We start from the raw sequence: 136,820 nt of genomic DNA, 5'->3' as shown, positions 1-136,820 counted from the left end.
TTATTGCTGATATGCAGACAGTTTTAATGTTCTGGATGGAAGATCAAACAAGCCACATTTCCTGAAGTCAAAGCCTAATCCAGAACAAAACCCTAACTCTCTTCAATTCTATGAAGGCTGAGAGAAGTGAGGAAGCTGCAGAAGAAAAGTCTGAACTAGCAAAGGTTGGTTCATGAGGTTTCAGGAAAGAAGCCATCTCCATAAGATAAAAGTACAAGGTAAAACAGCAATGCTGATGTAGAAGCTGCAAGTTATCCAGAAGATCTAGCTAACATAACTGAGGCAGGTGTCTGCACTAAACAACAGATTTTCAGTGCAGATGAAAAAGCCTCCTACTGGAAGAAGATGTCATCTGGGACTTTCCTAGTCAGAGAGGAGTCAATGGCTGGCTTCAAAACATCAAAGGACAGGCTGACTCTCTTGTTAGGACCTAACGCAACCAGTGACTAACTTGAAGCCAATATTCATTGATCATTCGAAAAATCCTAGGACCTTTAAGAATTACAGTAAATCTACTCTGCACGTGATCTACAAATGGAGCAACAAGCCTAGATGACAGCACATCTGTTTTAGCATGATTGACTGGATATTTTAAGTCCATTCTTGAGACCTACTGCTCAGGAAAAAAGATTCTTTTCAAACTATTATTGCTCACTGACAATGCACCTGGTTACACAAGTGCTCGGGTGGAGACGGATGAAGTGATTAATGTTGGTTTCATGCCTGCTAACACAGCATCTGTTCTGCAGCCCATGAAGCAAGGAGTCATTTCAACTTTCAGGTCTTATTATGTAAGAGATATGTTTCTTAAGGTTCTAGTTGCCATAGTGATTCCTCTGATGAGCCTGGGAAAATGAAATTTAAATCTGGAACGGATTAACTATTTCAGATACCATTAAAATCATTCTGATTCATGAGAGGATGTCAAAATATCATCATTAATAGGACTTTGGAAGAAGTTTATTTCAACCCTCATGGGAGACTTAGATGGGCTCAAGACTTCAGTGGAGGAAGTAACTGCAGATGTGGTGGAAATGGCAAGATAACTAGAAGTGGAGCCTGAAGATGTGACTGAACTGCTGTAATATCATGATAAAACTTAAAGGATAAGGAGTTGCTTCTTAAATGAGCAAAGAAGAGTGGTTTCTTGAAATGGGATCTACTACTGGTGAAGATACTATAAACATTGTTGAAATTATAACAAAGGATTTAGAATATGACATAAATGTAGTTGCTAAAGCAGTGGCAGGGTTTGAGAGGACTGACTCCAATTTTGAAAGTTCTACTGTGGGTAAAATGCTATCAAACAGCATCACATGCTACAGAGGAATCTTTCGTGAAAGAATGAATCAATCAATACCGCAAATTTCACTGTTATCTTATTTTAAGAAATTGCCACAGCTATCCCAATCTGCAGGGGCCATTGAAAATAATATGCTGAGAATAGATAGGGCTCAAGGACAGTATCTCTAGCTAGTTGCACTTTCAATGAACTCCAGTAGTCAAGGATACTATCTCTAGTTGAACTTTTAATGAACTCTAGTAGGCGCCAAGAAGGCAGACAAAATAAGAAAGAACTTAGAAACAAAGAACTAAGCAGTAGGTTATATCTGGGTGCAAAAAGTTTGTTTTGTATTATGTCATTTTTGCTGACGTGGGATTTATGGGGTATAAATAAAGTGAGGCGGAGGCTTTAGGCACGGGCCTCAACACCAATCCTCAGCAACACCTCTGTCAGCAGCCATCAACATCAAGGCAAGACCCTCCATTTGAACAACTTGCTGAAGGTTCAGATGATCATTGGCAGTTTGTTTGTTTGTTTATTTGTTTTGAGATGGAGTTTCATTCTGCCGCCCAGGCTGGAGTGCAGTTGTGCAATTTCGGCTCACTGCAGCCTCCGCCTCTGGGGTTCAAGCGATTCTCCTGCCTCAGCCTCCTGAATAGCTGGGACTACAGGCACCCACCACCACACTCGGCTAATTTTTTTTGTATTTTTAATAGAGAAAGGGTTTCACCATGTTGACCAGGCTGGTCTTGAACTCCTGACCTCAGGCAATCCGCCTGCCTCAGCCTCCCAAAGTGCTGGGATTAGCAACTTATTTTTAAATTACAGTATGTACATTGTTTTTTAGACATAATGCTATTTCACACTTAACAGACTATAGTACAGTGTGAACATAACTTTTATGTGCACTGGAAAACCAAAAAGTTTGTATGACTTGATTTATTACGGTATTCACTTTATTGTCCCGGTCTGGTCCTAACCCTGCATATCTCTGAAGTATGCCTGTATGATCAAAATTTGTAAAGTCATCAATCTCTGTACAAAAACAAATATTCAAACAAGCAAGTATTCAAACTATGCAATGTGCAATTTGAGAATTTTCTTCATACAGACGTCTCCCCCACATTTGTTACCCACATTCAATGACATTATCATCTCTAAGAAATCTGTTTCATTTAATAGCTGAAGTCACTCAGTTCACCAAAACTGAATTACATTCTCCAAAAGTAGGGACAAGAAAACCCAATTATAGGAATGTAATGAAGGGCAAGTTCTTCTCCCTCCAAAATTCTGAGTGCATGAAATCAAATGTCCATGAAAGTCCTTTCTATTGTTTCTCTAGTAACACAATATGCTTTACTAGATCTGGTACAAACATAATTGCCATTCCAGATGACCCCATATACTTTGAAAATACTGAAGAGATTTGGTTTAGTCATGCCTTACGTTTCAACAAATAAATATTTTGTATCTCTAATTTTAAATGTAAAATAAAAAGAGTGTGACAGTTTAAAATGCCAATGCTTTTTAGAGGCATTGTTTTGAAATTTGAGAATTAAAGGAAATATACATGTAAACTGCTTCAAAACAGGGTTATAAAAATGTATGTTGTCTCTAAGTACAAGAAATCCATTTATTGTGAAAATAAATTCAATAAAAATCTTATGTTGCACAAACTGCTATCATCTAGTATATAATTTTTAGCACACATTTCATAACACTGATTATATTGCAACACAATACTGTGTAGATATTAACAACAGGCTTTTATTTTCTGCTTAATAATTTTTTTTTTGAGACGGAGTCTCGCTCTGTCACCCAGGCTGGAGTGCAGTGGCGCAATCGCCGTCGGCTCACTGCAAACTCCACCTCCCGGGTTCACGCCATTCTCCTGCCTCAGCCTCCCGAGTAGCTGGGACTACAGGCGCCTGCCACCACACCCGGTTAATTTTTTTTGTATTTTTAGTAGAGATGGGGTTTCACCATGTAATTTTTAATCATTCACTCAAGAATCAATAACTAAGGAATCTCAAAAATAGCTTAATTTTCCAATCTCTATTTTCAAACTATTAACTTATAATATTGAAAATACAGCATGATCTAATTGATTTATCTTCATAACTTCAAAATAATAGAACAACTGACTAGTGAGTTATAAATTGTGGTCAGTATTAGTATCAAACAGATCATGTTTAAGATTTATTCTAAGAGTTTTTACTAGAGTTGCTATTTGCTGTATCAATCCTAACTTGTTACTATAAAGTTTAGGTTTAAAACAAATTACCCACCTCTGACTGCTGCTTTTCTATATTGATTATACTATTTCTTCATATTGCTTAATATTCACTATAATAATGCTTTAAACATTATGTTTATCAGTGCTTCCTTAAAAGATTGCTAGCACCATGAAGGTTATGCTACCTCTCTTCAGAGAATGTTATAGGTGTTAAGAATCCTGCTATCCGCATAGTAAACATAAAAATGCTCGGTTTAAGAGACATGGCTTGATTATCTCTTGTTTGATGCTCTTAGGGCAGTCCCATTATTTAGGAAGACCCTTAGTTTGGAGTAGGCTTTGTGCATCTCAGGGCACTGTATCTTGATAATAAGTAAGCCTGGTTGCTTTCTTGGAGTTTTGGTCTATTTTTGTACCATACACGGGTTGAGTATTTCTTATCCAAAATGCTGGGACCAGAAGTGTTTTGGATTTCAGAGTTTTTCAAATTTTGCAATATTTGCATTTTCCCTACTGACTGAGCATCTCTAATCCAAAAAAACAAAATCTGAAATGCTCCAATGAGAATTTCCTTTGAGAGTCATGTTGGCATTCAAAAAGTTTTGGACTTTTGGAGTATTTCAGACTTCAGATTTTCAGATTACAGATGCACAGCCTATACTGATAAGCTGCTCAATTAACCAGTTATATATTTCAATCTGAACTTATAATACAATTTTGGCTCATACAGGGTTTAATGTGTCAGTGATATGTAAATGCTATTTTAAACTTTACTATCTTTATAAAAAATTTCAGCTGGTTGTATAACAAAAAACATTAATCTTTTTGTCTCTGAAAATCTAAGATATCAGTATATCCTATCCTAAATTTACAAAAAACCTCTGTGAAAGCAGTCAACTTTGTTGAAAAAGCAGTGAGTACACCTCCACGTTTCCACCCACTGTTGCAATGACTCGAACTTGACCACTGCTTATTCATCTAAAATAGAAAATATATCTGGCAAGATGTTATCAGTATCAACTCTACCACCTTTATCATGTGGTTATAAACTACACTGCTCAAGGTTATCAACATAAACAAAATTCTGACTACAAAATGAAAGCATTAGCCAAGGCATAAAGGCAATATAAATAGAAACAGAAACAAATGATTCAAATTGCACTATCAAAATGATAATACAACATGGAGAAATAAAAACAATTCAGGTTGCTTCTGAATTGTTTAACTTTTATACTCTGACTAGACCTCATTAGTAGAATATACTCTTAGGAGAAAAATAAGTAGAGACATACTGAACCATACTTGGTAGGTTTGTTATTGGTAATGACATTAGTGTAGTAACTCTGAAACCATTTTGTGTTGTTTGTTTCTGGAACCTTTTTGTGTTTGAAAGGAAGTGTTCAGACACCAATGAGATATATCAAAAGGGCAGAAAATAGTGCCAAAATCATAAAATATCTAGAGATTAATAAAATACATACAAAACATAAAACATTGCTGAGAGAAATTAAAGGAGATGAATATAAATCTATGTTTATGGATTGGAAGATTTAGTATATTCAGGAATGTCCATTCTAAATTAATCTAGAGATCCAATACACAACCAGCAGGTTGTGTATGTGTTGAAAGAGAGGGGAGTAGTGACAAGCTGATTCTAAAATTTGTATAGAAACACAAAGGACCTGGAACAGCTATGGCAATATTGACGAAAAACAAGGTTAGAGATCTTTACTATCAGATATTGAACTTATAAGCTACAATATTTAAGGCAGTGTGATACTGGCTTGAAGATAAATGGACAAAGAGAACATAATGGAGAGCGTTGAAATAAATCCAAAAATATATAGTCACTTTATTTATGACAGAAGGCCCACTACAATTCAGCGGGGAAAGAATTTTCTTTTTAACAAATGGTACTAGGTTAATTGGACATCCTATTTGGGGTGGGGTAGGGGAGGAAGGAATCTGGAACCTATTTCATACTCTATACAAGATTCTAGACAGATTATAAACCAAAATGTGACAGCTACACCAAGATTTTCCCTTATATTTTCTTTAAGCTTCTAAAAGAAAATACAAGAAAATCTTTATGACCTAGGCAAAGAGTTTTTAATCAGACACAAAAAGGACTGAACATAAGAGACTGATAAATGGAACTTCATGAAAATTAAGAACTTCATCAAAAAAACCCAAAAAGATCTGTGTACACAAAGATAAAAATCACAAAATCTGAAAAGATGAAAAGGCAGGTCATAAGTGGTGAGAGGGTACTTGCAGAACATATATTCTACAAAGAACTCCACGGAATTGACAATGAGTTCCCATATATGAATAAAATAACGCAAGTATTTTTTAATGGGGGAAGACTTAGATAAGTATTAAAGAAAAGAGAAGATCTAAATCAGATAAGCCATATTAAAAGGTGCTCAATATCTTACTCATCAGGAAAATGCAAACTAAACCTATAATAAGGTACCAGTTCACTCATCAGAATGACTATAATTAAGAGGACTGCCAATGCCAAGCACTGACAAGGATGTGTTGATAGAAGAAACTGGAATTGTCGTACATTGCCAATGGGGGTAAAACCTGGCACAAGCACTTTAGAAAATAATGTGGAAATATATCACAGACATACACTGAGAGAAAGACATCAGACATAAGAAAGTATGATTCCACTATATGAAACCCCCAAATAGGCAAAACTAATCAATAGTGATAGAGATAGAAGAGTGGCTACCTGTTCTGAAGGATGGGGAAAGGTACAGATGGGACAGGAACAGAGGTGAGCCTGCTTGGGGGCTGGAAATAAGTCTATACATTGATCTAGTTCCTGGATACAAGACTGTATACATATGTAGAGATCCACTGAATAGTCAAAATATGCAAATCTTAACGTATGAAAATTACATATAATTAAAATGTGGGGAGACTACTACCAGCCAAATGTGTGACAATGAGAACATCAAAAAGATTTGCGATGGATTATGAAACACTGAATAAATTTTTTAAAAACTATACATATATAGTAAAAGAAAACAGCAGGATAGGGGATTTGTCTTTACAGAACACCATTAAATATAGATGAAATTAGAATTAGAAAATTACCATTTGCAATGGCTAATGTAGTAACTAATTCAGGCAAAGATCATCAATGGATGCATAATCAGTTGGTAAATGTTATAGAGGAAGAGGGTATTGGTGTCTCAAAGTATCATCCCACATTTCACTTATTAAAAGGGCATTTTTATAATAGAGAAATATGACAGACACCACCTTAACCGTGTGATTTAACTTAGTAAATTTGATTATGGGACAAATTGGTTTTACGTGCCTCCAGATGTAATGCAAAGAAAAGAACACAACATCGTATGTGCCACATTCTTCATTAAAATGTCTAATCTGGCTGGGCGTGGTGGCTCACGTCTGTAATCCCAACACTTTGGGAGGCCGAGGCAGGCAGATTATTTCAGGCCAGGAGTTCAAGACCAGCCTGGCCAACATGGCGAAACCCTGCCTCTAAAGAAAGTATAAAAATTAGCTGGGCATGGTGGCACATGCCTGTAATCCCAGCTACTCGGGAGGCTGAGGCACGAGAATCACTTGAACCAGGGAGGGAGAGGCTACAGTGAGCCAAAATTGTGACACTGCACTCCAGCCTGGGCAACAGAGTGAAACCCTATCTCAAAATAAAATAAAATAAAATGGTCTAATCTGAAGCTTTTAATGAGGAAACAATCAGGCAAGTCCAAATTATCAGACCTCTACAAAATAATTAGTTCAGACTCCTCAAAAATGTTAAGGCCATTAAATAAAAAGAGAAACTGTTTGAGATAAACTTTTCTAAACAAAATGACAACTAAATGCAATGTACAATTCTTAATCAGATTCTGGATCCAAAATAAAAGCATCAAATAATGTTGGGGAATAAACTATGTAAATGAGAATATGGGTTATAGTAAGATATTATTGTATAATTATTAGTGTTAAATTTCTCAAGTATGATAACAGTATTGTGATTATGTAGGAGAATGTATTTCTTTTAGACAATATATTCTGAAGTATTTAGGGGTGAGATATCATATCTGCAACTCATTTTCAAATGGATTAGAAAAATGTCTGCCGGTGTTTGTATAAGAGAGACAGCGTATGTGTTAAAATATTAAAACTGGTAAATGAAAGTGAATCTAGAGCATTTCTATAAGTTTCAATTTGTTTAAAATAAAAAGCTGGAGAAAAAACAGTAGAGAAAAATGCAATTTTCTTGTACTGCCTTTTTAGTACAAGATTTACAATGGAACTAGACATAGCCCTAGTGAAGATATAAAACACTTGTTGGCTCTACCGTCGCACCTGGGAACAATTGCATAATTTAGGTAAGGATCTGCCATAGGCAGAGAGTCTTTGCTCGAACCAAACAACTTCTAACCATATAAACAAGAATCTGAAAAAGGTACAAACACAAAAATGAGTACTTGTTGTGACAGCCACCCCTCCCTCAACCTGGGACACACATAAACATACACACACATGAATCTGGCAGACGAAGGAGTTGGGGAGAGTCAGAACCCAGTGAGCTCACAATCTCACACACAGCGCTTAGGTTCCAGGGCCTTGCCACGGCTGAATCTGGAGATGGATTAAAATTAACTAAAAAGCTGAAAACTAACCCCTTCCCAGTTTAAAGAGTGGTAAGATCAAAGGAATCATCCCCTGAGTTGAGTACCTGGAAAGTTGGAGACTGAGACAAAGAAAAAAGAGATCGCTGTAGTTCATTTGAAACTGGAAGTAAACTAAAACAAATTAAAACTATACTACTGTCCTGCTTGGCAGGGCTTCATGTGGGATCCCAAATTCTCAGTCTGTCTTCCTAGGTGCTTGACATAAAAGATGTTCCCTTTCTAGGGAAATTGAGGCAAAAATGATTATCTAGTTCAACCTTTACCATTATTTTACAGAAATTGTCTTCCATAAAGTAAAAAGCTATGAGACATGCAAAGTAGCAAGAAAACACGATCCACAATCAAGAGGAAAAAAACAGTCAATGGAGTTAAATTCCCAGATAATGTAGGTGTTGGCATTAGAAGACAGACTTTAAAATAACTACAATAATTAGATTTTAAAACGTATAGAAAAATATTAGTGAGATGAATGAAGAGAGGAAATTTCAACAGAAAAATGGAGACTCTAGGGAAAAAAAATGGAAATTCTAAGAAGGAACAAAGGAAGAAAGAAGGCAAGAAGGGAGGAAGGCAGAGAGGGAGGGAGGGAATTTACCAGACAGTGATAATAGCAGACTGCATGCATCAGAATAAAGCATCCATCAACTCCTAGACATGGCAAGAGAAAACACCCAAAGGGAGGAATAGAGAGGAAAAAAAATGGGGAAAAAAAACAGAATGTCAAAAATCTGTGATATAGTATTTTTAAAAAGTTGAACATACATGTAATTAGAATCCCCAAAGGAGAAGAGAGAAAGAATGGAGAAAATAAAGTATTTAAAAAGAAGATTTTGGCTAGAAATTTTCCAAAACTAATTAAAAATAAAAACCAACCCACAAAACAAAAGCGTTCCATGAACAAAGCATGTCTAGGTTCACCACCATCAACCAATAAAAAACAAATATATAACGAAAATCTTCCAACAACAGAGAAAAGACACATTACATTCAGAGGAACAACAATAAAAATTATAGCTGACTTCTTAAGTGGAAGCCAGAAGATAATGGAATGGCATCTTTAAAGTGCTGAAAGGTAAAGCTATCAACCTATAATTCTTATTCAGCAAACATATACTTCAAAAATGAAGGCAAGATAACATTTTTAGACAGACAAAAACTAAGGGACTTATTGGCAGATCTTTATTACAATGCTAAATAAAATTATTAAAAGTAAAGAGAAATTATGTCAGATGGAAATCCAGATTTGCAGGAAGAAATTAAGAACACCATTGAGATGCAAACTGAAATGCCCAGTTGTGAAAGATGACTAGGAGTTAATTAGGCACAGGTCAAGATGAGGGGCACAGAGGCATACACAAAGCATAGGAAACAGCATGTGCAAAGGCCCTGAGGAAGGAAAAGGAATAGTCCTTTCCGGGAACTGGAGAAAGAAGGGCCAATAGGGCTGAAGCAAAATAAACAAAAATAGCCTGAAGAGTGATGTGAGACAAAACCAGAAATCCAGCTGGGGCAAGGTCATAAAAGATGTGGTAGGCCACTTTTCTATTGTAGACTACTTTTCAAATTTACATCAGGAGATATGCTGCCAAGATTAACACACGCTGTTTTTATTGAACTTTTGAAGTTATTATAAGTTTAATACAATAAGTTCACAAATTCATAGACATACCAGTGAACAGACTTCATAAAATTATACATCTTGTACTTACACTGTTTCCCAAATTCATGTAAAACATAATTTAAATCATGTCATTCTACTAGTCATCATCCTCTAGTGGCATTCCATCTACTCCAAATAGACCTTACAATGACCTAACAGAAATCTGCTCTCACTCTATCCTACCTCCAATAATTAACTGCCTGACCTTATCTGCTATCACTCTCTGCTCCCCCTTGCTACTGCCCAAATAAGCCAGTTATTCTCCTGCTTTAAGGTAGAAGATTATCCCACGTTTACATGATTGTCCACAAGGATGGGAGTCTTTGTTTTACTTACATAACTCAATCATCAAAAAGTACCTGGTGTACAGCAGGCCAAAAACTTACCAACACTGGAAAGAAAGGAAGAAACAATGAAAGAAAAGCGAAGTAAGAGGTCCACAAATTGGCAAGAAAAAGTCTCTGCACCTTTCATTTGTAAAAGATAAGTTATAGTGATGTCTTCTTTGAAATGCTACTCCCCTACCGAAGAGTTTCGTGTTTGGAGAGATTAATGGGGAATCAAGAAACTTGTAATCCTCTCGCTGCAAAAAGATGCACAATATTGATCTGGGCAATGATTTCTTGGACAAGACTGCAAAAGCACCAGCAAGAAAAGCAAAAATAGTCAAATAGGATTGCATCAAACTAAAATGCTTCTGCACAACAAAGGAAATAATGAACAGAGTGTAGAGTCAGCCCGAGGACTGGCAGAAAATATCTGCAAACCATGCCTCTGATAAGGGGCCAATATTCAAAATATGTAAGGTACTCAAATAACTCAACAGCAAGAAAACAACTCAATTTTTAAAATGGGCAAAGAATCTGAAGTCATTTCTCAAAAGGAAAGATATAAATGGCCAACAGATACATGAAAAAAAAAGTGTTCAGCTTCTCAAATCATAGGGGAAATTCAAATTAAAACCAAAATGAGATATCAACCTACACCTGTTAGAATGGCTATTATCAAAAAACACAAATGATAAGTGTTGGAGAGGATGTGGAGAAAAGGGAACTCCTGCACACTGTTGGTGGGAATGTAAATTCATACAGTCATTCTAGAAAGCCATGTAAGTTTCCTCAAAAACACTAAAAGTAGAACTGGCAATCCCACTTCAGAGTATATATCCAAAGGAACTGAAATCAGTACGTCAGAGATATCGCCACTCCGTGTTCATTTCAGCATTATTCACAATAGCCAAGATATGGAAGCAACCCTAAGTGTCCATAAAGAGATTAATAAGGAAAATGTGCTATACATACACAACGGAATATGACACAGCCTTAAAAAAAGAAGGAAATTATGTCATTTGAGACACTATGAATGGAACTGAAAGATACTATGCTAAGTGAAATAAACCAAGCACAGGAAGGCAAATATTGTATGATATTAATTATATGTGGAATCTAAGAGTCATTCTCATAGAAACAGAGAACAGAAAGGCAGTTACCAGAGGCTCAGGGGAGAGATGGGTAATGGGGAGATGATCCAAGGCTATAAAGTTTCAGTTGGGCAGGAGGAATAAGTTTTAATGATCTATTGCTCCACCTGGCGACTACAGTTAACAACAATGTATTGCATATTTCAAAATTGTTAAAAGAATAGATTTTTAGCATTCTCACCACAAAAAAAGCTAAGTTGGTGAGGGAATAGATACGTTAATTTGCTTGATTGACTCTTTCTACAATGTATACATAAATCAAAACATCACACTGTAGCCCATTAAAATCTACAACTATTATTTGTAAGTTAAAATAAGTAATTTTTTAAAAATACAAATAAAATCATCTCCCTGCTGGGTAACCTTGAGCCAATCACTTAATGTTTTATTGCTTCCATTTTTATGATATTGGGATATTTACTAGGTATCTACCATATAAGAATATTATAAGGATTAATGAGATTTTCTTCAAAGTGTTCTAAGAATTCTTTTCCAAATCTTATATAAATGGCATAACTATGTCAGTAAGTAATTAGGAACATGTACGTTTATAGTTTACTCTCAGTTCAGTGCAAAAATATTTAAGAAATACTCAGAAATATGTTGAGTCCTAAAAATGGGTTAATTAGCTATGAACCCCAAGGCAATCCCTTTCATTCACTTTGAATTACTTTTTTAAAAAGTATTTATTTTTAAAAAATACAAAGTAAGGAATTTCCTCTTCATATGTGCATATCTTTATATATGCAATTATGTTTTACATAAAACAGAATCAATCATGCTTGGTAATAGTTTTTTTTTTAATCTTACCATGAAAAAGCTAAACAATCCTATTTCACAAAAAAAGAATTTCTAACAATCAAAAAATACAAGGCCTTTGATGCCTATATCATCTGGTTCTTTGTTTGCTCTCCGACCTCTCTGTGGTATACCTATACTTATAGACAGAGAAAATGAAGGAAGGATATTTCCTAATCGACTGCCACTGGAAAAGAACAAAACAAAAATTCAAGTCAATCCTAAGAAAAACCTTAAAATACATAAGATCATAACCTCTGGTATTATAAAAGATTTTAGTCACACTAGAACTCTCCTATGCTTATTTACAAAATAGTTTATTTCCTCCAAAGTTTCATTAGTCAAAATAATCTTTTTTCATTTTTAAGAAATCATTTGCTATCTTCAATATGTATAGACTCAGAAAAGCATGCAAACTGAAAGGGAATAAAAAATTCTTGCTAGTCACATTACTGTACATCATACAACCTGATTTTTCTTTTCTCTTTATAACCTCATATTTATTTATGTCCTTCAACATTTCTCAAACTGCTTTCCTTGGGACAGATGACACACGTTAGGAAAAAGGGTGAGAAAGATGTGCAAGGAAAGGGATCCATGATCATGAGGATGGAAAACCCCACACTGTCTACCTGCTCCTAGAAATTCACAAGGCACTTCCACACATTAAAGATTTAATTTCATATTTCCCAAATCCCATCCCCAAGCTACTTTTCTGCAGAATACACTTGAGGAATACCAGTTTATAGATGAAGTTTTATGTTTCATTTGTTTTCAAAAACTGGAATAGAACATAAATATTAAAGTATGACAATCAGGCTTATAACTCTATGTAAGAAATTATGATGGTATAATCCGGTAGTTCTAACAATTAACCTTCATTTGCTCAGATAAGAGTGAAATATGTTCCCTACTGTACCCGAAGTCTGGGTAGGGGACATAAGGCTTTGTTTAGGTTTATTTCATCATGTTCTGCATCTTTACTCTTGAGGTCTTCTTACTCGTTTTAGCTCATGCTGCTTTCTCATTATTCTACCCAAATCTTCTTCCTTCTTTTTCTCTAAGTATAGGTATACCACAGAGAGGTCAGAGAGGAAACAAAGAACCAGATGGTCTAGGCATCAAAGGCCCTGTATTTACTCTTGTGATGTATGAATGAGGAAAAGAGGAAGAGAGGCAATGGCCAGCAGGGATAATCCACGAAGGGAGTATCCAGAAGGAGACAGGTAGGGCTGCGACCCAGCACAGGAGGCCTGTTTGCCTTGGCAAAAGAGGAGGAAGACTGCATATTTAGTGGCAAGTACTTTGTGGAGTTTCCATGTTCCCCACAGAGCAGAAGACAAAGCCACTTGCTGCTAGCGAGAAACAACGGCAGCATTAAAGGTTTGAGCCTACCTTTGTAGTTAATAACCCCTGTTATAGACTAATGTTCCCCATGTTGTTTTACTTTGCTTACATCAGACTATAGAAAAGCCATCATTATTATACCCTTTGCTAAAAAAAAAAAAAGTTAAATGTACCCTTCCCCAAAAGAAATACCACCTATAACCAATCAAACTGCTGTGACTATGCGCCAATTCGTATGAACAATGTTGTATTCCTGCTAAAAATTTCTGTCTCTGCCTATATAAATGAAACCTAAACTTCCCTACCTTCAAAGGCTGACTTCATTTCTTTGGAGTTGGTGTCCCTGAGTGGTCCACTCTCACACTTTGTGCTTGAATAAACGCTCTTTAGATTCTGATCCTTTTGATTATGTTAACACATATGTATGACAGAGTATTTTGATATAATTTGTGGTGTACTCTGTCAGAAAGAATTTTTAAACTTTTATGTATTTAAATATGTTGATATTTTCCTTTATTTCTTCTGCACTTCCTGTCTTGTCTCTGAAGGCCTTCCATACCTCAGAACTATAGTCTCCTAAAATGTCTTCTAATATTAATTGCGTTTTCCACTTAGCTCTTTCACCCTAATTTTGTTCTCCTTGAACTAGCCAATTAAATCATTTTATCAAGTAAACATCCCTTTTACCAGTGAAACGAAATTCAGCCTTTATCTTATACTAATTTCTTTTTTTTTTTTTTTTGAGGCAGAGTCTTGCTCTGTCGCCCGGGCTGGAGTGCAGTGGCCGGATCTCAGCTCACTGCAAGCTCCGCCTCCCGGGTTTACGCCATTCTCCTGCCTCAGCCTCCCGAGTAGCTGGGACTACAGGCGCCCGCCAACTCACCCAGCTAGTTTTTTGTATTTTTTAGTAGAGACGGGGTTTCACCGTGTTAGCCAGGATGGTCTCGATCTCCTGATCTCGTGATCCACCCGTCTCGGCCTCCCAAAGTGCTGGGATTACAGGCTTGAGCCACCGCGCCCGGCATCTTATACTAATTTCTTTTTTTTTTTTTTTTTTTTGAGGCAGAGTCTTGCTCTGTCGCCCGGGCTGGAGTGCAGTGGCCGGATCTCAGCTCACTGCAAGCTCCGCCTCCCGGGTTTACGCCATTCTCCTGCCTCAGCCTCCCGAGTAGCTGGGACTACAGGCGCCCGCCAACTCACCCAGCTAGTTTTTTGTATTTTTTAGTAGAGACGGGGTTTCACCGTGTTAGCCAGGATGGTCTCGATCTCCTGATCTCGTGATCCACCCGTCTCGGCCTCCCAAAGTGCTGGGATTACAGGCTTGAGCCACCGCGCCCGGCATCTTATACTAATTTCTTACAATGCTAGACTCTGTTCTATTTCATTCAACTGACTTAATTCTGTGTGTGGGATTTTTTTTTTTTTTTTTTTTTTTGTATCACACTATTTTTATTACTGTAGCATTATGGTAATTTTAACACATGATTTTAAAAAGCTCCCCACCCCCAACTACTCTTATTTTTAAGATTTTTTAGGTAATTCCTACCAACTTATTCTTACATATAACATCTGAACCAGTCTCCCAACCCTGCTCCCCTACCCAAGAAAAAATTGTCAGGCTTCTGATCGGAATGACATTAAATTTATATATAATTTGGGTTGGGAAGGACTGTCATTTTATATGATGGCCATTCAGTTGCACAGTATATCTCCTTCCATTTACTCAATTCTAATTGTATTCCTTCAAATAAAAATTTTTGGGGCCAGGCACGGTGGCTCATGCCTGTAATCTCAGAACTTTGGGAGGCCAAGGCAGGTGGATCACTTGAGGCCAAGAGTTCGAGACCAGCCTGCGTAACATGATGAAACACTGTCTCTACGGGAAAAAAAAAAAAAAAAAATTAGCCATGTGGTGGCGCATGACTGTAGTCCCAGCTACTCAGGAGGCTGAGAGTCAAGAACCCTTTGAACCAGGAAGGCGGAGGCTACAATAAGCTTAGAACGTGCCACAGTACTCCAGCCTGGGTGAAACTGTCTCAAAAATAATAAAGTTTATTTTGGACAACCAATGTAAGAGTCAAATACCAAGTTAAAACTTCTAGAAATACAAACAGAACATGACAAAATCTGATCACAGTGGAAAATTTTAATTCTTTCATAATCTGACAGGTCAGGTAAGCTAAAGGAAACATACTAGGGATTTGAAGGAGATAATCAACAAGCTCAATGTTGTGACAGAGATTACACATCATTGTCTTATGTCACTGGAACATCAGGTTGTAAAGGCACCTCATTCTCTGATTAGAGTCTAAAACAATCTAAAACACAAGAAAGATGAGTTTTTTTAAAAAATGACACTTGAGGAATTTAATGTAAAATTTCCTTTTAAAAATTCCCTGGAACAACGAGGAATCAAAATGAAAATGTAATAACTTTAATTTTCTAAATGGCAGAGTAAAGGTAGGGAAAGAACAAACAACTCACAAATCCAATTCCCTGATGAAATCTCAGGATGAGGTTTGCCTAAGAAGTCGCATACCCTCACTCAGTTGCCATACAACCTGGGAGGCTCTGAGGTTGGACAATTTCCTGAGGGCAGAGCCACTGTGACAACATTCCTTTTTCACCAAATTACTAAAATACAGGTTACGGTCCAACACCTTACATGAATATGGGCTCAGCTTTGCTTAACTAACAAAAGAGGCAGATTTGTTTCTAGTACATTTTTGAGAACTGCAAAACTAGAGGAAGAGAATAAAATTTGTTTATCTACAAGGAATGTTCCGAGTTAGAATCATTGTGAAATGATGTGACTTGAAACAAATCTAAAATAGTGTTCTCGATGTCCACCCTCTCACCCCAATCCATAGAGGCTACTAAGTCCTTTTAATTTGCTAAACAGAAAAGATGCAGCAATCAGAATATCTAAAATTAAAAAAAAAAAATTTTCCATTATAGTTGATCAGTTGATATTTTAGCATTCCCTAGTGGTTAAAAAAAAAAAAGTCTCTTCTGCAATATTACTGTCAGAAAATATGAAAGCTCCTATTGTGCAAATTTTAAAACATTCTAAGCTTGCTAAACATTTACCACATTTACTTATACATCTCATTCACCTAAACCTTGATTTTTCTTAGACATAAAATGAGGGGATAATGAAAAATAAAGCTAAAAAGGATCTAAAAATACTTTCCACTTCTAAAATTTAAGAATTTTATAATTCTCTTCTTTCCTACCTACTATAGTTGTATAGATTTAAATCAATTATTAAGTTTTGATAGGTTTCATTAATCACTGAGATTTTTATCTCTATTTACAAAAATGATGAACCATCCAAAGTTAAACTTTTGAAGAGAAAAAAGCAATCAGAGTTAATTCAAAACTATATTAAATAACTCTTACGAGTAAGCTTTCTTATAGTTGTATAAATGCTTAAGAAAGAAAAAATGGAGAAAAATTTGGAAATAACCAAATTAAGATAATTTCCAATCTTAAGTTGGAGATTGAAGGCTTGGGCACCTTCCTAGCCCAATGAAGAAATGCCAAGCAGGCCTGGTTCAGAGCTGAGAACCTTCCCCTATACTCACGGTGGCAGGGGGAAGGGGGATTCACTGGTTACTAAGGAAAGAGATAGGAAAGAAAGATGAGGAATGAGGATAAGAATCAGGAAGGGTAAGAAAAGTTCTCAGCTTGGTCCTTTCCAGTCTGTTTCAAGCAAGGCATCAACGCCTTTAATTAACTCTCTATCTGCCAGTTCTAACAGAAGTTTTCATTTATTAGATTGTGAACTCGAGGACCAAGCCTTGTCCATGAAAGAGGGTGAAAGGGTATCTGAAAACAGAACTATTCAATCAAAAGACTGCTGACATTCCTTTTTTGAAAGCTTGGAGCCAAACACACCACACCTCATGTCACACCAGGCAGGGCCATGTGTTCGAACAGGTGAGCCTCTGCTCTGACCCAACCACCACACTCCTCAACTCCTATGCAGACCTCTTCACTGTGTGCTCCAGGCCCTTCATTCCATGGTGAACAATTACCTATCCAACACCTGCAGCCTCTTCCCAGATGCTTCCTCCTTCTCCTGCCCGGAAATATCACTCTCCTCTGAACAGATGCTTCCCCTGGAGCCTCCCCAACAATTCTGCCTCCTAGTATCCCAGAGTCTGTCCATTTCCCTCCATCCCACCACCGCCATACCAGCCTAGGCTCCCATCCTCTTCCCCTGGGCTGCTACAGCCTCCGACACCCCCCACCCAAAGCCAGCTCCCTCTATGCTGCAGAGTGTGTTGTATTTAACAATGAATGGACCCAATCCCACTCCATCCACACAGCCCTTCAATGGTACCCCACTGCCTACAAGGTCAAACCCAAACACCAAAACACATCCAAAATGCCTTGCAGGATCTGGCCCCTGCATACACCTCGACTCCTTTTACTATTCTTCCTCCTACCCACACTCTGTTCTCCAGCTGCACTGTCCTCGGTCACAGTTCCTCAAATGATAAGACCACACTGACAAGAGTGTGCAGAGCAGCCTGGGAGCAAGACTGGTGGGGAGCAGAGCCACATTCGCTGATGCAGAGTCATCCCAGGGTGATGGGCTGGCAGAGAAGTGGAAGGACGCCAGAGATATTCTGAAACGGGACAGTAATAATAGGATTTTGTGTCTCCTTGGATTACAGAGGAAAGAGGAAAGTCATAGCTATCTCTTAGAGGTCAGACTGGACATTAGAGTAGACAGAAGTGTCATTTGCTGAGAGAATGAACACATAAAAAGAGGAAAGTTTTGGAGAAAAGATACCAATATTGCCAACCAATAACTTTCATCAATTTATGCATACTAAATAAAAATACTTATCTTTTAAATATTCATACACAACTGTTAGATCAAATGGGTTTGATTAAAGATGTGTTAGCAGGCCAAGTTAATAGTATATTAAAAATATATATATATAGCTGGAAAAGTTTGAGATGGTAGAATTCACAGCCTATTTAAGACATGTTTTCAGCCAAAAATCCAGCCTATATGAGCAGTAAATGCTTGATTTTTTGAAAATAAAGAATAAGAAAATATCATGTAAAACAATGGAAGCAAAACTGGCATGAAATTTAAGAAATTCAACTTTTCCTTAAAACAGGTGGAGGGCAGTGGAAGAGTGGAAAATTAATACAAAACGCTCTTCCATTCTGCTACAGAGCCTAAGAATACTGAGCACTTCATAGGTAACTTGGTTGGATCATGGGAAGAGACGGTAGGAAGATTAACTGTGTTAGTAATGACTATTCACTTCAGATGTAAAAGGGGACATCAAGCAAAATTAAAAAGGGCTTTGACATACAGACTAATCTTCCAGGCCCTCAGGGCTTCTGGAACATATCTAGAAATAAAGCAGCTTAAAAAAGTCAGGTATCAAAGAAAAACTCTGAACCTCCAATGACCAAAGAAGATAACAGAGAACAGAAAAGCGGAAGATGAAGGTATTGTCCTCTGACTAGCTGGTTCCTTATGTGGGAGAAAAGGTGTTTTCTGCTGACTATTTATGTCTACAAAAGGACGTCCAGGCTTTTCTCACAAAAGCTCAGAAACAATGGAGAACTGGGTAGAGACATGGGTAAATGTTCAAAAGAGGGGGAGGAGATCAGGAACAGATCAGAGGGGACCCAGGGACTCTGGGCAGCCCTCATTAAATGTAGAGAAGTTCATGAAAAAGATCATTTTACTCTTCAAAAAGTGACCTCCTTGCCAGAGAGGGGATGGAAGTGAGGAAAAGGGAACACTGACCCTACCTCAGTGAGTGTGTGCTCAGCCCTCATGCATAAGCGTCTGCATATGAGCGGGGGTGAGGGGGAGGAGGAGTCACTGGCACTGGGTGTCACTTCTGCACTGAGGTGAAGAATCAGACATGCCTCCCGGACTCCGGCCACAGGCAGAGGCAGCTGAGGTTGGTAAATGAAAAAGCAACAAGATGAAAGGAGCCTGGGTCTCCCGAAACAAAGCAGTTTCCACTCTGATCATGCTGTAATAAAAGCCACTAGTCAGTTAAGACCCATCCACTTTGCAACCTTCTAACCAGCTCCTCATCCTTAGATACAAAGTCAAGCTAGGAATCACCAGGCTGTGGGGATGGAAGCTTCCAATGTGAAAAACAGAAACTAACACAAATTGAAGGGAACCAAGAGGTAACAAAGACAATGCAACAGGCAGAGAAATTTTCAAACTCAAGATTCTTTAAGTTGGAAATCTAACAGAAATGACAATAAAATGTAAAAATAAAATAAAGGAGAAAAACCCTAAGAAAATTCGACTTCAAGAAGTCCAATATCCAATCAATAACTTTCAAGGAAACAGGAAAAAAAAAATGGAGATAAGAAAGTCATTACGGAAATAATACTAAAAAAAGTTGTCCTCCAAAGTGAAGAAAGTAAATGCCCAGATAGAGTGCACAAAGTATGCGATGAGAAGGATGAAATAATACCTGTCACATCATGACCTTTTAGAGGACTACAGAGAGAAAGATGAACCCAAAAGCTGCCAGAGGAAAAAAACTAGCCACACACAAAAGGAACTAATGGTAGAATAGCACCAGACTTTTGAAAAGCTACACTCCATCTTAGAAGACAGTCGAACAAAGCCTTTAAAAGTCTGAGGAAAAATTAAAATCAACAACCAGGCAAACCAGTAATTAAGTATAAAAATAAAAAGGAAATATTCAAACATGCCAAACAAATGTATTTTAAAATTATCTCTGTGACTATCTTGGAAATTACCTGAGGATATGATCCTCAAAAGGATGAAACAGACCAGAAAGAGACCAACTTGGGGTCCAAAACACAATGAATCCAAAGCAAGACAGGAAAGGGGAATTCTCAGGATGATGGTGAACAAAACTCCCAGGGAATCGCTATACGGAAGCCCAGGGAAGGACAGGTCTAGGATGGAACCAGAGACAGAAGCTCCAGGAGGGAGGCCCCAGGGGATAGGAGTGGAAGAAATGAAATAATGGATTTTATACATTTGACAAAGTATAAAATAAGTGTTTACAGTTCATTGTAGATCTGGAGAGGAATTAATCAGCATACAGAACACCAAGGAAAACAAAATATTAGCAATAATTAACCACAGGAAAAATTTTAAGTTACCAAATAATTATTTATACTACTTAATTCAGCAGTAAGCAATATTTTTACAGTCATAATAATGTAACTGTGGACCATGGTTTTACATATTAGAATTGCTGAGGTTTCAAAGATCTGAAAGTGGCTTTCCCCAGACAAAGGGATCGATGGGGTTGGGAAGACAGATGGGGCAAGGGACCACTGATGTACTTGATTAGAAAAAGTTGAATAATGCCAAAAGATATGCATATATATACAAAGCAGTGAAAATTCAGTTTAAAAACATACTAATAAGTAACATACCCATTGTAGGACACATTAATAGAAAGAAAGTTGTTCAATTAACTTATTTGGAGTCCTCTTGATATTTGCCAAAAAATACTTATAAGGAACAAATCATAAAAATGTTCCAGATAACATTAAAATAGATGTTCGTAGTCACCACCAAAAGAAATAATACAGTATATTTTAACCTTGGCTTGAAAACCATTAAAGAAAAACCTTCCAAAAGAAAGAGAAACTTTCCATACTGAAATTACCAACTACAAACTACCAGACCATGCGAAGGTATGGAGTTACAGTCATTTTACCTGGAGGATGAGGAGTTGGGGAAATGTGTAATTGCAAAAGCAGACATTTAAGAATCCACCCCCCAACACGCAGTATGTTACCTTTCCCTCCAATGTGTAGTTAGTTCAATAAATGATTCTAAGTAAAATTAACTGAGGAAACTATTAGAATAATTATAAAATTACATGTATGACAGCCACAAATGGAGCAAAATAGGATCCCGAAAAACGACAATACTAGAAAGAGTAAACTTCCACCTATCAAACCAAAACAATGCGTACAGAAATATCAGCTGAAGAACAGAAAAATCCTGGGACCTCACAATCCTTCAGAAATGAACTATTATGGAACAGTAATATTCTGGAACATGCGAACAGAAAATAGAACAGAAAGTCTAGATCCTTCTTAGTGTCATGTATCTTTAAAACATTTTAAGTAAAACTTTTTATGAAATATAAATACCACTCACTTTGGAAATGGAATAAACACTTTTTTCTTCATTATGCAGAATCTTTAAACAAAAATTGACTAAAGCTGCAGACAATTTAATTGCTGTGGAAAGAACACTTAAAATGTATTCTCAAAGACAGTAGAGGACACATTTTGGAGGCACTGTTGGTACTCAAATCCCTGCTCTGCCAATGACCTTGTCAAAGTTAATCTGTGACCTTGTCAAAGTTATTTAATATCCTTGTGTCTCAGTTTCCTCATCTATAAAGTGGTTTACCTATTTCATGGGGTAACTATATGGATTAAATGAGTTTCTGACTGCAAAGAGTTTAGATTAGAGCCTCGCACATAAGTGTTATACATGTACTGAATTTCTCCAACCAAAAACAGTCTTCAGGGAAGATTGGAATCTGCAGAGGGAAAGCTTCAGAATGAGTCCACTGGAAAAATACTTCCTAAATCGGTAAATGCTAGTAAAGCTTATGTGATAGATAATATATTTCTATTGTGCCTTTCATATATGGTAACCATAAGCTAAGTTTTTCTTTCAATATTTTATTTATGATCAATTCATGTATTCAACCAAAAAATATTTTGGAAGGCAAGCATTCCTCTGGGTCCTTTGCAAACACTACCTTATTCCATTCTCACACAGAAGACAGTCTCTTAAACTCATTCAGGTGTTCTCCCCTCTACTCAATCACTTCTTTAAAAATCTTCTATAATCTTCCATTTTAGTTAACCTAATAAAACACCACACCTCCCTTTTACAACCCTAAAAGACATCTGTTACTTTATATTTTCTTTTACATCTAAAGGCAAACCAAAGAACTGGCAGTCACTCTGAGTTCTGCTCACATCATTTATTCAAACTATATAAAAACTCAACCTTAACAGATTCCACCCACAATTTAGAGCTTCTATATAGCTTTTTTTGGTCTTCTAGCCTTAACCATGACAGCCTAAGTTTGCCAGACATCTAAGGAAAACACCTAACATGGAAAGTAAAGAAGATGTTTAAAAAAACAAGCGAAGCCAGGTGCGGTGGCTCACGCCTGAATCCCGGCACTTTGGGAGGCTGAGGCGGGCAGATCACCAGGTCAAGAGATCAAGACAATCCTGGCCAACATGGTGAAAGCCCCTCTCAACTAAAAAATACAAAAACTGGCTAGGCGTGGTGGCATATGCCTGTAGTCCCAGCTACTTGGGAGGCTGAGGCAAGAGAAAATTGCTTGAACCCAGAAGTGGAGGTTGCAGTGAGCCAAGATCATGCCATTGCACTCCTGCCTGGTAACAGAGTGAGACTCTGACTCAAAAAATAAAAAAAAAACAGAAAAAAAAACAACAACAAAAAAACAAAAACAAAAGCGCGCGCGCACACACACACACACACACACACACACACACACACACAAGCTAGAAGATGCCAAGGTTATTCTGGGAGGGTAAAAACATCATTAATACCCTCAGAGGGAAAATTTATTCAATCCATGAAACAAAAATAAAATATTATGTTTTAAAAAGGAATGTTTATAGAATAAACAAAACTTCTTGGAAATTAAAAGCATGATAATGAAAAACAGAAACTCAGCAGAAGGTAGGAAAAAATAAGGCTGATAAAATGTTCTAGAATGTAGAACAAAGCCAAATAAATTAAAAATGGGTTGGGGGGAAGAAAATTAGAGGACTGGGAACTATGAACATCCAAACAATAAAAGTTCTGAATCAGAAAACAAAGGGAATAAAATAAGTAAAGAAAGAATTCAAGAAAATTCCCAGAAACCAAAGACATGACTGAAACAACCCATCAAGTGTCCAAGAGAACACATGAAAGCAGATCTACACCGAGACATCATGCTCTGAGATTTCAGAACCACAGAAACAAAGAAGATACTCTACAATCTTCCAGAGAGAGGGAACACAGGAAAGCAGATCTACACCGAGACATCATGCTCTGAAATTTCAGAACCACAGAGACAAAGAAGATACTCTACAATCTTCCAGAGAGAGGGAACACAGGAAAGCAGATCTACACCGAGACATAATGCTCTGAAATTTCAGAACCACAGAGACAAAGAAGACACTCTACAATCTTCCAGAGAGAGGAAGGGGAAGCACAGGTCACAGACAAAGGTTTAGAAATCTGAGTAACTTAGGAACATCTGAATAGCACCATCTGAAGCAATCAACATTCTTTTTTTTTTTCTTCTTGAGATGGAGTCTTGCTCTGTCGCCCAGGCTGGAATGCAGTGGTGCGATCTCTGCTCACTGCAAGCTCCGCCTCCCGGGTTCAAGCCATTCTCCTGCCTCAGCCTCCCAAGTAGCTGGGACTATAGGCGCCCGCCACCATGCTCCACTAATTTTTTGTATTTTTTAGTAGAGACGGGGTTTCACTGTGTTAGCCAAGATGGTCTCGATTTCCTGACCTCGTGATCTGCCCACCTCAGCCTCCAAAAGTGCTGGGATTACAGGTGTGAGCCACCACATCCAGCCAGCAACCAACAATGTTTTCAAGTCTAGAGTTCAGTATTTGGCCAAACAGTGAACCAAATACGGAAGCAAATAAAGACATTTTCAAATATGCAAAGTTTCCTAAATGTTTACTTCCTAGCTATCTACTCTCAAGACCTACTTACTAGAAGATGAGGTCTACCAAAGTGAGAAAATAAACCAAGAAAGAGGAACAAACAGGATAAGGGCACAGGAGATCCAACAGGGGAGAGTGGTCAAGGAAATCTCAATGGGATGCCAAGAGGACAGATGTACACAAACCATGGAAGGTGGCCAATCCAGAACCAAGTACTGACTCATGCCCAAAATCTCCACATTTTATTTGTGTGAGCCTGGACCAGATTCTCATCTGTATTTTATCTTGGCTCCACATGCTTTACTGCTGGCATCAGTTAAAGACACTTATGTCACTCACAGAAGTTATTCTGCTTTGATATGCTCCATAGAGCCAGGGTAAACAGTGGTGAATTTAGAAAGAGGGAACAGCTCTTCCCCTCATAATATTTCTGCTGGATATTCAGTACCTGGCCACTACATTTCTGCCAGATGTCCCTACCGACTGAGTCCCACATTTAGCCCAGGACTAGCTCATGACCTTGCCTACTGATATCCTGAGGAATCACGCTCTTGGTTGAAAATGTATATGGGATTTCTCAGGCCTGGCCATATGCAAGGCTTTGCCTGGCAGGCATCACAGGGGAAAGAAGCCTTTCACACACCAGGCTTGGTGCAGAGCCAGTGTACTGTATTCTCTCAGGGGAGTTGCAGTCAACGACTCAGCCACTTCGGAGTGATAAACCTCTTCTTGTATTTGCCTTCCTAGCCCAGGCACCTTTATTTCCTGGTCCCATTCTCTGCTGAGGCCTGGTGGAGAGGGGCTCCTTAAAAAGGCTACTCCCCACTCTGACTCAGAGTGCTCTCTTTGGCTCCGAGCCCTTCTCCTTTGCCCCACCACCTCAAGAATCATAAACTGCAGGAGCCTTTTGCTCCCTTTTGATGGGGGTGAGATATCCTGGTCCTCACATCTCACTTACACCATTACAGTAAATGATTAAAGGCTTAACTCTCACTTTTGGCTTGTCCGTTTAACCAGCCACTCCAATACCTGGCAGCTCAGCTCCCTTCCCTAGCTCAGCTGAACTCCTGACAGCCTCAGAACGTTCCCTCAGGGAACCTAAAGACCATGACTCAGAAACTCTCTTCTTCTGGGAACTTTCACCTAACAATGGCAATAGTGTCCTCTCCTTCAAGCAACTAGGTTTGTGCCTGATACTCAGTTTTTCAAAACTAGATACACCGTATTTAAGGATATGCATATGAGTGGCACAATCATAAAGAAAAACAAGAAAAACATTGGTCCAAAAGTTAGGATGCCATTTCCTCTGAGGGTTGAGGGAAGGAGAGAGAATGCATTAAGAAGGAATGTTAAGAGTATGAAAGCTCTGATAATTTATTTATTTTTTAAATCTGTGTCATGGGTACATAAGTATTCATTTTACTAATCTTTAAAAATGTATATAAAGATTTTACACGATTCCATAATCATAACATTTTACACATAAAAAAGTATTTTTTTACTGGTTATTTATTTACTGGGTCATAGATAATATACTCATATGATAGCAATGCATAAAATAAAGTAAGAAATTTCACACAACTGTTTCTTGTAAGACCCTCAATATAAACTGAAGGGATAATTTAAAAGTAAAGTTTCAATAAAAGTATTCCATGGGGTACAATAAACAAAAGTCCAAGTAGCCAGCAGTGACTGGACAGCTATCAGTCAATGATGAGACACTCTGCAGGGGCATTGTTCTGTCTGCCCCAGGATGACTCATCAGCCACACTCACTGCCCACTGTTTTCTCCAGAAGACCTCCTCAGACAGTGCTTGATCTAGAAAGGAATCAAAGGCTGAAGAGTCTAAAAACCTAATGGGGTATTTTTGATGCAACCTCGCATAGGATACTGAATGGAAGAGAACTCAAAGATTCTAACATATGATCTAAAAATAAACTAAGTACTTTTATAATTCGACCATATTTCGCTTATCTTAGGCAAAGGAATTTTGTCTATCCTTCAGCTCCAGTTTTAAGGAGAGTAGTAGGAACTCTGAAGACAGAGGCAGCAGTAATCAGGGAAGAACGCTACAAAGAAAATGAAGCTCAAAAAGACAGCACCAGAGTCCTTTCTGGCCAGCCATAGCCCTGGTCTGTGAAAACCCTGGGTGGTTTCATGTATCATTTCACCATCCTAAGATTCAAAACAAATCAAGCAATCAAAGGCAGGGCTGCTAAGTAAGCAACGGCACAAGCAGAGTAGTGGTAGAGGCGAATGGGACTAGGGCCTCATTGCTGGGGAGAGGAGGAAGGGGTGGGAGACTAGATGGGGATAGCAAGGGGACCCAAGGAAAGTCCAATTAAAAAGTTTTGTTGGCTGGGCGCGGTGGCTCACGCCTGCATTTTGGGAGGCCAAGGTGGGTGGATCACCTGAGGTCAGGAGTTTGAGACCAGCCTGACCAAAATGGTAAAACCCCATCTCTACTAAAAAAAAAAAAAAATACAAAAATTAGCTGGCTGTGATGGTGCGCCCCTGTAATCCCAGATACTCAGGAGGCTCAGACAAGAGAATTGCTTGAACCCGGGAGGCGGAAAGTGCAGTGGGCCGAGATCACACCATCGCACTCCAGCCTGGGCAACACAGTAAGACTTCGTCTCAAAAAAAAAAAAAAAAAAAAAAAAAAAGAAAAAGAAAGTTTTGTCTTAATTTTGTCATGTGAGAGAGAAGGTAAGGGATAAACGCATTCTGAGGTGGATGGGAAGGAACCAAGAAAGCAAGCCTGAAGGACAGCAACGGGCAAAGAAGAACTGGCAGCCAGTAGGAATAAATCTAACACCCACAAAGGAATAAGCCTTAAACAAAGGCACTTTTTTCAATGATTCTCTGATTCCAGCAGGCCTCTGTATCGCAGTATTGTACTCCCGCTTTTATTTCAGCTAGTCAGAGTATTTCTGGCACCCTTTTCCAAAGAGAAAGAAAAAAACTCTTCCTTAGAAACCCTGTTATTGTTTGCACTCATCCTTACATAGCAGTAAAATTTATAATAAACTTTATATACATATGCATTTTTCCAGAGAACTGTTAAACATATACACATATTTAACAGCTTAATATACTATCCAATCTATTCTTCCTCAACAATGCACCAATAACCGAACTAACCCTGAACTCCAAAATATTACTAAAATCACACTAAACGGCAAAGAATAAAAGCTTTAGTATCACCTGCTTGATATGTGCCTTAGAGTCCAAAAACAAAAGTTTTTTCTATTTATAAATAAGAGAACCTTAAGCATATATAAATTTCCTCCAGAAGAAACTATGGGGAAAGTTCTAACTGCCCAACAACCAATGCTCCTTCTTACTGGCAGAACAGAGATTTCCACACACTGGGTCTTAAGAAACTGGCCTTTAGAAACTGTTAGTCTGCGGCTAAGAAATATCAGGGTATCTTATGAAATAAATAACAGTAAGTATAAATCAATACAGCTTCAAAAAATAATTAACAATGAGTATTTAAAAAAAAAAAACCTAAAATACTGAGAATTCCAGAAAAAGAATTATACCATGAGTAGGCTGTGTTTGCAAAACAGATCTCACTTCATCTCCTCAAGTTAGAGCTTGGCAGTCTGGCTCCATTCACCATTTGGCTGTTTTCTATTTTTCCTTCTTCCATTTCTGGTGAAATGGACTGGCTTACCTGGCTTCTAAAAACTTATATGTATATTATTTCAAAACAAATACACTTCTGAATTTAAAATGTCACAGTCAATCTGCCTGCAAATTTCTAATCTGCTAGACAAATCTCAACTTTTATTTCTCAGTATATAAAACAATTTATTTTTTTAACCTAAAAACAACTTTAGATATCTTCCTCTTTATTTTTAACCCATATTTTAAGAAGTCTGCAGCTTTATCCCTCTCATAAAATTACAAGGGTGACTAACCATCAAGAAAGAAAACATTAAGAACTAACTAGTAATCTGAAACCTCTAAATGTACTTCAGGTCAAAAAACATACAAAAATGCAATGAAAAACACTGATAGAAAAGAAGTGTTAAGAGTCTCTATTCAAAATAATATACATCAGGATCAACTGTGTCAAGAACCTTCAGTTTAGGATGCCTTTGAATAGAGCTAAAGAGATGGTTCCGGGTTAAGAAAAAGCCCACAAACAGCAAAAGGAAATCTGGAAAAATAACAACATGTGCTGCTAGTGCAGACTACCATGGGGTCCAAGAGTTGGGTAACACAGAAGGGGCCAGCTAAAGCATAAAGCAGTCAAGTGGGTGGAGCTGAAACAAGTTACAGCCATTGACAGAACCAGAGACAGTCATCTAGAAAGACGTAAATGCTCTAAGGTAAAAGCTGCTCCCTCAAGCCACCATAAGCAGTAGTCTGACTTCTTTACACCAAAAGTACAGTGAGAAGACTTTACACAACTCAGCACACACACGTGTGTGTGTGTGTGTGTGTGTGTGTGTATATATATATATAGCAAATGGAAGTTTCTCTAAATAGTATCTATCCTTCTTAGTGTGGTAGATGATATTATCTACTTTGTAGTATTTTTTTTTTTCATCTAAAATGAAATGGGCTCAACCCACTGAATCAACTGTAAAACTCTCTAATAAGTGATGCCCTGCAATTTGACAAACGCCGTGCTGAAGTAGTCACTGCTTGACTTTGAGGACTGGGGAGTCAAGTGTTCCATGAGATCATACTTCAGCTTGAATCCTGTTTTCATACTGGTCAATTTTTGTATTTACTTCACTTGCTTTGGAATAGGTTTCAACCCAGTCAGTTACCAAGGCCTTTCATCATCCAGCACAACCACTGTTCCCATCTGAATCCTCCACAACACTCCCTGAAGAACATGCATCCCAGCAAAACTGATCTGCTTATGACCTGCTTTCCACACACTAGATTTTGGCCTTTGCCTCTCCCTGGTATGCTTTTATCCTCATGGTTTGTTTCCACCTATCCAAATACCTCTGATTCTACAAGGTCACACTGAAGTAGCCCCTCCATGCAGAACAAATTCCTTCTGCCTCTGGAGTTCTAAGCACTCTATCCTTCCTTCCTGTCTATCTTCCATTCACACACACCCTGCCGGACTCCCATGCTCTCAGAGCCCAAACAGTCTTAAGAAACTACTTGGTATGAATTGCATGTGTTGACTGAACAACTGAATATGCATCTCCCATGTAGACAGAAAACTGCCTACCAGGCACCACAGGGGTTAAAGACTGAGAAAGGTCAGGTCAGGGCCAAAACCACCAAAAACCCCTCAACCGAAACCAGAAACTTCTATTCTCTTCAGTAGATGGTGTGCCTTCTGCCTTTGAAAAAACAGTTGTAACAAGCATTACAGAAAATATGAATGCTTTAACAATTGTTTATAAATTCTTCTTTCAATTAAAAAAGGAGCCAGGCATGGTGGCACGCACTTGTAGTTCCAGCTACTTGGGAGGCTGAGGCAGGAGGATTGCTTGAAGCCAGTGGTTTGGTGCCGTCGTGCACTATGACCACATCTGTGAAAAGTACTGGACTCCAGCCTGGGCAACAATATAGCAAGATTCCTTTTTTTTTTTTTTTTTAAGGTAGCATAAGTGTAGATTAGCAGTTTAGCAAACATGCCGTGTTTCATATTCTAACTTCTCTTATTTAAAATCTAATCTCCCAAATGTAATGAAGCTACCCATAGACAGATGGGCAGTACTTAGCAAAATGGATAGACACCACCAGGTTTCCCTCCCTCTGGCTCATTAGGATGCAAGCACACAGGCCCACTTTCCCTCGAGTCAGCCCCCTTTTCTCATTACCATAGTCTTTTGGTTTAACTTACTTCCCTGTGTCTTGTTTCAAAAACAAAATCTTTCACATCATCTTTTAATGATGCATTTTTATTTTTGTCTCCCCAATTAAACAAAATAATTTTCTTAGACCTAAGTCAGAAATATTAACATCCAAGTATCTTAAATCTACATGCAAATATATTTTACACTGATCTTCTAACAGCTTCCTCGTTTGACAAATGCTTATCAAGTAACTGCTAGATACTCAAACGGTGGGCTAGAAACTCAACAGATCTTTGAGGTACTAAACTGAAAATGCCACACTTCCAAAGGAAAGGAGATAATGGGATAATAGCAAATTCAAACTCATTATCCCGAATTGAAAATCACATACAATTCTCATAATTCTGTACTACAAAGAATCAATAAGCAGCAAGGAAGAAAATTCTAAAGATAATCTCAAGGTAAAATACTTCAAACATATACAGTATAATAAATTGGCAAAAAAATAAGAAGAAAAGTAAACATAAAAAGCCTTTAAAAAGGAGTCTTTTAGTTTTAGGAATGCTGCTCAACTACAAAATAAATCAGGTCAGATATTAAACACTGTACAGAAGATACTTCTAAATATTACATAGAAGATACTTCTATTTTAACATTAGTAAAGAGCTATTAATATCATTTGATAATGAGTGGTCTTTTCCCTTATATATTATGTAAACAATATATACCGGAAGGAGCTGAAACAATCTACAGCCACTGACACTGGAAGAAGAACCGGAGTCAGCCATCTGGAAAGAGCCAAATGCTCTAAGGTAAAAGCTGCTCCCTCATGCTACCTTAAGCAGTAGTCTACAGACTTTTTTTTATACCAAAACTATAGTAAGAAGTAAGACTTCACACATCTCAGCACACACACATATACACATACATACAGCAAATGGAATATATTGTTCCATAACAATATATTAGATATTCCATAACCATATATGGATTATATATTGTTTATGCCCAAATGCCTATGAATATTTAAAATTTAGGCACTCTGGCTCATGCCTGTAATCTCAGTACTTTGGGAGGCTGAGATGGGCAGATCACTGAAGCCCAGGAAGTTGAGACTAGTCTGGGCAACATAGTGCAACTCTGTCTCTACAAAAAATACAAAAAATTAGCGGAGTTTGGTGGCGTGGACCTACAGTCCCAGCTACTCAGGAGGCTGAAGTGGGAGGATCGCTTAAACCCAGAAGGCAGAGGTTGTAGTGAACACAGATCACGCTACTGCACTCCAGCCTGGGTAACGGAGTGAGACCCTGTCTCAAAAATAATAATAATTAAATTTATCAAGTATTCCCAACTCTATTTACACCTCTAAAACTATCTTAAGTGTGATGGGCCATGGCAGTGGTGAAAGCATGCAAATAATGATTTTATGATAATAAGATTTCTTAGGATATTTTCATAAAACTGAACTATAAATTAATCAATGATTAACTATTAACTAATCAACTATTTTATTTTAGTATATCTTACAAACACATGCTAAAATATTATCTTACCTTAAATATGTGCCATATATGAAGAATAATGCCATCATTAGTCCATTTACAATAAAAATTACAGCAACATAAAAGCAAGCAGGATCTCTCAATCTTTTAAAAATAAACAAAACATATGCTCCAACCACATTAACCTAAATTACCTCTAGCAATTTATATTAAAATTTATACCTAAATTTTGAAAATGGTGGCCAGATATATTAAATAGTTGCCTTGGTTCCCACAAGAAAACACAACACTACTGCAGAACATAGATGCGATCAGGGTAATGAGCAATGGTGGTTTTAAAACAGGGCTGCAAAAATCACAGATACGCCTCCTCTGGAGGTATGGGGTCTACAGACCCCATTTTTTGAGTTTCACTGGGCTTGTGACTCTTTCAACAGAGTACGGCAGAACAACACTATGTGACTTCTGAGGCTAGGTCATAAGATGCCATGCAATGTCCAGCTTGGAGCCTTCAGCTGCCGTAGGAAAAGCCTTACTACAACTCTGAGGTACTTTGCTATCAAAAACCCCAAGTCACCCAGAAAGGCCACAGGTAGGTGTCCCAGCTGACAGTTCCAGCTGAGCTCAGCCTCATAGCCCTCCACGCCCATCCGCGCCCAGGAGTCAAAATGTGAGCAATGCAGCCTCTCAGTTAATTCCAGTCTTCCCAGACATTTGCATCTTACTAGCAGAGGTCCCTGAAATGATGGAGATAAGCCAGCCCTGCTAAAGCCTGCCCAAATTCTGGACTTGCAGAAACCATATGCATAATAAAATGGGTAGTGTTTACACCAATAAGTTTACAGTATAAGTTTATTATGCTGGATAAGTTTATTATTTTACAACAGATAACTGGACAATATCACAGAAAGAAACTTATCTTCGCAGCTTTCAGTAGGACTGAGTCCTTCTCCTCTGGTAACTGTCCAACATATCTTGGTTTGAATACCAATCAAGTCCATTATTTTGGCATAAATCCAGTACCAGCTGGCCAAAATTACCTATTTTTAAAAAATATAGCGGCATCTTGAGAAAATATACTAAACAATTTTCATTACTAGAATACTTTTGAGATATTGTGACAATTATCATATTTTGCCTTTCTATACCATTCACGTGGCTCCCTTTAAATCTAGTAAAACGAGGCTCAGAATCTCCTAGGCAGATTCTTCACTGGTCAGTTTTCAATTGTTCATCCATGGGTAAGGACAAAATATGGGCCAAAAAAAAAGTGCTAAATTTATGTTTTTCAAAAACTATACAACTCTACTAAGAGACAAAAAAGAGGATTTGCACAAGTAAAAGATACTGGGTCTACTGGAATGGACCAAATTATTTAATATATGAATTCTCCCTCAAATTAATTCATAAACATAAAATAATTCTAATCAAAATTCTATGTGCCTAAAATGTATCTAGAAAACAAGAAAACTAAAGGGAATGTTTTAACAGATATTAAGTCTCATCACCTTTAATAATTAAAATAGTGTGATACTGGCACAAGAATGGCTAGAGAGATCAATGTAGCCACGTTATAGGTGGTGGTAAGCCACCCCAGATTCCCTCTTCTGGGCCGGGGCACTCATTCCTCCAGCTGGTTGGAAGATTGGAGCCTGAGAGCTCGAAGCTATGTCCCTCCCTGGGAACTCCGCGTGGCTGAAGAAAGTAAATTCACTCAAAGTGATACCCCCTACCCAAGGGCAATCTGCATCCAATGACTGACTAGTCAACAGGGACTAGGGGCCCTTCTGTCAAGGTAGGATAACTCTGCAAGGCCATCCCAGATCCAGAGCTGCCAGGGACTGGATGAGGCCTTCACGGTGGCTGCATCAAAGCTCTCCTCTTCTTCCTGCCTCAATCTGCTTCATTCATCCCCCTTCAGGTGTTGACCCTAAGGACACTCCCTCAACTACTTCCAGCATGCAAATCTCCATCTCAAAGTCCACTTCCCACGACCTCAACCTAAGGCAATACTGAGCACAAAATCCAGAAACACATGCAAGCATGTAGGTATAATAATTTTGCATATAAAGAAGAAAGCTTACTTCAAATCAGTGGAGAGAGGATGGACACCTCATCAGTGTTAGGTTACACACAATACCATTTTCAAAGAAAAATTCAAGGTTCGATTCCTACCTCACGCTATGCATCAAAACCAATTCCAGATAAACTAAAAATGTAAATTTAAAAAAATAATTGTAATGATTATAAAAATGAAGTTTTTTACATGTATGTATAAAAGACAAAAAGATTCACAGATATATTTCTGTATAGAAAAAAATACATACACATCATACACAAAGCTGAAGGGCAGACAACTGGGGAAAATGTTTCATTATATAGCATTATATTAATATCCAGTATATAATAAATGAGCTCTTAGAAAATTTTAATAGAAATATAGATAAAAGGCAAAAATTGACAATTTTAAAAGTAAAAATGCATTATATGTATATGTATGTGTTATATATACATAAATAGAGAACACTGAAATATATATATAAAATCAATGAATGAAATATATCATGTGACTTCAATTTATTTGTCTATCCAATTAACAAAGATGCAGGTAAATAAACAGTTTCGAAGACACTGCTGGTGGATAGTTCAATATCTATCTGGAAGGCCTTTTGACAAAATCATTAAAGTATATATTCTATTGAATGAAAGAATTCTACATCAACAAATTTATAGTTTTGCAAGGAGGATAAAGGAGAGGCCAAATGTCATCTTCACTTGCTGAACTGGGCTCACCTTCCCTCCACCCCCATTAAAGAAAGTGCGCTTAATTAAATGAGGATAAGGAAGAAAACGTTTAACAAATGACATGTAAAAGTAACAGAGCTCGGCCGGGCGCGGTGGCTCAAGCCTGTAATCCCAGCACTTTGGGAGGCCGAGACGGGCGGATCATGAGGTCAGGAGATCGAGACCATCCTGGCTAACACGGTGAAACCCTGTCTCTACTAAAAAAATACAAAAAACTAGCCAGGCGAGGTGGTGGGCGCCTGTAGTCCCAGCTACTTGGGAGGCTGAGGCAGGAGAATGGCGTAAACCCAGGAGGCGGAGCTTGCAGTGAGCTGAGATCGGCCACTGCACTCCAGCCTGGGCCACACAGCGAGACTCCGTCTCAAAAAAAAAAAAAAAAAAAAAAAAAGAAAAGTAACAGAGCTCCCCTTAGTATAATCCCTACAAGCACACCAAATCTAGTTTTCGTATTTTCTAAACAATGCTCCTCAAAATCAATAATGATCTTTTTTTTTTTGAGGCAGAGTCTCGCTCTGTCGCCCAGACTGGAGTGCAGTGGCGCAATCTCGGCTCACTGCAAGCTCCGCCTCCCGGGTTCACGCCATTCTCCTGCCTCAGCCTCCCGAGTAGCTGGGACTACAGGCGCCCGCCACCTCGCCCGGCTAGTTTTTTTTTTTGTATTTTTAGTAGAGACGGGGTTTCACCATGTTAGCCAGGATGGTCTCGATCTCCTGACCTCGTGATCCGCCCGTCTCGGCCTCCCAAAGTGCTGGGATTACAGGCTTGAGCCACCGCGCCCGGCCAATAATGATCTTTTTTATATATTCCTCCCCAAGATACATATTTTCTTTTAAAAAATTAAATACAATTTAGTATGTTGAATTATATCTTAGATTTAGAATCAGCATTTAATACAAAAAAGTTTTACAGAAGTGAAAAATCACAATTGGAAAAAGTACCTTACCTCAGGGTAAAGACTGAACCACTGAACCTTTTTAATGTATTAATAACAAGGGGGTATTCAGTCAGTTTATCATTCATAATCATCCATACTCCATTCAAAACTGAGGGTGCTTCCACAATAGTCTTGAAATAGGAATAATATAGTCCCTGAAATAAGGATATGCTCAGTTAAAATAACAAGAGGTACATAATTATGATGCCTCTTCTAAGTAAATACACTGTTTTTGAAAAACAAAGCAATTAAGCACGTAATAGCTATTAATACAATGAATTTCACAGATTTCTGATCACTGATAAATCCTAAAGTTGCAAAAAAACTATGTATTTTCATATAAACTTGTCTTAATTGAAATAACTGAATTGCAAAATAGCTTCAAAAATAGTTTCAGCATTTAAAAAATAATATGACTCAGCATACTTCAACTTAGAAAATCCTATTACCCATACCAATATAACTGTTAGAAAATGCTATCTTATGAATAGAGTGAGTGGTTTACTATGGAACTAAAATTTATCATGAACCAAGAAATCTCAAGCCAAAAATGCTCCTCTAACTGCTTATTTTAATCCCCAAAATGAAACTATCAGTCATTTTTCCTCCAGATTTACATGCAAAAATGCAAATGTGTTGAGAAGGTTACACACTGATGTATTATTACATATGAATTTCATTCAGGTGCCACCTAATTTTACAGATTACTTTCTCTCCTATCAAGTCAGCATAAGGTAAGAACCCTGTGGGACTGGGGATGAAGGTGGGAAGTGGTCCTATTTTGAAGAAAAGAGATAGTTTTTTAGCTTGGTACACTACTTTGCGAAGATAGCAAGGGTGGAATAATACATGAGACAAAAAAACAAGAAAATACTAGAAGCCTAACGGGGAGTCTAAGTGGCAGTATGAGGGAAGACAGAGAAACACAAAATAAATCTATGTCTTGTATTTGCATCTTCAGTTTTACCTGGAGCTGCCCTGGTAGCCAGTACCAGTAGCTGCCAAAGTTTAAACTGGGTTTAAGACTCATAAACACAAAAGTGATATGCCTACCCAGAAATTTATTGAAAAAGAAAAAAAACGGTCTTGATAGTCTGATGTATTAGCTCTGATATCACTATTTTTAAAATTATGTTTCCTTGTTTACTGATTTGGATAGTGTCCCCTAAAATTTCATGTCCACCAGACCCTGTGGATGTGATCTTATTTGGAAATAGGATTCTTGCAGACGTGATCAAGTTAAGATGAGGTCATATGGGATTAAGGTGGACTCTAAACCCAACACAACTGGTAAATCTAAATAAAGAGGAATATTTGGCCTCAAAGCTACAGGCACACAGCGGAAAAGGCTGTGTGAAGATGGATCAGAGATTGGGGTGAGGCATCAGCATGCCAAGGAATTCCAAGGATGGCCAGCAACCACCAGAGGCTGACAAGAGGCAAAGAAGGACTCTCCCCTCCAGCCTTCGGAGACAAGAGGCCCATCAACACCTTAACGTCCCACTGCTAGTCTCTGGAACTGTGAGAAAATACATTTCTGCTGTTTTAAGCCACCTGGCTTGTTGTACTTCTTTATGACAGCCCTAGGAAACCATATCTTCCTTCTTTTGTAGGTTTGATTTTGGAAACATATCAAAAATTTAAAAATCCCTAAATATCAAAATAAAAATGAAAGAAAGGAATGAACTATTTATCAACTTGGGAGATTTCAAGTAACAGTAAGATATTGTACTTTTACTGTATATCCCTAGTGGACTATATCCTAACGTTAAAATGGAGCCCAGGAATTCAGCAGGACTGGTTTCACAAGTTACAGGTCACAAAGATTCTGCTGATAATAAAGGATGCAGTAAAGAAGCCGGCCAAAACCTGCCAAAACCAAGGTGGTAACTAAAGTGACCTCTGGTCATCCTTATTGCTCATTATAATACATTAGCATACTAAAGGAAAAGCCCACCAGCAGCATGACAGTTTACATATGCCATAGCAACCTCTGGAAGTTACCCTCTATGGTCCAAAAGAGGGAGGAACTCTCAGTTCCAGGAATTCCCCTCCCTGTTCTCAGAAAACTCATGAATAATCCACCTCTTGTTTAGCATAGGATGAAGAAATAACATTAAAAACAATCAACCAGCAGCCCTCATAGCTGCTCTGCCTGTGGAGTAGCCACCCTTTCATCCCTTTACTTTTTTTTTTTTTTTTTGAGACAGAGTCTCTCTCTGTGGCCCAGGCTGGAGCGCAGTGGCCGGATATCAGCTCACTGCAAGCTCCGCCTCCCAGGTTCACGCCATTCTCCTGCCTCAGCCTCCCGAGTAGCTGGGACTACAGGCGCCCGCCACCTCGCCTGGCTAGTTTTTTGTATTTTTTTAGTAGAGATGGGGTTTCACCGTGTTAGCCAGGATGGTCTCGATCTCCTGACCTCATGATCCGCCCGTCTCGGCCTCCCAAAGTGCTGGGATTACAGGCTTGAGCCACCGCGCCCGGCCTCATCCCTTTACTTTCTGAAGATAAACTCATTTTCACTTTACTCTGTTGGTGCATTCTTGAATTCCTTCCTGCCCAAAGCCAAGAACTCACATGGCCTCCTGGGCTGATACCCAGTTCTGGGGGTTGCCCTGTGAAGAACCGAACTGCAATAAAATCTTAAACTCTTTCCAGTAATCATATTTTTAATTACACCTTTGGTACTTTTATTCCTAACAAATCAATAATTTGAAACCAAGATTCTCAAACTAAAAGATTAACATCAAATAAGTAAAAAAACTTAATCTTGTTTCCATTTAAAAAATTAATATAAATTCATGATCTATCTTCTCTTTAAAAAAAAAAAATTGTAGCCTAATTCTGTTCAGCAAAAAGGACAAAATACAGTGGCCAATCTAGTAGCAATGAGCATCTGCCACTGACAGGAATGGGGTGGCTCACTGGAAAACTGGCTGATGCCAGGTGAGAAGAAAATGCCTTGTAGTACCTGAAAGTAAGGAACCTATGGATACTAGTGAGGTCACATCAAGGGCAAACAGGGAGGGCTGTTGTTACCGGGGGTCCTTGCTCCCAGAGCTCTCAAGATGGTGGCAGGCTGCTTCCAAAATGGCGGTGGGCCACTTCCAACATGGTGGCAAGCCTCATGTTCTCCGACCCGGGTTCTTGGCCTCACAGATTCCAAGCAATGGACTCTTGGCCCAAGTGGTGAGTGTTATAGCTCTATTACAAGCCGTGGGTCATGGAAGAGAACCGTGGAACCCAGTGACTAGTGTTCAGCTCGATGAGACAAACCCAGGCACTTAGCCATGCAGGAACAATGGCAAGCCTTTAGCCCAATCGGGAGTGGCAATGGGCGCCTCGCTGGATCAGGAGCACAGCGGACACCCTGCTGGATCCGGAGAGATGGAAGTCGCAACAGCTGCGGTGGACAGTGAGTGAAAGCTCAGCTTGAGCCCTAACAAAACACGGACCAGAAGAGTGCAGCTGCAAGATTTAATAGAGTGAAAACAGAGCTCCCATATAAGGGGAGAGGACCCAAAGAGGGTTGCCGTTGCCGGCTCCAATGCCTGGGTTTATATCCTGATCTTTGTCCCTCCCATTGTGCTCTCAGGCAATAGATGATTGGCTATTCCTTTACCTCCTGTTTTTGCCTAATTAGCATTTTAGTGAGCTCTCTGATTGGTTGGGTGTGGGCTAAGTTGCAAGCCCCGTGTTTAAAGGTGGATGCAGTCACCTTCCCAGCTAGGCTTAGGGATTCTTAGTCAGCTAATCCTGTCTCTCACTGCAAGGGCTTTACTTGCTAAACACAAGAAAGTTTACAAAATATGTTAAAATCCATCATGTCATAATAATACTCCAAAAGAAGGTACTCCATTGATCACTACTAGAAGATGCTAGGGAAGTTACTCATTTTTCTGCAAATTGGTAAATAAAAAGAAAGAATAAAGCATTTTCCTGTCTTTCCTCTATGAAGAATACCTCAGAGAGAAATCAAAAGGTATTGTGTGAAAGTTCTTAATAGGAGAATTATAGCTAATAAGTGCAGAGAAAAAAATGATAGACTAGGTATCACAGTTTGAGAAGGATAATGAAATAACTAACCTAGGCTGATGGCTAGGCTATAGGAGGAATCAGCATCACAATACCTGAAGCCAGTGATCAATCTCAACATCACAGAAAGTGAGACAACCAGATATGATGTGCCTCTTGGCCTGATACAATAGAAGTATACAGCATCACCTAGGAAGTATTCCTGCTAGAAAATAAGTCAAATCTTCTGATCCATAAATGTTCAGGAAACTTGGGATATAGGAACATAATTGAAGAACGTGGATTATTGTGGGTATAGGACAAATCACCTGGATTTCTCAACAAACAAATGGTGGGAAAAGAAACAAAAACAGGTAAAGGAATTCACATATTAAAAGACTTAAGATACACATCAACTACATGCAATCTGCAGGCACCGTTTGGATCCTATTCAAACACATCAACTGTTTTTCTTTTTTTTTTTTTAAAGGTGCCAAACAGGACATTTAAATATTGATTTCTATTTGATGATATTAAGGATATTGTTAAACGTTTTCCAGTATGCCTTGTGCCATGGTTTTGTGTCACAGTTAAAACAATTCTTATCTTGAGAGACACTTATGAAAGTATGAAAGCATGAAATGATACAATGTCTGGGATTCCCTTTAAAAAGAGATAGTTGGCCGGGCACAGTGGCTCACGCCTGTAATCCCAGCACTTTGGGAGGCTGAGGCAGGCAGATCACGAGGTCAGGAGATCAAGACCATCCTGGCTAACATGGTGAAATCCCGTCTCTACTAAAAATACAAAAACAAAATTAGCCGGGCGTGGTAGCAGGCATCTGTAGTCTCAGCTACTCAGGAGGCTGAGGCAGGAGAATGACGTGAACCTGGGAGGTGGAGCCTGAAGTGAGCCGAGATGGCGCCACTGCATTCCAGCCTGGGCAACAGAGCAAGACTCTGTCTCCAAAAAAAAAAAAAAAAAATTAACAAATAAAAATGAAAAAAAAAAGACACAGTGAGTGGGGGTATAGATGAAGGAAAACCGGCTGTGGCTGTCAGCTATAGAAGCTGGAGTATACACTCTTTCTACTTTGGAACATCTTGAAATTTTCCATAATAAAAACCTTAAATGTTTTTAAATTCCTAAAGTACTATGATGAAACACCAAATAAAAACTAACCATTTCAGTGGGAAAAGCCATCTCCCTTTCCAGTGTTGAGAGGTGAGAAAAATGATGGTCATTTTCAAAGAGGTGTGTTATATGGCTCCTGGAAAAAGAAAACAAAGCAACAGTGTTAAAACTGACACTGTAAATATTATTTTTTAAAGTAAGCTAGGGGCGGAGCAAGATGGCCGAATAGGAACAGCTCCAGTCTCCAACTCCCAGCGCGAGTAACACAGAAGACCGGTGATTTCTGCATTTTCAACTGAGGTACTGGGGTCATCTCTCTAGGGAGTGCCGGACAATTGGTGCTGGTCAGCTGCTGCAGCCTGACCAGCGTGAGCTGAAGCAGGGCGAGGCATCGCCTCACCTGGAAGCGCAAGGGGGAAGGAAATCCGTTTTCCTAGCCAGGGGAACTGAGACACATAACACCTGGAAAATCGCGTAACTCCCACCCCAATACTGCGCTTTAAGGAAACAGGCACACCAGGAGAATATATCCCACACCTGGCCGGGAGGGTCCCACGCCCACGGAGCCTCCCTCACTGCTAACACAGCAGTCTGCGGCGATCTATCCGCAAGGTAGCAGCGAGGCTGGGGGAGGGGCGCCCGCCATTGCTGAGGCTTAAGTAGGTAAACAAAGCCGCTGGGAAGCTCGAACTGGGTGGAGCTCACAGCAGCTCAAGGAAACCTGCCTGTCTCTGTAGACTCCACCTCTGGGGACAGCCCACAGCTGAGGTCCAATAGGGAAAGCAGCGGGGGCGGTGCAGAGGCGAACGACTCTGTCTGACAGCTTTGGGGAGAGCCGTGGATCTCCCAACGCGGAGGTTGAGATCAGAGAACAGACAGACTGCCTGCTCAAGTGGGTCCCTGACCCCTGAGTAGCCTAGCTGGGAGACATCCCCCACTAGGGGCAGTCTGACACCCCACACCTCACAGGGTGGAGTCATCCCTGAGAGGAAACTTCCAAAGGAAGAATCAGACAGGTACACTCGCTGCTCAGCAATATTCTATCTTTGGCAACCTCTGCTGCTGATACCCAGGCAAACAGGGTCTGGAGTGGACCTCAAGCAATCTCCAACAAACCAACAGACAGTCCTTCTGACTGTCAGACTGAAAACTATCAAACAGGAAGGACACCTATACCAAAACCCCATCAGTACGTCACCATCATCAAAGACCAGAGACAGATAAAACCACAAAGATGGGGAAAAAGCAGGGCAGAAAAGCTGGAAATTCAAAAAAAAAGAGCGCATCTCCCCCTGCAAAGGAGCGCAGCCCATCGCCAGCAACGGATCAAAGCTGGTCAGAGAATGACTTTGACGAGATGAGAGAAGAAGGCTTCAGTCCATCAAACTTCTCAGAGCTAAAGGAGGAATTACGTACCCAGCGCAAAGAAACTAAAAATCTTGAAAAAAGAGTGGAAGAATTGACAGCTAGACTAATTAATGCAGAGAAGATCATAAACGAAATGACAGAGATGAAAACCATGACACGAGAAATACGTGACAAAAGCACAAGCTTCAGTAACCGACTCGATCAACTGGAAGAAAGAGTATTAGCGATTGAGGATCAAATGAATGAAATGAAGCGAGAAGAGAAACCAAAAGAAAAAAGAAGAAAAAGAAATGAACAAAGCCTGCAAGAAGTATGGGATTATGTAAAACGACCAAATCTACGTCTGATTGGGGTGCCTGAAAGTGAGGGGGAAAATGGAACCAAGTTGGAAAACACTCTTCAGGATATCATCCAGGAGAACTTCCCCAACCTAGTAGGGCAGGCCAACATTCAAATTCAGGAAATACAGAGAACGCCACAAAGATACTCCTCCAGAAGAGCAACTCCAAGACACATAATTGCCAGATTCACCAAAGTTGAAACGAAGGAAAAAATCTTAAGGGCAGCCAGAGAGAAAGGTCGGGTTACCCACAAAGGGAAGCCCATCAGACTAACAGCAGATCTCTCGGCAGAAACTCTACAAGCCAGAAGAGAGTGGGGGCCAATATTCAACGTTCTTAAAGAAAACAATTTTCAACCCAGAATTTCATATCCAGCCAAACTAAGTTTCATCAGTGAAGGAGAAATAAAATCCTTTACAGATAAGCAAATGCTTAGAGATTTTGTCACCACCAGGCCTGCCTTACAAGAGACCCTGAAGGAAGCCCTAAACATGGAAAGGAACAACCGGTACCAGCCATTGCAAAAACATGCCAAAATGTAAAGATCATCGAGGCTAGGAAGAAACTGCATCAACTAATGAGCAAAATAACCAGTTAATATCATAATGACAGGATCAAGTTCACACATAACAATATTAACCTTAAATGTAAATGGACTAAATGCTCCAATAAAAGACACAGACTGGCAAACTGGATCAAGAGTCAAGACCCATCAGTCTGCTGTATTCAGGAGACCCATCTCACATGCAGAGACATACATAGGCTCAAAATAAAGGGATGGAGAAAGATCTACCAAGCAAATGGAGAACAAAAAAAAGCAGGGGTTGCAATCCTAGTCTCTGATAAAATAGACTTTAAACCATCAAAGATCAAAAGAGACAAAGAAGGCCATTACATAATGGTAAAGGGATCAATTCAACAGGAAGAGCTAACTCTCCTAAATATATATGCACCCAATACAGGAGCACCCAGATTCATAAAGCAAGTCCTTAGAGACCTACAAAGAGACTTAGACTCCCATACAATAATAATGGGAGATTTCAACACTCCACTGTCAACATTAGACAGATCAACGAGACAGAAAGTTAACAAGGATATCCAGGAATTGAACTCATCTCTGCACCAAGCGGACCTAATAGACATCTATAGAACTCTCCACCCCAAATCAACAGAATATACATTCTTCTCAGCACCACATCACACTTATTCCAAAATTGACCACATAATTGGAAGTAAAGCACTCCTCAGCAAATGTACAAGAACAGAAATTATAACAAACTGTCTCTCAGACCACAGTGCAATCAAACTAGAACTCAGGACTAAGAAACTCAATCAAAACCGCTCAACTACATGGAAACTGGATAACCTGCTCCTGAATGACTACTGGGTACATAACGAAATGAAAGCAGAAATAAAGATGTTCTTTGAAACCAATGAGAACAAAGATACAACATACCAGAATCTCTGGGACACATTTAAAGCAGTGTGTAGAGGGAATTTATAGCACTAAATGCCCACAAGAGAAAGCAGGAGAGATCTAAAATTGACACTTTAACATCACAATTAAAAGAACTAGAGAGGCAAGAGCAAACACATTCAAAAGCTAGCAGAAGGCAAGAAATAACTAAGATCAGAGCAGAACTGAAGGAGATAGAGTCACAAAAAACCCTCCAAAAAATCAATGAATCCAGGAGTTGGTTTTTTGAAAAGATCAAAAAAATTGACAGACCGCTTGCAAGACTAATAAAGAAGAAAAGAGAGAGGAATCAAATAGACGCAATAAAAAATGATAAAGGGGATATCACCACAGACCCCACAGAAATACAAACAACCATCAGAGAATACTATAAATGCCTCTACGCAAATCAACTAGAAAATCTAGAAGAAATGGATAATTTCCTGGACACTTACACTCTCCCAAGACTGAACCAGGAAGAAGTTGAATCCCTGAATAGACCAATAACAGGCTCTGAAATTGAGGCAACAATTAATAGCCTACCCACGAAAAAAAGTCCAGGACCAGATGGATTCACAGCTGAATTCTACCAGAGGTACAAGGAGGAGCTGGTACCATTCCTTCTGAAACTATTCCAATCAATAGAAAAAGAGGGAATCCTCCCTAACTCATTTTATGAGGCCAACATCATCCTGATACCAAAGCCTGGCAGAGACACAACAAAAAAAGAGAATTTTAGACCAATATCCCTAATGACATCGATGCAAAAATTCTCAATAAAATACTGGCAAACCGGATTCAGCAGCACATCAAAAAGCTTATCCACCATGATCAAGTGGGCTTCATCCCTGGGATGCAAGGCTGGTTCAACATTCGCAAATCAATAAACGTAATCCAGCATATAAACAGAACCAAAGACAAGAACCACATGATTATCTCAATAGATGCAGAAAAGGCTTTGGACAAAATTCAACAGCCCTTTATGCTAAAAACGCTCAATAAATTCGGTATTGATGGAACGTACCTCAAAATAATAAGAGCTATTTACGACAAACCCACAGCTAATATCATACTGAATGGGCAAAAACTGGAAAAATTCCCTTTGAAAACTGGCACAAGACAGGGATGCCCTCTCTCACCACTCCTATTCAACATAGTGTTGGAAGTTCTGGCTAGGGCAATCAGGCAAGAGAAAGAAATCCAGGGTATCCAGTTAGGAAAAGAAGAAGTCAAATTGTCCCTGTTTGCAGATGACATGATTGTATATTTAGAAAACCCCATCGTCTCAGCCCAAAATCTCCTTAAGCTGATAAGCAACTTCAGCAAAGTCTCAGGATACAAAATTAATGTGCAAAAATCACAAGCATTCTTATACACCAGTAACAGACAAGCAGAGAGCCAAATCAGGAATGAACTTCCATTCACAATTGCTTCAAAGAGAATAAAATACCTAGGAATCCAGCTTACAAGGGATGTAAAGGACCTCTTCAAGGAGAACTACAAACCACTGCTCAGTGAAATCAAAGAGGACACAAACAAATGGAAGAACATACCATGCTCATGGATAGGAAGAATCAATATCGTGAAAATGGCCATACTGCCCAAGGTGATTTATAGATTCAATGCCATCCCCATCAAGCTACCAATGACTTTCTTCACAGAATTGGAAAAAACGGCTTTAAAGTTCATATGGAACCAAAAAAGAGCCCGCATTGCCAAGACAATCCTAGGTCAAAAGGACAAAGCTGGAGGCGTCACGCTACCTGACTTCAAACTATACTACAAGGCTACAGTAACCAAAACAGCATGGTACTGGTACCACAACAGAGAAATAGACCAGTGGAACAGAACAGAGTCCTCAGAAATAATACCACACATCTACAGCCATCTGATCTTTGACAAACCTGACAAAAACAAGAAATGGGGAAAGGATTCCCTATTTAATAAATGGTGCTGGGAAAATTGGCTAGCCATAAGTAGAAAGCTGAAACTGGATCCTTTCCTTACCCCTTATACGAAAATTAATTCAAGATGGATTAGAGACTTAAATGTTAGACCTAATACCATAAAAACCCTAGAAGAAAATCTAGGTAGTACCATTCAGGACATAGGCATGGGCAAGGACTTCATGTCTAAAACACCAAAAGCAATGGCAGCAAAAGCCAAAATTGACAAATGGGATCTCATTAAACTAAAGAGCTTTTGCACAGCAAAAGAAACTACCATCAGAGTGAACAGGCAACCTACAGAATGGGAGAAAATTTTTGCAACCTACTCATCTGACAAAGGGCTAATATCCAGAATCTACAAAGAACTCAAACAAATATACAAGAAAAAAACAAACAACCCCATCAAAAAGTGGGGAAAGGATATGAACAGACATTTCTCAAAAGAAGACATCCATACAGCCAACAGACACATGAAAAAATGCTCGTCATCACTCGCCATCAGAGAAATGCAAATCAAAACCACAATGAGATACCATCTCACACCAGTTAGAATGGCAATCATTAAGAAGTCAGGAAACAATAGATGTTGGAGAGGATGTGGAGAAATAGGAACACTTTTACACTGTTGGTGGGATTGTAAACTAGTTCAACCATTATGGAAAACAGTATGGCGATTCCTCAAGGATCTAGAACTAGAAGTACCATATGACCCAGCCATCCACTACTGGGTATATACCCAAAGGATTATAAATTACTCTACTACAAAGACACATGCACACGTATGTTTATTGCGGCACTATTCACAATAGCAAAGACTTGGAATCAACCCAAATGGCCATCTGTGACAGACTGGATTAAGAAAATGTGGCACATATACACCATGGAATACTATGCAGCCATAAAAAAGGATGAGTTTGCATCCTTTGTAGGGACATGGATGCAGCTGGAATCCATCATTCTTAGCAAACTATCACAAGAAGAGAAACCAAACGCCGCATGTTCTCACTCATAGGTGGGAACTGAACAATGAGATCACTTGGACTCGGGAAGGGGAACATCACACACTGGGGCCTATCATGGGGAGGGGGGAGGAGGGAGGGATTGCATTGGGGAGTTATACATGATATAAACGTCATGCACATGTACCCTAGAACTTAAAGTATAATAAAAAAATAAATAAATAAATAATAAAGTAAGCTAAAAGCAAAAATAAAAGTATCGACTAACTTGCAGATAATTTTGTAATAAAACTCAAATACAATAGTATCTACATTTGTTTTCTGCTCAGTATGTATTGCATTTATACTAAAATTTCCCTCTATAAAAAATCAAATTAGATTTTAAAATTAAAATGAACCAGAATATTTTAGGTGAAGTACAATAAAAGTATAAACTGTAAATGTCATTGGGTTACCATTTTAGAAACACCTAATGAAATTCATATTTCTATCCAGAAGATTAAAAAAATTAATCTTTCTGTCACCATGAACTATTAATGTTGAGTGGAGTCTCAAATATAGCCTCTTTAATAATGAATCTCTTTTTTATTAAATAATTATTCTGACCCTGATTTATCAATTAAACTAGCTCTTTAGACTACTGTGTTACATGTAATATATATTCATACTAATCATGCTGAAATTATTCCTTTAAATGTATGGGAAATAGCTTTAGTAAGTTATAAACATCTGCATAAAATACCATAGGAGAAAAAACAATCTTACCAGTGCCAACACTGTGGCAAAAGCAGCTGTAAGAAAAAGAAATTTAAATTAGAATTTTAGCATAAACATGTTCATCTTACAGAAAAGCCATTTCAAAGATAAGCATTTCAAATATTGAAATGTGTACAAAAGAATACTGGCTTTTCAACAAAAGCCCCAGGGCTACATTTAAAATTGTGATTGACTGGCTCATAAGGGAATTAAGCATACAGCCACCATTTTCATTCACTCACTCATTCAACAAAATATATGAGGGCCTAATATCCGCTAATAGACAGAAATCATTAGATGGAACCTATCGCTAACGGAACTGAGAGAGGAATGGAATCAACAGGTAAAGATAACTCAGAATAAAGAAATATGGTGGCTTAGGGGTACAGGATTGGGGGTGGGAGAAAAAAGGGAACTACCACTTCTGATATACTGCTGCAATGCCTGAAATTTTATGATAAATCTTACCTGTGTTTTTAAACAAATTTAAAATGAAATGAGTAAAGGAGAAAAAAAGAAGAAAAGGCAAGAGAGAGATAACAAGCTAATAATAAAATCAGTCTCATATGAGAATCAATACCTTGCTATCTGTCCAAGTAGAAAGAACATACTAAGATGAACCTGGAAGACACCATTCAATTTTCTTACATCACAAGATACAGCTGATGGCAGGCTTCTGCTTAAATAACTCTTAACTAAGGAATCAAACTATGAAAATACTCTTAGAAATGAAACCCAAGCCAGGTACAGTGGCACATGCCTGTCGTATCCATTACTGGGGAAACAGAGGCAGCATCATTTCTTGAGCCCCGGAATTCAAGGCTGCAGCAGTGTGCTATGACTGTGCCTGTTAACAGCCACTGCGCTCTAGCCTGGGCAACATAGTGAGACTCTGTTTCTCAAAAAAAAAAGAAAGAGAAAAAGAAGAACTAGGAGGAAGAAGACGGAGGAAGAGAAGGAAAGAAAAATGAAAACCAAATAGATCAGATCTTATTGCTTTATTCTTAAAGTTAGTTATATTTTTTCATTTAAAAATCCATTTTGCCTTGGAAACGCAGTTACTTCTAGATAACTGAAGTTATAAATATCTAACTTAGTTTGCCATTTGACTTTTTAAAATAAGATATATTCATCTTTTTAAATTTTAATTTTTTTTCTTATTAACGAATCTACCATTTGCTCCTTTTAGTTTCTGTCTTTAAAAATTTCATCTGCCAGGCTCATGACTATAATCCCAGCGACTCGGCTGGAGGAAGTAGGGGGAATAGCTGAGGACAGGAGTTTAAATCAAGGCTGGGTAACACGGCAAGAGCCGGTCTTTACAAAGCACGCAACTATCGTCCCAGCTACTCAGGAAGGCTGAGCTGGGAGGATCACTTGAGCCCAAGAGGTTGAGGCTGCACACTAGCCTGGATGACACAACAAGACCCTGTCTCCAAGGAAAAAAAAAAAATCATCCTAACATAATAAAATTTGGTCTTTATTTTCACAATGATTCAACTACCATTTTCTGAATAAATTATTTTTCTCCTATTGAATGTAAATGCAACCTTTATCATACTGAAGACTTGCCACGCTTATACTTTGGTAAACCCTCTGAGGTTATAATTGGATTTTCACTTACAAAATTAATTAATAATTAATTTTACATGTTTACAATATAGAGCCTTCAGATCCATAAATGTGGTGTGGGTATATATATGTTGGATATATAGGTATGTGTATATATATACAACATATACCTTCAATTGTTCAAATTGCTTTTCGATAGTACTTGAGAAAAATTCTACAGGTATTGTTAACATATTCATTTCTTATGAAGTTTCTCCTGTGAGTTTAACATTTTTTTCTGCTAATATTCATAAAATGTTACTATACATTACTGGATATTGTTAAGGTATTTATTCTTGAAGAGTATTTATTTTGCAATGTATTTATTTTTGGTTCATTTACTAAACTGTTAATTCATATAGTTTTTAAAACTTATCTTCAATTCTCCATTTTATTGTATTTTATTTTATTTTTGAGGAGTCTTGCTCTGTCACCCAGGCTGGAGTGCAGCGGTGTGATCTTGGCTCACTGCAACCTCCTCCTCCTGGTTTCAAGCGATTCTCCTGTCTCAGCCTCCCGAGTAGCTAGGATTACAGGTACATGCCACCACGTCTGGCTAATTTTTGTATTTTCAGTAGAGATAGGGTTTCACCATGTTGGCCAGGCTCGTCTCACAGGTGATCCGCCTGCCTCAGCCTCCCAAAGTGCTAGGATTATAGGTGTGAGCCACCACACCTGGCCCTAATTCTTCATTTTAAACAATACTATTTAAATATAATAATTTTGTTCCTGTTTTATAATTTTACTATTAGTTTCTTCTTCCTATTTGACAAAAACAATAAACTTTTAGAATATTACTAAACAATTCTGGTAAATGGGGGCACTCTTGGTGTTGGTGGTAGAGTGGTGAGCATAGCTGCCTTCCAAAGGAGGCATTCTTGACTTCTGCTGACTTTAACAGTAATGCATTTCCTATTATGCCATTAAGTTGGCCTTTGACCTTCACAATTCTGGAGTGCCAACTAGGATCTGTCAAGGTCATCATCCCTCTATGTCCTTAAAATACCTCGTTTTCTCAGAATAAGGATGGAGGTGAGAGAGGTCTCTGGTGCCTTTTAGACAATACACAAGGACAACACTTGGAGTTCCTGACATTCTTTCACAGTCTCCAGGGTCCAGTCATCATCTGCCCATTGTTTTGAATTCCTTTTTTCATTTCAACTTAGTAATAATAATGATGAAAACAACGGAGCTAACACTTGAATGCTTATTACACACCCAACACTTTATAAGTACTTTACTTGTACTAGCCAAATAAATCCTCACAACTACCTTATGTCATATGTACAAATATTTCCACAGTATACAGACTAGTTGAGGCACAGAGTAGTTGAGTAACTTGCATAAGAATGCACACCAAGTAAACCCAGAAAAGGAGGCTGGACTCAGGAACTCTGACCTGCACTGCATGGCTGTTGTAGAAAGAAGATGGAACAGATAAAACAAAAGCCTAGGTCTACTTACCCTAAAGTATTCCTACTCTCCCCTCCTTTTTTTTTTTTTTAATCTTAAATATAAAAGAAAAAAATGCTGCAATTCATCTGTTAACATAGGAAGTATATTTTATAGAGGCTATTAATTTTATATAAAATTTGGAGATATATTTTACTTAAAAATTGAAATACATTATACATATGTATGTCATTTGAACATGAAAGTCCCAGTAAAGCAAATACTGAGTTGTGAGCATATAATTTAAGAATAAAAACGGAAAATGACAAAAACTTCTGAAGGCACCCCTTAAGAGCTTTTCTTGCCTTCTTGCCTACAGAAAATAATATTTTAAATTATTTTATCTAAGTTTATTCCAGTGATTATCGACATTTTTGAGAGTGTAACAAAACTGAGAATCCACTTTTTTTCCACTTAAACACATATGCCATTTTTTGGCATTCTAAGGAACCGAGACAAATACAGCATTTTAACAAATCAGAACATAACATATATTTTTAAAAAATCCAAACCTATTCTGTAAGAAAAAGGTGCTCAAGGAAAGAAGGTTTGCTATGTAATCTAATTCAAAAAATCGCAATCCGTATGGCTGAGAATTTTGTAAGGTTCATAATTTTGCTGGAAGCACAGAAATTACCTACAATCTAAAGTTAAATTAGACTCTCCAGGATGCTACATTAACTCTTTCTGATTAAAGAAAATTTTCACCAGACTATATGACACATTATATCAATTTTCAGTCTTATGGGATTTGAGAGGACTCTACTGAAGATTATTCGTCTTCTGTTAATTACACTCTTGTTTAAACAAAACAGACTGTAACTCCCTGAGGGCAGAAACAATGTTTACCAAACTTTACTACAGTACTTATTAGCACAAAGCTGAGCACGCTCAAGTGTTTGCTGAATTAATGCATAAAGCTTGATATAATTAAGGGGAGGAATGAAATAATCCAAAATCATGTCCTAATAACCTCAACTGAATATATTTTGATAGATGCACACATACGTGTGTCATCCTTTTTCACCAATGGAGCACCCATTTATTTTGTGCAGATTAGATACCTGGTCTATAGGCAGCCAGCTCCCTCCCCTCTCACAGCGGGAGGAAAGGATGAAGACACTGAACAGACAATCCTCCAAGTCCCCAAACCTCATTCCATCTCCCACCAGCACCCGGGCCTCCGCCTGCTCTTACCTCCTCCCTCTTCCAATTATCCCAAGCTGGGGCCCTTCCTAGACACGGTCGTGAGGGTCACCGGGAAGTAGCAATGCTGGGATCTGTAATTTTAAGATTCCCCAGTTGAGTCTAAGGCAAGCTAAAGTTTGAGACTCACTGTCCTTTCTCTCTCTCCTCCCCAAGGTTTGAGGGCGCCATGAGGCCAGGGTGGGCTTCTCCGTGTGCTGCTCTGTAACTTGCAGTCTGCTCTCCCACAACCGCAGCAACCAAGGTGTGTTCCTGACCACAAATCAACGTTCCCATCCAGAAGTTAAAAAATAAATTACTTTTTCTCCTCTTACACGTGTACTTCATAAATAGTATTTGCCTTAAAATTCACAAAGCACCTTCACAAAAAAACTACTTGATTTTCACAATAACTTTGTGAGTATTTTTAGCATTTTACAAATGAAAGAGTGGGCTTCTAAGAGGCTATTCCCTGCAAAGCACATAGCTGGTAAGTGGCTAGAGATGGCTGAACCCGGGTGTCCTAATTCCCAGCCTGAGCTCCTTCCACCATGACAGAGCTGCCTCCTTCCCTATGCTGGGCATTTAATGACCTTGTCTTGTAACAATTATTTATATGAATAAATGTATTCTTTTTTTTTTTTTTGAGATGGAGTCTCGCTCTGTCTCCCAGGCTGGAGAGCAGTGGCGCGATCTCGGCTCACTGCAAGCTCCACCTCCCAGGTTCACACCATTCTCCTGCCTCAGCCTCCTGAGTAGCTGGGACTACAGGTGCTCGCCACCATGCCTGGCTAATTTTTTGTATTTTTTAGTAGAGATGGGGTTTCACTGTGTTAGACAGGATGGTCTCAATCTCCTGACCTTGTGATCCACCTGCCTCGGCCTCCCAAGGTGCTAGAATTACAGGTGTGAGCCACCGTGCCGGGCCGAAGAAATGTATTCTAAGTCTAAAATGATATGCATTATCCTGTTGAATAAGTGAAAACTTAAAAATTCAACCTATTCCTAAATTGAGGTTCATCTGTACCTAAAGCATGCTAAAGACTTTTGGCATTACTAACCCTCAAGTGAAAAATAGCATAAAAAGAAGTTAAGGACACTCCTTAAATCTATCTGGATAAAGTTTTCAAATCAAGCTTGACAAGTTCTATTTCCAATCCCTTCCTAACATTACTAGCCATTTCTCACTGTTATAAGGGTTCGTTTTGAGTTTCAAAGTTTTTTTCCAGAAGCGGAAGTCATCCGTGTTGGTTTCCCTGCCCCACAAGTACAATCCATCCTAGGGGCTGAAGTCAATTTCGAAACATACAGCTCTAAGCATCACATCCCCTTGCTTGAAAAGCCCCATGACTTCCCATTACACACAACATGTAGCCTACACTGGCCTACTCCCAGTCAATCCCACCACACACCCTTCATTCTAGATGCAATGGGCAACAATCCCCTAAAACCCCAAGTGCTTTAATGATTCTGTGCCTTTGTTCCTGCCTTACAAATCTGTAATTTGTCCTTCAGAATCAAAAGAATTCAAATGTGGCATTTTGTACTGCTTGTCCAGCTATCCTAGCTATAATACCACTATTACAGCACCTGAATAGCTAGTTACACACACACCAGTTTCCTCTGCTAGAATGCAATGGCCTCAAGGCTGAGTGTGTGTGTGATTATCTTTACACTACTTAGTATCACGCCTGGCACCTCGCTGAGTTAAACGGTTAAATTACTATTACCTACAACCATATAAGAGAAATTTAACACACAAAGATACTTTCTCAACAATCCAAATTATTTGAAGCATTCCCATTACATGAAGGTAAATATCTATTTTTATATATACAACACAATTATAGTATCTGGAATCAAAGCCCAGTTTCTGTATAGCGAACAAATGAAAAGACATTCTTTAGGATCCAGCTTGAGAAAGAGAAAGCAGTCATAAATCCCACAAGCTCAGTTTCTTCTTCTTTCTAGTGCCTAGATTTTTGTGTGGACTACTTTGTGTAGCTTCAAAGCCAACAACTATCTAAATGCCTATTAGATGCACAACACATTTTCCTAAGAACCAAGAACATTGAAGAAACATTAGCCAATATCTTTGCCCTTAAATATAAAATCTTTAAGAGATAAGATTTAGGTACATAAAATAATGAGAACACATTAAGCACTCAAGCGGAAGGCACAAAGTCTAAGAACTATAAGAAACCTGAGAAGGCAGATCAGTAATGACCTTAGGGCATGGTTTATTAAGACGGTTAAGAAGATAGGGTGGGGTGGGGTGGCAGCCTCAAGACATGGATATAACTTAGGTGTGAATTTATGGCAAACAGCCAGAAAAGACAAATACAATACAGTCAGATATTGGACTTGGATAAAAGAATTCCCGTCACTAATAATGATGATATAGAATATGAATAACGATGACAATAATGTGCTAATATTTACTAAGGGTCCACTTATTCCTTATACACAGTTCATCAGGCTTTCAGCACTCCATGAACAGCAGGAGCCAGACTTTCCCAACTAGTAGGCCTGGAAGTGCCAAGAATAAGGAAGCCAGAGAGTCCCTGGGGCCAGTAACCTCCTGGCTTCGAAGATACTATTTACCCCACTGTGCCACACAAATATTACCATTTTCTTTGCATGCTATTATGTGGAAGGTTGACAAGCACTGACCTTGGTCAACAGAGAAACCAAGCAAGTTTCAGGGACAACATCGTAATGCAGCAATAGAGAGCCACAGTGGTCCAAACCCTGGTATTGCATTAGAATCATCAGTGGCACTAAAGATAAGAGGTGTCTGAGTAAAAATCCAGGGCCCCTAAATCTGCACTCCAGGATTTTTTTGTTTTTATAGTCACAAGTGATTCTGACATACAGTCAAGGTTGATTATCATTGGTACAGAGAATGACTGGGGCACAATCTAGGTAGTTTCTCACAAAATGTAATGTGAGAATCAGCTTCTTGCTACTCCCAGCGTCCTGGAAACCAGTAGTAATTGTATCACCTGGGAGTAGCTGGAAATGCAGAGTCTCAGGTCCCATTCCAAACCTCCTGACTCCCAATCCACATTTTAACAAGGCTCCCAATCCACATTTTAATAAGATGCCTGAGGTGATTCACAGACAGTTTAAAGAGCAGTGTCAACACTGACAACACACTGGAATCACCCCTGACAACACACTGGAATCACCCGGGAGCTTTCCACATTACTATGTCTGGCATGGGGGGGTGGTGATTGTGCAGCCAAGGTAGAGAACACCCACCTAGGAGGAGCATGTTAAGCCTGCATTTCTGGGCCCCCACTCTCAGAGATCCTGATTCCACAGATCTCACTTGGGGCTTGGACATCTACATTTTTAACAAATCCTTAGGTGATGTTATACAGTCCAAATGTTGCGAAGCAGTGTCATTATGTCAGAAGGTCCAATGAGAAGAATATAGTAACAATCCAGGAGTAAAATGACCCGGAGACTAGTGATGAAATAGGCTTTATGAAGAAAAGGGAAATATATTAGTAAATTCAAAAGATACGCTGAGGGAGAAGTTGGCAAAACGTGATAGCTGAAAATACTGATTAAGAAAGGGAAAGAATTCAAATTCCTTTACTTTCCTGGTAAGAAAGTCATTCTTAAGAAGAACTACTCCTTAAGTTTTAGATGACTTTCAAGTTATTCAGCCTCTCAGAGTCTCATTTTCACCAAGTATAAAAGTAAGGGGTTAGTCGGGCACGGTGGCTCATGCCTGTAATCCCAGCATTTTGGGAGGCCAAGGCAGGTGGATACCTGAGGTCAGGAGTTCAAGACCGCCTGGCCAACAAGATGAAACCCCGTCTCTACTAAAAATACAAAAAATTTAGCTGGGCATGGTAGTGGGCACCTGTAATCCCAGCTACTCAATACTCAGGAAGCTGAGGCAGGAGAATAGCTTGAATTCAGGAGGCGGAGGGTGCAGTGAGCCGAGATTGCACCATTGCACTCCAGCCTGGGCAACAAGAGTAAAACTCTGTCTCAAAAAAAAAAAAAAAAAGAGGGGTTTCTCTTTGGTTGTCTCCATCCCTAGCACTTAACGACCTTGAGTAACTACCTACAGCTATTATCACTAACACACTGGACACTTCGTACTCTCCCAGGTGGACTGCACAGCTATTTTCTGACTATTTTCTGTTTTCATTTTTATTTTCCTGCTCCCCAAACTACAAAGTCTTGGTAGGTTAGGCAGTTTCAATTTGTTTTCTATTTTGAATAGAGAAAGAAATCTATTTTGAATAGGAAAAGAAAGAATGTACTCTATTAATATAGATATTGAGTTTCAAAGTGAGAAGAAAGATTGCTTTTAAAATTCAGTCATGGGCCGGGCGCGGTGGCTCAAGCCTGTAATCCCAGTACTTTGGGAGGCCGAGGCGGGCGGATCACTAGGTCAGGAGATCGAGACCATCCTGGCTAACACGGTGAAACCCCGTCTCTACTAAAAAAATACAAAAAAAGCTAGCCGGGCGAGGTGGAGGGCGCCTGTAGTCCCAGCTACTCCGGAGGCTGAGGCAGGAGAATGGCGTGAACCCGGGAGGCGGAGCTTGCAGTGACCTGAGATCCGGCCACTGCACTCCAGCCCGGGCGACAGAGCGAGACTCCGTCTCAAAAAAAAAAATAAATAAATAAAATAAAAAAATAAAAAAATAAAATAAAATTCAGTCATGAAGGCCAGGCTCCATGGCTCACACCTGTAATCCCAGCACTTTGGGAGGCCGAGGCAGGTGGATCACCTGATGTCAGGGGTTCGAAACCATCCTGGCCAACATGGTGAAACCCTGTCTCTACTTAAAAAACAAACAAACAAACAAACAAAATTAGTCAGGCATGGTGGCACATGTCTGTAATCCCAGCCACTTGGGAGGCTGAGGCAAGAGAATCGCTTGAACTTGGGAGACAGAGGTTGCAGTGAGCCAAAATCGCACCATTGCACTCCAGCCTGGGCAACAAGAGCAAAACTCCATCTCAAAAAACAAATAAAAATACAATTCAGTCATGATTTGAAAAAACTACTGCTCCTAGTAAGATCTAGAAATCAGTGCTCTACATGATGATCATTTTAAGGACAACTTTAGTTAATCAGAATCTCCTCCATGTATTTTGCATTAAGCAAAACTGTGCTTTCCAACAGTTAAGAAAAAATTAGAAAACTTAATTACAATGAAAATGTCTAACATCTGTTTGTCAGTTGCAGTTGAGAGAGCCCTTTCACATATTAAGCAAAAATGATCCAGGGGTGCCTTTGAGGCAGATACGGGTCACATTTTCCCATAAGGCTCAGGGGCACATGACTGGGATGCAGCAAGGCCTGGAGGAGAACTGGGTTTCTCTGACTCCAAGTTCAGGCTTGAAAACGTTAAGCACATTCAACAAAGAGGATGCACTTGCACACAGGAGGAAATGCCTTAGAAATCACAAAAGCATCAAGGACAAAACCATTTATTTTAAAGTGAATACAGTATATGAAAACAGGAGAGCATGGAAAGTATATATCACCATCCCAAAGCAGAATATAATTAGGCTTCTAAACAGAGAAATACACTAAGTAAACATTCACATAATTTAAATATTTATATATGTACAGATATTAAAGTAGGCAATACTTAATACAACAACTGCTCAACATAAGTGTTTTGAAGACAATAAATTCTAATTTCCCTTAAAAGTCTTATTCTCACATAATATGAATACAGATGTTAGCAGAAAAGGGTCGTGATCCAGACTCCAAGACAGGGTTCTTAGATCTTGCGCAAGAAAGAATTCTGGGTGAGTCCAAAGCAAGTTCATTCAGTAAAGGAATAAAGAATGACTACTCCCTAGGCTGAACAGCAGTTTGGGCTACTGGACCAAGGATACTTATAGTATCCTTATACTTATAGTTTTTGATTATATGCTAAACAAGGGGTGAATTATTCATGAGTTTTCTGGAAAAGGGGTGGACAATTCCTGGAACTGAGGGTTCCTCCCCTTTTTAGATCATATAGCCTAACTTCCTGACATTGCCATGGCATTTGTAAACAGTCATGGCACTGGTGGGAGTGTCTTTTAGCATGCTAATGTAGTATAGTTAGCATCTAATGAGTAGTGAGGACAAGAGATCACTTTCGTTGCCATCTTGGTTTCGGTGGGTTTTGGCTGGCTTCTTTACCGCATGCTGTTTTATCAGCAGGGTCTTTGTGACCTGTACCTTTTGCTGACCTCCCATCTTATCCTGTGACTTAGGATGCCTAACCTCCTGGTATTGCAGCCTGGTGGGTCTCAGCCTTATTTTACCCATCCTCCGTTCGAAATGGAGTTGCTCTGATTCAAATGACACTGACACAAACATTTCAAAATCAAACAGTAATCTACACTAGTAATTTTCATAAAGTAACTTTATCCTTGTTTAAAAAATGCATTTTATTGTTTTAAGAACAAATAGCTAAATAAGATACACAATCAACATAATATGATCTGCTTCTGAGCATGCATAGAGAAGCTGTAAAACTTTAGTAAACCTAATGGAAAAAGTGTAGAAGCTGCATCTCTCCACTAGAGTAAAAAGAGAACCACACACACGAACAACACACATCCAGGCCCATCATATTCAGCAAGAGATTTAACAAGTTCATTAACTGATAACCCATTCCAATGGTAAGACATGCATTCCCCTCAAATTGCAAGCTTCCCTTGGGTATCACAAATCTTGTTTATCTTTTAATTTAAGTGACTAAGAAAACTGTGACAGTTTTTACTATTTTACTGTGTTTGTTATGTCATTGCCAAACCAACCAAGGCAATAAAAAAATTCAGATTAAATAGTTTTCAAAAATAATCATGTAAAAAAAACCCTGGAGACTGACAGGTTGACCATAAAGATATAAAAGAGTGATTCCCCCAAATAACCAGAAGCCAAAGCAGTGCTCTTGCCAAAAGAGCTATAAGGTCTTGGGACACATGAGGTCAACCTCCCACTAATGTGCCTTTGACAGATGCCTTAGACTTTAGATTTGAAACCTACAATTTACACAGATGTAATTAACAAAGCCAAGAGAACTCAACTTCAATCCCAAACTTCACCTGCTGAACTCAGTAATGATACTGGGCCATTCACCTGACCCTACTTTAGTTTTCTCACCAGGAAAGTTCTAAGAGGTAACCTTTAAGTTCTACATTTTTATAACATTCCCATGGATACGAAAGATGAGAAAAGAGTGAGAAATAAGGTCTCATTTTCAAAAAACAACAACTTTTTAAACTTAGTGGAAAACAATTACATAAGAACTTTATGATTAACATGAAAACCCCCAGAAAAAGATTCTGCTGTTGACAACTCCAGGACTGAAAAGCTATATTATAAAAAGTAGTAATTACTGTTAGGAAATAGGAAACGTATTTGCCCGAAGGGCATAGTAGTAGCACTTTGGGCAGATTTTAGTATTAAAATTATGGATAAAGCCTCACTCTTCTCAATTACAATAATCTCCCTAAACTAATAATTTGTCTAAATAACAAGTTTTCAAAAGTAACTGGTCAAGTGACTTAGAAACTGTGTTTACAATTAGTGCTACTGTAAACTAGTAGATAAAATCACACGCGTTCATGATCAGTACAATAAACCACGCTAGAACTTCTGTAAGTGGTCTTGGTGACAGCTACGCTATTATGTTAACACTTGCTGCTGTAATAAAGTTAAAATTACAAAATGCCATTCAAACATTCTTTAAGTGATAGTGATCGTGCTGAAAAACACACCTGACAATCAGCTACAAATATAGAGAAACATGCCAGAAAAACAGAAACAGTTATTCATTTAAGAGCCCTCAGGACAAAAATAACAGTGAGAATGCTGAGAAAATAGAAAGCAGTATTAAAGCACAAAAACACGCTACAATAGTTGTAGATTTATGTATTCTGAAAATAAATTATTCCGCTTGTTAAGTGTATTTATATTCAACGATTCTTGATTGAACTACGAAAGGTCCTCCATGGAAAACTGATCTTCCCTGTGAAACAAGACTGCCCTTTATAAGTTAAACAACATCTTGGACCTAGATGTAATTTTTACTAGCTTTGATGACTAGTAGCCAATAGAACTAAATGGTTCTAATAGTAACTAAATAAAACTAGCAGCCTCTTCCCCTAGAATAGTAATGTCCCAATGGTTTGGCTAAAGTACAAACTGATGGCAAAAGAACTAGCAAAACAGGAATTTAGGATTAAACATATGAATAATAAAGCCTACAGGTACCCCATTTGGAAGTATGTACACAGGTTTATGGTCTCTATGACAATGTAGATTTAGTCAGTCCTCCATATCTGTCAGTTCCACATCCGTGGATTCAACCAACCTCAGATTGAAAATAGTAGGGGGCAAACATCCATCTGTACTGAACACATACAGATGTTATTCCCTAAACAATACAGTATAACAAATATATACGTAACATTTACATTCTATTAGGTATTCTAAGTAATGTAGAGATGATTTAAAGTATCCAGGAATATGTGTGTACATTATAGGCAAATACTATGCCATTTTATACTAGGGACTTGAGCATCTGCAGATTTTGGTATCAGAGGGAGGTCCTTGAACCAATCCCTCGGGGATACTAAGGAACAACTGTGCCTCATTAGCATGAACTTTAAGAAACATTAATATACCTAATACACTCACTAAGAGAAATTAATACAGCCTAATAGGATAAGTATTTACAAAGCAAAGCAGCCACTGTTCATATATTAGCAACATCCAAATACCCATATGTACATAAAATTGTATGTGCCCTCAGTATTGATGCCATATTGGCCAAAAATCAATCACAAATAGATAACATATGCTTATATTTATATAAACTAAACTCACCAAATTTGTTATTTGGATGCTAATGAGCATCACGTATTCAGAAACCTTCTAACTGTATATTTTAATAATAAAATGTTTACGTGATTATAAACATTCTTTAGAGTTAGCCAGAAGTCTATTTTAGAAAGAAAAAAAATGGCTAGAAACATTAAAGAAATTCTTTAAAATCCCAAATTCCCACTGGCATGACCTCTGTGAATTAACATAAACACACTCTCACAGTTGGTGCTCAGTGGGTCTACGTGTCTGTTTGACAGCAAGCACACCAAGATGGCCTGTGTCCCTGGGCCTCATACTTCCTTGGCTTTTCTTGGCCCTTATGCCATCCCTAATATGCTCTTTCTACTTCTTGTTCCTGTATCTCTAAGTATGACCCGCTTTTCCTTCTTTTACCTGGAGAAGGAAGAAACAAGAAAACTAACATTTATTGAGCACAAAATGTTAGGGTTTCTCAGAATTGGACTCTAGGGCTTCATTGCTTTTGCTGTACTGTCCCCCTGGAGGAGATGAAATATAGCATGAACTTAGGAAACACATTGCCTGGGTCAAGTCCCGGCCATTCTACATTCTAGGGGTGACCTCGGACAAGTTACTTAACATCTGTGTGCCTCAGATTCTCCCAATGTGGTAAAATAAGTACAGTAATCATACAGTCACGGTGAGGACTGAGTTAACAGTTAAATGAGTTCATCTAAAGCACTTCGAACAAAGCCTGGCAAAGAGTAAGCTCCCTATCAGTATAAGATGCTATTGTTCCCATGAGCATGGAAATAGAAGTTCAATGGGAATACGAATTTGATTCCCATGAATGTGAAAACCACCTATTTGCGATGACTCCCTATAGTATGTCTCCACTCAGACCTTTTCTCTCATATCCCACCACTGATTGGCATTTCTACTTGGACATCTCACAAATGTCCCAAAAGTAACATGTCCAAGATGAAATTCTTGACCTTTTCCTTCAAACCCATTCCCTCATCCATACCCCTAGTCTTCAGTCTTCACTATCTTGGTGAATGCCAGCATATTTACCCAATTAGAGAAGCCAAAAATGTACAAAGTATTCATAACTCTTACCTTTCCCTCAATCCAAGCCCAATTCATAAGTCCTATCATTTTCACCTCCAAAATACATCTCAAATTGACCAACTTCTCTCCATCTCCACAGCCACTGCCTTCATCCAGGCCAGCAACCCTCTTGCAAGGTCCCTAAACAGCCTCCTCATGGGTCTCTCTGCTTTTGTCCTTGTAGTGCAACCACCCATTTTCCCAAGAGCAGATTTCTCAAAGTAAAAATTTAATCATGTCACTCTCCTCCTGTTCAGCATTCCTCAATGGCTTCCTGTTGCACTGAGAATAAAACCCAAGCTCCTGTTCAAGATCTGGCCCATGCTCATCTCACTTTGATGCACCTCCACCCTCTCCTCTTTCAATATGCTAAGCTCTGTCCTACCTTTAGCACATGCTATTCACAATACTCTCTCTTCTTCTGTTCAGCTGACATCTTTTCTTTCTATCAGTCTCAGCTTTAAGGCTACCTCCCCAGAGGCCTTTCCTGACCCTACTTAAAGTGGGTATTTCTTTTTTTTTCTGTCTCAGCTTGTTTCTTTCCCGCAGTGCAGGCACTCACAATGTGCAATTATTTTCATTTATTTACCATCCCCCCTTCTAGAATGTAAGTTCCATGAAGGTAGGGGTGACAGAGTCTCATTCTACATTTTAGCCCCACCAACTAGCATCTGGCTTAGTAGACACTCAATGATATGGTATGACTGACTATGAATGAACTTACTGTGCTATTTTACATGTATTATTTCATTTATTCTTTACCACAATCAGACAAAGCATTTATTATCCCCATTTTAAAGACAAGCCAACTAAGGGTGAGAATCAAAGGGAGCGTAGAACAGCTTGAATGCAGGAACAGGATTCAAATGCAGGCCAGTGTTGAAATGGCTGTGCTGCCTCCACCACACCACATTGCTCCCCCGATCTAGTCCCCAACAGCTAGATTCAACTCTCTGCCTCCACCCAGTTTCTGACCACTTCTGCCTCTAAGAAGTCACAAGTGTTTCCTATCATATGGGCTTCAAGCCTCTCGTAAGCTGTGGAGAATAAAAGCAGTGGTCCTAAATGAGGCAATTTTGCCTCCCAGGGTACAATGGCCAGCATCTGGAGACATTTTCGTTGTCACTACTGGAGAGGTACTAGTGGCATCTTGTAGGTGGAAGCCAAGGAAGCTGCTAAAATCCTGCAGTGCACAGGACAGCCCCCACGACAAAAAAATTATCCCACCCAAAATGCCACAATGCTGAGGTTGCAAAGCCTTGTCAATAAAGAACCAGGTTAGAGCAGGGGTACCCTTGCCATTGACCACAGGAATCAGGTGGGTAATGGGAATGAGTCAAACAGGACTGATGCAAAGCGGGGTAAAGGTAGTTTTTATCATGCACTTTTTCCATACTCAGGTTCTTTTTTTATTGTTTTGTAAATCGTATCTCATGTGAGTCTTTCACCACAGATGCTTTGTTTGCATGTCTAATAGGTATATCTTTTACTACCACAAAGAAAAGCACCCTTGCCATCTTCACTTGAAACACAGAGCCTTCTCCAGCTACCCTTTTGTCTTCTCTTTTCATAAAGGACACAGGTATACAAAATACATCACTCTTCTCTTAACTCTAATTAAAATAACGGCCTAATCAGATGATAAACGCCCCAGTTTTGGGGAAACTGGAGAGATCAGGTGAAGCTGTGGCAAACTGGTCTGTCTGTGTCATGTCCTCATGGGGGCGGTGGGGAGATTCACATAGTTCTCGCAGATCGTTGCCATGTAGGAACATCAGCTCACTGATGCTAGACGCCTACTATCAAAGAGGCAGGACATTAACTTTTTAAAACTACTGATGCTTCCCTTCACCACCACCACCGCCGCCTCCACTGCCGCCACTACCCTCCCCATCCCAGATTCAGATTTAACTGCTTCGACGTTGGCTTGGATACCAAACTGTGTTAAAGTTTCCAAGTGACTCTAATACACAGCTAAGACTGAGAAGCCCTGTTCTGGTCCAGGTCTTTCCTTTCATATGTGCACAGACTGAGGCTCAGAAAACTAAACGCTTTGCTCAGGCACCTAATTTAAAACAGGTTATGGAACCTGAAAATAGTTCCTGTGTTTTCAAACTGTGGGTCACAACACAGGATCATGAAATCAATTCAATGGCTTATAAATAATATATTTTTAAAAAGAATAGAAAATCAGAATGTACTATACATTATAGGGTTAAATATCGTGACCTGCATGAAAAAATGCTCATCATCACTGGCCACCAGAGAAATGCAAATCAAAACCACAATGAGATACCATCTCACACCAGCTAGAATGGCAATCATTAAAAAGTCAGGAAAAAACAGGTGCTGGAGAGGATGTGGAGAAACAGGAACACTTTTACACTGTTGGCAGAAGGGTAAACTAGTTCAACCATTGTGGAAGACAGTGTGGCGATTCCTCAAGGATCTAGAACTAGAAATACCATTTGACCCAGCGATCCCATTACTGGGCATATACCCAAAGGATTATAAATCATGCTGCTATAAAGACACATGCACATGTATGTTTACTGCGGCACTATTCACAATAGCAAAGACTTGGAACCAACCCAAATGCTCATCAATGATAGACTGGATTAAGAAAATGTGGCACATATATACCATGGAATACTATACAGCCATAAAAAAGGATGAATTCATGTCCTTTGTAGGAACATGGATGAAGCTGGAAACCATCATTCTGAACAAACTATCACAAGGATAGAAAATCAAACACCACATGTTCTCACTCATAGATGGGAATTGAACAATAAGAACACTTGGACACAGGAAGGGGAACATCACACACTGGGGCCTGTCGTGGGGTGGGGAAGCGGGGAGGGATAGCATTAGGAGATATACCTAATGTAAATGACAAGTTAATGGGTGCAGCACACCAACATGGCACATGTATACATATGTAACAAACCTGCACGTTGTGCACATGTACCCTAGAACTTAAAGTATAATAATAAATAAATAGATACAGCTCCAGATTAAAATATATATATATATCGTGACACGAAACTTTTGTTTTAAATATATGCATATAAGTGCTGGTTAGTCTCCATTTACCTCTTCAAATCCATTCTTCTCCCTTCTCTACCCTGTTCTCAGCCCCAAGAGGCTAACCCTACAGAGTGTTTCAGCTATGCCCCTTGCCCAAGGGTTTCTACTAGCTTCAGCCAGGGAGAGACACTAGAGGGAGACCAGAGGGTGCAGGGAAAGTGCTTGAGGTCACTCTTCTGGAGTGACCTCGCTCCCACAGCACAGCTCTCACTGAGTGCAGCCTCTGATAAAGCTCCCCTTTCCCTTCAGACCCAGAGGTGGCAGCACCTTCCTGTTGGTGACAATCCTTGGGTGGTGATTCAGTATCCTTTGTGGGTTCTTTAAACCTGTCCACACTTATGAAAATACTCCATTGTTTCCTGACGGAGCACTGGCATACATAAATAGATCAACAGACATACAGACGTATGCATATATGTACTGAGTTGCATTTTGGAAGTGTGAACAGGTTTAACATAACCTGTATTGTTTATAACGTGGGCTGTGGTCAAAAAAGTTTGGGAAACATTGTTAAGGTTCTTACTATGTCACAGCCGCCTCTGCATGAGGAAGCTATCAGGTTGAAACTTCTAAAAATATACATGTCAAGAATCCCTCTTTACAAATGTTACCACTAAGTACCAAATAATGCCCCAAAATCAGAAAAACATATAGTTATTAAAACAGACTTTGCAACAATGCTTAACACTGCCCAACAGTGGAAAGACCATGTTGGTAGGCAGTGAGTTCCTCAACAGTGATTAGAACCTATGGAGGAAAGCCCCAGTCAGTTTCTAACTCTTAAAAATGTGTGTTTCTATCATGGAGCTTCAAGTTACAAAATTACTTTCTAAATAGAAATTAATCCATTTCTGTCTAGGTTAATATTTAGTTGTTGTAATTGTTCTTTTTTTGATCAGTTACAAATGAACTCTTGATGAACAAAAGAATATGCAATGCAATGTGGAAAACCAAATAGCTATTTTAAAGTCCCATACTGAAATACTGTATAATGTCAGCTCAACTCTCACTCATTCTGGGAGGCGGGAAGGAAACAGAAAATAAGGCAGCTTTCAAAAATGTCTAAACTCTGCTCCTCTCTGCAGGATCTGAGTGGTTTTTTGATGCTGTGGCAGGGCATAATCGTGGGGAAGAAATAGGTCTGACATCAGTCTATGAGGGTACAGAGCCAGAGAAAGAAGCAACCCAGGCCCAATCATTCAGCAGAATCATCTCTCAAGGGGCCCTGGGGCCTCATGCAGAGGGTTAACAAAGACAGTAAGTCTCTAGACCTAGATCTGTTCATCCAACTTCCATACATCTGATGGCCATGGTCCAGGGTACACCCAAGAATACGGTCTACCACATTCACTGTACCTCCTTTCAATGCTCAAAGGGGCAAGTCAAGCAACATGCTATACTGTTACATTAATACAAAACTGTATTTAGGTATGGGCATTACTAAATTCCAAGATAAGTCATTCAAATATAAGTCATGCATCCATCCAAACAAGATTCAAAGGAAATGCAATCAAAAAAGAAAATACGCAGTAAATAGCAAAAAATATCACTATTCTAAGATTTGTTATAGTACCATCCCTGAAGAAGCAATGCCATTCTATATTTTACTACAAAGTGGTTAATGTTTATATTAGTCATTCAATAAAAATGCAACTCCATTCTGTCATCAGATCTCAAATCAGCATCACACATTTGCTTTTATTACAACAACTACCATGTGTCAAGTGCTCTAAACACAAAGTATCTTCCCATGTATCACCCACCCATTTTAGTTATGATCCTTAGCAGATCCCTGTGGATCCCTGTGGAGTAAATTCGCCATGTGATAACCCCCCACTAGCAGAGAAGGAAAGACTCACAAAGGCAGGAACCTGAAACTTAAACTAAACTGAACCGCTGTGTACTAGATCTGAAGACTCTGCCTCATCCACTGTAACGTGCTGCCTCCCCAAGGTGAGCTTTTCTAACCTGCACACTAGCCAGCTTTTCAAGCTCACTACTGAGAAAAAAAAAAAAAAGTGTGGGGGGGGGCGGGGACTTGCTAGGAAAAAAAACCCTGAATTTTTCTAGGCTTGAATCTGCAACGGGGAAAAAAAAAACTACCCTAAAAACAACCTTCTTGAGCCCATTAAAACATACACACAGAGATGACTAGCTTTTTATGATTGAGTGGCTTTTAGTGGTGGCTGTGACCTCAGGGGAAGCCAATTTGCTGTGTCCTATTCCTTGACTTATACTGGACTCCAACTCCTGGCTAAGGGAACTTTGGGTCACCAAGGGAATTTGAAAATATACTAAGGGATAAAGCAACAGTAAATAAATAGTTCAGTAGCCAAAAGCCCACTGAGGCATATAGAAAAAGCAATGTTACAGCATTTCACTAGTTGACTTATAAAAAAATTAGGCCTGTTATCCAAACTGCTATAACTTGCCTTATCGAAATGTCAAACAGGAAATAAAGGAAACCTGAAGTCAGTCCGAAACATAACGAATGCTTCAACTTTATTTTTTTCAGCACATCATTACACATTATCCATTTGGTGCATGGCAGACGGAGGGGAGGAGAACCCTCCTTACCAAAGGTTCCCAGGCCAGCAGGGAGGATTAAGGCTCGGGCGCCCCAAACACAACACAACCTAGAAAGTGACCTGTGGAGGGGAATCACAAATAAAGTGCCACCAGCGGCGTTTGCAGCCAAGAAGAAAACAGCACGCTAAAATTTAATTATAAGTTTAAGCAACTCTCTAGGACATGGAACGTGCGTTTGCTTTGAGCTCCACGGAATCGTTTCCAAGCCAAAGCAAACCATCCTGGCGGTCAGAGGCCGAGATAACGGGGAAGGCGGCCGGTCGTGACAATCCGCAGCGCCCAAGTCTCATTAGCGCAGACCTGCCGCCCGCGGCCAGGCCGGGCAGCTGTTGATCCCCGCGCCATTCTTTTAAAGCCCAGGCAGAGCGCGGGTGGGAACCCTGCGAGGAGAGCTGAGCCGGGGAGTTGGGGAAAGAAGAAGGTAAGAACGTCCCAGAGAAAAAGTTGGAGAGGGCTGCAAACCGGCTCGTCCGGCCGGTGGGGCTCGACGCGGCTGAAGCAGGAGGGGAACCAAGGGGAGGGGAGGGGTCCCGCACCTCAAAGTTTCGCGTCCCCGCGTCGCCTGCGCTCGGGCTGCTCACCTAAGAAGAGCGCGGTCCAGGTCCGGCCGCGCCCCGCGCGCCGCAGGCCCAGAGCCCAGCGCAGCCAGGCGGCCAGGCGCCCCCCGAGGCCGCCCCCAGCGGGCGGTGCGACGGGCTCGGCGCGGGGCCCCTTACTGCCCGCTGCGCCCTTGCGCCCTGGGGACGGCGGCGCGCGCTCGGGCCCGGGCTCCTCAGCGGGGACTGCGAGACGCGGGGCTGCTGGGGCGGCTTCGGGCCGCCTCCCGGTGCTAGTTCCGCGTCTGCAGGACCATCTTGGCATAGTCGCGCCCGCTCGCTGCACGCGCCCGAACGGCGGCCGGAGAACGGCGGGCTGGCTGGGCGGCTGGGCGCCGCTCACTCTTCAGCGGGCGGGCGGAGGGCGGGTCAGTCCCTCCCCGCGGGCCGGGAGGCGGGAAGATAGCGGAGGCCGGGCGGCTACTGCCGGCCTGGAAGTACCGCCTGGAGGCGGCGCAGGACCCGCGAGCCCGCAGCCGTGGCCGCCGCTCCGGTTGTCGCGGCTACCGCCGAACGCCGGTGGGCGGGGAAGGGGACACCCTGCTAGCTGCCGCGGCCCCGGCCCCTCTGCCCCTCCGCGCCGGACGCGCGCTGCGGGTCGGCCAGCGCGCATGCGCGGACCTCCGGCGCGGGAAGAGCCCGCCTGAGGCAGCCAGGCGACCCGCACCTCTACGGGGCCCGCGCGGGGCTCTGCCGGGCAAGGACGCGGGCGCGGACAGCCTTCCGGAGGCGGCAGCCCTTCCATTGTGGGAGTGATGGGGCCGAACTAAGAGCCCTCTCAGGGATCGCTGCGCTGATCCAAGGTTCGGAGCTTACTAAGGCTGCGCCTGGAGCCCGCGCGGGCGAGACGCGGCGGGGCAGGGAGAAGGTGCCCGGAGCGGCCACTCAGGGGCGCAGTGCGTGCGCCCTGGGCGCCTGGTCAGCCCCGCCGCTGTGAAGCGGGCGGATGGCAATCAAGTCACCGTCTCCGTTTACTCCCCACTGTGTGGTCGTGCAACTTGAAGCGCAGCCCCTCACTCACCGACACGAAGAACGGGCGCGACCCGATTTAAAGTAGTAACAGAGTATTAAAATAGCAGCCAGGAATTTCGTGGGGAGCTGATAAGGGCTGAGACACAAGTGTAAACTGAAGACCAGGGTAGGAGCCAGGCTGAAGGTGATAGGATGGATTGGCTGGAGCAGGAAAGATCATCAATAAGTACATTGAGTTTGTTACACTTGCTGTAACCTTGTTGCTTAATAGAAAACAGGAAAATTTTGCGTTGATAAAATAGGAGATTTTAGTGGAAAATACGTTTTCTTTTACACAGCAGAATGCACGAGTAAATTAAACTTGGGTAAATTTAGAAACCCAGGTAGATCCCAGTTCTTCCTGCACCCCCGCATTCTTTGCACAAAGTCTTACAACCTCATGAATTACAACTGGGAATTTCCTTTCCTGGCCGTGCCCAGTGGGCTTGTTCCAAAAAGTCGCCTTTAAGTCCCAATGTTGTAAACCAAGGCCCATCTTTCTGCTTATCTCTATTGTAATTCCAGGGATTTCACTTGGCTTTCTTGCTCTTTGTGTTTCTTTGCCCAGTGATTTCTTTACTAATACCAGTATTCATTCACTGTTAGCCTTTTTAAGAGACAGTGGATTATTTTATAAAGGGAGGGTGTTTGTCATGCTAATTAATATTCCCTCATACCCTGTCTAGTTTGTGAATTTGGATTTTCCAATCTCTTTAATGGAGCAAGGAACTACTTTTATACACGGGTTTTTAAAAAAAATGGTTGAAAGTGGGATGCAGAAGGCTTGGATTCTGAAACAATGTGTCAACTGAACCCAATGTTAGCGCTGAGATTAATGTTGAATTTATTCGGTTAAAGGAAAGCTAATTCAATGTCTATTAAAGATAATACAAATAACTGGCGGGGCGCCGTGGCTCACGCCTATAATCCCAACACTTTGGAAGGCCGAGGCGGGTGGATCACGAGGCCAGGAGTTCAAGACGAGCCTGGCCAAGATGGTGAAACCCTTGTCTCTACTAAAAATACAAAAATTAGCCGGGCGTGGTGGCGGGTGCCTGTAGTCTCAGCTACTTGGGAGGCTGAGGCGGAAGAATCGCTCGAACCTGGGAGGTGGAGGTTGCAGTGAGCCGAGGTTGTGCCACTGCACTCCAGCCTGGGTGACAGCACAAGACTCCATCTCAAAAAAAACAAAAACGAAAAGAAAAGATAATACAAATAACTTGATGGCTTTTTTTAATGATTAGAAAGACACATGGAAAAAGAGGTTCAACATTTGAACTATTAGATTGCCGTGTGTCTCCTGGTGTGACAGGCCCTGAACTCAGGAACTGCCTCCTTTAAGCTGGTACCGTTGTACCAGGAAAACCCTTGTTGAATAAATGAGTGAGTGAATGAATGCAGTTCCGCAAGTGCTTGTCGGTTTCCCTTGTTGGCTTGGCAACCATGCAGAGAATCCCAGAGAGGGGCAGTGTGGGGTATTAGTTTTTTGGTTTTTTTGTTTGTTTGTTGTCTGTCTCTTTAAAGACGATCAATTTAGATCCAGGTTGCAACCACTACATTGGCCCATATCAACCTTGAACAAGGTATTATACCTCTTTGAGTCTGGATTTCTTCATTCTTAAAATGGGGGTAACATAAACATCTAGTTAACAAGTTTGTAAAAAATAAGACAATGTATGTAAAGCATCTAACAATTACATATATTCAAGTAGTTGCTCAGTGAATGTTCAAATTGTCTGGTGTTGGTAGTTGCTCAATAAGTGTTCAAAGTAGTGGATGCCGTTTAAGGAGAGTGGCAAACTTCTATCCTCCCAGATCCTAAGGTTGACATTCCAAGTTGGGGTATAGCAAGGGGAGAATGCCCCCCTAAGCAGGAGAGCAAGAACAACCACGTGATCTTTGAGCCAGGTCTGCTGGGCTTCAAGCTTCTCAGCTCTCTGGGCAGTTGATGTGCCTGAATGGTTCCCTGCTTTCCACAGATGCCGTACAGATGTTGCCCATCTCATGGGTCCTTAGGCCTGGATGAAATAGTAGGCAACTCCTCGTGCCCCCTTCCAGAAAGGAGGCACTTCACACAGAAGGGTGGAGGAATAGAAACCAGAAAAGTCATGGAAGATTATATGCCAGATTTCATTTTATCCTTAGTATGGCGAGATCCACAAGAGCAGGGAATGGGAATGCAGTTAATTTCTATCTGTATCTGTAGGCTAGTGCCTGCCACACATAGTGGTGGATGTTAAAAAACAACCTCTGGCAAACTGAAAGCTGCAAGCACTGAAAGCTGCATGTTAAAAAAACATTTTGTACATGGATGACCTATGAATGGATCTAAGATTATAATGAAATTAAGCATTAAAATTACCAGCTTTAATGTGCTTTTTATTTTTCCAGGAGGTCCAGATGCACCAGAAAGGTACTTCCTGCGTGATGCTGTAGAACTACTGGGTCAGGGCAGACAGATTTTTAAGGACAGGAACCTGAAAGAGCAACCACTTATAAGGAATTGCTGCCCTGGCCCCTGGGGTGCAAGCCGAGTCTTTTTCTCACTACAAGCTACACTTCGGGCATTGAAATAAAAGTTTAATTAAAAAGACATATCTTTTAAATTTTGGGGATGGAGACCGAGGAGATTATAAGGAGGAAATGCACATAAAATAAAAAGCAAGAACATAAAATCATAGAAGAAAACAAGATGTGGAGAAATAAAGCTTAGTGATCATAAGGTATAGGAATCAGGGAAACATTGTCAGATGGGCAATGAAAAAAGTAATTTGGTCAAAGGAAGACCATGTTGGGAACCAGTTTTCCTATGTCTCCACATTGGCACTTTAAAGGCCCCATTTAGAACTTCTAAATATTCCCCTTTTCCTCCTACTTGCTCTCCTACCCATAGAGTGACAGCTGAATTAGAAATCCATGACATTTATTTGTCATTTCCTTGAACTAGGTCACTTGATCACTGTATTAGAAAAGTGTCCTAGGGTCAAGTTCTAGAATCTGACATTTGTCTCGCTAAGCAGTTGCTCATACCAAGAGAGGACCCTGCGTAATTCCAGCACACTTCTTGGAAACCTAAAATGGGTGCAACAAAATATGTCTGTGTAACATTCCACTTTCCAAAGCTCCAGCATTAACTTGACACTATATTATAATGTATTCTTTTAGTCTGGTGAGAACAAATGTAAATTGCTACTCTATTGCTCTTCACATTTTATCTTCTGTCTTTCCTGGAGCTGACCTTGTAATTTAAACTGTTCATGCTCCAATGAGTGTTCCTGAGAAACTCAGAGTTCATTATTAGGTCTAGTTATAGTGCATCATCAAGAACCTCTCTTGCAGAGAGGCATGTCTCTTTAGAATGTAATTCCTGTTGTTGAGGGCTTACTATGTCTTTAGTAGATACTAGAGACACTTAAAATTCATATACTAAGTCCCCATCCCCAAGGGCTTACAGTTTCATTGGACAGGCAGGGTAAGCTAGAAAAAAATGTAGTTTTATAGCAAAATATGTGATTCGGATAATAAGTACTAAAAGAATTCCAAAGAGAAGAGGTGATGGGCAACATGATTTAGTTTTCAGGGAGTAGGTGAAATTTGGTCTAGACCATGCTGGAAGGCTAGATTTTGTTTTAATAGAAGGGACATGGCAAAGGAATTATCATCAGGGAGCTATGTATTTCTAAAACCCTTGCTCAGTGCCTGGCACATTGTCGGTGCTAAAATGAACACTTTAAGCCTTTTCAGATGAAGAAGGAAGGGAAGAAACAACTAATGTATGTTTTAGGAATAAGTGAATGGATTAAATAGTGAATGAATGAGTTAACTAATACGTGGAACATGAAATGCCTAGAGTACCCCAGTCTGGAGCCCGGCTTTCAGAGTTCCCCAAATCTAATTGGGCCAGAGCAGGCTTCTCCTCCAAAGGTACTTAGTTCCCCCTACAATGAAGGTGGCTTTAGGAATACTGGGAGGCAAAAGTTCTACCTCTGGCCTCCTCTTTGGGCCAGAACTTGCTTTCCTCCAGCTTGTCTCTGTTGACTCCTTGCCAGAGACCTGAACCTTCTCCTCACCTGCCCCCAGACACAGGAAGATTTGGGACCGATTCAGTTGGACACCGTATGGTCAGTCTCCTACCTCCATTATCTAGGGTGGGCACCTGGATGTATCACACAATGTATCCTCTCACTCTTAAGCTGTTCTCTCTACTCAGCCTTGCCTTGTGATTCCTGGGGTCAGTGATCTGTTCCTAATGCACTTAGCTCTTCTCTGTAGCTTCCACCCCTTCCTGGAAGACCCTTCTCCTATGACAGGTTCATTCTTCCACAGCTCCACTCCGTCCCTCCCCAAGCCTTCTTTCTCCCTCTTGGAAAGCTCCTCTGAACTCCATTTTATCTCCCCTCTTTGTCACTGGTGTCTTGTGCAGACTGCCCGTCAGCTCCCACTTAACCTCACTAGCATTGGCCCCAGTCCTTCCAGCTCCTACCAATGCTAGGAATGACTTCAACACTAAGCCTCTCAGCCCCTTGACATCCTCGTCTCCAAGGACCTGCACTCCCACTTCATGTCACTGACCAACACTTATGGTCTCACCTTGCACCATATCATCACCCCAGTCTGGCTTTGCCTCTGCATTTTAAAATTCAAACATCCAATCCTCCACTGCCTCCAAGTCTGTTTGGTATTCTGTCTTCGTGCCAGGACCTGTCACTGCAACTCCCTCTGCCAGGATCTTTCCTTGCATGGTCCTTCTGTCTCATCCACGTGGCAGAATGTTACTATCCAACTTTGGATCCATACCCATGCTATTTACTGGAGTGCTGGAGAAATCCCACAACTTAGAAGGCAGGAACCCTATGGATTCATAGTTTCCATTAGCAACTGGATCCTACATACTGCCTTCTACATTCTCCTGGTTCCATTCTCCCAAGAAGATACAGCAAATGTCTACTAGTCTCTTAAACCTGCTACCCTGTCACCAACTCCCACACCCCTAAACATGGCCTTGCGTCCTACTTGGTGGAGAAACGGGGCACCATCAGAAGGAGCTGCCACATACCCTCAGACTCACCAAAGATTCTGCTTCTTACCCCAGTGTAAGCACTGAATGGGCAGGTGGGCATATGGTTCTGAGGCTGAGGAGAGCTGGCCTGCAGACACAGGTTTGAAAATCTTCAACAAAAAGACAGTAATGAGATCGCCCAGGGGATGTGTGTGAAGTAAAAAGAGCCTAGTTTTTGAACTCTAGAGGACATCGATGTTTGTGCACAAGAGGTGTCTTTAAGGGAGACTGGGAAAGAGCAGCCAGAGAGATCACAAAACCCAGGAGCATGTGGGTCAGAGAAACCAAAGGAAGGAAGTGGTCAGCTGACATGATAATGACTGGTGTGTCTTGTGAACCAGAAACATGGAGGTCTTTAGCCATCTTGCTGAGAGCAGTTCTGTGCAATATTAGATGAAGATGCCAGACTTCTGTGAACTTGAGTGTGACTGGAAAATCCTTCTGAGGAAAGCACAGGGACTCCTAGAAGCCTCTGAGGAAGCAGAGATAGCAGGTATAAGGGACTCTGCCAAGGATGTCTATGCCTAAGGAAGGAGGGAGATCAGGTGGTTGCCTTGGGGAGATGCTGGTTTAGTGGGGAGTTCTAATGAAGATAACAGCCATGTCACTTGGGCATGGTTAAGGCTGTAGAAAGGCAGCCAGAAGAGTGGAGAGATGACCAAGCAGCTAGTTAGTAGAGGAGCACCATCCCCTGGAAGAGAGATTGGCTGTGTCCAGAAGAGGGACTCCTCTTTGTGATGAGGTATCTTTTAGTCACCTCAAACCCCAAAGCCCAAGCCTGCTTTTCCTCCAGTCTCCTTACTCCAGCAAGTGGCACTACCATTCCCCCTTTTCCTTTATCCAGGAAGTCATCCTGCTGATTCTGTCTCATTAATGGTCCTCAAATCAATTCATTGCTTTCCACCCTCAATGCCATGATCCACAGTCATTTTTCCCATGTTCTTCAGGAGCAGCTCCTAACTGGCCTCTTTGCCTCTTCTCTTGCTGCCCATCAATCTTCCAGAGAGCTGTTTCCAATATGCAAATCGAATCCTGTCACTCCTTGTTTTGAAAACCATTCAACACTTCCAAATCTGTCCACATGGCTAACTAGGCCTTCAGGATCTATGCCACACACCCTCTTCCTGCCCCTTCTTCTCCAGCCTTGCCCCTCACCATTCCCCAGTGCCCCTCACCATTCCCCAGTGCCCTTCACCATTCCCCAGTGCCCCTCACCATTCCCCAGTGCCCCCTCACCATTCCCCAGTGCCTCTCACCATTCACCAGTTCCCCTCACCATTCCCCAGTGCCCCTTACTATTCCTCAGTGCCCCTCACCATTTTCCAGTGCCCCTCACCATTTTCCAGTGCCCCTCACCATTCCCCAGTGCCCCTCACCATTCCCCAGTTCCTCTCACCATTTCCCAGTTCCCCTCACCATTCCCCAGTGCCCCTTACCATTCCCCAGTTCCCCTCACCATTCCCCAGTGCTCCTTACCATTCCCCAGTGCCCCTCACCATTCCCCAGTGCCCCTCACCATTTTCCAGTGCCTCCCACCATTCCTCAGTGCCCGATACCCTCTCTTCCCTGGACATGCACACATATTGTTATCTTGGATGGCCACCCTTCTGTTCTGCCCAGGCCCTGCCAGTTCTCCTGGATGTCTCTGGCTCAGTCTTCACATTTCACTTAGAACTCAGTTCCTGTAGGAACTCTCCTCTCCCCCTGTAACCTAGACCTTCCCCTGTCATATCTCTTAGCACACTGTTTTAGTTTTGTTTTGTTTTGAGACAAAGTGTCACTCTTGTCACCCAGGTTGGAGTGTGATGGCACAATCTTGGCTTACTGTGACCTCTGCCTCCTGGGTTCAAGCAATTCTCTTGCCTCAGCCTCCCAAGTAGCTGTGATTACAGGTGTGCGCCACTACACCCAGCTAATTTTTGTATTTTTAGTAGAGACAGGGTTTCACCATGTTGGCCAGGCTGGTCTCGAACTCCGGACCTCAGGTGATCCACCCACCTTGGCCTCCCAAAGTGCTGGGATTACAGACATGAGCCTTACCACACTGTTTTATTTGTCCACTTATTTGTCTGATTTCTTTGTTAGACTGTAAGTTTCTTGAGCCTGTAATGGGGTGAGGAAAGTGGAATTGGGCTGAGAGAAGTTGAACTTCAGTCCAATCCAACAGGGAACTCTGGAGCCAGGATGCCCCTTCAAACGCATTGCAAGTTGCAGTAAGGATCTCAAACCTTTGACATTTGCATCAACCTATTATCAGTGCTGACCGCTTCCAATGAGCGGGAGTAACCTTGGGAAGGCAGCTCCCTTCAGCCAAGAGCAGTTGCCAAAGAGGGACTCAGATGGGAGCCCTCAGCCACCAACACCCCTGTCATGCTGAGTGGGGAGGGCTTCAGACCTGAAGGAAGAATCCGGGTGACCACTACAGCATCTGCTACCAATACGTTTGGTGGCTCAGGGCCACCAGATATACAATAGGTGCCTATTAAATCTTTGTTGGTTAGTGATTGATTATGTGATTAAATGAATTAATTAAGTCACAGAAAACAAGTTTAATTAAGTTAAATGACTTGAGATTCAGGGCCTTAAAGAAGGGCAAATGTTTTATTTAGAAATAAAAAACTAGTGAAGGTTCTTGAGCAAAACACTAATGGATTTTAAACAGGATTTCAGGAACATTGTGCAAGTAGATATGTTAGGAGGGAGTAAATTTGTGACATGAGGGTGGTGGGGATGGCTGAGATGACAGCAAGAATGTGCACAGGGGGAGAACTCCTAGGGACTGGGAGGCTGCTGCTTTAACAGGAAGGATAAGGTATGGCATGCCTGTAACACAATGTTTAGAGCATGACAGGACAAATATGAGATCAACTGAAACGTTAAACTAACTCTTTGGAAAATATGTATGATTGTACTTGACCTCGTTAATAGTGTCAAGCAAAGATTCACCCATTTTGAATATATTAAGTATAGATTAGATATAAGTTCCTTGAAGGTAATACTGCATCCCCAGTGCCTAGGACAGTAGCTGCACACACTACATGCATAGTACATTTGTTGAATAAATAAGTGAATCAAATCTTGATTGACAGAACTCTAATGCACATTCGTAAAGATTAGGAAACAGATTGGTGTAAGTCTAGACCTTCAAAGTATTCACTGTACATTTCTAAACTATAGTTACTTTAGAGTAATCTTGCGGATATGTTTTGAAACTAAGAGATTTAGTTGTTTTACTTACCAATCAGGCATTCATTCAATTCACCTCCCCTAGTGCCATGAATCATGGTTTGTTCTTAGGAAATGAACCTTAAGGAAATAGCTGGAAACATTTCATTGCCATGGCAAGATGACCTGAAGCACACTCAGCTCAGCAATGCTGGAGTGGGTGAACTCCCTAGTGTTGCCTGCCAAGAAGCTCCCTGTTGCTACAGTATCCAGTTTGTAGCAGGCAACAGATTAGGGAGGAGTCGCTGGTAAGGAGTCTTTGGCTCTTAAAAGGAAACTAACTGACATGAATTCCAGCACCTGATTTTTGCACCTGCACTAGGAACATTGTGTCTGGAGGAGTCAAGGCTACTCTGGCAAGAGCTGAAATATAAAGTGCAGTGAAATTGTGCTCCAGCATTGGCGTCTTGCTTGCGGAGCAGTGTACACCATACTATGTTTCTAGCAGGTTTGGGGAATATGCCATGTGTGTTCTGTGCAGTCTCAGGAGGAATCATAATAAGTGATTCCCAGTTGCCATTGGCCCGAGTTAATGAGAAAATTGGAGGATAGAAGAAAAAAAAAGAACTTATTCCCAACCTTTCTGGCCTTACCCAAAATGACTTATTTTATGGATGCAGTGGACAAAAGAGGAAGTGGCATCAGCTAAGCACAGAGAAAGAAATGGCATCAACTAAACACACAGCCCAAAATTCCATGGTTGGTCCATGGACTTCCACCCATGTTTTGAGGGTTTCCACCTCTGGTTGGGGGTGACTGGGCTTGCGGGGGAGGGTAATGATGTTAATGATATTTTAGGGCCAGTGCTCTTCTTCACCCTGAGCCTCTCTCAGTACTCAGTTTTTCAATGTGTGGAAGTTAGAGAGGGTTAAGTTGGGCCTCTGGATTCCCCCAAAGGGATGCCACAATAATACCCCCCAGTGATTGTTTCAAATGATGTGTCTTACTTTGTGTGATCAGCGTTTAGTCACACTTTGATCTTAAACAGCCTTGAGAGTTAGTTGGAACTGCCCAATCTATGCTTATCATAGCACTGCAATTCACACGCAGACTTAGTGTTTGTTCTCCTTTCCTCCTCTCTCAGGATGAAAAAAAAAAAAAAACACAACTAGGATTGTAAGAACTGACACACAATTCCTTCAGGGTCAGCTTCAAAGTTCTAATCTGCAATATTATTTTCTTCATGAGAATTAGATTTGCATGGAGAATCTGATGTTAGTTACTTTACATAACATAGACAACCATGTAATACAAGATTCGGCCCTCCATAGCAATCCTGGACAGCTAGAGAATGCTTGGCTATCTTTGAAGCCCACTCCAGCCAAAGTGGGTATACAATGAAATGATGGGACGCTAAACTTCCACTGCTCAGTGTGTTCAATGCAAACGTTAAAAAAAATTAGTTTGCCTCACTCCAATCTTATGTATTCTGAGTTTCTTTTCTTCTGTGACTATTTTGGACAAATGCATGCATTCCAGAAACCATTGAGCAAATACAATGATTAAAGGAGAAAGAATATAGTGAGGCCGGGGGAGCAAGGACCTTAACAAAGGCAGCCCAGGGAATGAAGACATGATGGAGGGAGAGTAGGAAAGCTAAGGGGTGGGCAGCTCCTTGGAAGCTGGAGGCAGAGGTGGCACTGAAGTTTGCCGTCCCTCATGCGGCTGGGTCTCATGTCTCAGGGAAACTTCTCTGGAGCCCCAGAACAGGCCATGCCTGTTGAACCCCACGCCTGCATCATCTCTTCACCTACTTTATTTACTGGGATTCCAGGCACAATTTTATTTTAAAGATGACAATGCTGCTATAAAAAATAAGGGCAAGCAAAATATCTAGGAAACTTGCGTAAGATGTACTTTATCAGCTCCTGTCCCTAGAGAATGAGTGTCAGGTGAGGTCTTTGTCTTCATTTCTAGCCAGAGGACTGTGATGCACACGGATCTTGACCACACCTTGCAAAACGCTGGCCTGAAAGGTGGTTTAAGGGTCATTACTCCAAAGGAGTCAGTTCTGAGTGTTTGGAGGTCACATTTCCCAGTAACTTAAGGGTTGTTTTTTGTTGTTGTTTTATATGTATTCTTTTTATTTTTATTTTTATTTTATTTATTTATTTATTTATTTTTTGAGACAGAGTCCCGCTCCGTCTCCCAGGCTGGAGTGCAGTGGCTCGATCTCGGCTCACTGCAAGCTCTGCCTCCCGGGTTCGTGCCATTATCCTGCCTCAGCCTCCCGAGTATCTGGGACTACAGCCACCTGCCACCACGCCTGGCTAATTTTTGGTATTTTTTAGTGGAGACGGGGTTTCACCATGTTAGCCAGGATGGTCTCCATCTCCTGACCTCGTGATCTGCCTGCCTCAGCCTCCCAAAGTGCTGGGATTACAGGCTTGAGCCACTGCGCCCGGCCTGTATGTGTGTTTTTATAGATATGGAGTCTCACTATGTTGCCCAGGCTGGCCTCAAAATCCTGGGCTCAAGCAATCCTCCTGCCTCAGCCTCCCAGAGTACTGAGATTATAGGCATGAGCCACTGCACCTGACAAAGGTTTTTCAATTTTTTTTTAACTTTTTGCTCCTATTTTCCATTTCTTTTTTTTTTTTTTTGAGGACAAATATTTTCTTATATTCCTCTTTTAGGAATATTTAATAATCTATACACTTGTGAAGGACACATTCAGAAAAAGTAAACCAAATTTGTAGAAATCATGCGAAAAACATAAGAGTCATATTTCCACAGTTTATCCTTCATCTTTCTTTCTTTTTTTTTTTTTTGTTTTTTAAGACAGAGTCTTACTCTGTTTCCCTGGCTAGAGTGCAGTGGTGCGATCTCGGCTCACTGCAACCTCTGCCTCCCAGGTTCAAGCGATTCTCCTGCCTCAGCTTTCCTAGTAGCTGGGATTACAGGTGCCCAGCACCATGCCTGTCTAACTTTTTTTTTTGTATTTTTAGTAGAAACAGGGTTTCACTATGTTGACCAGGCTGGTCTTGAACTCCTGATCTCATGATTCGCCTACCTCGGCCTCCCAAAGGGCTGAGATTACAGGCATGAGCCACTGTGCCCAGCCCTCACCACCCCCACCCCATTTTTTAGAGTCATATTTTGGAGGAATAGCTGTTGAAGGTCCATCATAATTCTTTTTTAGTAGTTTAAGATGAATCTTGGAAACAAGTCTTAAAAATGCTGCCAAGAGAATAACATAGGTAACAATAGGACATGTGCTATTTATAAAACTTTATTAAGAGGTTACACAGATCTATTATTTTGGGATCTGTGGAGTTAGACTATTTAGAGTTGGTGTCATCTAACCCTTTTTTTGGAACCTGAAAGTGGGGGACAAAGGGAGTAATGACACTGCTCAGTGGATACCCATAGGCCGCTGCCTCTCATCCCTGCAGCTCTGGCAACATTACAATTACCTGGGAGGCTCTGAGAAATGCTGGTGCCCAGATGTCACTCCAGGAGAATGCAATCAGAAAAGGATGGCATCTGTACCTCTTAGAAGTTTCTCAGGTGATTCTGCCAAGCGAGGACCCTGAGACTCACAGCTTTAGGGAAAAGCGAAATGACCTCTTTGCTCATTCCTTATGATATGATAGATTTTTAACATATATTTATCTTTACCCAGGGTCTGTACAATGAAAGGAAAAGATAATGAGGTAACAAGTAATGCAGAATGTCTCTCTGATCACAAGTCAAAATGTGGAAGTGGGTTTCACACATCAAAGGTGGGACTTTGTTCCTGGCACTGATCTCTATTGGAGCTCCTCTTTTGTAGCATCTACAACAGTTAGATTAGCTCATGAATGCTAATTTATCCTACCGGGCCCAGCAGATATACAGTATTGGCTGGAAAATGATTTGAAACTTTAACTTGGGATGCCAGAGGTTTGCCTCCCAGACCCCCACTTGTCTCCTCTGCTCAACCCCAGCTTGGCTGCAGCCCAGGCAACCTGAGCAGGACTCACCCCATCTCCCTTCTCCCTGGAAGAGAAACGGAAAAAGCGTGAAGATGATGGATGGAGGAAGGGAGATGTGAATCAAGGTGCAAGACTGAGAGCTGGTGAAGAGTCATGAAATGTCTTGGAGAAAATCTCTTCAAATCCCCTTTTTTCCTGGAGTTACTCAAGCACAAGATGCATTTCGGGAGTCAGCCAAGAAAGAGGCCCATGGAATTTTAAGAGTCAAGAAAACAAAAGAAATCCAGGCTTATCCAGCCTATAGATTTGTGTATGGGCATGATACAAGGCAGTAATGATACATTTGCTCTTTATGCCCCCAAATAAGAGGACTGATACACCATCAAGGAAAACCTCCAGAAAAGGGAAAAACCTTAAAATAGCAAATAAAAAGAGCCCTACAAAACTAGCCTTTACCAAGTTCTAGGGACTGTCTAAGGATATCACATATACTTCCTTGTTTAATTCTCACAGGAGCCTACAAGATGCATCCTTTCATTATCCTCAATTTGTAGGAGAAAGAACTCAGAGAGGCTGAGGAAACTTGCTCAAGGTTATATCACTAGTTAGACATGGAGCTAGGGTATGAACTCAGGCCACTGTTCCTAATCCTTGACACTACAGTGTCTTGTAAGGTGGCCAAATCCCAACCCCGTTCCTAACCCTTGACACTACGCTGTCTTGTAAGGTGGCCAATTCCTAACCCTGTTCTTAACCCTTGACACTACACTGTCTTGTAAGGCCACTGTTCCTAACCCTTGACACTACACTGTCTTGTAAGGTGGCCAATTCGTAAAAGACAACAACATGAGTTTTTTTCCCTTAAAAGCTAAAAATTTGCCGGACGCATGGCTCAAGCCTGTAATCCCAGCACTTTGGGAGGCCGAGACGGGCGGATCACGAGGTCAGAAGATCGAGACCATCCTGGCTAACACGGTGAAACCCCGTCTCTACTAAACAAAATATACTAGCTGGGCGATGCGGCCGGCGCCTGTAGTCCCAGCTACTCAGGAGGCTGAGGCAGGAGAATGGCGTAAACCCAGGAGGCGGAGCTTGCAGTGAGCTGAGATCCGGCCACTGCACTCCAGCCTGGGTGGCAGAGCGAGACTCCGTCTCAAAAAAAAAAAAAAAAAAAAAAGCTAAAAATTGCTTTCTTGAAAATAAAGATGCAAAGAGCCCACCCTAAGAATCACAGCCCATCCTAAGAAAGGAAGTTCAGTGCAATTGAGTGTGGCAAGTTATGGGGATTAACTTGAATTCTCTTTATATATTACAAAGTAAGTCATTAGCAGACTTTGGAACTCTGTTGTTAGTAACAAATGGCTTACACCCCAGCCCATTGCAACACCCCAGTGTGCTGTGATACCACCATTGGCTGGGAAAATAGACCTGGGCAGAAAGATATTTATGTAACTGAGTTGAAGAAGGTAGCTGGAAGGTGCATGAAGCTAGACATTGGCAGTGTGTGTCAGGTGCTCCAGCTTAGAGCCTTCCTGGAAAATGGGTAAGAAAAATAGATGGTGACAAAGCAAACACATCAGTGTTGTGGGTGAGCCTGCAGAGATAAGTTCTGGGGCGTTCCGCTGCCTGTGAAGACGACGTAAGTCCCAGGAGCCACAGCATTTGTTGCATAAGATTAAATCACTCCAAGTTGAGAATTTCCCCCTTTAAAGGAATAAATGGCAAGGCACAGGGGAAAGAATGAGCCAACTCGTCTAGGACATGTGCACCTCCACTTAGGCATTATGGTCCCTTGACCCTCCAAGACATCAATGTGACTTTAGCCAAGTCACTGGTTGTTACTATGAGGGGATGAAATACATGTTTCCCTAAATCTCTTCCAACTCAAAAAATATGGGATACTTTGAATAAAATGAGATTGGTACAAAATTCTGATTCCCTTTGAGAATGTCTAGCTCTGATTGCTAGATTTTCACTGCATATTTTCCTCTGGCTTTCAATCATCTCTCAGTAATTTATCCCCAAATCTTTATTATTTCAAATGAATAGACTTTTCATAGAGCCCTACTGCATCTCTGGTCCACAGACACTAAGACATACATTAGCATTATTAAATTGTAAGCCAAAGACATATCTATATATCTAAATACCGTGTCTGCATACTTTCCCTGATCATTATGTACTTTTTCCCCCATTCCATTACCACCTAAAATGCATTTTGTGATATTTCATTAAAGAGGAATAATTATATTAGAGAAGTTTGTTTCCAGCCATCAACATGTGCCTTTGGGTTACATTTCAAATTATCAAGATGGACTTAAAAGAGAGAACACCGTTTAGTGTGCTAATTATCACAAGATTCTCAAAGTACACCAGAGCTCTAGGTGATTTTGCTTTTTAAGAAATGTGACTGTAAAAACTTCCACTCATAAAGCTTAGCATGCACTGACTACCTACTATGGATTGGACTTGACATTGAGGATAGAGATGAACAAAACAAGTCTAGTAGAGCAGGAAAGCGTGTGTGTAAATACATTGTAGCAGCCACCCTCTGGAGTGGCTCTCCATTTCACCAGGAATCCCTTAGGCCCTCCCCAGCAGCACTCTTTTCCCTTCTATGCCCAGGAGCCTGCAGCACAGTTATGTTATGTGACATAGCCCTGAATGGATATTGGCCCCTGTACAACCAGGCAACATTGTCTCTCCCAAGAATTTGGACCTGTAACTAAGAGTTTTAATTTAACCTGGGTAAGCCTGGTGAATGACAGACTCAAAACTGAAGATTATGGAGTAGCCACTTCTGCTTGTCATGTTGGCTGAGAAGTAGAAATATAGAAATAATCAGTGTGCAGAGTAGAGTGCAGCAGACACAGTGAGAAACGAGGATGGGGGAGGGAGAAAGAATGAATAATTAGATGACTGAATGAATCCTGGAGAGCCTTGCTTCCCACCAGCTGTTGGTTGTAGACCCTCCAGCCACATTCCAACACCCCAGTGCTTGAGGCCCCCTACATTTCCTTTTTTTGTTGTTTAAGTCTTGATTTTTTATTCTTTGCAACCGAGAGTTCCAACGAATAAATGAGTGTAATAGCTTGTTATTGATATGACAATGGAAGTGGGTACATAACAAATTTTAACCTATCTTATTTATACAAATAGAGTACAGATGTCAATTGTACTTAATGTTAAGTAGGTCAATGACAACTCATTTTTGTTCTTAAATCCTTTCCACTGAAAACATTTATGCACAGCAACATTGGCAAGACATTGGGCTTTGGCAGTGAGTGTAACAAGATGAACAGCAATGGTGGGCAACCTTATTTTGATCAAGAGCAAATTAGGAAAAAGCAAAAATTACTTACAGGCTATATTTCTCTCTCATTCAAAATGACTTTATTGTTGATCTTATGGGGAAAGTTATATTTTTGCAACTCAGGTGATTTATTTATTGAAGAGAAGAATGCCAACAAGAAAACGTTTTCAGCCTCTGAAAGATTATAATATATTCCAGTTTAAGAATTTGTAACTCCAGACAGCTCTAATTGTCCATCTCTTATGTTTGGACTGCACCTTAATTTTCACCACATGAGTTCCTCTGCATTAGCCCCAAGTATCCTTCCATCCCCCTACCAAAAACAATCTGGCCCATGAGGTATTATTATCCCCGTTTAGAGGATATGGAGAAATCAAGGCTCTGTTTCAAAGCAAGTCTGTAAATTCTTTAACATTATTCTCATCAAGAAGAGAGACCTATCCCCTGCCCTGGAACATGGTCAGCACTTTTGACTGTCTCCATGCATATAATGTGGTGGAAGTGACGTTGCTTGACTTGTGAAGCTGGATCACAATGGGTGATTGACTTCCACCAGCCTGTCTCTGGGGACAGGTGACTTCATGTAAGAAGGCCAGCTACCCTGGCAGAGAGTCCACATGGAGGGAGCACACTGTAATAGACAGATGCCTGAGGAGTCCCGGCTCTTCCAGCCACCAGCTGTTTAGGTCTTCCCAAGCCAGGCACCAGAGAGTATGAATGGAAAGGCCTTCAAGAGAAATCTAGCTCCAGCCATTGTCTGATTGTCCCTGCCTGAGGATCAAAAACTGCCCAGCTGAGCCCCATCAGCCCCTAAAGCAGTGAAAGATAGTAATGACAAATGCTTGTTGTTGTTTTATAGCCCTAAGTTCTGAGTGGTTTGTTATGCTGCAGGCTCCAAGAGAAGTCACTTTCTAAGATCACTCAGGAATTTCTTAGTGGAACTGGGGCTAGAATCAATTCACTGCATTTAATGCAGTATTAACCAGACAACTGTATTGGATCCTGGGGACCAGAGAAGAATTAAGACACAGCCCAAGCCCTCCCCTGGTCTGAGCTTCTTCTTTCCACCTTCATATTCATGGCAGCTCCTTCTTGCTGGGAGTGGGCAGGATAGAGGAGCCCTAGGGCTGCTGGCTTCTGGAAGGAACTGGCTCCAGGGCACCCTGGCTATTCCCCTGCTTCATGCTGTCTGCAGGTGGCTCTGGCACCAAAAGTGGCACCAAACCTGCTGCCGGCCTTGGCTTTCTCACCAGTCCTGCTCTGATGAGTCGACAGGCTGTGTTTGGAATTGAGCATGGCGGTATTACAAAGGCAAGTGGGTACCACACAACCTGCTGCCAAGTGCTGCTTTGTTCTGATGAATTACACCCAGTCCCTGGATTCACATTTGGCTGGATTGTCAGGAAAAATATGTGTGTTCTGGGTGCCAGCTGATCTTTTCATCTAGCTTCTGTCCTCAGGTAAACATTCCCTGTTAAAATTCTAAATTTTCATCTGCTTCCTCTGAAGAGATTGGTAAAAAAAAAAGGCATAAAACACCTGAGAATCAGTGTTACTTGTAATGAGCCCAGGGCTGCTGCAGGGGGCGCCATATACATAGAATCCTAGGTGAGTGGTGTCCCCAGGGCTGAAGTATTATGCTCTAGGCCAGAAAAAAGTTATTTTTTTTTTTATTCCTGGGATACAGATAACGTATTTTCACAAAACTTCCACATGTTTCATGAATTAAGCCAACAAATATTTACCAAGTATCCTTTAAATCCTTTAGGATTTAAATTATCATTATTTCAAAAAAAAATTTAGGGCCAACTTTTTTTTGCCCGTCATGAAATCAAAGGCCAATTAAATAATCACTGCCAAATTCATATTTCTGTTTTATAGGTTTTCTTTATTCAAGGCATTCTTGTACAGTAAAGGGTAGGAAAAGGAGAGGGAGAGGGAAAGGGAGAAGAGGAGGAAGGAGGAAGGTGTGTGTGTTGGGAGTAGGAAGAAGCTTTGCAAATGGGTTATTATTTGACTTTTGGTTAAAAAAAGTTGCATCAAATTAAGCAATAAGCAATTATGAAGCAGGCAGTGACATGCATAGAGCAGATTTTCCTAAATCATCTTCCCCAGAACACCAATTCGCTAAGATGTTAATAAGCATTTTCCAAATAAAGATTTTCATTTTTCAGATAAATTCAGGATCGGCAGCATCTCCACTCCTGGTGAGTGACAATTCGTTTTAGCATGTTAAAGGCTCTGGAAAATGCTAGGGTAAAAGCAAAATGAAAACAAAACAAAAAGCTTGTCTGACTTCCTTTAGCCTGGCACCCCCCAGGTGCTGGACCTCTGTTATTAAAGTCACTGAGGAACAGAGCCCGTAGCACATGTGGAAAATCCTCTGCTGGATGAGGTGACTGTGGGATGGTCTCTGCTGGCTCCCTGCTAGGTCAGAGTGGAGCACTGGAAACACACCGAACTCTTACCCAGGCGGGAAAAGGTCTGTTTCTCTGGCATCCTGCCTTTTGGTGGGGAGAAAAACTTCCAGTTTGTGTCTGAGGTGAAAATCACTTTCCCCTTGCATCAAAGTCATGGAAACCCTGATGTGCCATTATACCATTCAACATTCCCATCCCTGCAGTGCCTCAGGCTTTTGCAGTTTGCCCTCCTCATGCCCTTTCCTGGATCACCACCTTCTTCCAGCTGCCATTCCATTTTCACAGTCATTTCCATACCTGCTTTGGCTAACTCACCACTCCCTCAAAAGGAGATGCCCAAGTCAAGAAGCAGAGCTTTGCCCATGTCCTTCCTGGAGCTGGAGGCTCCTGCTGAGTCCAGAGGGAGCAGCGAGCAGGTCAGAGAAGGACCCCTTCAGGTCAGAAGCTAGGGACTGCTTCTGCTGTGAACATTTGGGTCCTATTACTGTGCTTTCCCACACCTCTCCCAGATGCTGCCGCAACCTTTACATGAATGATCAGCCTCAGTTTCCTCCTGTCTCAAATGTTCTTATTTCAGGATTGGGATAAAGAGTAAAAAAATATGTTTAGAGTATTAAGCAGAGTGCCTGCTCAATAAATGGCCGTTACTATCATCACTATTCTTGCCTTATCTTCCCAAAGTGTCTCCATACTGAGGAGACGAATGAGGTCAGGTTAACAGAACCAATTTAAATCCCACTGACTGCTTGGCCTCATTTGCACCTGCAGACCTTCACATCTCCTCCACCTGTAAGCTCCAGGCCAGTATTTCTGGGACTTTCCAGAGGGTGTCTCATGGGTATGTAAGAACAAGCCCGCTCTCTGTGCCACGCAAGCCTGATGCCCGCCACCATCTGTCACAGCTCCACGGGGTGCAGGAGTGAGGCCCTAGTTACACCTGGCACAGCAACTCCATGTTGGTGGTTATGGCCTGTGTGCCACCCATCTGCACTTCTGTCCTAAGAACAGACTGTGCTGTGGTCTCTGAGCAGCCAGCTTTTTGAGTTACTGGCTGTTGGACGGGGGCCAAGTAGGGCTCCTTGAGACCTCCCATGTTAGAATTTACTGACAGAGTTTTTCTTTTTGGAATTCTCACCTTTTTCCTCCTTAGGAAAGGAGCTGGGCTGGGGACGGGGTGAGTCATTTCCTTCACAGGGAGCTTGGAGTCTCTGCTGTCTTCACCACTGAAGGCTTTGTTGTCAGGTCCAGTGTCTTGCCTTGGCACTGCCCCACCTGGGAAGTGTTCTCCTCTGGTGGTCTGTTCCGTTCCTTCCAAGCAGCCGGCCCCCATAGCGGGCCCAGATTGAGTCCTCTTCCGGGAGGCTCTTCTGCCTGTGCAAAGGGGCCACCGCCAGGCCCAGTCCCCCATGCACTGGTCTCAGTCCCAGTGGCCCCACCATGGTGCTGCCCTGTGGGAGTAAGCCCTCCCGCATCTCCATCCTCCTCATAGCACTAGCCACTGTGGCGTCCACGGGTCCTACCTGGTCCTGCTGGTGACTCCCTGCCACCATTGCCGGGACACAGCTCCTTCTGGCCCAGAGTGACAATTCTGGCAAATTTAACTTGACATTGGCTATCCAAGGACAAGTATATGTTGAGCACTAAGTGCCAGGCGCTGTGTCTAGACTCTGGCTCTCATAGATTTGCTAGGATTCCCCTGTAATGGCGGAGGTGGTGACAGGAGCTTACTCTACCCTGGGCAGGAGTGAGGCCTCAAACCCAAGTCTGGCTAAATCAAAAGTCCAGGCTTCCTAGAGACTCACGGTCTCTTTGTTCCTTACCGGAATCTGCTCTTATCCTCACACCTGTGCCACGCAAAGCCCCTCAGGAGCTAGGCTGATCATGACTGGACCCCACACAGTCTGCCCAGCATGCTCCTCCCCATTACCTCTAAGCTGGCCAGGACCCTGGGGGGCTTTCCCCATGCACTACCCTGGCAGCTGTCTGGGGCACCGTAGTAACTATCCACAGCCCTCCTGGAGTGTGTCTCTTCATCCTGAGGTCTAAAGTCCTGGTACTCTCCCCCAGTGAACCTGCAGTTTCTCCAAGCAGGTGCTCTGAGGACATGGGTCCCCTGGTGACTGCCTTGCCATTACTGGACCTTCTCAGATGAGTGTGCACACCACAGCCCCTGATCCCCAAGGAGCATTAGCCTAGAGGAAGCACCTGTTCAATCCCTGCCAATTTACACTAAAAGCCACCATTAAAACAAAAAACAAAAAACCTCATCAGGATGACCTTGCCCTCAGCAGAACTCTCCATAGGTCTCGAAGGTGACAATATGAAGCACTGCTGGAAATTCCCACTCTCCTAGCATCCTATTTATTGATCACATAGCTGCCTCCGGGGGTGGAACCACTGGGAAATGTGTATGAACAGCACTCACCAACCATCATATTTTTATTTGGCATTAGCTCCATGCCCAGTGAGGTACCAGGTGCAAACTGAAATTCATTTAAAAATAGAAAGCGTGGTCCTGCAAATAATTTGCAATTAGCCAGGGAGATACACTTATGTGGGAGAATTGAAGAACAGTTACAAGTATGCACCTAAGTAGGAAAGTTCTACGACTTCCCTGGCATCCTCCCACTCTCAGCCCTGCGAGCTCACCCCAGCTGAGCAGCACACTGGCTGGACCTCAAACATGCCAAGCGACTCCTGCCTCAGGGGCTTCTCCTGGTTATTCCTGTGTCTTGGAAAAACCTTCTCCCAGACCTTCCCAATGCTCCTTCCCTCACTTCCATCCATACTCTGCTTCAATTCCCCTTCGCAGAGAGGCCTCCCTGGTCACTGTCTCTAAAACAGTTCCTCCTCTTACTCTTCTTACTTTGCTTTAGTGTTTCTTTATAGCACTTGTCACTACCAAATATCCTACTTGTTATTTACTTGTTTGATTTTGTGTATTAACTACATATATATTTCAGTTGAAAGGGCTGTTCAAAACTTTGATCCTTTTCAAAATTTCCTTGTTTTTTATTGTTGCATTTTAGAGTTTTTTAGTTTATTCTGTTTTGTTTACTGCAGTATCTCCAGAGTCTGGAATAGCACCTGCCACAAAGGAAGCTATTTCCTGAGGACATGAGGGAATAAATAAAGGGATGGATGAATGAATGAATGAATGAGACAGACTGGACCTCGTGGTAGGATTTATATAAAATGAGAATAATATAAAAATAATGCAATGTTATATTTGCATATCACACATTCCATATATGTGATTGTGAGTTGTATCCCATCTGTGTGGTGTGTGTCTGTGGGTATGTATGTGTGAGTGGTGAGTTTGTGCATGCTGTTTATGTGGATCTAGCCAATTGACTGCTATGCAGGAGGAAGAACTCAGACCTTGGAGTCAGAGGAATCTGGCTTCACATCCCTGTTCGGTCACTTGTTAACTGTATGACAGTAAGTATGTTTCTCGACTTTTCCAAACCTGGGTTTATTCATGTTAACATGGGGATAAAAGTACCTCTTTCATAGATTTGTTATGGGGATGGAATGAGACAGCATACAACGTACTTAAAACACGTTACAAATGTGAAATGCTTAGAAAAAACTATTTTTGATATGTATGCTTTTTTTGCTCTCTTAATTTTTAATTTGCATAAGGTAATATTCACTGATTTTAGTGTATTATGATTTTGGATCCCAATCAAGTTTTATGACCCCAAAGTGTTCCTTCTAACTGTCCGCCAATTCAGGGCAACTTCTGTCACTCCAAACTCTTGGCAACCACTGATTTGTTCTTCATTCCTGTAGTTTTGCCTTTTCCAGGGTAGCGTGTAAATGGATTACCATATGCAGCTTTTTGAGCCTAGCTTCTTAAATTTAGCATAATGAATTTGAGAATCTTCCATGTTGCATGTATCAATAGTTTGTTCCTTTTTATGGCTGAATTTGCTTATTCATTGTGTATCCATTCACTAGTTAAAGGACATTTAAGTTGTTTCCAGTTTTGGGTGATTATGGATAAAGCTGCTATATTATATTTGCATAATGGTTTTATATGAACATAAGTTTTCATTTTTTTTTTTTGGATAAATACCTTAAAATGAGATTGCTGGATCAGAGAGTAAGGGTATATTTAAGTTTCTTATAAGAAACCACCAAGCTGTTGTTCAAATGCTCCAGTGGCCTGAATCTCACTAATACATTGTACTGTCATATTGTGTTTAAACTTTAGCCTTCCTAATTGGCAGGTAGTGGTTTCAGTTTGTATTTCTCTAACGACTAATGATGTTGACTGTCTTTTCATGTGCTTACTTGCCATATGTATGTATTTTAGTTGAAGTATCTGTTCAAAATTTTGATTCTTGTAAAAATTTCCTTTTTTTTTATTGTTGCATTTTAGAGTTGTTTTTATATTCTGGATCCAAGTCTTTCATCATATGTGTAATTCACCGATGGTTTTTTCCTAGTCTGTGGCTTTTCTTTGCATTATTTTGACAATGTCATTTGCAAAGCAAATTCTTAACTTTTAATGAATTCTAATTTACCAATTTTTTTCCTTGAAAGTATTATGTTTTTGATATTATTAATATATATAAGAATTTTTGCCTAATTTAGGGATGCAATAATTTTCTCCTATATTTTTCTTTAAAAGTTTATAGTTTTACATTTTATACTTAGCTCTGTGATTCATTTTGAGTTAATTTTGTTAAAAAGACCATCCTTTCTCCACTGAATTACCTTTGTATGTTTTTAGAAATTCAGTTGACTATATTTATATAGGTCTATTTCTGGACTTTATTTGATTGACTTAGGTATTCATCCTTTTACCAATATCACATTTGATCACTCTAACTTGAAATAAAGTGGTATGAGTATTCCAACTTTGCTCTTTTTCAAATTTGTTTTGCTATTCTCGTTATTTTGCTTTTCCCTATATACTTTAGAATCAGCTTGCCAATATATATAAATAATTTTGTGGAGATTTTGGTTATAATTGCATTGAACCTATGGATAAATTTGGGGAGAATTGACACCTTATGAATATCCCATAAACACAATATATCTTCCCATTTATTTGGCCCTTCTTTGGGATTTTTTTCTTAAATCAGGGTTTATAACATATAGATCCTGCAGATATTACATTTACGCTTAGTATTTTATTTCATGGTGCTATTATAAATGGCATAATGGAAAATTTCAATATAAATTGTTTATTGGTAATATATAGAAATACATTTTTTTTTTGAGATGGAGTCTCACTCTGTTACTTAGGCTGGAGCGCAGTGGCATTGTCTTGGCTCACTGCAACCTCTGCCTCCTGGGTTCAAGTGATTCTCATGCCTCAGCCCTCTGAGTATCTGGGATTACAGGCATGTGCCAGCATGCCTGGGTAGTTTTTTTCTACTTTTAGTAGAGATGGGGTTTCACAGTGTTAGCCAGGCTGGTCTTGAACTCCTGACCTCAAGTGATCCGCCTGCCTCAGCCTCCCAAAGTGATGGGATTATAGGTGTGAGCCACCATTCCTGGCCAAAATTAATTTTTATATATTGATCTTTTTAGTCAATTATGATTATGAGCTCTAGAGTTTTCTTAGAGATTCCTTGGAATTTTCCACATAATCATGTTGTCCATAAAGTTTTATTTCTTCCTTTCCAATCTGTATGCCTTTTATTTCTTTTTCTTGCCTTATTGCACTGGCTAGGCCTTCCAGAACAATGTTATAAAAAAGTGGTAAGAGCAAAAATCTTAGCCTTGTTTCCTATTTTAGGGGAATGCAATCTTTTTCCATTGAGTATGAAATTAACTATACAGTTTTTTCTACATGCCCTTTATCAGTTAAAAAAAATTTCCTTCCATTATTAGTTTGCTGAGAATTTTTATCATGAATAGATATTGAAAATTTCAAATGTATTTTCTGTGTCTATTGAAGCAATCATGGTCTTCCTTCTTAGCCTGTTAATATGATTAATTATATTGATTGACTTTCAAATGTTGAACCAGCCTTACATTCTCAAGACAAATCCCACTTAGTCATGGTACATTATCCTTTGTAAATATTGCTAGAATCGATTCACTAAAATTTTGTTCAGAATTACTTCACCTGTGTTCATGAGGGTTATTGGTCTGGTTTTAATGCTGGTATAATTCTAGCCTAATAAAGTGGGTTGTGAAGTATTTCCTTCTTTTCTATTTTTAAGAAAAGATTATATAGATTGGTTACTTCTTCCTTAAACGTTTGGGAAAATTACTCAGTAAAGCCATCTGGATGTGGTATTTTCTTTGTTGAAGTATTTTAACTACAAATTCAATTTATTTAATAGAGCTGAGATAAATCAAGTTATCTAATTTTTTTCACGAAGGTTTGGTGAATTCAGAGAAACATTTACAAACTCTAAAAGTAGACAGATACCACCACCTTCCACATCGTCCACCCAACCAAGCTGTGACAGTAGGTAAAATCTGTATCCCAAACACCAATTCCCTTGATGGTATTTGGATCTATTTCCAATTGAGAAACAGTCATCTATCCTTTTTCATTAGCTTCGCCTTCACTGGTGAGAAGTTAGTGGGAAGTAAAGACTCTGGTGGCCTGGAGTTGTTGGGTTTTTAAATTTTATGCCTGGAGGGTAAGTCCCCTCTAGTAAATGCAAAGTTATTTTTAAACTTAAAGCCATGGAATACCACTACATTATAGTAATCAGCTATTTTGCACTATAACCTACATTCATTCATGTATTATTTGTATGAATGTTCTGTTTCCAGCATAATGGCTTTTAAAAATTAGAGATATAAATTAGCTATTATTAGTGAAACAGCACAATAGTAAAACTCCCCGAAATTGGGATAACAAAATAGTAATGATAAACTCTAGAGGGGACAGACAGTCTCTAAAATAAACAAACCATTGAGTAGAGAACAGAAATCCCACCTAACCAGTAAGCGCTCTCTGCTGATCTTCAAACAATGGGTTCCTGGGTCTTAACAATAACAACAAAAACAACTCACCACTAACCGAGTGTTTACTGAATTTCATATGCTTTACATGTATTACTTTTTTTTCTTCCAAATGTCATTTTTGAAGAAGATACCTTTAATATTTCCACTTTACAGATGATGACATTTTAAAATGTTAAATAAATTGCCCAGCTAGTAAATGTTAGAGGAGGGATTCAAACCCAGTCTTAATATATATTCTATTATTTTGATCCCCAGAGCACTCAATATAGTGTTGGGTACTTTAAAAAGAATGAAGAAATGTTGAGCCGTACTGGGGGTGATTCAGCCATACTGTAGGGACAGAAAACAGGAAAAGTGACCCAAATACCCTATCTTTAAAATGTTTCTGTGTCTTAACCATTTATTTTCCACATTAGTCTTTGGTGCAACGTTTGCTGAGCACCTGAGTTCCAGGTACTGTGTTGGGTGGAAAACAGGAATAAATAATATACAAAGCCTTGTATTAAGTAATTCAGAGTTCAATAAAAGACTTCAAAGGAAAACAGATCATTTTGAAATGATCAAACTATGTGACAGGTGGAGTGGCATTAGCAGATCACAGAGGAGTCAGGACTGGCTGCTGGCGGGAGGGGACATCTGAGCAGGTGAGAGGCAGGGGTGTGGGAGGAAGACAGGTAAGACCTTAACAGGCAAGGGGACAGTGTGAGCACTGGCAGGAAAAAGAGTTGCTGGACATTTCCAGCCATTCATTGTTGCTAAAGCAAAAGGTGTGATGTCAGGTGAGTCCCTGATCCTGGAGAGCAGGTGGGATGCAAAGCATGGAGATCCTTTTCAGGCACCAGAGGAGGGAGAGAGATTGAACAAATAGGAGAAGTGAGTGGGTGAGGGACAGAAGGGCCACTGAGATCATCACAACTCAAACAAAACTAAAACAACTGTAGTGCATGTCCTTGAGTCATCCTGCTTTCTCCTATTTTCTATTAAAACATGCAAACTAGCACCTTAACACTTTTTGTAATTTCATGACAAATGCTATCATATTTCATAGCCAGCAGATGGCACTAAGTATACATAAAATGAACATTTTGCATGCCATCATTTTTTTTTTTTTTTTTTTCTTGAGACAGAATCTCACCTTGCTGCCCACACTGGAGTGCAGTGGCGCAATCATGTCTGTCTGCATCCTGGGATCAAGCAATCCTCCTGCTTCAGTTTCCCGAGTAGTTGGGACCACAGGCGCCTACCTCCTACTCACTTCAAAAGAGTTCAATCCAGGCTCTACTGTTCTCAAGGGACTTTTCTCCATACTAGGAACTCTAAACTTTGACAATGGTCTGGATCTGTGAGATAGGGCAGGCATCTTATAGGTACAGGGTCCTCTCTTCTGCCAGGGGCTACTGTGCTGTAGTCCCAGAGGGATTTCATCAGGGGATCCCAGTAAGGTTCTAAAATGAATAATGGTCTTGGTGGCACCATCTCTGTGTAGTGAGGAAAACTTATGTAAAACTGGAATGGGTGAAGGGGTGAAAGTAGGAAGGTGTCATAGCTGTTAGAGGAGGGGGAGCAGGATTGGGCAGGTAAAGCCTTCAGCTGTGAGGCCCGTTGATGTCTATGAAAGAGGAAGAAAGCAGGAGAGCCTCCAGCTGCAAAGGACGGCTGACCAGGGCTTGGCTTGCTCAGTAAGGAGCTTAGAGCAAAGATTGCCTGATGAAGCAGTTCAGCATCGGGTCAAAACAGCCAGGCTCTACAGTACCCTTCTCATCTGGTTTGGCTCTGTCCCCACCCAAAATCTCATCTTGAATTGTAATCCCCATAATCACCACAGGTCAAGGGAGAGACCAGGTGGATGTAATTGAATCATGGGGGTGTTTTCTCCCGTGCTGTTCTCGTGATAGTGAGTTCTCACAAGAGCTGATTATTTTGTAAGTGTTTGGTAGTTTCTCCTGCGTTCATTTCTCCTTCTTGCCGCCTTGTGAAGAAGGTGGCTTGCTTCCCCGTCACCTTCTGCCATAATTGTAAGTTTCCTGAGGCCTCCCCAGCTATGCTGAACTGTGAGTCAATTAAACTTCTTTCCTTTATAAATTACCCAGTCTTGGGTATTTCTTTATAGCAATGTGAGAACAGACTAGTATATCTTCCTTGCTTGGTCATTGGTTGGGGGTTGCCTAGGAAGAATGTGACCCAGTGTGAATGCCGTGCAGATGCTGACGGTGCTGCAGTTGACGGCTGTCAGTTAACTCTGCTCCCTGCAACTGGACAGCAGGTTCTCAGAGGAGTACTCTAGAGGTGGTGTACTTTTGTGACTGCCACACCATCCCTGTTAAAGAAATAACTCTCGTATGATCCCCATTGCATTTCTTAGGTCTGTATGAAGCTATGTAAACAGGCTTGCTCTTTTCAATAGCTGAGGTGCTTTTTAAATTCATAGGTTCTTAGATATGATTCAATCCAGTATATTCCGTGAACTGGCTTTGCAGCTTCATCTGAATAATCTCAATATTTATATGAGTTATATGTATCTCTTGGATAAAAAATTTTAAAGTAAAGGCCATTATCTATATGTGCTCAAAGGATATAAAAGAATTTTAGGCCAGGCACAGTGGCTCACGCCTGTAATCCCAGCACTTTGGGAGGCCGAGGTGGGCGGATCGCGAGGTCAGGAGTTCGAGACCAGCCTGGCCAGCATAGTGAAATCCCGTCTCTACTAAAAATACACAAAAAATTAGCTGAGCGTGGTGGTGTGTGCCTGTAATCCCAGCTGCTCGGGAGGCTGAGGCAGGAGAATCGCGTGAACCCAGGAGGCGGAGGCTACAGTGAGCTGAGATTGCGCCACTGCGATCTGCCTGGGTGACAGAATGAGACTCTGTCTCAAAAAAAAAAAAAAAAAAAGAATTTTAATCTCAGAAAAACATAGTAAGTCAATATCTATTTTAATCTCAGGCAAGCATACTAAGGAAGTCAGTAGCTGGAAAAGCTCCTCAAATAATTATTCAAAGTCAAATATAAATAGTCTTATTGCTCTTTTGGATTATGAATACATCATAGCTTTTTTATTAACATCCAATTCAAAGTTGGCCTATTGTCTGGTGGTATTAAAATGGATCACATGTGTGGCCCTTAATAATGCACATTGACTTGGAACACCTTGCTTAATCCTCATAATTCTATGAGATAGGTATTACCACCTATGTACAGATGAAGAAACACATCCTGAGAGATGTGAATTTTTATACAGTTTCTATGAATGACACCTTTTTTTCAGAATCCTATGAAACACAATCCAGTAATTTTTAAGAAGCTATACCACTCCTTCCCTACATCATATACAAAAATCAACTCAAGATGGATGAAAGACTTGAATGTAAAACTTAAAACTATAAAAACCCTAGAAGAAAACAGGAAAGGCCATGGACATAAGCCTTGGCAAAGACTTTATGATGAAGATGCCAAAAGCAATTGCAGCAAAAACAAAAATTGAAAAATGGGATCCAATAAAACTAAAGAGCTTCTGCACAGTAAAAGAAACTATCAACAGAGTAAACATACAACCTACAGAATGGGGGAAGAACACCTGCAAACTATGCATTTGACAAAGGTCTAATATCCAGCACCTGTAAGGAACTTAAATCAACAAGCAAAAACAAACAACCTCATTAAAAATGGGCAAAAAATATGAACAGACACTTCTCAAAAGAAGACATGCATGTAGGCAACAAGCATATGAAAAAATGTTCACCATCACTAATCATTAGAGAAATGCAAATCAAAACCACAGTAAGATACCATCTCACACCAGTCAGAATGGCTATGATGAAAAAGTAAAAAAAAATAAATAAGATGCTGGTGAAGTTGTGGAGAAAAGAGAACACCTATACACTGCTGGTGGAAATGTAAACCAGTTTGGCCACTGTGGAAAGCAGTTTGGAGATTTTTCAAAGAATTTAAAACAGAGCTATCATTCAACCCAGCAATCCCATTACTGGATATATACCCAAAGGAATATAAATTGTTCTACCATAAAAACATATAGACACGTATGTTCATTGCAGCATTGTTCACAATAGCAAAGACATGGAATCAACCTAAATGCCCATCAATGGTGGAATGGATAAAGAAAACGTGGTACATACATACCATGGAATACTATACAGCCATATAAAAAGAATGAGATCATGTCCTCTGCAGCAACATGGATGGAGCTGGAGGCCAGTATCCTAAGTGAACTAACACAGAACAGAAAACCAAATACTGTATGTGCTCCTTATAAGTGGGAGCTAAACATTGAGCACACATGGACAAAAAGAAGGGGGATAATAGGCACCAGGGCCTACTTGAGGGTGGAGGGTGGGAGGAGAGGGAGGACTGAGAAAATGCCTATCAGGTACTATGCTTATTACCTGGGTGACAAAATAATCTGTACACCAAACCCTCATGACATGCAATTTACCTATATAACAAACCTGCAAACGTACTCCTGAACCTAAAATAGAAGTTGGAAGGAAAAAATACAGTGCACAAATGGAAACAATAAAATCTACAATTTGAACATTTATTTGAATAGCTGGACGTGTCATCAGAACAACTCTTGATGCTTATTTAAGTACCCAGAGCAACCTAAAGAGAACATGAGGTTTAAGAACCACTGATGAGGAATCAAAGCCCTACTTTGAAGAGCATAAATATATATTAAGCAGTGTATACATATATATACACACACATTTTTAAAAAGTGTAAAATGAACACTTGTATACTTAACACTAAGAAATTGAATATTAACATTGAAGCACCCAGGGCTTCTCCTGTATTGCATTCTTTCCTAGAAGTGATCACCAGCCTGTTTTGAATTATGCCTATGCTTTCGCTATTTTGCCACACTATATCTTCTATAATATTGTCTTGTTTGCTTTTAGGCCATATGTAAATGGCGTATATATTGACATGCACACACATCCCCTTTGATGACTTAGTTTTTTATCTTTAACAGTCTATTTGACATTGGTTCCTGCTGATGCTTGTGACTGTAGATCACATTCACTCCTTTACAATATTACTTTGTATGGAAGTATTCGTTTTGTCCATTCTGTTGGTGGGCCTCTGAGTTGTTTTCAGCTTTTTTTCTCAGGTACAAATAATGCTTCCATGAAGATTCTTGTAATTGGTTTCCTTGGTATATTTGTACCAACATTTCTTTAGGGTGAATGTATAAATTGCAGAGACTACATACCTTAAAACTTATTAGGTAATAACAACTTATTTTCTAAGGTGGCTGTACCAATTTACACTGCTACTATAATTTCATGAGAGTTCTTGTGGCACCCTGTCCTCACCAATTCTTATCCAACATGTGAATGTTACCGTGTGGTTTTCATCTGTATTTCCCTATTGTCTTCTAAGACTTTAAAAGTTTTGCTTTAAGTCCTTGACCCATTTAAATTTGACTTTTGTGCATGAAATTATATATATACCTGTCCTTTGGAAAATTTCCTTATATTTCTCATATTAAGAATTTTCAAAGATTTTTCTTTCCCCTTGTCTCAATCCCCATCCTTTATGAAGAGACTCAATGAATTAAAGAATATGAACCCATACAGAGCTTTAGAGATGTACACTTTGTAAAGAATATGGTGAGTTTTTCTGAACATAGACTAAATACAAATGAAAATAATAACAACTACTAAGTTGGGTCTCACAAATTAGCAAAATATATTCTTAACAAGGCTAATTAATCCCAGTGAGAGTGCTGTAAAACAAGCATTGTTATAGACACTAACTGTTGATGGTGCATACAATCCAAAAGGTGCATACATACCTTTGCAAAGGTAATTTGAGGCTAACTGCATTGAAGGCTTTAAGGGTGTCCACCATTTTTTAAAGGAAATTTAACTTTATGAAATCTGTAACTTTAAAATCATAAAGTATGAGCTAAGATGTTCATCGCAGTGTCTGTCTGTATATCTTAACCACTTTTGACCTATTGCCATTTTTGCTACTATACATGTGTGTATATATGTAATTGTCCCCTTCTTTAAAATGTCCTGTTTCATTCAAAACTAATTTTTCTATGATTTTGTCCTTCATATATAATAGAAACGTAATGTATAAAAATATAAACATAATTTTATTATTAAAGTACTCAGATTTTTGGTGTCTGTCAGCAGCAAAGTGGTAGGACATAGATATTATTTGTCGAACTGTGCATTAGCTTCTGACAACTGGATGATGGAAGGAATTGTTGCAGCTTGTGTTCGCCTCACTTCTGGCCATAGTTTCAGATTAGTGTGCAAAAATAGGATCCTAGAAACTATGGAAAAAGCTTCATTGCATTAAGTGAAAATCTTCTCATGTTTAAAAAGAATAAAAAATAAAATATATACAGGCAAGAATTCAGTAGAACAATTTGTATAAGAATAAGCTGCAGCCCAGTACTCCTATTTGTTGACATCAAATAAAGGTGAGACTATTTGGAATTCTGAAATGAACAAACCTCACTCTGTAACTTGATATTACTGAAATGGCTATTAGTGAGCTGTAGGGGGCGGTGCAGAAGAAACTGTGTTTGTTGAGTGCCTTTATGCGCCAGGTACTTCAAAACATTGTTTCACTAATCCTCATAATGACCCTGCTAAGTAGGTAGCGTGAGTTCTGCTTTACAGGTGAAGAAAGCTCATGGAGTTAAGTAACATGACCAACCTTAGCACAGTGCCTGAAATACAGTAAGTGCTTAAGGAGTATCTTTTGAATAGATGGTAAGCAATATACCTAACTAATGGAAGAACCAGTATTCATACTTAGATGCATCTCATTGCATAGCTCACACTATTTCCATCATAGTGTATTGCCTTCTGTGTAAGACTACACAGAATCTTTTTTTTTTTTTTTTTGAGACGGAGTCTTGCTCTGTCACCCAGGCTGGAGTGCAGTGGCCAGATCTCAGCTCACTGCAAGCTCCGCCTCCGGGTTCACGCCATTCTCCTGCCTCAGCCTCCCGAGTAGCTGGGACTACAGGCGCCGCCACCTCGCCGGCTAGTTTTTTGTATTTTTTTTTAGTAGAGACGGGGTTCACGGTGTTAGCCAGGATGGTCTCGATCTCCTGACCTTGTGATCTGCTCGTCTCGGCCTCCCAAAGTGCTGGGATTACAGGCTTGAGCCACTGCGCCTGGCCACAGAATCATTTTTTTTTTTTTTTTTTGAGGCGGAGTCTCGCTCTGTCACCCGGACTGGAGTGCAGTGGCCGGATCTCAGCTCACTGCAAGCTCCGCCTCCCGGTTTACACCATTCTCCTGCCTCAGCCTCCCGAGTAGCTGGGACTACAGGCGCCCGCCACCTCGCCCAGCTAGTTTTTGTATTTTTAGTAGAGACGGGGTTTCACCGTGTTAGCCGGGATGGTCTCGATCTCCTGACCTCGTGATCCGCCCGTCTCGGCCTCCCAAAGTGCTGGGATTACAGGCTTGAGCCACCGCGCCCGGCCCACAGAATCATTTTTAAATGCCTAAGAAACAGCACTGCCAATGTAAACACAGCTAGTAAGCCCAGCAACCTGTGATTTCTCCCTTTATATCAGAACAATTTCAATTTCAAAATGTATGAATTGTGAAGGATGAGAAAACACAGAAAACAGGATCTTCAAGGGCTTTACAGTTACTTAACACAGATAGTACATGAAAATAACAAATATGTATGAAAACATCGTATGTATATGGAACATTTTATTAATACAGCTCATCCATTTTTTGTTGAGTTCTGACTTTTTAAAAATTTATTTTACTTTAAATTCTGGGATACATGTGCAGAACATGCAGGTTTGTTACATAGGTATACATGTGCCATTGTGGTTTGCTGCACCTATCAACCCGTCATTTAGGGTTTAAGTCCCACATATATTACGTATTTGTCCTAATGCTCTCCCTCCCCTTGCCCCCCACTCACACCCGCCACCAACAGGCCCTAGTGTGTGATATTCCCCTCTCTGTGTCCATGTGTTCTCATTGTTCATCTCCCACTTATAAGAGAGAACATGTGGTGTTTGGTTTTCTGCTCTTGTGTTAGTTTGCTGAGAACAATGACTTCCGGCTTCATCCATGTCCCTGCAAAGAACATGAACTCATCCTTTTTAATGGCTGCATAGTATTCCATGGTGTGTATGTGACACATTTTCTTTATCCAGTCTATCATTGATGAGTATGTGGGTTAGTTCCAAGTCTCTGCTACTGTAACATCATCTGAAATGTGTTAATTTTATGAATGTTAGGTGTTATGTCTCTTTTCCTTTTTTTGCCCCACACATCACTGAAACAAATTATTTGAAAATGCTAAAATAAGTAAAATATGTGGCATGCTTTCTTAGATGCTTTGTATCCTGTACCAAAATAATTTACAAATACAAAAGTTGAAAATAATTGTATTAGTTTTTAATGCATAAATCCAAACATGTATTTGTACTGAATGTTTTATTAGCTAATAGAGTACCATTTTAAAAATTCTACCAACTTATTAAAAATATTTCCTGTAAAAACATCATCCAAAATGTACTTTGTTAATTTTTATGAATGTTAGGTGTTATGTCTCTTCTCTTTGACACTTTTTTTATCCCGTGCTTACACCAAAAACAAATTATTTGAAAATGCTAAAATAAATAAAATGTGGCATGTTTTCTTAGCTGTTTTGTATCCTGTTATAAAATATTTTATAACTGTGAAAGTTGAAAAATAGCTTTCTTGGTTTTGCTGCATATAACTGCCTGTCTACTGTAAGAGAACTGACCTATAAAATTAAGGCATTTTGTTATTTCAAGTACAGAGGGGCAAGAATATAAGGGAATTATAAAAACCCCAAGATGACTCATTTAAAGTAGATGCCCATTAAAATACTATAGATCTGGCATATTTCATATTTATAAAGCAGACAAAAAGAATGTTTATCTTTGCATTTGGCAAGAGTATCTTCAAGATAACTATTTATCACTTTTCAAAGCACTATTGTTGGGAAGATTTTATTAGGGGAGAGGACTTAGAGAACATGACTTTCCTCATCCAAAACCAAAAATAAATGAGGGCTTAAAAATATATTATTTAAGAAGATAGTGGCCAGAAATAAAGACCATGACAAACAAGCTTTGGGGCCATCAAGATGAAAGACCTTTGCTTTATTCAAGATCTAGGATCTGAAAATCTCACTTGATAAATTTAACTGGATTTTCTTTTCTGATTATGTTTAACTCCAAAATTTGGTTGTATACTATAGCAATTTCTATTTTACCTGGATGTTAAAAGAAAAACAACTGGAATCTAAAGAGAGATGAATAACCTCTTGAGCTCAGATGGAGAACTAGCCAGTGGCAAATATGTATCTAGTAGGGTAAATACATCTCAAGAGAGTCAAAGCATTACAAAACAAAGTGTTTTTAAAAACACTTCAACTGGAAATTATAAATAAAAAAAAAAAGCATTAAAAGCTATTAGAGATCTTTCTTAAGGGCTGGTAAAATAAAAACACCTTAAAAGACACACTGTTACAATTTCCTCACAGAGGTAAAGAGGTTGTGACCAGCATCAGCATCTTAAGGATGTCATTTCAGAGCTTCATTCTTCTGCCCTAAGTGGTTCACAGTTTGAGCGGGTACACTCTGGTACTAGAGAAAATCTGAAGCAATTCACCTAGTTGGATGAAAAAGGACTTACATACCCTTTATTAAAATTCATTGTTCTTTTATATACATTTCTCTTTAAAACTCTGAAATGAACATTTGCTTATGCAGTATGATATGAATGATTTCATAATGTATATGACAAGCTTAATAAGGCTGACATTCAATTAACAGAAAAGTAATTTACCTTTTAGTAATCAGAAAAACTTTCAATCCATTTTTATCTTATTTTTAAGTGTCTATTAAAGCTTGTGATTTTTATTAATGTAAACAAGCGAAAGGGTGATTGTTTTTGACACACAGCATTGTACCATAGTGTAATGGGTAGTTTCCTTCTCAGTTAACCTTCAATACTCTTTAGACACTATTCTGTAATACTGTGGTGAAGTAAGGCCTCGCATCTTCGAGCAGGACGCTACAAAAGGGAGGGTTCGCTGCATTGGAAGGGTCTTCCACATCCCAGATTTCAAGCATACTGCAATCAGGCCTGAAAAAAGATAGCCATATATATCCATATTAGAAATGTATTCCTGTCTAGAGAAAATAGATACATAACACAACATTTAGATTTTCAGAGACAAATTTATTTAATAAGTTAAATATTTTAAAGGGTCATTTCAAAAAACAATTTCAACGTTTAGAAATTTAAAAAATAGAATAAAATTAAGTATGTTGCATTTTCACATCTCATTTAACCAAATGAAGGATATATCCTAATAATAAAGCTTCAATATACATTCATAAATATACATTTAAAAGCTCACTTTCAAGATGAAACAAACATAAATATACTCTCCAAGTGCCATCACCATCTAAACATAAGGCCCATTTGTAGTAAAATAAGACAAATTAAAAACTAATCAATTCCTTATGAATTTCATATTTTTTAGCATAAACTGTCTTGGATTAGCATGAAATCATCCAAGGCAGGGACAGGAGACTCTCATGGCAATTTGTTTTCTTCAGTGCTTTCCCATTTTGGGTGGCTCTATGACTGGGCTAAATGAGACACTATTCCTGCCTAGAGAGTAACCCTGCATGGCAGTCATTAAAGGGAAAGAGTCAGGCAAAATTGATTTCTAATTTTTTAACATCTATATTGAAGCATAAGTTAAAATAAAATTCACCTATTTTATGTATAAAGTTTGGCAGGTATGGGCAAATGTGTATAGATGTGTAAGCACTACCACAATCATAATACAGAAAATTTCTATCACCCCCACAAGTTCCCTGTGCCCTTTTGCAATCTACCTCCTTCCCCAAACATGGCCTCAGGCAACTACTGTGCTTTCTGCACTACAGTTTTGCTTTTTCTAGGATTTCATATATTATGTAGTCTTTTCACTTTTGGCTTCTTTACCATAGCATGTTTTTAATATTTATATCTGAACTGTAGTTCCTACAACTTCTGTTGTGGTTCAGTAGTTCCTTTTCATTGCTAAATAATATTTCATTGTATATAGAGAACACAATTTGTTTATCCCTTTGCAAGTTAATGAACATTTGAGATGTTTGAGTTTTTGGTGACCATGCACAATGCCGCTATAAACATTCACGGACAAGGCTTTTTGTGGACGTGTGTTATCATTTCTCTTAGGGAAACACGTAGAAGTGGAATTGCTGGGTTGCATGGTTATGTTTGATTAAGTGTGGATTTATTTTTATAAGCAAGTTCAAAAGTGTTTTCCAGAGTAGATGCACCATTTTCCATTTCCACCAACAATGCATAAGAGTTTGAGTTATATCAGTTTTTGTAATTTTAATCATTATAGTATGGTTATGGATGATTCAAAATATCTTCTTTGGTGGAATGCCTATTCAAATATTTTGCCAAATTTTGTGTTGTTTCTTATTGAGGTGTGAGAGCTCTTTGTATATTCTGGGTAAACGTGTGTCAGATTTTTTTAGCAGATGTATTAAGGCATAATTGCTCAATAATTACTCAATGAGCTGCACATATTTAGTATCCACTTTGATACATATTAACATATGTATACACCTGTAAAACAGCAGCCACAATAAAAATCATGAACATACCCATCTCTCCCAAAAGTTTACTTCTGCTCTTTTGTAATCCTAATTATTGCATGCTTTCTTTTTTGACTGGATTCTTGTCCTCAGTAGAATTATTTTGAGATTCATCCATATTGCTGTATCAATAGTTCATTCATTTTTATTAGTATTTACATTGTTTGGATATTCTAATAGTGTGTTTATACATTCATCTGTTGATAAATAAGTGGGTTCTTTCCAGTTTGGGGCTATTACAGAAAATAAGGTGCTATGAACATTTGTGTACAATTACTGGGATGGATATATGCTTTCTTTTATCTTAATAAATATAGTAGTTGTATGTTTAACTTTTAATAAAATTGCTAAACTGTCTTGCAGAGTGGTTGTACCATATTACTTTTGCACCACTGGTGTATAAGAGTTCTAAGTCCTCTATAGTGTCAGCAACACTTGGCATGATCAGTTTTGTTTTTTTTTTCAATTATAGCTATTTAGCTATTTTCTTAAGAGTTTAGTGATATCTCACTGTAATTTGCATTTGCATTTCACAAATCATGAGTAACATCAAGCATCTTTGTGTGTGATTATTTGCTATCTGTCCTTTTGTCCTTTTTTTAAAATTTTTTTATTTTTGAAACAAGGTCTTGCTCTGTCACCCAGTGGAGTGCAATGGCACAGTCTCGGCTCACTGCAACCTCTGCCTCCTGGGTTTAAGCGATTATCCTGCCTCAGCCTCCCGAGTAGCTGGGATTATATGCGCCCACCATCACGCCTGGCTAACTTTTTGTAACTTTTGTATTTTTAGTAGAGTTTCGTCATGTTGGCCAGGCTGATCTCCAACTCCTGACCTCAGGTGATCCACCCACTTCCGCCTCCCAAAATCCTGGGATTACAGGTGTGAGCCACCCACTGCGCCCACCCTCTTTTGTCCATTTTTAATTGGATTGTTTTCTTATTATTGGGCTTTGAGAGTTCTTTATACATCTAGAGAAAGTCCTTTATCATAGGCTTTGAAAATATTTTCTCCCAGACTGTGGTTTATCTTTTAATTCTTCCTAATACTGTTTATAAAAAAGCAGAGGTTTATAGTTTTAATGAAGTCCTATTTATCAATGTGTTCTCTTTTAGATCACAATTATCTTACTGTATCTGAAAAATCTTAGCCTAATCCAAGGTTACAGTAATTTTCTTCCATATTTTCTTCTAGAAATTTTATATTCTTAGATTCTTAGTAGCAAGTTACCTTCTACTCCTAGTTTGCTGAGAGTTTTTAATCAGTTATGGATACTGAATTGTGTCAAATACTTTTTCCTGAATGTACTGAGAGAATGATGCGGTCTTCCTTTTTCAGTTTGTTACTATGGTGAATTCAGCTAATTGGTTTCCAAATAGTGAGATAACTTTGCATTCCTGGGATAAACTCCACTGGTACATTATGTATCGTCTTTCTTTAATATATTGCTGGATTCATTTGTTGCAATTTTACATATGTGTTCATGATACATTTTGATTGGTTGTTTCCTTTGTAATGTTTCTCTCATGTTGGTTTCAGGATAATGCTGACCTCACAGAACCAGCTGGGAAGTAATCCCTCCTTTTGAATTTTCTGGAATACTTTGTAGAATTGGAATTATTTCCAGTGAAGATATCTGTCTTAAAGTTTTCTTTGTGACAATTCTTTTTACTACAAATATAATTTTATTAATAGATACAAGGTCATTCATAACAAGGTAATAGATATAATATTTTCTATTTCTTAAGTGAGCTTTTGTTTTGCATCTTTCAAGGAACTTGTCCATTTTATCTATTTTGTCCTACTTAGTGGAGTAAAATTGTTCCTAAAACTTCCTCATTATCCTTTTCATTCTTCAGATCCTGTAGTGATAAAATCTTTATTATTCCTGATATTAGTAATTTCTGTCTTCAATCTTTTAGTTTGGGTAGAAGTTAATCAGTTTTATTAATCTTCTCAAGAATCAGTGTTTGATTTTATTGGCTTTTCCCCATTTTGAGGGGAAATTCACACTGATTTTGATTCTAATTTTTATGCTTTCTTTTCTTCTCCTTACTTTGGAGTTTACTTGTTCTAGTTCCTTTTTTTTAAATTTTTTATTTATTTTTTATTTTTTTATTTTTTTCCCATCAATTCATCATTTATATCAGGTATAACTCCCAATGCAATCCCTCCCCCCTCCCCCCTCCCCATGATAGGCCCCGGTGTGTGATGTTCCCCTTCCCGAGTCCAAGTGGTCTCATTGTTCAGTTCCCACCTATGAGTGAGAACATGCAGTGTTTGGTTTTCTGTTCTTGTGATAGTTTGCTAAGAATGATGGTCTCCAGCTGCATCCATGTCCCTACAAAGGACGGAAACTCATCCTTTTTTATGGCTGCATAGTATTCATGGTGTATATGTGCCACATTTTCTTAATCCAGTCTGTCACAGATGGACATTTGGGTTGATTCCAAGTCTTTGCTATTGTGAATAGTGCCACAATAAACATACGTGTGCATGTGTCTTTATAGCAGCATGATTTATAATCCTTTGGGTATATACCCAGTAGTGGGATGGCTGGGTCATATGGTACATCTAGTTCTAGATCCTTGAGGAATCGCCATACTGTTTTCCATAATGGTTGAACTAGTTTACAATCCCACCAGCCTCCAGCATTAGTTCTTTTGACTTAGGATTGTCTTGGCAATGCGGACTCTTTTTTGGTTCCATGTGAACTTTAAAGCAGTTTTTTCCAATTCTGTGAAGAAAGTCATTGGTAGCTTGATGGGGATGGCATTGAATCTATAAATAATCTTGGGCAGTATGGCCATTTTCACGATATTGATTCTTCCTATCCATGAGCATGGTATATTCTTCCATTTGTTTGTGTCCTCTTTTATTTCACTGAGCAGTGGTTTGTAGTTGTCCTTGAAGAGGTCCTTTACATCCCTTATAAGTTGGATTCCTAGGTATTTTATTCTCTTTGAAGCAATTGTGAATGGAAGTTCATTCATGATTTGGCTCTCTGTTTGTCTGTTACTGGTGTATAAGAATGCTTGTGATTTTTGCACATCAATTTTGTATCCTGAGACTTTGCTGAAGTTGCTTATCAGCTTAAGGAGATTTTGGGCTGAGACAATGGGGTTTTCTAAATATACAGTCATGTCATCTGCAAACAGGGACAATTTGACTTCTTCTTTTCCTAACTGAATACCCTTGATTTCTTTCTCTTGCCTGATTGCCCTAGCCAGAACTTCCAACACTATGTTGAATAGGAGTGGTGAGAGAGGGCATCCCTGTCTTGTGCCAGTTTTCAAAGGGAATTTTTCCAGTTTTTGCCCATTCAGTACGATATTGGCTGTGGGTTTGTCATGAATAGCTCTTATTATTTTGAGGTACGTTCCATCAATACCCAATTTATTGAGCGTTTTTAGCATGAAGGGCTGTTGAATTTTGTCAAAAGCCTTTTCTACATCTACTGAGATAATCATGTGGTTCTTGTCTTTGGTTCTGTTTATATGCTGGATTACGTTTATTGATTTGCGAATGTTGAACCAGCCTTGCATCCCAGGGATGAAGCCCACTTGATCATGGTGGATAAGCTTTTTGATGTGCTGCTGAATCCGGTTTGCCAGTATTTTATTGAGGATTTTTGCATCGATGTTCATCAGGGATATTGGTCTAAAATTCTCTTTTTTTGTTGTGTCTCTGCCAGGCTTTGGTATCAGGATGATGTTGGCCTCATAAAATGAGTTAGGGAGGATTCCCTCTTTTTCTATTGATTGGATAGTTTCAGAAGGAATGGTACCAGCTCCTCCTTGTACCTCTGGTAGAATTCAGCTGTGAATCCATCTGGTCCTGGACTTTTTTTGGTTGGTAGGCTATTAATTATTGCCTCAATTTCAGAGCCTGCTATTGGTCTATTCAGGGATTCAACTTCTTCCTGGTTTAGTCTTGGAAGAGTGTAAATGTCCAGGAAATTATCCATTTCTTCTAGATTTTCTAGTTGATTTGCGTAGAGGTGTTTATAGTATTCTCTGATGGTAGTTGTATTTCTGTGGGGTCGGTGGTGATATCCCCTTTATCATTTTTTATTGCGTCTATTTGATTCCTCTCTCTTTTCTTCTTTATTAGTCTTGCTAGCAGTCTGTCAATTTTGTTGATCTTTTCAAAAAACCAACTCCTGGATTCATTGATTTTTTGGAGGGTTTTTTGTGTCTCTATCTCCTTCAGTTCTGCTCTGATCTTAGTTATTTCTTGCCTTCTGCTAGCTTTTGAATGTGTTTGCTCTTGCTTCTCTAGTTCTTTTAATTGTGATGTTAGAGTGTCCATTTTAGATCTCTCCAGCTTTCTCTTGTGGGCATTTAGTGCTATAAATTTACCTCTACACACTGCTTTAAATGTGTCCCAGAGATTCTCGTACGTTGTATCTTTGTTCTCATTGGTTTCAAAGAACATCTTTATTTCTGCCTTCATTTCGTTATGTGCCCAGTAGTCATTCAGGAGCAGGTTGTTCAGTTTCCATGTAGTTGGGCGGTTTTGATTGAGTTTCTTAGTCCTGAGTTCTAGTTTGATTGCACTGTGGTCTGAGAGACAGTTTGTTATAATTTCTGTTCTTTTACATTTGCTGAGGAGTGCTTTACTTCCAATTATGTGGTCAATTTTGGAGTACGTGCGATGTGGTGCTGAGAAGAATGTATACTCTGTTGATTTGGGGTGGAGAGTTCTATAGATGTCTATTAGGTCCGCTTGGTGCAGAGATGAGTTCAATTCCTGGATATCCTTGTTAACTTTCTGTCTCGTTGATCTGTCTAATGTTGACAGTGGAGTGTTGAAGTCTCCTATTATTATTGTATGGGAGTCTAAGTCTCTTTGTAAGTCTCTAAGGACTTGCTTTATGAATCTGGGTGCTCTGTATTGGGTGCATATATATTTAGGAGAGTTAGCTCTTCCTTGTTGAATTGATCCCTTTACCATTATGTAATGGCCTTCTTTGTCTCTTTTGATCTTTGATGGTTTAAAGTCTGTTTTTTTTTTTTTTTTTTTTTTTTGAGGCGGAGTCTCGCTCTGCCGCCCAGGCTGGAGTGCAGTGGCCGGATCTCAGCTCACTGCAAGCTCCACCTCCCGGGTTCACGCCATTCTCCTGCCTCAGCCTCCCAAGTAGCTGGGACTACAGGCGCCCGCCATCTCGCCCGGCTAGTTTTTTGTATTTTTTAGTAGAGACGGGGTTTCACCATGTTAGCCAGGATGGTCTCGATCTGCTGACCTCGTGATCCACCCGTCTTGGCCTCCCAAAGTGCTGGGATTACAGGCTTGAGCCACCGCGCCCGGCCTAAAGTCTGTTTTATCAGAGACTAGTATTGCAACTCCTGCTTTTTTTTTGTTCCGCATTTGCTTGGTAGATCTTCCTCCATCTCTTTATTTTGAGCCTATGTATGTCTCTGCATGTGAGATGGGTCTCCTGAATACAGCAGACTGATGGGTCTTGACTCTTCATCCAGTTTGTCAGTCTGTGTCTTTTAATTGGAGCATTTAGTCCATTTACATTTAAGGTTAATATTGTTATGTGTGAACTTGATCCTGCCATTATGATATTAACTGTTTATTTTGCTTGTTAGTTGATACAGTTTCTTCCTAGCCTCGAAGGTCATTACATTTTGGCATGTTTTTGCAATGGCTGGTACCGGTTGTTCCTTTCCATGTTTAGGGCTTCCTTCAGGGTCTCTTGTAAGGCTGGCCTGGTGGTGTCAAAATCTCTAAGCATTTGCTTATCTGTAAAGGATTTTATTTCTCCTTCACTTATGAAACTTAGTTTGGCTGGATATGAAATTCTGGGTTGAAAATTCTTTTCTTTAAGAATGTTGAATATTGGCCCCCACTCTCTTCTGGCTTGGAGAGTTTCTGCCGAGAGATCTGCTGTTAGTCTGATGGGCTTCCCTTTGTGGGTAACCCGACCTTTCTCTCTGGCTGCCCTTAAGATTTTTTCCTTCATTTCAACTTTGGTGAATCTGGCATTATGTGTCTTGGAGTTGCTCTTCTGGAGGAGTATCTTTGTGGCGTTCTCTGTATTTCCTGAATTTGAATGTTGGCCTGCCCTACTAGGTTGGGGAAGTTCTCCTGAATGATATCCTAAAGAGTGTTTTCCAACTTGGTTCCATTTTCCCCCTCACTTTCAGGCACCCCAATCAGACGTAGATTTGGTCGTTTTACATAATCCCATACTTCTTGCAGGCTTTGTTCATTTCTTTTTCTTCTTTTTTCTTTTGGTTTCTCTTCTCGCTTCATTTCATTCATTTGATCCTCAATCGCTGATACTCTTTCTTCTAGTTGATCAAGTTGGTTACTGAAGCTTGTGCTTTTGTCACGTATTTCTCGTGTCATGGTTTTCATCTCTGTCATTTCGTTTATGACCTTCTGTGCATTAATTATTCTAGCTATCAATTCTTCCACTCTTTTTTCAAGATTTTTAGTTTCTTTGCGCTGGGTACGTAATTCCTCCTTTAGCTCTGAGAAGTTTGATAGACTGAAGCCTTCTTCTCTCATCTTGTCAAAGTCATTCTCTGACCAGCTTTGATCCGTTGCTGGCAATGAGCTGCGCTCCTTTGCAGGGGGAGATGCGCTCTTATTTTTTGAATTTCCAGCTTTTCTGCCCTGCTTTTTCCCCATCTTTGTGGTTTTATCTGCCTCTGGTCTTTGATGATGGTGACGTACTGATGGGGTTTTGGTATAGGTGTCCTTCCTGTTTGATAGTTTTCCTTCTAACAGTCAGGACCCTCAGCTGTAGGTCTGTTGGAGGTTGCTTGAGGTCCGCTCCAGACCCTGTTTGCCTGGGTATCAGTAGCAGAGGTTGCAGAAGATAGAATATTGCTGAACAGCGAGTGTACCTGCCTGATTCTTACTTTGGGAGCTTCCTCTCAGGGGTGTACTCCACCCTGTGAGGTGTGGGGTGTCAGACTGCCCCTAGTGGGGGATGTCTCCCAGTTAGGCTACTCAGGGGTCATGGACCCACTTGAGCAGGCAGTCTGTCCCTTCTCAGATCTCAACCTCTGTGTTGGGAGATCCACTGCTCTCTTCAAAGCTGTCAGACAGAGTCGTTTGCGTCTGCAAAGGTTTCTGCTGCTTTTTGTTGTTGTTGTTGTTTAGCTGTGCCCTGTCCCCAGAGGTGAAGTCTACAGAGACAGGCAGGTTTCCTTGAGCTGCTGTGAGCTCCACACAGTTTGAGCTTCCCAGGGGCTTTGTTTACCTACTTAAGCCTCAGCAATGGCGGGCGCCCCTCCCCCAGCCTTGCTGCTGCCTTGCAGGTAGATCGCAGACTGCTGTGCTAGCAATGAGGGAGGCTCCATGGGCGTGGGACCCTCCTGGCCAGGTGTGGGTTATAATCTCCTGGTTTGCCCGTTGGCTTAAAGCGCAGTATTGAGGTGGGAGTTACCCGATTTTCCAGGTGTTGTGTGTCTCAGTTCCCCTGGCTAGGAAAAGGGATTCCCTTCCCCCTTGCACTTCCCAGGTGAGGCGATGCCTTGCCCTGCTTCAGCTCTCACTGGTCGGGCTGCAGCAGCTGACCAGCACCGATTGTCCGGCACTCCCCAGTGAGATGACCCCAGTACCTCAGTTGAAAATGCAGAAATCACTGGTCTTCTGTGTCGCTCGCGCTGGGAGTTGGAGACTGGAGCTGTTCCTACTCGGCCATCTTGCTCTGCCCCCTCAAGATGTAAGTTTCTAATCACCACTAAGATCTTGGACAGTGTATGTAGGATGTGTTACACATATGTAGATGTATTAAGATCATTTTAATGTTTAGATGGTCCCATTTGTTTCTTTAAAAAGAAATATAGGAAAAGGCCTATTTAAAATAGGTAATTATACATATAGTCCTATTTTGGTAGAGATGAGGTAGTGTATGAACACTTACTTGAAACAAACAAAAAAAAAAACAAAGCCATAACCATCTCTTAAATCCTATAACAAGGGGAAAGTGGGATGGCAAAACCTTAGCAAAATGTGTAGGGCTAGTGCTGGCTGCAGGACAGCCTGTACAGAGGCTGTGTCCCTGACTGAGAGGGCTAATGGGTGTCACTATGCAATTTGCTGCCCCACATCAAAGGTCTGATCCACAGAGTTTTAAAAGAGAAACCAAGAGAGAAAGAGGAACGCAAAGGAGAGTAAGGGAATACAAAGGGAAGAGGCTAGCCCCAACTAAACTTCAAACTAGACAACCACAAACTGATTGGTCAGGCATTTTTATTGAAAGCCCAGAAGTAGCTTACCTGTTCCAGTGTGGGTTTGTGGCCAATAATTTTGTCAATGTGAAGTGCTTTAACAATATCTAATTTTGTACCCCCAAAGCCTTTGGTCAACATATCATTGAACAGCATCAGGAGGAATATAGTGTATTTTGAAACCTTCAAATTTGAAACAATTTAAAGAGCTGGGCTCTCGTCTCTTAATAAGGTCATGAAGGCATTAAAACAACAGTTCTGATTGTAGAGGAAAGCGCCATTTAGACCAGTGCTTCTCCAAACAAGAGTCTGAAGTCTAATGGCAGCAACATCACTGTGCAGTTTGTTAGGATGCAAATTCTCCAGGCCCAACCCTGAGCTATGGAATGAGAATCATTGAGGGTGGGGCTCAACAGCCTGTTTTAACAGTTTTCCTGTAATCCTTGTGTGTGCTAAAGTTTGCAAAGCACTGATTTAGACTACTGTTTATCCAAGTGCAGATTACACCCGTAGGGGTTATAAAATCATCCAATAAGCGGTGACCAGCATTTTACAAAAGTGAAGTCAAATAGAAAGCAGAGTGCATTTCAGGTAGCATGGGTATTATCTCAAAAACCCGTTGGAGTTCTACATATGTGTATACCTGTGTGTACTCATTTGGATGAAGCAGCACTTTTAATTTTTGAAGAACTGGTAGGTATAATAAAGAAGTGACGGCTGGGCATGGTGGCTCATGCCTGTAATCCCAGCACTTTGGGAAGCCGAGGTGGGTAGATCACAAGTTCTGGAGTTCAAGACCATCCTGGCCAACTTGGTGAAGCCCTGTCTCTACTAAAAATACAAAAAAATGAGCTGGGCATGATGGCACGTGCCTGTATCCCAGCTACTCCAGAGGCTGAGGCAGGAGAATCGCTTGAACCTGGGAGGCGGAGGTTGCAGTGAGCCCAGATCCCACCACTGCACTCCAGCCTGGCGACAGAGCAAGACTCCATCTCAAAATAAAGAAAGAAAGAAAGAAAGAAGCGACACATTTTCACTGAAGGCAGAACTGTTTGGTTGACAATAACATACATCGAAAGCTTCATGCTGGTGACTGAAGAGAGATGAGAAGGGTGAGGAGAGAGGAAAGAGGGCCAAGGAAAGAACATAGAAGGCCAGCATTTTAGCTCCAGAATCCTCATGGGGAAAGAAACAAAAAGGCCCACTAGAGAGGAGGTGGAAGGGGCATCCACCACAAGGGAAATGTCAAGGAGAATAAGAACGTAAGTTAATGAGTGACATTCAAGAAATAATCGTTTTAGTACAACTGGTGAAGATATATGTATTCACTCACTCACTCATTCATTCATTCATTCACCAAACATTTTTTGTACCATTGCAAGACCAGACACTATGTTAAACACTGGAGGTACAGACATGAAGTTTGTCATGGAGCCAATTATTTAGTGACAAGCAAGATGTGTAATAACAGTAACATGATCAGAGCTATGAAGAGTTATTGTACAGCACTGAGTGGGAACACTGAGCCAGTCTGTGATGCTGGGATGGGGAAGGAGGTGGCAGGAAACATCTGCAGAGGGCACTTAACCAAATAAATGACCATATCTTAACATGATATTGCGTATAAGCACTGAGTACCTTTGTTTTTCCATTAAATGTGTGTTTGTGTACATAGATACACGATGCATGTCTTATATTATACATATATTCTTCTCCATTTGTTTAAAAACTTGATTCCCACACTCTAAGAGTGATGAAAATCATTACATAAACGACTTATTGCAAATAGTGAAAAAATGACAAAGTATTTATTTCTGTAGTTTCATAAAACACCACTTGCTATTATTTTCAAGTAGAGACTAAACATTTTCAAAATGGGAGTCTCAGAGCAGGCTGTTCCCTGGGTATCCAGACCCCGCTCTGCCCTGAAGAGACCACACCAACACTGAGGAGTGCACTGAAGAGAATTTTATTACATTCCATTTTAGAGAAGTTACAGGATCTTAAAGATGCAGGTGCCCTAGGATTTAACACAAAAAGTCGGCCAGGTGCGGTAGCTCACGCCTGTAATCCCAGCACTTTGGGAGGCCGAGGCGGCGCGGGGGGGGGCGGGGAATCACTTGAGGACAGGAGTTCGAGACCAGTCTAGCCAACATGGTGAAACCCTGTCTCTACTAAAAATACAAAATTAGCCAGGTGTGGTGGCACGTACCTGTAATCCCGCTATTCGGGAGGAGGAGGAGGAAATCCCTCGACCCGGGAGGAGGAGGTTGCAGTGAGCAGAGATCGCACCACTGCACTCCAGCCTGGGTGACTGAGCGAGACTCGGTCTCAAAAACAAAAACAAACCTGAAGTCCAAAAAAGTAAAATAATTTGCTCACTACACATAATTTAGTTTGGTGTTGGGCCTAGATCCTACGTTTTGTGAGTCAGGTGCAGCGTTCCTGGCACGACGGTTTTTGCCCTACCACGGAGGGTCAAGTTGGATTATCCCGAGTTCTTCCAACCCTGCGCTTCCTCCCAGGTTGGTGTTTCATGAGTGAGTCTAATTCAGATCAAGCTGGCTTCTGAGATTCTCTTTTTTTAAATCAGTGTGTAACACCAACACCCACCGAAACCAAATGGCTCTGGGCACAGGACACAGCCATTCACGCCCCCTGCCAGGAAAAGCTGCAGCTGACACAGGCTCCTCCAGCGTCTGCGGGCCACGTGCGGGAGGAGGGGCCGCCTTCTGGTTGGCGCCCGGTGTCCCTCCCTCCTATCCGCGTAGGCCCGGCGAGGAAGACTGGGCTCGCCCTGGCTGGCAGGGCGGGGCCAGAGACCTGTCCATCACCGAGTCCACGGATGGCAGCACCTACCACACCGCAGTACCTTGGCGAGGCGGAGCAGGGGCGGGCAGATCGCGGCCAGGGGAGGCGGAGCAAGGCCGGCGGGAGCCAATCGGCCCGGCGGCGCGAGGGGGCGGGGGCGGGGTCACCGCGCGCGACCCAAACACACGTGCTGGGCGCACCCTGCCACCGCGCCGCTCCGCGGTCTTCCGGCGCGAGGGCCGGGGAACCTCCTCCCCTACCGGGCACCCCCACCTTCGCGGCCCAGATCCTCCCGCTAACCCGGCCCCTCCTTCGCAGGGGGAGCGAGGCGACGGTTGCCGGGAAGCGTGCGCCACCCCTCCCTCCCATTCTTCCTCCTCCCCTCGCGCGCCACCCGTTTTTCCTCTTTCTCCGTTAATAACAGCTGGGTGGCTGGGGGAGGAGGGAAGGTGGCCCTGGCGGAGTCTGGGCCGACGCCTCCCACTCAGCCGCCAGCCGCCGTGGGAGCCGGAGGATGGCGGCGGTAGCAGCGGCCGCCCGAAAGGAGGCGGTGCCGAGGCCCGGGGCGCCGAGCGCGGCGGCAGAGAGCGGCAGCAGCCCGTCGTGGCGCACCAGAACCGAAACCAGCGGCAGCCGCACGGCCACCTGAGCCGCCCGTTCCTGCCCATTCATGCTGGAGCCAGCGAGGGGTGCCAGCAGCCGGGACCTCTTCCTCTCCGCGTCTCTTCCTCTCCTGCGCCCGCGTCAGGCCGCCGGCTTCGCCCACCGCCCCGAGAAGAGCGCGCCGGGCGCCAACTGCCCCTCGGGGCGCCGGGCGGCGGCCCTGGACGTGCTGGGGCCTCTCTGGGCCGGCCGCGGCGCCTCGGCCTTGCCCTCTACCTCCTGCGCTCGCTCCCGCCCTCCCGGCTCTCGGGGCGCAGCGCATGGGCCCGGCCCGGGGCAGGGCGGACATGGGCGCCAAGCAGAGCGACCCGGCCGCCGCTAACGGCCGCACGCGCGCCTACTCGGGCTCGGATCTACCTTCCAGTAGCAGTGGAGGGGCCAATGGGACCGCGGGCGGCGGCGGGGGCGCTCGGGCCGCCGCCGCCAGGAAGTTCCCGGCTCAGGTGCCCAGCGCTCACCAGCCCAGCGCCTCAGGCGGCGCCGCGGCGGCCCCAGCAGCCCCGCGCAGCCGCTCTCTCGGCGGGGCCGTGGGGACCGTGGCGTCGGGGGCCCGCGCGGGCAGTCCTCCTTCAGCATCCCGAACAGCAGCAGCGGCCCTTACGGCTGGCAGGACTCGGTGCACAGCAGCCCTGAAGACGGCATCGGCGGCCGGGACCGGCCGGTGGGCGGGAGCCCCGGCGGGCAGGGCCTGGTGATTGGCTTCTTACCAGCTCACTTCTCGCCGCACATGTTTGGAGGTAGGAACCCCTCTCCGCGCGCCCGCACTCAGTCCTCCCTCGGCTGCACGTGGGTCGTGGCCGCCGGCTATTTTTACCCTTCTCCTTTTCTCCTTCGGCCGGGGCGCAGGGGGCCGCCGGCCCAGCCCGCGCAGTCTCCATCCTGGGACCCAGAAACCCCCGGCATTTAACTCCTGCGGTGCCGCTACCGCTTAGACGCGTGGTTTTGTTTTTAAACATCGTGAGCACCCTCATCTCAGCGGCTCCCCAGTAGAGAAAGTCTGTTTTCCAGAGAGATGACTGGAGCAAATGTTGTTTTACAACCAACCGACGAAACAGCCCTTGTGGTTGTGGCTTTTAGTACCAGGAAGTCAGGAGGAGACCCGTTGCTAAGTGTAGTTCTATCTGGGGACTCAGTGGGGAACAGTTTTTAAAGGCCAAAAGTCAAAGGGTCTCGAATGAACGCTGAGTTACCATCTTTGGACCGACTTTTAATATAAAGCTGTAATCCTTAAATCTGTGTCAGTCCCACTTACTATGTCACTTTAATTGTATGAATGCGTTAATGAAAAGTTTGTTTGTAAACCTCACTAAACCGCTACTTAAAATCACAGTTAATGTGAGTCTTGCTTAATTTGGAAAGCATTTAAAAAATGGAAAAGTTTCCTAAGGAAGTAAAAATTTTGCAAATCAGCCTACAAGGTACAGTAATTGGCTAGGTTCTTTTGAAGAGCAGTGTTGACTAGAGTTAAGGAAAAGTCAGTTGTGAAAAATGGACACTTTAAATAGCAAAAGATGGCTTTACTATAGAAACAGGAGGAAGGGTGCATTGTCCTGGGAAAATGAATTCTTCAGTTATGTTTTATGCTGATCTACTTTATTGCAAAACGCTAATAGTAAGTGAATCAAGACCACATCCCCTCCCCGATTTATGAAAATAAATAGAAGTATAGAAGATAAGCATTCCCATATCATCGCATTATGCATCCGATATTAGAAGAATTCGCAGCTGAGCACAGATTAGCAGCGAAAACAGCATCCCCTACATTTTTGTGCCTCTTTTACTCATGTATTTGTAAACGTAGGAACTTTGGAGACTTAGGAAAGTGGAATACGCGGTAATTTATCTGTTCTAATGTTCTGTACTATCAGCATACACGCCAGCATAAATTAAAAATAAGAATGTCATGTTTAATTTTTCCCATCTTTTAGTAACGCTTTGCACATTCAATATGGAACGACGCTTGAGTTTTAATTAGCTACCTTGTTTTAAAGTAATGTTTGCTTCTTAAAAATATTCATCCCTCTTAAAATTGGGCCATTTTTAAAAGTCATTTGCTTTTGAGTAAAAGAACTCTCCTGGTGTCCGTAAAGTGATTTGATCACAACTAACCTACCAGTTGAAGTTGCTGTAGTCCACATTGAAGAATATAAAAGGCAGTTTCTGAGAATTGGTGATTAGTGTGAGATTGAAGGGCAAACTGGTTTTTAATATTTATATTTTTAAAGTGAAAATTTGCATTTAGCAGTTATAAAAAGGTGAATATTTAAGTTTGCTAAAGAAGGGTGAATAGGAAACGCCTTGTCAAGTTAATAGGTAATATTTAATATGCTGATTTTTAAAAATTCATTTTCTAGAGTTGATAATTCCCTTTGAGAAATATTATATTTCTGTGGATTTATTTTGTTAAGTAAATGCATTCCATTCGGAGCAGTGGACAAACAGTTGAGCTCCATGCTTCCTAGTAAATGAGTAAATCAAAATACCTAGTTGCTTGAAGTTGGAGATAAAGCATTTATTTTTTTTTCTTATCTAAGTTCTAGGTTTGTGCACTCACTATAGTTCTTTTAGTGCTGTTGGGGTTGGGTGACTGGGACCTAGTAGTACAGTGACACTTTCTGAGGAACTTACAGCAGCCTTTCTCAACCGGCTTTGTGGGGAGAATTGTGCTGTAGTGTGCAATGCATTCTACCTTTTAGCTCCAGTGCATTTAGGACGGTTTTAGTTATGTATCATTCTTGGAGCAGTTGAGAAAACAGTCACTGAAATAATTTCCTGTGTTTGGTGATTCAGATGAGGAACCTCAGTTGAGAATTGCTGGAAAGGGATGGGAGAAACTACCTATTCTTATGTGACAGGATCAGATGAAAGTGCCACATCCTGAAATTTTTGTTGAGACAGGGAGATGGAATACACTTACGTAAAAACCCATCTTAGTGGCATGCCTTACTGAGATTTTTACCTATATTTTAGTGGATGAGTTATTAGGAAAATAATAGAGGCATGTTTCTCCTCATCTTGAGATTTGGGGAGCTAGATGAAGAATCATAATTTAAAAAATTAGACTTGACTATACTTCACATTTACTTAATTTTTTTAGTATCTTATAGCATTATTGTGTTTATTCAGTTACAAATTGTATAAATGGTTATATACAAATAACTCCATCTGAAAATTGATAAAAGGATTATTTCAGAATTAATGGAAAGTTCATATTGTTTTTTATAAAACTGTTGTTTTAATTGTTGTTTATATTATTCACGTCTCCTAATAAGACAATATGGTGGCCGGGCGCGGTGGCTCAAGCCTGTAATCCCAGCGCTTTGGGAGGCCCAGAAGGGCGGATCACGAGGTCAGGAGATCGAGACCATCCTGGCTAACACGGTGAACCCCGTCTCTACTAAAAAATACAAAAAACTACCGGGCGTGGTGGCGGCGCCTGTAGTCCCAGCTACTCGAGGCTGAGGCAGGAGAATGGCATAAACCTCGGAGGCGGAGCTTGCAGTGAGCTGAGACCGGCCACTGCACTCCAGCCTGGCGACAGAGCGAGACTCCGTCTCAAAAAAAAAAAAAAAAAAAAAAATATGTACCAATAAGATTCAGATTATTCTCTTGTGAGCTGTCATGTAAATGAAAACAGTCCCCCCCTTTTATTTTTAACACTTAAGAGTCTAGCAAGTGGAATTGTTAGTAGTTCCCTCACAATGAATTGCCACATTGAACGAGGAAGTTTTCTGTGTTGTTTTATGTTTTGCTGTCTTTTGGACATCTATTTTGCTATATACGCACTTATTCTCTCTAGAGACTGGAAGAAAATGTCTAATCCAGATATTTCAGTTTGTAGAAATTTCCTAGAATTGAGTTGCCGGACATCAGAATATGATTATATGGGAGTTTTTAGGTGAAGTAAATCTTGTCTTTGTTATTCTTTTCAGACTGGGGAGTGTTAAAGTGAACAGACACTTTCTTGACTACTGCTAGTATTGTCCATCACCTTTGTTTTAAAACAGGTCTTAAGGGTATTTCCTAATATTTAAAAATCTTGATAGTATCTTAGAGGGGTTTGTCTGGCTTTAATTTATGTCTGCTTTTTTTCCACTGTCAAGTAGCTTTGTGCATAAAAGCATAATATGAGTGGTAAAATAGCCTTTATTGATGCGGCAAGGATGGGGTAGATGAATTGGGCTATAGAAATATACCAATAAATGGAGATTTTTTCCAGAGAAATCGTGTGGACTTCTATAATGTGTCCTTGAGTCTGGAAGTGAAAATGTAAAATGATTTAATCTCAGACAACCAGTGGTGCGGGGTTGCTTTTGGCCTCCTGATTTTCTTGAGCTTTTTGGGTGTGGCTTGCTCTTGAGTAGTTCAGTAGTCTGATTGTCATTCAGGTGCCTTGTTACTTGTGAAACATGTTTTCTTATATTGAAGGAGTGCGGGTTATCTCTTAAAACTGAATATGTTGAAGAAGACCTGTATTTCTAGGAAGATTTCTCTTAATTTGTAAGGCAGATGTGAAGTTTTATGGTGTTAGGTTGTCTTCATCAATTAACCATTATTGAATTGGTCTCAGTTATCACTTCTTACCAATATCAAGTGCCAAAATGTTTGAATTTGGGATATTGTAATTAATTTATTTCCTACTCTTGAATGTGATTTTGTGCCATTGAAGGCTTTTACGGGCAGTGGCAGAAGAGGAATGTTTGCCTTTCTAAGAAAAATGAGCCTTCTAACCACAACCCCTGCCACTCCTGAAGTAACAAGAATTTTGCTGGTTATTGTTTCTCACTTGTAATTTTGTGCCTTCGTATTATATGCTTTGCTCTGTGTAAGCGTGGCCTGTGTCAGGGAAGTTTCTGCTTTGGGAATTTTTTGGAACTATTCTTGACTGCAAGGTGGGGAGGATTGGTGAGTTGCACAGGGCATCACCTGATCTGAGAGCCGCATGACCTAAGAACCTGGTATTTTGATGCTTTGCTGGCTGGTGCAGTGCCTGAGGGAGTAAGAGCCCTGTTGTTGTAAGATAGTGTCTTACTCCCTCAGGCACATCTCCAGCAAGTCCCTTGCTGTCCTCCAATTTGATTGCTTTGCCTGGTGACCAGTAAGTTCTTCTGATGACCAAATATCATTAATTAGATATCAACTTGTAAACTATTTATTATTGTTTGGGTTTGTAAGGAGAATTGCCCTAATGTTGCACGTATTGCATGTTCTAAGTATTATGTACAATTGGGTATATGGCAAATGTGTTAAAAGAGAGTGTAGGAACTGCTTTATGTAGCAAATTACTTCCTAAGTTTTACCTTTTGTAAATATTCTTAAGAACTATTGTTTATTTGAAATGTTTGTGTTTTAATTTTGCATGTACATGACATTTACTTCTTTAGAAATTGGACAAAACGTAGGCCTTTTTGTGAACAAAGGGTTCAGAAATGCCTTAGGTTCCAATTTTATTCATTTTCTAAGCTGCTTATTCACAAATGACTACAAATTTAGCGCTTCTAAGCAACACATTTACTACCTCGCAATTTCTATGGGTCAAGAGGCTGGGCACAACTTAGCTGTGTCCTCTGTAAGACTGCAGTCAAAATGTTTTTGCCCTGGTCTGGGTTGTTATCTAGAGACTCAACTGGGGAAAGGTCTGCCCCCAGACTTCCTTGGGTTATTGGCTGAATTTATTTCTTTGTGTCTGTTAGGTTCAGAGCAGCTTGCTTCTTCAAAGTCGGCAAAGGAAGAGAGTCTGTCAAAGGTGAACTGGTGCTGTGTTCTTACATAATCATGTACATGTAATCACATACAACCCATTGCCTTTGCTGTATTTTGTTGATTAGAAGCAAGCCATAGGTCCAGTTCACGTGCAAGGGGAGGGAATTATACAAAGGTTTAAACACCAGGAAGTGTAGGAATCAAGAATAGTCACATCAGTTCTGTCTGCCACATGGATTATAGACTTAAATTGACAGTTGAACATGTAACTTTTTTTGTGAAACTCATTTTTTATTTACTTTTAAAAAGTTGTCCTAATGCATATGGTAAGTATAGCATTAATAAACATGAATCGAGCCCCTTTTAGGGGCTGCGCATTGTAGTTACTGAGGGTTCAAATATGGGGCTTCTTTATGCACTGCTCAACTCTCCACTGAATTTGAGAGATGGGTATATGTGATTATTATATGGTGCAACAAATTCTGTAATAGAACTGTTAGCAAAATGCTTAGTGAAGTATCTTTGTCTAGGCTAGTCAAAAAATGCTTCCCAGAGGAGGGTACATTTGAACTGTAGTTTGAAGGATTTAGAAGTTTTACGGAGAGAGGGCACTGTAGACTAAAGAGAAATCCACAGAAGCGTGGGTTTTGATAGGGCATACTGAAAAGTTAAATATGTCTGGATTGTAGGGTGCAATGGTGAAAACCTGAAGCTAGAAAAATAGAAAGTGGAGCCAGCTGAAGGATTTTGTAGTGCTATAGGTTTGTTTTATCTCATGAAGTTTGAAAGCAGGGGGAGTATCATGATTAGGCCACTGGGCACAATTAACAATCGTAGTTTACATAGATAGCGACCTTCTCTAGTGGTGCAGACTTCAGGCTGTATGCAGCAACCTTGATCAGGATTCAGTTCTTAAGGAGGAGAGTGTGATTTCAGGAGGCTAAGTTAGGATTCTTTTAGAATATAACTGATAGAAGATGCCTATGTTGAAAACATGGCATTGGTGAGGGAGAAGAAAAGTTAGATTTGATTGAGATTTCTAAGGTAGAACTGATAGAATTGAGAACCATGGTACATAGTGATGTCTTTAACCAGTACTAAAGATGAAAAGAACAAGTTTTAGGAAATGATAATGAGTTCCTTTTAGGCCTGTTAAATTTGAGTGGCTATAGGATTTCCATCTGGATAAAAGTATCCTTTAAGTGGTTGGAAACATGAGTCTCTAATTCAGGATATTACAAAACATTGAGAAATCAATTTGCAGGTTATAAATGAATCCAGAAAGTGGGTAGGATTCCTAAGGAATGAATATAAATTGACGAAGGACAAGGATGGAATCCAGAGAAGCAAGTATTTTAAGAGACAGGCAGAGGAAGAGGCCAGCAATTAGAATTCAACCACAGGGAAAGGAAGTTTTTTAAAACCTTTTTTTTATTATAAAAATAATACCTGTTCACTAGAGAAAAACTAACATACAAAAAAGCGGTGGCCCACGCCTATAATCCCAGCACTTTGGGAGGCTGAGGTGGGCGGATCACAAGGTCAGGAGATCGAGACCATCCTGGCTAACACGGTGAAACCCCGTCTCTACTAAAAATACAAAAAATTAGCTGGGCGTGGTGGCAGGCGCCTGTAGTCCCATCTACTTGGGAGGCTGAGGCAGGAGAATGAACCCAAGAGGCGGAGCTTGCAGTGAGCCAAGATCGTGCCACTTCACTCTGGCCTAGGCAAAACAGTGAGACTCCACCTCAGAAAAAAAAAAAAAAAAAAAAAGCAAATTGCTGGTAATCTTCCCACCAGAAATAACCAGAAAAAGTGTTAATATCTTTTATATATGTATTTGTTTTAGACACAAAGTTTGTTTGGAACATTCATCTTTATATTGTTTTGATTTTAATCTTTCTGATGTTCTCATACAAAGTTTAAAGCTACAAGTTTTCCTCTAAGAATTGCTTTACCTGAATCCCACTGATTTTGAAGTGTTCTTGTTAACATTCAGTGAAAAATGCATTTTAATTTCCCATATGATTTCTTCTTGATCCATGGGTTACATATTCTTTGATAACATGCTCTTTCCATTTCCACTAGTTTCTAACATTGCATTAAAATTTTTTATAACATGATTTTTAATTATTACCCAGTATTCCAAAAATCACTTAAATATTTAACGAGGACCCGCTCTTCCGGACGCTATTCTGGGGATACAGCAGTGAAGAAATAAGATAAAAATCCCTGTTTTTAGGGGCTTTATTATTCTATTTGGGAGAGATAGAAAAAAACAAGTAAAATACATGGTGTGTTAGGGCATTCAGTGTAATGGAAAAAAAATGGAGTGCAAAGGCTGATAGAGATTCTGGAATGGAGCCCTGTCTGTAGTTGTATTTTAAATAGGGTTTTAAGGATGACCTCATTGACAAGGTGACAATTCAAGCAGAAAGTGAAGGAGCAAGCCTTGAGGATCTCTGGGGGAAAAACATTTTCAGGCACAGGGAACAGTAACTGTAAAGGCCCTGAGGCATGAGTGTAGATTTACTGCAGCTGGAGTGCAGAGGGCTGTAGAAGATGAGAGCATAGTGGGGTGGCATGAGGTTGGGACAGAATCATAAACTGCCTCAAAAACTGACCTGTAGTTTCTGGCTTTTGTTTTAAAGAGGAATGGGGAGACACTGGAGTATTTTTGTGCGGAGGATTGACATAATCTGACTTGGGTTTTAAAGGATTACTCTGGCTATTGTGTGAGGTGGCAAGAGTCAGCAAGGAGGCAGAAATCCAGATGAAAGATAACAGTGGCTTGGAGTAGGGTGGCATTGCTGGAGGTGCTAAGCAGTGGCCAGATTCTGGATATCCAGTGTTTTGAAGATAGAGCCACCTGGATTAGATGTGGAGGTATGAGAGAAAATGAAGAGTCAAGGATTTATTTGGTTGTTCCTTATGGTTGAGCATTTGGTTTGTTTGGTACAGTTATAATAAAATACTGTTACCATGAACACCCTGGTAAGCGAATTTGCAAATTTTTTTACAGGTTTAAAAAAAATTTTTTTGGATGGAGTCTCCCTCTGTCGCCCAGGCTAGAGTGCAGTAGTGCAATCTTGGTTCACTGCAACCTCTCCCTCCCAGGTTCAGGCGATTCTTGTGCCTCAGCCTCCCAAGTAGCTGGGATTACAGGTGTGCACCACCATGCCTGGCTAATTTTTGTATTTTTAGTAGAGACTGGATTTTACCATGTTGGCCACACTAGTCTCAAACTCGGCCTCAAGAGATTCACCCACTTTGGTCTCCCAAAGTGCTGGGATTACAGGCATGAGTGCCCAACCAGTTCTTAGAAATTTATCAGCGACATGGGATTGCCAGAAACAAAGATACACTTTTGTTCAAGGCATTTGATCTTTATTGCCAAATTGCTCATTAGAAATGGAAACAGCTTCTAGCAAGGTATAATCTTTAGGACTATGTAAAATTTTTTAACCCATAAAAATTTGTGAGGTTTTTGATATTTATAAGTGCAGATTGGTAGATTTATTTCAAGTAATATCACCTATCAGGTCTTTATTTCATTGAGGGCTCTTTTTTTTTTTTAACAACGAAAATAGCGTGTAAGAAAATTGTAGGTGTATTCTGTCATTTGAATTTCATACGTTCTGACCATGTGGAATATCCTAATTTTTGCTTAAATTGTGATTAGTGTGTAATAGTTCTTTAGTTTACCTATTTATATATGAGCTGAGGAAAAAAAAAAGAACAAAGAAGCCATATATACATAATGGGTTATTTATTATGTGTAATATGTTTCAGAGAGCCAGTGCTCAATTTGAACAATAAATTTTGCTATTTTTGTTGGTTTTTAATTTTTTTCCACTGTTACCTCTATTCTGTTCTTTCTCATTTTGTAAAGTTAGTTTTGTTCTTTCTCCTAGCTTCTTCGTTCTTTATTTTTTATTTATCATATTTTAATGATAAAAGCACTTAAGGCTGTGTTTACTGCTCCTTACATATAGTCACTTCCCATAGTTTGGGATACTTACCATTTTCATTAGCATTGAGTACACATTTTTTTTTTTCTTTTAAAAGTCAGTTCTATTGAGGAATAATCATGTTAACTGCATTTTGATATTTTCTTTTACTTGGAAGTTATTTTAAAGTGTGGCTTTATTGTGGTTGTCTTTACTACTACGCTTTCGTTACTTCTAGTGTTAATTTAGAAATACTGAACCGTGTCTGGGCATGGTGGCTCACGCCTGTAATCCCAGCTCTTTGGGAGGCCAAGGTGGGTGGATCATCTGAGGTCAGGAGTTTGAGGCCAGCCTGGCCAACATGGTGAAAGCCCATCTCTACTAAAAATACAAAAATCAGCTGGGCGTGGTGGCAGGTGCCTGTAAACCCAGCTTACCAGGGGGTGCTAAGGCAGGAGAATTGCTTGAACCTGGGAGGTGGAGGTTGCAGTAAGCTGAGATCACGCCACTGTACTCCAGCCTGGGTGACAGAGCAAGACCCCGTATCAAAAAAAAAAAGGTATTGCACCATGGTCAGAGAATCTTAAGTCTTTCAGTTGTAAAGGATAGAAGCATAACTCAAAATAGCATTAGGTGGAAAAACTATATATTGTTTCAAATTATTGAAAAGGATCCTAGGGTAACTTAGAGAATTGAAGGAACAAATGCAGGAACCAAGGCCCCTGGAGCTGAAATTTAGAAAGAGAGAGGGAGAGGGAAAGAGAGAGAGAGAGAGTGTGTGTGTGTGTATGTGTGTCTGTGTGTGTGTGTGTGTCTGGGATTGCAGGTGTCAGCCACTGCCCCCAGGTAATATGGGCCTTCTTTAAGTTGGGGCTTTGAGACTCTCTGTATTTCCAACTACATGCAGTCCACAGGCCTGAAGGGAGTACCTTTCTCTACCTCCAGCAGAAAGGACTCAGATTAACTCAATTTGAGTTCTGTGTCTGTCCATGAATTACAAAAGCAGAGATGGGATGCACTTTATGTCCAGGCTGTATTCTGTTATTGTGGGGAAGAGTTTAAGTCTTCAAGTCATGTTTCTTGGGCTGAACTTAAGCAAGTTTCTTAGTTCCTCTGTACCTCTGTTTTCTCATCTCTAGAATCAGGCCAGGTGCAGTGGCTTGCACCTGTAACCCCAGCACTCGGGGAGGCCGAGGGGGCAATCGCTTGAGCTCAGGAGTTCGAGGCCAGCCTGGGCAACATGGTGAAATGCCGGTTCTACCAAAAATGCAAAAAATAGCCAGGTGTGGTGGTGCGTGCCTGTAGCCCCAGCTACTCCAGAGGCTGAAGCAGGAGGATCGCTTGAACCCAGGAGGCTGAGGTTGCGGTGAGCCAGGATTACACCACTGCACTCCAGCCTGAGCGATGGAACGAGACTCTGTCTCAGAACAAAACAAAAACCTGCTTTTGTAGTATTGTGAGGGTTAAAGTAGTCCACATACTTCATACCTTTATACTTTTAACTATTGAACGAACCTCTTCAATGAATGAAAAAATTAAAACATCCAAGATTTATGCCCCACTTCCAGTCTCACCCTCCTCAGAGAGACCATGTGCTTTACTCTGATACCATATTCCTTTCTCTTCCCAACTGCTCAGATTTTGCAGAAACAATCCAGTTTGCATGATTTTTATAATGTGTCTTCCTTATATTTACAAAATTCTCCCCTGAACATTTGAATTGAGATTTTCAGCACACTTACTATGCCAAACACATGGTAAAAACTTTGTAAATATTGAATGTTTCCCAAAATGTGTTTGATAACTACATTATTATGTTTTAAGATAAGATTATTATCAGAATTATTGCTGTGTTTAAATTATGTAAAAATGTATTGCTCTAGAAGAAGTGGTAGGCTTTGTTTTTATTTGTATAATGTAAATATAAATTAATTTTTGAACCAAATAGGTATAATGTAGATTATACAAATGGAGGCAGTTATAAAATAGCCTTAGAAGTAAAATTGTGCTGTGCTTATAGCTCTTTTACAACCATTTGAAGGTGTTACGAAGTGTTATCAATGTGAGTGTGTTTTGTGGGCAGTTGGAGATGGTTGGAAGGATGGTTGATAAGGTAGGTCAGTGTTTTCATTAAGTGTGTGCTGCTACTTCAGGGCAAAGGCTTGAAAAACTTAGATTTTTTTTTAGTTACATGATTTACTGCATCTCAGGCAACCTGGATGACATGGCATTTACTAAAGCAATTCGCTGCTTTGCTGGTGCTTCAGCACCCTTCAGTCTGAGAGTCCTGAAGTCTTGATTTGTAATTCTCCAGGTTTCCTGTCTATCATAGCACTTTTCTTTTTTTTTTTTTTTTTTCATAGCACTTTTCAAAAACAGCATATCTGGTCACCCTGAAATGTCAGTTCCTTAATAAGTCCTTTTGTCCACTCTTCCTACCACCTTACCATACACAGAGTTCTTTGGAGGATTGCCATTAGTTTCTTTAAAACAAAATAACTAAAATTAAGAATATTTAATGTTGTTGGCCACTTTAAGTGTCTTTATAAATATTGAACTAATACAGTCACTTTCATAGAGTAATTTATGTGTTAGGAAAGTTACTTCATAAGCACTATCTCTTTTGAGTCTATGTCGTAAGAAATTGATGGTAGAGTAGATACTTTCTTTAGCTGTTATCTGGAGATGAGACTCAGAAGTTAGATCAACCACTTGTTGTAGTATTTTAAGTGTGAGTTATTCTGTATTTTAGTTGTGAAGTGTACAGAATCTAATTAACTTTTAATAATTCAGAGTCCTTGTCCCAGTTGGCTGCTTTTCTTTTCCTGTCCAATCTTATGTTTTCTCTTTTGTCTTTGAAAAATTTGTTAATTAAAAAAATTGTTTAGTTTTACAACCCTCCCTCATTTGTATGAATCTCCTCTCAGATTATTCATATAATGAGTATTGCCTGAATGTCATTTTCTTGTTAAAGTCTCTTCTGAGACCCTGTGACCTGCCGTGTTCTGAATTGATTATCCTATGAGATCCCTCTTTGTTCATCATCATCTTGGAAACTGCATTTGCCTGCCTCTCTTTTATGTTCAGCCTCCTGGTTCTTTGAATTTAAGTGTCTTCTTTCTTGATGTTCTCCATTGTTTTTAGTTGATACAATCTCGTAGTTCCTACTGAGAAAGAATACGTGTAAGGTAAAAAAGTTTTGAGGCTTCCATTTCTGAAAATACTTTATTTCTGCCCTCATTTTTGATTAGTACTTTGACTTGATATAGAATTCTAGGTTGAAGTTATTTTCCCTGAGAATTTTAGATGTGTTGCTTTGTTGCCTTCTGGCTTCTAGTGTTGCTGTCCAGCACATAGATGTCATTATGGTTTTTGATCCTTTGTGTGAAAATTTCATTATTTTTTCCCTCCCACATGCCTTGGGAGGGAACTGTTTTCATTCATTGTGCAACATATTTGGTAGGCTCTTCAAGTTGGCTGCTTTCTGTGATGATGATGATTTTTTTTTTTTTTTGCCATTTTTTTCTTTCATGATTCAGATGTTGTACACCTAGAGTAATCATTTGCTTTTTTTTTTTCTCTTCTTTTTTTATGTCTTTGTTTTTTGTTCTTTTTTTCTTTTGAGGGATTTACTTATTTATTTAAAGACAAGGTCTCAAGGCTCTGTCACCTTGATTGTAGTGTAGTCGTGTGATCCCAGCTCACAGCAGCCTTGAACTCCTGGGCTCAAGTGATCCTCCTGCCTCAGCCTCTTGAGTAGTTGGGACTACAGGTGCATGCCACCATGCCCAGATGGGGACTTTTAAAAATGTGATCTTATAACTCTTTTGTCAATTTTTATTTGTTTCTCTAATTTTAATTTTTAATGTTTTTTAAATTTCTGAGGTCTTTAAAAAATAGTGTTTCTTCATATATTCCATTTTTGTTTTGTGGGTACAATATCTTTTTCTAAGAATATTACTGATGTGTATTTACTTGTGCATCTGTTTGCGTATATGTGTGTATGTGTGTATGTGTGTATATGTGTATATGCGTATATGTGTATGTGTACATTTGTATATGTGTGTGTATGCTTTGTTCCCTTCCCTGATGACTCAGTTTCTTCCCACTTGCTTTTTCCGTTTATTTGGCTTCATTCTTTTGTTAGATATTTTCCTTAAATGTTTGGTGATCTTTGGCTGACTCCTGATGCTGTTAAAGTGGGAGATCACTAAAAAGCAAATTGGAAGCTCTCTGTGCATGTAGTGTCCTCTATCTGGGCCATTTTCTCGGGAGTTTTACTGTCGCTTCTCTTGGGCTGGTCCTATTTTCCAGAAATGGCTTTTCTTGCCTGGAAGATGCAATCGTTTATGCTAGTGATCTAGGAGCAGAGTGAGAAGAAGATTGAGAGTCTTAATACTCAAAATGATGCTTTCATTTAATCTCCATATTTAGTATCAATGCAGGACCTCTGCCTTCAGCTATTCCTGTTGTCTGCAAGTCTAGAAACTTTTCCCTCTCCAAATAACAAACTTGTAGTTTAGTGCCAGGGTTGGGGTTGCTTAGCTGCTGCAAGTCAGGGAGGACAACTGGGAGATCTCACAGCTTCTTACAGAGACTGGCAATGAATCTTTCTCTTTGAGGCCTGCCTTCACCCCTGCTTCCAGGGATATCTTGTGCTTGCCAATTCTGGTGCCTGCTGTCAATCAGTTTGTTTCTCTGCTTTCCTAGTTCTGCAGTGAACATTATTACTCATTAATTTTCTTTCCAGAGTCTAAAGGTACTGTTTTAATTTCATTTTCTTGATTTTTTCTAGGCATATTCCCTTTAAAAACTACATCTTTATCATTTTAGTAGGATGTTTGGACTGAGCAGAAACTAATGAATGTGTACAACTAGTTATCTTAACTTAGAGGTTTTCTTTTTTTAATTGCAGAAGAAATAAGAATTCACTCCTATAAAAATTTAGATGATGCAGCTGGGCGTGGTGGCTCACGCCTGTAATCCCAGCACTTTGGGAGGCCAAGGGAGGTGAATCACCTGAGATCAGGAGTTTGAGACCAGTCGGACTAACATGGTGAAACCCTGTCTTTACAAAAATTAGCCGGGTGTAGTGGCACATGCCTGTAATCCCAGCGAGTCGGGAGGCTGAGGCAGGAGAATTGCTTGAACCTGGGAGGCGGAGGTTGCAGTGAGCTGAGATCGCACCATTGCACTCCAGCTTAGGCAACAAGAGCGAAACTATGTCCCCCCCCCCCAAAAAAAAAAGAAAAAGAAAATTCAGATGATGCAAAAAAAGTGAAAGTCACTTTCAGTCCTCTGGTATGAACATGTTCAACTAGTCCTCTAATGGTTTTCAAACTTTTTTTTTCTTTTTTTTTTTTTGAGACAGAGTCTCATTCTGTCACCCAGGCTGGAGTGCAGTGGCACTATCTCAGCTCACTGCAGCCTGTCTCCTGGATTCAAGCAATTCTCCTGTCTCAGCCCCCCAGGTAGCTGAGATTACAGGTGTGTACCACGATGCCCGGCTAATTTTTGTACTTTTAGTAGAGACGAGGTTTCACTATGTTGGCCAGGCTGGTCTCGAACTCCTGACCTCAGGTGATCTGCCTCGCTCAGCCTCCCAATGTGCTGGAATAAAGGAACTGTGTATTAACATGTTAACAATTCATAACTGCACTTCTTTTTAATTATACTTTATGTTCTAGGGTACATGTGCCCAATGTGCAGGTTTGTTACATATGTATACACGTGCCATGTTGGTGTACTGCTGACCATTAACTCATCATTTACATTAGGTATATCTCCTAATGCTATCCCTCCCCCCACCCCACAACAGACCCCAGTGTGTGGTGTTCTCCTTCCTGTGTCCAGATGTTCTTGTTCAGTTCCCACCTATGAGTGAGAACATGCGGTGTTTGGTTTTCTGTTCTTGCTATAGTTTGCTGAGAATGATGGTTTCCAGCTGCATCGACGTCCCTACAAAGGACATGAACTCATCCTTTCTTATGGCTGCATAGTATTCCATGGTGTATATGTGCCACATTTTCTTAATCCAGTCTGTCATTGATGGACATTTGGGTTGGTTCCAAGTCTTTGCTATTGTGAATAGTGCCACAATAAACATACGTGTGCATGTGTCTTTATAGCAGCATGATTTATAATCCTTTGGGTATATACCCAGTAATGGGATGGCTGGGTCAAATGGTGTTTCTAGTTCTAGATCCTTGAGGAATCGTCACACTGTTTTCCACAATGGTTGAACTAGTTTACAGTCCCACCAACAGTGTAAAAGTGTTCTTATTTCTCCACATCCTCTCTAGCACCTGTTGTTTCCTGACTTTTTAATGATTGCCATTCCAACTGGTGTGAGATGGTATCTCATTGTGGTTTTGATTTGCATTTCTCTGATGGCGAGTGATGATGAGCATTTTTTCATGTGTCTGTTGACTGTATAAATGTCTTCTTTTGAGAAGTGTCTGTTCATATCCTTTGCCCACTTTTTGATGGGGTTGCATAACTGCACTTTATGACATTTTGAAAATCTATTTATAGTTAGAGAACAATGGGTTTTGTTAAACTGTATCACATTTATACTTGCAGAAGTTTATTTCATCGTTATTAGTAGGAATTTTATTGGTTCAATAAAATTGGCAAAACTGAAAAAAAAATAGAAATTTATGTCTCACAATTCTGGAGTCTAAGAATTCTGGAGTCCAAGGAAGTCCAAGATGAAGGTGCCAGCAGATTTGGTGTCTGGGGAAGGTTGCTCTCCGCTTCCAAGATGGTGCCTTGATGTTGCATCTTCTAAAGGAAAGGAACAGTATGTCCTCACATGGCCGACAGTAGGAGAGTAAGAGAGCTTTAATCTCACTCATGAGGGGGGAGTCCTCATGGCCTAATCAACCCTTACAGGTCCCATCTCTTAATACTATCACATTGACCATTAAGTTTCAACACCTGAATTTTGGAGGGGACATATTCAAACCATAGCAGTGGCCATTGGCATTTCTGGATTGCCAGCCTCTTTAACTCCAAATCTGAGAAAATGAGGCACAGAGAGAGCCCATGGAACTCATAACCATGTTGTTCTTTGGGTCTCAAGTCTGTCTTCTCTCTACTTTTCAGAGTCTGCTTATGTTTGATTTGTTTTCAGTTGTACTTCAAGGGAGTAATCAGGAAAAGTACAGCCACTCCGTCTTCCCAATAGCAAACATTTGTGTTACTTAAGTATTTATATATTGTATAGGCAAGAGAGAAGGCAGTGCTGTGAGGGAAATGTATGGCACTAAAATGAATACATTAGAAAAGAGGAAAAAAATCAATTATCTAAGCTTCCAGTTAGGAACCTAGGAAAAAAAGAGCAAAATAAACTGAAAGCCAGTAGAATGAAGGAAATAATAAGGGTAGAAATCAATGAAATTGAAAATAGAAAAACAGTAGAGAAAGCTGTATTAGTCTGTTTTACATTGCTATAAAAAAACCTGAGAACTGGGTAGTTTAGGAAGAAAGGAGGTTTATTTTTGCTCATGGTTCTGCAGACCGTACAAGAAGCATGCATGGTACCAGCATCTGCTGCTGGTGAAGACCTTAGGAAGCTTATAATCATGTTGGAAGGCTAAGGGGAGCAAACAAGAGAGAGGTTCCAGCGGGGAGGGGGCAGGTCAAGACAGAGGGAGCAAGAGAGAGATGAGTGAGGTCCCAGATTCTCTTAACAATCAGATCTCACATAAACTTACAGAGGGAGAACTCCCTTATTACTGTGGGGTGGGAACCACATCATTCATGAGGGTTCCACCACCATGACCCAGACACCTCCCACTAGATCCCACCTCCAACACTAGAGATCACTTTTCAACATGAGATTTGGAGGGAACAAATATGTAACTAGATCAAAAGCCAATGGGAAAAAAGGAGCTGGTTCTTCAAAAAGGTCAATAAAGTTGACAAACCTTTAGCAAGACCAACAAGAGAAAAAGAGAAGACACAAATTATCCATATCCATATCAATGAAACAGGGGCTATCTGCAGACTCTGCATCAAAAAGATAATACGGGAATACTGTAAACAACTCTACACACTTAAATTTGTCAATTTAGATGAAATATACCAATTCCTTGAAACACTCAAACTATTGCTATAAATAAAATCAATATAAAATAGATCATTTAAATATTTCTATAACTATGAAGAACTTGAATTCAAATGTAGAAATTCTTCAAAAGAAATCTCTAGACCCAAGTATTTTCACTAGAGACTTCTCCTAAAGGTTTAAGAAAGCATTAACATCAATTCTACGCAATCTCTTCCAGAAAAGAGAATAGGAAACACTTCCCAATTCTTTACCTCAAGCCTAAAACCAACGAAGTACCAACAGTATCAAAACAAAGTAAACTTCAGACTAATATCCCTTGCAAATATAAACACGCAGTTCCCAAACAAAATTGCAAAAATAGATTTCAATAATATATTAAAATAATTATATGCCATGACTAAATGAGGTTTTCTTCTAGGGATACAAGGCTGTTTCAATATTCAAACATACCATATTACATGTTAACAGGCAAAATAAGAAAAATCACATAATCATATCAATTGCTACAGAAAAAAAATTTGAAAGAATTCAATACCCATTCATGGTGAGAACTCTCAGGAAGAAAAGAAATGAAACGGAAATTTTCTCAAGTGTGTGAAAATTACATGCAAAGAATTTGTGGCTAACATTATGCTTAATGATTAAATACTGATGCTTTCTCCTAAGGCTGACAACAAGGCATGTATGTTCACATTCACCACTTATTAAACACAGTGCTAAATGTTTTAGTGCAATAAGGCAAATAATGGAAATAAGAAGCATACAGATTAAAAAGTAAGAAATAAAACTGTCCCTATTTGCACATGCCATAACTATGTAAAAAAAATCCCAACAAATCTAAAAAAAAAAAAAAAGATAACCACAACAAAACTCCTAGAACGAGTGAGTTCAGCAAAGTTGTGTGATAAAAGATTTTAAAAAATGTATTTTATATGCTAATGATGGACAATAAAATTAAAAGTATAATTCTATGACATGAAAAACTTAAATGTATATCTAGCAAAATACATATAAGGCTTAGATGATCAAAACTATACAATGCTGATGAAAGAAATCAAAGGTGATCTAAATAAATGAAGAGACATACCATGTTCATAAACTGGAAGATTGAGTAAAGATGTCAGTTCTTCCAAAATTGATTTACGAGTTTAATGCAATTCTTAATAAAGTCCCAAAAAGATTTTTGTAGATACAGCATGTTGTAAAATATATATGAAAAGGCAAAAAACAAACAAACAAACAAAAAAAAAAAACAACTAGCCAAACCAATTTTGGAAAAGAATAAAGTAGGAGGTATCAGGCTACTTGATTCTAAAACTTACCACATAGATGCATTAATTAAGACTATTGGCCAGACACAGTGGCTCACACCTGTAATCCCAGCACTTTGGGAGGCTGATGTGGGTGGATCACTTGAGGCCAGATGTTCAAGACCACATTGGCCAACATGGTGAAATCCAATTTCTACTAAAAATAAAAAATTAGCTGGGTGTGGTGGCATGTGCCTGTAATCCCAGCTACTCAGGTGGCTGAGGCATGAGAATTGTTTGAACCCAGGAGCAGAGGCTGCAGTGTGCTGAGATCATGCCACTGCACTCTAGCCTGGGCAACAGAGTGAGACTCTGTCTAAAACACAACAACAACAGCAAAAACTATATGGTATTGGCAGAGGGGTAGATGCATAAATCAGTAGAAAAGAACAGAGAACCCAGAAATAGACCCATACAAAATATGTCCAATTGACATATTTAACAAAGGCACAAAAGCAATTCAGTGAAAGAAAGAAAGGAAAGATCCACTTTCAACAAATGGTGGTGGAGTAATGAACATCCATATGCAAACAAACAGAATTCTTGACCTAAATTTCATTCAAAATGGATCAGTTAGATATAAAACACAAAACTCTTAACCTTTTACAAAAAATACAGGAGAAAATCTTTATCTCTAGGGCTAGGCAAAGAATCCTTAGACTTGACACCCAAAGCACAATCAATAGGAGAAAAATGGACACACTGGACTTCATAAAAATTTTAAAATTTTTCTATGCAAAAGACCCTGTTTAAGAGAATGAAAAGGCAAACTACAGACTGGGAAAATATATTTGCAAGCCATATATATGAAAAGTAATTAGCATCTATAAATGTAAAGAACACCCTAAGATCCAAAATTCATAAAACAAACAATTC

At 40.4% G+C, this 136,820-nt stretch overlaps 1 protein-coding gene and 1 pseudogene across 3 annotated transcripts; one reads left to right on the top strand and one right to left on the bottom strand.

Moving 5' to 3' along the window:
• Nucleotides 1–32,179: 32,179 nt before the first annotated feature.
• Nucleotides 32,180–68,270, bottom strand: LOC117083504 (probable C-mannosyltransferase DPY19L1). 2 transcript variants are annotated; one of them, XM_033211252.1, is made up of 4 exons: nucleotides 67,665–68,270; nucleotides 47,226–47,251; nucleotides 40,436–40,523; nucleotides 32,180–32,540 (listed from the first exon to the last, which is right to left on the bottom strand). In XM_033211252.1, exons 1-3 carry the CDS (start codon nucleotides 67,942–67,944, stop codon nucleotides 40,500–40,502), a joined length of 330 nt encoding a protein of 109 aa, XP_033067143.1. In that variant the 5' UTR covers nucleotides 67,945–68,270; the 3' UTR covers nucleotides 32,180–32,540; nucleotides 40,436–40,499. The 2 variants fall into 2 exon arrangements, with proteins under 2 accessions (XP_033067143.1, XP_033067135.1); XM_033211244.1 differs by lacking the exon at nucleotides 32,180–32,540 and adding an exon at nucleotides 35,271–35,394 and having other exon boundaries at nucleotides 67,665–68,260.
• A 47,785-nt stretch (nucleotides 68,271–116,055) lies between these two features.
• LOC117083497 lies at nucleotides 116,056–117,814 on the top strand (annotated as a pseudogene). The gene has a single exon (XR_004437106.1). The product of XR_004437106.1 is annotated as a translation initiation factor IF-2-like (transcript).
• The last annotated feature ends 19,006 nt before the right edge of the window (nucleotides 117,815–136,820 follow it).

The sequence above is a fragment of the Trachypithecus francoisi genome, unplaced genomic scaffold (genome assembly GCF_009764315.1).
Source record: "Trachypithecus francoisi isolate TF-2019V2 unplaced genomic scaffold, Tfra_2.0 Contig00367, whole genome shotgun sequence".
In the NCBI taxonomy this organism is placed as follows: domain Eukaryota; kingdom Metazoa; phylum Chordata; class Mammalia; order Primates; family Cercopithecidae; genus Trachypithecus; species Trachypithecus francoisi.
The sequence above is the reverse complement of the archived record's forward strand: the minus strand, read 5'-3'. Positions and strand labels throughout refer to the sequence as shown.

Bases quoted from the DNA above. Each gene is read 5' to 3' on its own strand.
- LOC117083504 (XM_033211252.1), bottom strand. From the start codon at position 67,944: ATGCCAAGATGGTCCTGCAGACGCGGAACTAGCACCGGGAGGCGGCCC. The intron at 47,252-67,664 runs GTGAGCAGCCCG...TTTTTCTTACAG, and splicing joins CTGGACCGCGCTCTTCTTAG to CTGCTTTTGCCACAGTGTTG. The intron at 40,524-47,225 runs GTAAGATTGTTT...TTCTTTTTCCAG, and splicing joins TTGCCACAGTGTTGGCACTG to GAGCCATATAACACACCTCT.